Source organism: Mesoplodon bidens (assembly GCF_964165515.1).
Source record: "Mesoplodon bidens genome assembly, chromosome: 11".
In the NCBI taxonomy this organism is placed as follows: domain Eukaryota; kingdom Metazoa; phylum Chordata; class Mammalia; order Artiodactyla; family Ziphiidae; genus Mesoplodon; species Mesoplodon bidens.
The window spans coordinates 99,638,615-99,768,760 of record NC_138167.1 but is presented as its reverse complement, the minus strand read 5'-3'; the positions used below and the strand labels follow the sequence as shown (position 1 = coordinate 99,768,760).

General features: G+C 40.7%; 1 protein-coding gene and 1 long non-coding RNA gene across 2 annotated transcripts; one reads left to right on the top strand and one right to left on the bottom strand.

The window, feature by feature from the left end:
- Positions 1–12,405: 12,405 nt before the first annotated feature.
- NAP1L1 (nucleosome assembly protein 1 like 1) lies at positions 12,406–44,425 on the bottom strand. Its single transcript, XM_081247866.1, has 15 exons — positions 44,287–44,425; positions 34,352–34,388; positions 29,964–30,049; positions 28,368–28,470; positions 21,361–21,502; positions 21,031–21,111; positions 20,204–20,332; positions 18,874–18,945; positions 17,916–18,055; positions 17,333–17,478; positions 17,220–17,239; positions 15,818–15,940; positions 15,033–15,062; positions 14,474–14,524; positions 12,406–13,085 (listed from the first exon to the last, which is right to left on the bottom strand). The coding sequence occupies exons 2-15, from the start codon at positions 34,366–34,368 to the stop codon at positions 13,050–13,052; spliced, it is 1,176 nt and encodes a 391-aa protein (XP_081103992.1). The 5' UTR covers positions 34,369–34,388; positions 44,287–44,425; the 3' UTR covers positions 12,406–13,049.
- On the top strand, positions 13,521–116,427 carry LOC308624552. Its single transcript, XR_014016980.1, has 2 exons — positions 13,521–13,591; positions 115,103–116,427. It is a non-coding gene; the product is annotated as an uncharacterized lncRNA (long non-coding RNA).
- Positions 116,428–130,146: the final 13,719 nt, after the last annotated feature.

Here is a 130,146-nt window from a genome sequence, read left to right as displayed (position 1 = left end):
TGGATGACAGAAAGCATGGTTCATAGAGCTTCTGCAAATAAAAAAATAGCATGCCGGCTAGGATGGAGTCCATAGGCTTATATATGACTGGTTAAAGCAAATTCCTGGGTAGAACTGGTTCAGTAAGGGTCTGAAGTCAAAGTTCATGGTTTTTTTTTTAAAGAGCCTTAGCTGGTTAGAATGGCTGTAATGAAAGATACCCTTCAGCTTTTATATATTCCAGGCCACTGTTACTGTAAATTGAATTTTTTCCTTTTCCCTTTCTCTACAGTACTATTTGGGTGTCTAATAGAGAACTAGAATATATGCACTCCCAAACTTATCTCCTCACCCTGACCTGTTCTACTTACCTGCAGTCCCCCTCTCAGTTGATGGCAATTCTATCTGTACAGTTGCTCAGGCCAAAACCCTTGCAGCAGTACTGCCCTTAGAACAAGACAAAAGGAGCCCCGTGCTTTGAAGAGCCAGTACTACATGCCTATCTGGAACTCATACTTGTTCTAGACTACACTCCAGGTACTCACTCCAAATACCCTGCCTAAATGACCTCGGCTATTTCACAGTATTACATGACCACTGTGTGCAGTGGTGTGTGAGGTAGGTGGACAGATTGGGAACATGCAGGCTAGGAATGTCCACACAAACCTGCAGGAGGCCCCTTGCCATACAATTCAGAGGCAGGGGTGGGAAGACAAGGAAAGTGGCACACAGGCAGAAGATCAGCTTCCTCTCAAGGAAGGGAGTTTTAAGGATCTGAATTTCAAACCTGGACCTCCAGGTACTTGTGAAGGTGTGTTTGGCAGGATAGTAGTGTGGGACATATCTTCGTTGAATAGAACTTTACAATATTGAATCACTGGCATCTCCACTGCACTCCTACCCCAGGACAGCAGATGTTTAGGAGCACGCCTGCCATGCAAAAATCCTTTACTCGCTTTCCAGTACCCAATCCACAAATTGAGTCAAGAGATCCCATCGGTTATGCCTTCGAACCACATCTGTATTCTGTCCACTTCTCTCCACTTCGTCACCACCCTGATCATCTCTCTGCCATGGCCTCCCCGATTCTACCCTTGTTGTCTTATCACCTATATTATCATCTATTTAAGACATCCCAATCACTTTCTTCAAGTCTCTGCTCAAATGTCATCTCAATGAGGGATTTCCTAATCGCTCTAAAACTGCAACCACCCTATTTCCCTTAATTTTTCCCATAGCATGCATTACCTCCTAACATAACTGAATAATTTATAATGCCTATTGCTTATTTCTGTTCCCATTCCTAGAGAATGTCAGTTCTTCCAAGAGGTCAAAGATCATTGTTTTGATATGTCCCAATCACCTAATACATTTCTTGGCACACAGGAGCTCAACATATGTAGAAATTTTAAGTTGACTCAAAAGCCCGTATCTGTCATAAAAAGAAAATGTCTTCAAATGCTTGACAGATTTTTCATAATGCATCCTACTTTTTAAAGTTTTCAAACTGTAACAAGAATTTATGAAAAGACTTCTAAAACTTGCCATACCAATACATGTATTTGGTAATAGTTTTTTTTTTAGTAAGTTTATTTTTGGCTGCGTTGGGTCCCTGTTGCCGCGGTGCGCGGGCCTCCCACTGAGGTAGCTTCTCCTGTTGCGAGCATGGGCTCTAGGGGCACGGGTTTCAGCAGCCGTGGCACTAGGGGCTCAGTAGTTGTAGCTTGCAGGCTCCAGAGCGCAAGCTCAGCAGCTGTGGCACAGGGACCCAGCTGTTCCGAGGCATGTGGGATCTTCCCAGACCAGGGCTCAAACCTGCGTTCCCTGCATTGGCAGGCGGATTCCCAACCACTGCGCCACCAGGGAAGCCCTGGTGATAGTTTAAAAAAATTGAACTAACTATACATGCTAGGCCTCTCTGAACTTTAAATGCTACTATAGTCTATAAATGCTATCTAAAATACGTCCTACAAACCTTCCTTTTCCTGAGCAGCATGCAGCTTAATATTGAGAGGTTATTTATACATCATCCTATTGCTTGCTAGTAAGAGTAATCAAAAAAAAAACATAGTAATGGAACTGAATTGATAGAATTTTCTTAGTTGGCAGATACCTGCTTAGAAGTTCATTAATACTGGCTTAAAGACACTTAACAGAAGTTATAAAGTTATAGTGTTTACTGCCATTTACAACTTGATTACAAGATTATAAAACTTTTAATCTATACACTTCCTAATTTGCAATATAAAGTAGAAACTCATGAAAAATATCATTATTAAAGATTTGGATAAAGTTCAAATGTCTTTTAAGAAATAGTTAAAAGCCAAGTAATCATGAAAATACAAGTCAGGTCACCTTCATTAGTGCATAAAGGCCTGCGTTCAGACTGCAATTTAGACTTCTTAGTCCTTCATGTCTTCATTTTTAAAAATTCTATTCAGTAAAAATTTTATAAAGATTCTTATTTCCAAAATGCTGAGATGAAAAGGTTAACAACTCAACTGAATACAGAACTATTTTTCTTCACAGATGCGTCCCTCTAGCTGCCTTCCTTTTCACCTCAAGTTGATGAACTGTGCCTCCTAGTGACCAATTTGTATAACACAGCTTAGAGCAATTGAGAATTGTGTTCAACACAGGGCTATTACAACCCGTTTACAGATCAAACACTGTCAATCAGCCGTCTCTGTCCTTTCTGTTGTGCCAACAGCCTAATAGTGGGTTCTCATTTCTCACTCGTGCTCTTGTAACAGCCCAGCCACTCGAATCCACACTAATCCACTGCACTGCCACCACTTCCGTTCCTAAATGATAGGAAAATGTCGCTCTCCTCCTGTCCATGTCAGAGAACATCCCAACTCCTTATTCTAGCATGAAAAGCCCTCCACAGAAATGTAAGGCCCTACCTGCCCTTACAATTTAGACTCTCCTTCCACTCAACCCTAAGTGAGCTCGTCACTTATCCACTTTGTGCCGTGTTTGCTTTTCCCAAACCTCAGGAACAATTTGAGCAGCAACGCTGTACTGATACGGACTTCTGGGTCTTCAGGGATGGCAGCAGAGAAGCACCAGGTACTTCAGTGACTGACAGTGGAAGCACTGGTAAACTTGTCTGCAGGTTTACTTTGAGCATTGCACTGGCAGATTAGCATCCAAGCCTCTGCCTTCCAGTAACAGCCCATAAACACCTAATGTCCTAAACCTACTTCTACTCAAACTAGGTAAATGCTCCTGTTGCTTGCAACTCAAATACCTGACGGATAGCCAGTGGGCAAATCTCTCCTTTTAAGGGACTAGAATACATGGGGGAACTCCCTCTTTTGTAGTCTTCTTTTACAACATAGCACACAGTCTGAGAACAGACTTCAGTTTGATCACTGATACCTGCAAAAAAATGAATAAATCAGTAAATAAGCAAAGGCCTTTTTTAGGTGGTAGAGGAGGAAAAGTAAAAGCAGTGAGTATAGAGAATTCCTTCCAAAAATTCAAGGATACAGGAAAACAGGTGGTATGATAAACTTGCTTGGGTGTTGCTGTAAATGGCAAGGCTACTTTAGAAGAGGAACTCGGGTTTCAAAGACCAAGACTGCAGGGTGGAGGGTGCATCACCGATGACAGCTGACAGAGAACCAAAGAGCAAAAGAGATGGAATAAAAGAATTCTGTGGGGTGGCCAGGCCCAGAAAGACGGAGGAACACTTTTTACCAAAGAGAGAACCCCGGAAACCTTTTTATGGCAAGCTTCCACACTGCCACTAAACCTAAGAGGAAAAGCAAGGCCCCAGGTGAGAGGCAACAAAATCGCCACACAACGCATGACTACAAACGATTTAACTATCAGCATCCTTTAACAGATCAGAAACTGGAACATTCAGCAGTTCTTGCTTCTAATGAGATTCTATTTACACTTTTGCTTAAGTCATTGTCTCAACTTCACTTGTGTACGCAGGGGTTCTGGGAAAGATTATCACGTAAGACAAAGCGAAAGATGGCTAAGACTCCAATCAGAACTCATCTTCGGGTTGTATTCCTAAATCACCTTTCTGGAACTGCTTTACTTATTTCTGAAATGCAGCCGTTTGCCTCCTGTTTTCCAGGATGTCCTAAATCCTTTACTAAACCTGAAGCTCTCCAGCGTGCATGGCTGACGTGGCTGGGATCCCAGCCTTTGCTCCACCCAGGGTCTACTGTATCAAGCAGCCCCGCGTTTGTGCTGAAAGCGCACATCGTAAGCCCATCTCTAGAGATGGCTGGATGCCAGGAGTCTTTTGCCTCCTTCAGCCCCGCCTGCTGCCTAAAACCTGCTAATGATGGGTAAGAGTGGTAGCAGCCATTTCAGACGATAAAGCAACTTTAAAGGCGGAAGCCATGTGCCAAGGAAAACAAAGCAGAGGATGAAGCTCTCAGAGCACGTGGGAGCAACGACAGAGGCCAGATCAGCTGACATCAAACACTGACTCCAACAAAGATCAGCTGGGCAGCCCCGTTATTTACCTTTTACCCTTACATGTCGAGAGGGAATAATTACCATTTTCAAACAAGTATTAAGATTAAATAAAACATTATTTCTATTACCTTAAATGGCTGAATACACATTTGGGTGTTTTTTTAATGCTGATTAAGATTTATAATGCAAAGTCCCACCTAGTCTGAAATACAAACAGTAGAGCAATGAAGCTTTCTTCTGAACCCCAAACTATGTAATATACCCAACCTTTGAAAAGAAATATGTACTTAATGGTCATCGTATACTTACCATTTACGGTTCTTTTACTAATCAAGCTTGACATTTTAATGATCAGAGTGAGCTAATTATGTGTACATTTGGTTATCTCAATTGTCCAGATAAATTCAAATGATAAGATTCCAGTATAATAAAGTAAAACATTCTTTCTCCATAAACAGGCGTACAATACATAATTTAACCTTTCCTGATGTTTCATTTTGGGAAACTATTGTAGCTTTTGTTTTATCAGTACTATTATAGCCAACTGTATTTTCCAAAGACCAACTGTGGCCACCACAAGATTCCAGTTCCTCTCACCTTCCCCAAACTATATCATTCCTCCAGCAAGATGTAGAGTCCTCTCCCACTAAACCCTGGTGGGTTTGACTATAACCAATAGAGTACAGAAGTGATGACTTCCCAGGGTAGGATAACACTTTGCCTAATTCTTGGAACCCAGCCACCATGCTGTGAAACAGTGTCTAGGTAGAGTTCTAGCCACAACCCAGCTGAAGTCTCATCCAGCACTGACCACCTGTGTATGAAGAGCCTTCAGATGATTCTCGTCCCCATCCTTCAAAGCTGCCCCTAATGAGACTTAGTAGAGCAGAAATGAACTACCCAAGCACAGTCAGCAAAAATAAACCTTGTTGATGCTTTAAGTTTGGGGAGTGGCTTTTTAATGCAATATTAGGTAACTGCAACAATTGATTCAACTCTCCACATTCTCATAGCCCCTCTGAGTTCACAGAACAATATACACGGTCCAGTTTTGTGGTTTTATTGGTTTTCCTAAAATAAGCAACTCAGTTGCAGAAATGTGACAACTACAAAGGGACTTGGAGCATCTTGGTTGACTTAGGAGATTGAACTAATGAGAATCAGTCACTTGTTACATGGCCCCATACAGTATTATGGCTGGTAAATTGGAAGGAGTCCAGATAAACCCTACTCCATCTATGCACTGGCTGTATAAAGATTTCCTGTATAGCTACCATCTTCCTGGCTCCACACTGGAAATCAGAGAATCCAGCAGTGAACAAGCATTCCTAGAGTCCTCCTTGAACTGGCAAAACCAGTTCAGAACTAAAGAACCAAAAAAAAGTACGTGTTAATTCAATGAAAAAGAGACTGTTGAGCTAATAAGGTATGTGCACAAGACCCAGAAGGAAGTGAAAGAAAAGACAGCCAAGCATAACTGAAAACCGTACAAATGTAGGTTAAACAGGGCAGGGTGCAGATGTGCAAGTTGCTCCAAGGTTCTAGGTCCACTCACCAGGCCAACTCAAACAGCAGAGACAACTAGCCTAATCCAGGTCTAAACCCACATCTGACCTGAAGGCTGACGCTTCTCACTGTCCACCCACAATGTCCAGGGATCCAGGTTAATAAATGTTTGGGATGGAAACGGATGGGCTAAGTAATGACGACTTGGAAGTTTTGGAGCATGAGGTATCTAAATACAGTCAAACTTCATTTAGTTTTACCCTAGATGATTTCTGGACTTCACAAAAGGAAATAAATCAGCATTTTTTTTAATGAAATCAGATTTTGAAGACTGATTTTAGGTAAGGGGGATCAATTTTTTATTTTTTTTTGCGGTACGCGGGCCTCTCACTGTTGTGGCCTCTCCCGTTGCGGAGCACAGGCTCCGGACGCGCAGGCTCAGCGGCCATGGCTCACGGGTCCAGCCGCTCCACGGCATGTGGGATCTTCCCGGACCGGGGCACGAACCCGTGTCCCCTGCATCAGCAGGCGGACTCTCAACCACTGTGCCACCAGAAACGCCCAGGGATCAATTATTCTTTTCTTCTATTTTTCTTATCTCTTTATAAAAAACATCAAAAACCTTCAAAATGGAGGCATAAGTTTATATTTATTATCCAGTTTTAGTCTCAGGGTTCTTTTGTACACCAAGTAGGAACACCTCTTAGCCAGAAGCCATTTTGCCTTTAGAATCAACAACAAAAACAGAAAAAACCCCAACTAATTCTGAAATTAACTGCCAGAACCTATTATAAAAGGTGATCCCAACCACAAATTCTAGGTTTTCTTATGTTTAGGAAGCATGTTTACTAATTGCTCATTATATATATCAGGTTCTAAGTACTCCCGAACTACTTCAAGAACTAATGTGTTCTCTCATCAGTGCCCACTACCATCTTTCACAAGACATCAAAATAATGAAACTAAAAGAGCAAGTGGTAGATTAACTCCGAAGCTTATATTTAACCATTCTACTATCCAATGTATCAACTATTTTATTCCCATATTCATTAAAAACAGATGGTAAGGGTCGTTTATTTAGGGCTGCCAAAGTTTCAGTCTAAAATCTTTTCCACTTTTATTCATGGTTTCTTATTCCTATAGAGCAACCTCACCTACTATTCCCAGCTGGATCAGCTACTACTAACCCCACCTGTTTGAAGGTAGTTACAAATATGTACTGGGGTAAGGCTGGGGAAAAAATCCTATTGTGTTGGATTAACTTTGAAACATTCAGTGTGTACTCAGTTTTTAATGTATTTCTTAAGTCTGTCACCTGAAAAGACCTAGAAATAATAAGTCACCTGAAAAGATCTAGAAATAATAACATCCCACGAACAAGCAAACCCATCACCTAGACTTGATTTCTAAGTACCACTCCCCATTAAAGGGAACCAGGGATCCTTGGGGAAATAGCCAGTTTCAGAGCTGGTACAAAAAAGCCCAAGATGATCCCAGAAAATCTTTCTGAGCTATAAAGTATGCAAGAGCTCAAATGATGAAGGACACACCAAAAGCACACAGGAACCAACTGTAAAAGGATACCATTGATCAAATCTGAGATGACTGAAGCATCAAAATGAACTATGATTACACAGTAAAATTTCCTGACTGATTAATCATACTGTGATTCTGTAAGAATGTCTTCCTAATGAAAAAATACAGCATTTAAAGGCTAAAAGGGCACAATGTCTCCAACTCTGTCGAGTACTATAGAAAAAAGACATATGCATGAACATAGAATCATGTAGCAAAAACAATAAATGGTGATTCTGAGCAAAGAATGTACAGGAATTCTTTCAACTATTGTAATTTTAGAGTTAGAGAAAAGTTGCAATATCCATAAGGGCTTCCTTGCAAAAAGCAATCTGGAATTTAAGAGGATTCGTTGCAGATAACCTTGAATCTATTATTTAAAAAACAAAAAACCCCCAAAACCTTCATCCCTTACTTTGACACTCTACCCTACTTTTAGACCCAGCCTCTAACCAGCCCCAATGTTCTTACCTACGAATGGTTGACTCTTAAGTCTTAATCATGTCTTACTTTAAAGTTATCTTCATGGAAAAGCCATCCTCACTTGAAAACCCCTTTAAAAGGACTTCTACAGCTAAGCCTTCCATGGCTTTGCCCCTTATGTCATCCATTCTTTCACTGCCTTGAAAGTGCCATGGCTCGTCCTACTTCAGGACCCTCATGGTGTGTCTCCTCTAAAACCTTCACCTGAACTGCTCTCTGCTCGGAGGCTCCACCCATCACTACACCAATTCCTACTCATCCGTGATTTCCCAGCTGAAAGCTCTTACATAAGATTTGAGTATTCTGGCAGAAACTTTTACCACTCCATGAAAGTTTCTGAGCAACAACTGCTTTAACTTCATTATGAATGGAAAAGTGAGTATTAATACTATGAAATCTGTCCACTTCTGGCACTTGCATTTTCCAACACATCCCCAGTTCCTTCTTATTTTCAAACGTAAAATACATGAAGACCTAGCCTTTCTGAGGAACCGACAAGACAGAAGTGGAAAGCAGCAGACCTTCCACGAGCTCACCTACTGTGGCCTGGACCTCGACCCACCGCTGGACATATCCTAGGAGCAGCTAAGGCAGCTTCATGGCGCGCGAGGCAGTGGCGGCGGCCGCACCGCCGCCTGCGGAGGAAACAGCACTGGCTGCCGAAGCGCCTGCGCAAGCTCAGTTATGCGGCACCGCCCAAGGAGAAGAGCCCGAGGTGGTCAACGCACCTGCGCAGCATGATCATCCTGCCCAACATGGCGGGCACGGTGGGCGTCTACAACGGCATAGACCTTCAGCCAGGTGGAAATCAAGCCTGCGATAATAGAGCACTACCGAGGCGAGTTCTACATCACCTAAGAGCCAGCCCGTGAGGCACGGCCGGCACAGCACGGGGCCCCCCACCCCTCCCGCTCCATCCGCCTCAAATAGCCTGCCGGCCAATGAAGACACAGACTTCTCTTTAAAAACAAAAAACACCCACACAGATGAAGAACTAAAAAGTACTGCTTTTAACTAACACATCCCCGAGTTTCAAAATAATAAAACTCAAAATAAGAGATCTACAAAAGCTATAAACTCTTATTTCTCAATATGAAAATTAAGCAATTTGATTAACAACTTATTTCCTGCTGGCAATTTATTATTTCTAAATTGTTATGCTCCGTTTCTCATTTACTTTACACTTACGAAAATTAAGTCAATACCTCAATTCTGTAAAAAACTGAAAAACAAATCATGGTATATAACGTCAAATGGAAGAAACACAAGATAGCGCGTATATTGTATTTTTTGAAAATATAATTAACTGAATACAATTTGTTTTCTAATAAACATTTATCCTTAAATAAAGTAATTCTACACTCCAACAAAGATGTTCCCATTTCTCTGAAGTAAGTAATCCTTAATTAATCCAAAAACTTGGCTTTTTCTCCAAGTTATATTTTTAGCATCTGGACTTTTAAACCAGTATACAAATATCACCACTATATAAGTTAATCTCAGTTAATTTCATCTTTGTCATTTACATTTACTTTTCAGCTATTAGAGACTTAGTGCTTTAAGTAGCAAACTACCTTAATTATAAACACGGATTTTCAAAACAAAATCCAGTTCACAATTACCAAGTATATACAGTGCAGATTAAAATCTACGTGAGCATATGATTTCTCTTTCCTAAGGTTCCTATAAAGAATGTATGCTTCTTCTATCCATTAATTCTGTACATCGAAATAACATTTGCCTTGATTTAAATAGTCAAAAATATAAAGGCTAAAATTTTTATAAGACTAACTCATAAAAAAGGACTCAAATTCTAAACCAAGCCCTAAAACCAAGCAAAGAATATTTGAATATTAAATAGTTTAATATTTCTGCATGGTACAATGAGGTTTTCACAATGATTCAGTTTTATTTTTATTTTCAATGATGGGAATGGCCTACAACTCAGATAACCCACAAATTCACTGTCTTACAAGCAGCAGTAATATACAGTTAATTCAGTTATCTTAAGGGCCTTATCAAATACACCAATCAATACCATTAACCCGTTCACAGAATAATTAAAATGTATCTAAGCTAATGTATCCTTTTAAGGTTTATGTGTTATTAAACGTGTTTAAAAGGAAAGAGGTAGAATCCCACGTTTTAAAGCACTACTCTGTAAGCCAATTCCACACAATTAAGACATTTTTATGCCACATAAATACTAATACAGCTTCAGTGAATTAGATAAAATAACGTGCAGAGATCCATGTTAAACTAAAAACCAATCAATTTATGGAACTGTTGTTCTCTGCTTATAACCATATTTGAATAAAAAGAAAAAAATTTAAGCATTACTTTACAGGTGATCATATGGGATTTTACCATTTCTAGAAAGAAATAGTTAGAGGAGAACTTGGTAGTCACTGCCTGGGCTAGAGAATACTATAAACTGAAAATGTAAAGACAAAATTTGAAGGGCCTCAAAAACATCTAGAGTTAACTCAGAGTATGATCTGTAGAACGAGGGAATTCCTTTCTGTCTGGTCTTCCAATAACAAACACGATTTAGCAGAGCTCGGGAGGTTGCTCTTAAAATGACACACTTTACAGGCCAGCATGGCCTAAGCATTGAATAGCCTACTCAAAACATCTCTACTCTCCACTCTTTCAAGAACAACAACAAAAAAAGTATATACTCATTCTTTTTTAAAAACCACCCAAAATATCACCAGTACATTTTATAAAATTAAATGCAATTTTATTAAGGATTTCAAATTACATATGTCAAATTTCTAGAATGGAATAGAACCATTTTGAAACTGGAGAGATGGCATAGATGAACACTGATATCCCTTGAAACTCCAACTTTATTTAAAAAAACAATTCCTCTGCAAACCATATTCCCCCTTATATAACAAGACGAAATCGTATCTAACTCTTCACTTTGGCAACAGCTATTTCCTAAAGGAATGAAAAAAAAGAAAGTAGTGATCTTGCTACTTCTTTAAGTTCATTAAAAATGGGATTCTATCTTTAGATTAAAAATTTTCAGTTCAGAAAAAGCTGTGTTCAGGTGAGCTATGGGTACAAAAGAAAAAAAAAGTCACAGAATGTCTAATCAAAACAACCAAAATCATTTTGAAAATAAAGAGAAAACACAGGTGTTTTCATGGCATTTCCCCCTTTTCCCCCCTATAAGCTACTGCGATTGGTTAAGGATTTCCAGTAGTTAATTGAAATCTCAGGAGAGGAGCAGACAGTGCTGTCCAAGGAACACAATGTGTTCACCGTCCAAGACCTTCAGACTAAGTTTTAAAACAGAAGCTCTGTCACCTCTAAAAGGAACGCAATGTAAGTTTATTAATATAGCAGGAACTCTAAGGCCTTCCTATAATTACAACCCAGTTAGTCCACCCTCACTGTCAAAGCTTTAAAGTTCATCCCCAAAAGTAACAGTAATTAGCCTGAGGTATTTTAAACGTGGCTCTACAGTCTCTCATTTAATGGCATTTCCCCCCTCTAAAAATGGTCTTATTTCTACTTTAGTCCCATGGTATCTGCAGTATTTACTACAATATGGTCATAATTAAAAGAGCTGGAAAAAAAATTCTTGGACCTTTTCACACAGTTGCGCTTCCATTCACTTCTATTAAAATAGGAGCCACACAAATATGTGCAAGGGTTGCCTGACTGGATCCAGAATAAAGGTCCTTAATCTTTGTTTTCCAGTTTAACTATCAGACCTTGGTATAAATAAAATGCTGAATATCATATATTTGTGGTACAAATAGGTCCAAACTTTTGAGCTTTTGATGAGACTGAGAAACATTTCATAAAATTTAACTTAATATGCCTTAACACATCTGTGAGGTAGTTAAGTAAACAGTACTACCCATTTTAATACATAGTAAAACAAAAGGCGTGGGTAAATGACACACTCATACTTTAAGGAATAAGAATTGGAATTAACTGTAGAGGCTTGGGGCCTTTTATCTAGTTCTGACCAAAAGAAATAAAATTTACCCTTTTAATCTTTCAATTAAAAACATTAAATCATTTAAGATTTTGTTTTCTATTTTAATACTCTCTCATTAGTAGATGTAGTACCTCTTCCAAAGTTGGCACCCTTTTCTTCAATAATGCGGTAAACTGGGTACATAATTTAAGCTAGGCCTCTGCTTCTACCTGAATTAGTACAAAATTAAGACATTATCTCTGGAGAACTAAAATTATATTTGACATTTTTATTTTAGGCTGCAAAAACAAAAACGAGCAAACAAACAACAAAAAACTTGAAATAGGCTTGTCAAATGATGTAAATTCATCCTTTCCAGGGAAGCAGAAGGTAGACCCTACCACAAAGAAAAGATGCTTAGTTAATGGAGGTTAAATTTAAAAAGTACAGTTAAAATAAAAATAATGAGACTTAACTTCTGAAAATACTAGGTTTTATTCACCTCCCTGTGGTAACCAATAACCATACTATTAGTTAGCAAGATTTCTTTATAGTAACTGTCACCTGAAATACAAAAATCCATTAACAATCTAAGTTATCAGGTGTGGTCTTACTGGAAATTCTTAACCATATACTTGTCTTGACAAGTGTTGTTTTTTAAATGATGAATTGTCTTAGTATAAGTCACTGTATTTCTGTAACAAAGTAATGAAAGGCACAGCTAGTGCAAGCGAACTTAAACCCATTCAACTACCCGCTGAAAAAATACTTTGGTTCTTCAGGAAAAAAATTAGCAAGACAAAAAATCTGGTTCATTTCACAGTTCTGTTCATTTTCATAACTGTAATCTAATAGTTACAAGATAAAAATACTCCAGGAAGAACCAAATATGTAGCAATGAACAAACATGCGTGAGAGAATTTGTGCATTCAATGTATCTGGCAGAAAAACTAGTTAAAATGCTAAGTAGAACAAATTTGGTCTTTAAAATATCAGTTCCTTTCCTTTAAAAAAAAAAAAGTCTACCAAGAAAATACAAAAACATAAGGCTGTAAGTAAATAATAGTTGTGTTTAGGCTATTACAGTGCAGGTTATCCTCAAGGCCACATACATCCTGCTTCACTGCTGCTTGCACTCTGCTGGGTTTTGATCCTTCTGTTAAAGGAAAACAACAAGTCAATCTATGTTTTTCTACCTGCTTCAGTTTATTTTTCAATAGTAGTTAACTATCTTAATTATCATATTATCTCACTGTTCTGTCAAAATTTCTGCCAAATTTTAAAAAATAAATGATGGCAAATTATTTATTCAAATATTACCAAGTCACATATTTAAGAAAAAAAAATGTCATGAAGAACATAGGGGTAAGACAGGAATAAAGACACAGACCTACTAGAGAATGGACTTGAGGATATGGGGAGGGAGAAGGGTAAGCTGTGACAAAGTGAAAGAGCGGCATGGACATATATACACTACCAAACGTAAGGTAGATAGATAGTGGGAAGCAGCCGCAGAGCACAGGGAGATCAGCTCGGTGCTTTGTGACCGCCTGGAGGGGTGGGATAGGGAGGGTGGGAGGGAGACGCAATAGGGAGGGTGGGAGGGAGACGCAAAAGGGAGGGGATATGGGAACATATGTATATGTGTAACTGATTAAATTTGTTATAAAGCAAAAAAAAAAAAAAAAAAAAAAAATTACCATGTCACAAAAATGCTAAAAAATAAAAGCCCCAATTTTACATCGTAGAATGAACTCCATAAAGTGAACACATTAAGCTATCATCTTAAAATAGCCAAGCAATTTGTTAAGTCATATTACCAATTATTTTTGCCTTTTAATAGACCAGTTATTCTAAAATACTAATTCCATTTATACTTAGCCGTTAACACCAATTCATACCTATTAGAGTATTTGATTTTTTTAACTACCCTCTGTTACCTGCTCACTAGGTTCAAGTATCTTCTGGGTATTTTTACAGCATAAGCAAATGAATAAATACATTAAAGAGAAACCAGAAGTTCCAAATGAACTCTGATAACATACTAAGCATTCTGTGGGAGATAAAGTCCATAGGACAACTTCCCAGGAATAAGAAACTGGGACTCTCAGGTATGGAGCAAAGAGATGACTGGGAGGACCTAAGAGTATTGCTCCCCCACTCCTGTGCACTCCTGCATTCAGATGATTTAAAAACTGACCTATGTTTATAAGCTTTCCTTTGGGGAGAAAACCACCTAAAGAATACAAGCAACCATAAGTAATGTTAAGTGCTTCTAAAAAAAATTTTTTTAAATGCCCAAGATAACGTGCCATTAAAATAGAACCCAGGATTATTTCGCCTGAAACTAGGAAAAATGAAGGTCAGAACCAAGAATATACGTTTCTTAGGAAAGGTGCATTGAAATTACGTGCACTATTGAAATGCCAGTGGGGAGCGGTTTATTCAAGACCTTAATAGACTAAAGTACACTTTCCATTCAGAACCACGACCTCGTACCTACCCTGCCTTCAAGTTAACCGACAGCAGCAGTGATCTGCTCACCTTTGGGTCACAGTCTGGATCGTTGTCCTCGTCGCCTTCCTCTTCCCCTTCCTATATCAAAGTTCAAAACGCATCCATGAAGCAGGTACGTAAGAGGGAGAAACGGCTCATAAGGTAGGGAGAATGCAATACAAGTTACTCTACAAGTCAACAGAGTTTCATGATTACAGAGTTTGGTGACAATGCAATTTAATTTGAAAGCTTCTAATATGAAAGATTCCCCAACACAACTTGAGATCCAGACAGGTTTTATTGACAAGGTTTACTGCAGCCAACGTTGGAAAAGTTTGCTGCAGCTTTTGACTTCTTCAAAGAGCTGATAACCCTGCAGCAGAACAGAATTATTTGAAATAAAAAAAATGTTCTGAGTTTTGCAATTTATTTATTGAAACCTCATACATACATTGTTTGGCTGTAGAATTCTAAAACCATATTTTTTTCCAAAAACGTTTTTATCCCGTATCACAGAGTAATGATTTATAGCAAAGGAATACATAAGTCACTCAATTTGCTTCTCAATGTGTTAAACAGAATTATTTGCTCATTTGGTAAACATTACCTCATCCGCTTCTTCACCTTCTTCATCATACTAAAAAAGGGAAAAAAGGAGACATTTGAATGACGCTAACAAACATCTGAAAGTAGCATTTAGTTAATATCCACCATTGTATCCCCTAATATCTAAAGAGCGGAAAAAATACATTCCCTACCGTGACTGATTATAAATTAAAACAAGGACAATAGCTTCAGCAATCACCCAGCTCAGTGCCATTATCTAAACCTGACACTTTAAAAAATTAAAATAAAGAACACAGTACAATCATGGATGAAGTAGGATCAGATAACTATGACTGTAAATATTACTTGCCTGTACAAAAAGGACCTAAAGGCTATATGAATGATTGCCATTTAACAAGAAAGATATACAAAATATTTGAGAGCAGCCTAATTTTACCTTAATTGTTACTTAATATTCCTATGGATAAAAACTCCATGCTTCCTAATAAAGATTTTTATCAGTAGTAGAAAATGTACAACGTTACGTTTTGTTTGGTCAAAGATGTGTAATGGATTTACAACACTAACCCAACATAGTAAAGTTTTACTACTTCAGAGAAAGTAGCCTTCCTAATAGCAGGAAAATAAAAACTACAATAAATGAACCCAAAGATCCTAAAAGGATCTACTTAATTCAAGGAAGTTATCTAAAAGGACATAAGTAATCAGCCTAATTTTGAATTATTCTGTATTGTTTTTTAACAATTGCATCTATTCATTAAACGTCTCACTGATTCTATCACACCCTCACCAAACGATTTCACTGCTGGATTCAAATTCACTCACATCATCATCATCATCTTCAATAGCTTCTCCAGTAAAGTATAACACTGATCTTGGGATTATGCGCTCACGTAAAAAGTGACCAATTTCAAAGTCCGCAGCAAGGATAGCTTCAGCATCATCATCCTGTTAAAGAAAAATAAAAGCACAGAATTTAATAACTTATTTAATTTGGCATATGCGAGACTTGGATTTAAATCATATGCAGAAATTCTCAACTTCACTTTTAACTTTAAACTTCTAAAATTATCTTACATGTGCATGATTAAATAGTCTCTACATATGCCCTAGGTTTACAGGTTTTTAATAAAAAGAAAATAAGTTAGCAGGCCAGTATACATACTGGTTATTGCTTAAGTTTTCTCTAGCTTAATAGTTACAAAAGCAACTTTGCCATATGACTACAACTTTCTTTTTAAAATATTAATTACTGAAAACACCAACCGGAATAACAGTTAAGAAAGAATCTCAGGCTTTTCTAAATAACATTATGTATATGGCACGTAAGACCAGAGAAGATCATTTCACACTTCCTAAAAGACAGTATCCAAGCGTCTGTGTAATGCCAAATGAGATGTCGTCCTACTTGATAAAGACTAAGTCAATCTAAGATTTCTACTTAATGGCAAAGTACAGCACAGAAATGCTGTTGTTATTATTCAAAATTAAAATCATTCCATGATACTAAAGTTCTAGTTCTGTGATACTAAACACTAACTATTCTGTGAATTCCTGAATGTTTATTTTGACTCACTAACATAATCCACTCTAACAACAACAACAATAAAACACCGAAGGGTCATGGGGGAAAACTCTGAAGGAAAGAATTCTCATCACAGGCAGAGGTGTTCTATCCATAACTCAAGACTGTTTTGCTACCATCAGTATTTTGTAACAGACTTAAGCCAAATTCAAAACAGACCTAGCCTACCTTGCCTGTGTAGATTTCTTTAAGGCTGTTCCTCATTCCTGGCTGTGTGCTAGGCACATTTCACAGTTTTCGGCTATATGACCACATATATAAAACCAAATTTCCACCGGAATAAGAACCACACACAGAACTCTAAGTACAATGTGGTTAGTGTTTAGTAAATAGTATAAATGATTTAATACATTCTATTTTCAATAAGGAAGAAAACTAGTCTTGAAAACTTGAATCCCTCACAGCAGTATTTGCAAGTCTCAGAAGAAAGGACTATCTTTAGCCTTTCACCATTTCTCAGTAGAGGCACCAAAAGCATTTTAAATGGAGTAATTTTTCACATGCGTAAAGGTCTTCCTCTATGCACTGCAAGCCTCAGAACAAAATACTAGTAGCAACTATCCTACTCCCTACATTTAAGAACCAGTCCTTTAATTTCATACTTAGTAAACAATTCAACAAATAAATAACAATTCAGCTTACCAGATCTCCACTCTCAGGAACTGCAAAATTGAGAAAAGAAATTCAAATGAATAAAAAGTAAACAAAGCTTACAATAAAACAACCATAAATACCCAAAGTAAAACACTATTTACCTTCAGGAGGGGCAAAAAAATTAAAGAAAGAGTCATTAGAAACTGTTTTGGTCACAGTACGAACTGTCCCACGTCCCTTGTGTTTCTGCTTCTTCTTAATGGTTTTCAAAGTGACATTCTTCCCTTTTTTCCAATCTATCTGGCACCTTCCAAAACAAAGGGGAGAGATGGTCTATCACAATTAACACATTACTTTCAATTGCTAGGAAAGCTGAGATTTTTCTAATTAAATGGTCTATTTAATTTCAAATTTAGAGGGGAAATTTGTGCTGCCTTTTGTAGCAGTACAAAGAGAAAATTTTTATTTCTAAACAAACTTTTTCAATAAATATATTTACAATTACCACAAACTCACAATATAATAAATTTAAATGTACACTCCTTTGGAAAAATATCTGTAATAGTCTATGGAGAAGTCTAGGAAAATGAATAAGCCGTTCTCAGAAAACATTTTACTGAAATGTTTGGAGATAAATATGTATGTACGTACTAAGCAGACACACAGAAAATACCAAATATCACAAATCATAAGTAAAGCAAAAACAGATATAACATTCTGTTAAAGTAATAAAATTAAACTTACCCTGTACAACCCATAATTTCTGGTCCATCAAAAGAAAAAGGATCAGAATCATCGGGTTCTGACCTCATTCTATATGTCTTTGTCAACACTTCATTTGTGAAATATTCATTGGGTTCAAAGTGAAATTCTAAGACAAAACTCTTAAAAAAAAGAAAAAGCATAAAAAGTAATTAAATTCCTACATGATAAATCTCAATGCTTCAGTAAATAAAACTTAATCTATGATTTTTATAAACATATAAAACCTTAAGTGACAAAGTCCTACTCTGGGAAAGAAAGGGTCAGATAAATCCCGAGGTATCTTAAAAGCAAAATGTGGCACAAAATAAACTGAATAAAACTTAGTTCAGCTAACATTACCATTTAGTAACATGTTTATGACATAGGTTAGGTACAGCTGAATAAACTGACCAACCCCCCACCACCCCCATCTCCACAGAGAGAGCTTTAAACCTTAGACTAGAACCTAGCCTGACAGAGAAAAAGCCCAACCTTATCACATGTAATATAAGAACTAATCGCCTACAGAGCCTTTGCCCATGCTTTACATAATACTGATGGTTTTGGAGAGAAGCCGTTGGCTGATCTTTCATAATGGGGAAGTGGGAGCCCTCTAACATTTTTGTTTTATTTAATTCCCAGACACATGTCTTTTAATATAGAATAAGCATTTTCTTATTTATGTTCCTTTGCTATTATTTTTATATACATCTTAAATCTAGGATCAAAAATTGACTATATTTCAAAAATAGTTTACAGAGGAAGGAAAAGGAATAAATACTGCATCACAACTGTCAACGTCCAAACATTTATTTCCTACCATCAATTAAGTATCAGTTTTAATTTCTTCCCACTCCCATGTCTAACCCTTGAATGTCACCTTTCTTTAGAAAGTTCCATTTATCTACTTGTAAACAGCTAATGCTACAAAACTGAAAATACTTCAAAATTCTTTTACCATAGGCTGACCAGCATCTGAGAACTTCACTTTAATATCTTTCAAGTGCTTCAGAATAGGTTCATCATGTTCCTTCAAATTAAAAAAAAATTAAAATGAGTATCTGAATGGCATTAAGACTAGTGTTCTGTTATTAGACAATAAGCACTTAACTGACAGACATTTTATTGTTCAGTTTTATGTACGATTATGAACCATAAAGATTTAATCTTATGCCTTATACTAGTTTACTTAGTTCTACCTTCTATCACCATTGGCTGAGAAAAGGTGACTAAATAGAGAACTACATCATTATATAGACTGAATGGACTGAAAAGTTCAAAACCAAGTCTAAATAATTCATGTTTGCTTTAAAAATGTTTCCAGATCTGGACTTCCCTGGCAGTCCAGTGGCTAAGACTCTGTGCTTCCACTGGAGGGGGCACGGGTTCGATCCCTGGTCAGGGAACTAAAGATGCATATACCACACATGTCGTGTGGTGCAGCCAAAAATATTTTTTAAAAAAAGTTTCCCCAATCATAATTGCTGCCTTTTCCAGCTGCTTGTTCCTTTTCTACTTTGCTAAAAGTAGAAATGCAGTAAGCAGTCATTGTTCTGAGACAGTTTCTTTTTCTTGACATTAACGTCCAACAATCACAATACAAGGTAACAAGTACTACAATGCAGATGATAGCGGCTCAAGAAATGATTCAGATTAGGAGAGGCAAAGTTTCCCAGAGAAGGTGACATCTGTGTCAGTTTCCCAGGGAAAATGACAATTGTTAAAATAGGCAAATATTTTTACAGTATTCTTTTAAAATGCAAATGTGCCTTGGAATAGTTGTTTCAGACTGAAAAGGTCTCTGGGGTAGGACAACTGAAACTCCCCCATCCTACCACCACACTCCACATCTAAAAACAGAAGGCACAGGGATATATTAGAAAGCATCATACAGTGAGATGAGCAATTACCAAAGGGACTATTTCATTATCTAATTTTTGAAAACAAATTGTAATTTATTTGATTACATTAATCAAAGCTGCAATTTTCCTTCTACCAATAACAGCTCTTTCAAAACAAAGCAATCATGGGAATTCCCTTGCGGTCCAGTGGTTAGGACTCCTCGCTTTCACTACCAAGGGCCTGGGTTCGATCCCTGATCGCGGAACTAAGATCCCACAAGCCGCGTGGCGCGGCATGGGCCCCCTCCAAAAAGAAAAAAAAAAAAAAAAAAAAAAGAAAGCAATCATTCTATAAAAATCAATAATAAAGAGACTAGTCATCAGAGCCATTTAAACTTCAAAGGTTTACCCTTTGAGGTAAACTGGTGTTTTTATGAATAAAATTACCTGAACCATATCACTGAGCAAGTCAACATTCTTAAAAACGGTCAGCCAAAATTCAGGAATTCCTTTGGGGTCTTCTTTTTCTTCATCCTTTTTCTCATCTTCAATCTTGGCCTTTTCTTTTAGCTCCTCCTTAATAAAAGACAGCATTCATCATTACTGGATACCCAGATTAGTCATCTTGATAAAATTTTTGACATCCCGTTAACTTACATGCAGTGGCAGAGAACCCAACAAACCCTCAATGACTAGTTTTAACATTTAGCCAAAGAAGTTCTAGTCTAATTGTGTAAACACTGCTGTTACCCATACCAGACCTTACTTCCATAATACTTCTACTACCATACCCCTTCCAAAAAGAAAGCCACTAAGACCATGAGCTGTAGGAAAAAAATTTCAGCTTCATGGGAGAGAAGAGGAAAAAAAATAAGACTTAAGCACAGTGAAGAGGAAAAGCAAAAGAAATATAAACCTTGTCCACTGCCTCACCCACTGGTGTTCTTAATCAAAATATATTCTCTTAATCACCAACGTTAAAACATCAGTGCTGGAGAAACAGGGTCATGTAACAGAGCATTGGACTTGTATCACAGCTCCACCATCTGTAAGTTGTGGGCAGGACATTTAGAGACCTCCATCTGCACTTTTGTATGTCATCATGAAGTTCAAACGAAAAGTTTATATGAATCTATAAACTTTAAATGCTATAGAAATGCAAGGAAAAGGTGAATTTGGGTACAGGTGGAGCTGGGCTAACAGTGGATCCATCTCACAATAAAGATAATTATTTCCAAGGTATAAAAACACACTAAATTAAATTTAATACCGACCGAAACTTCATCTTCCTCATCTGGTTTCCATTCACATTCTTCTTCTGTAGGTTCATAAATGGCATTAATGATCTCAAATCGCTAAAATGATTAAAAACAAAAACTTGCATAAAAACACTGGCATCGAAGCTAAAAACGAGATGTCCCTCATTAAGAATGCTTAAAGATTTAATTAATTCATACAACTTGAATCGCTGTTATTGATAGTTGTCCCAAATTCCTCTAATAACCATTTTGCTGACAGTTCTAACAAAAGTTTGTTTATATTTCCAGAGCTTTATTGTCTTCTTGAAATTTACATTAAAAAAACAAAGTATTAGAAAGCATTACCTTATCAAATAGAGGTTGATAGAGAACAGCATACTTTCTTTCAAGATCATGAACTTCCTCATAGAACTTGGCTTCTATCTGTGCACATTTAACTTGAAGGTTTTTGAGAGCATTCACACGTCTTTTAACTACCCTAGGCAAGCTGAAAGGTTAGAAAGCACCAGTTACACAGCATCACAGTAAAACCCAAGTAACACTTCTTTTAGCATACTGAAATTGAAGCATGAAAGTTAGTAACAGGTTTCCTATTTGCAGCAAAAGGTATATTCAAAGTAATTAAAATTCGAGATGTGAATACACAGACCTCTTGCCCATAAAACATTTCAAAAGAGGAAGTTTAACCAGGTACAGTAAATTGATAAGAAACTGTAAACCGTGTCACCGACCCTAAATCCTTCATTGTAATCAAGTTCAGCACTGGGCTCAGTGATGGCATGTCCGGTGTAAACTGCAGTCTAAAACTTAAAAAGTCACGGACTAACCATCCTAACAATGACAACCGGAAGTATGTTTTTAAAAACACGTACAATTGAGGGAATTCCCTGGAGGGCCAGCTGTTAGGACTCCGAGCTCCCACTACAGGGGGCACAGCTCCAATCCCTGGTCAGAGAACTAAAATCCCACAAGTAGCGTAGCACGGCCAAATTAAATAAATTAATTAATAAAATAAAATAAAATATGTAAAGCTGACACTTAACACAAGTTTGAACTGCATGGGTCCACTTATATGCAGGTATTTTTCAATAGTAAATACTAGAGTACTACACAGTCTGTGCTTGGTTGAATCCATGGATGGAGGAATTGCAGACACAGGGGGATGACTCCTGATGAACTCCTGTGTTATTCAAGGGTCAACTGCATGTCTCACCTGTATCAATTATTAGGGGAAAGAGGGGAGCATATGTGTTTTGGAAAAAGGATGGTAAATCCTACACCATTGTTTTCTTTTTAGTCTCAGTATTTAATTTGGAATTTGAAATTACATTAAATAAGTATGTAACATTTTATGAAGAGGGAAGGTAGATTTTTTAAAATAACAGCTTTTCTAAGATACAATTCATATACAATTCACTATAGGGCACAGATTTTTTTAAAGATTCTACACACCTAGTTTACGAGCCCCTCGAAAAATGATTAAAATTATGAATCCCTCTACCACCCCAAAAATGTTCACCCTCAAAAGTTCCATTAAGTTCAGGGAATCTGTACAACAGATCCAAAATCCAGGTTAGAATTTCCTGCCATACACAGATTGGGGTAAAGCAAATTAATTCTCTACTTAACCACTTTAGTTAAGGTAATCAGAAGTAAAAACAAACAAACAAAAACAAAAACCTAAAATACAAACTTTTATTTCTTACAATTAAAACTAAAATGTTGTCAAGGTGGTGAAATAGCTTGGTCAGCTAGCCTCCCTGCAACTCTACAACTCAAAAAAAAAAATCAACCCTGGAAACTTTAGAACCATGAAGCAAACAACTATTTCTCTCTCTCTCTCTCTCTCTCTCTCACACACACACACACACACACACACACACACACCATCACACCATGAGCAATTTCTGAGTAAGACTGAAGGTTGTCTTTAACTGGTACAGACACAGTGAGCTGCAACTTGGAAGGCAGGGATGGGGGTAGGTGGGTGGTGGTGACCAGAGTGGGCAGCAGTGAGGACAAGGTGGAAGAAAGCTTTCTGCAGAAAAGCTTTCAAGTTCTATCTACACTTGCCTTCGACACTCACTGCCTGTCCCCTTCACCCTTCCCAGAGCCCAGTGCCATTGCTCCTAGGATAACATGAAGAGCTGATGGAAGCTGGACTGGCTCAGAGCCCTAAGCACTCACTCTTCCACCCGCTCCAATCCAGGAACAATGGATCACAACCAAAGGAGACTGGCTCCTCCCAAAGCAGCCAAGAAAACTGCCTGTAATTGTCAGCCAAGTCTGAGTCTGAGGTGACTGGAGCTCTCCTTAGGCTCATCCAGTCTCCTTTCTCTTTCTTTCTCCATGAGGCTGTCACAGACAGAAGTCTAATCTTCATTCCTCCCTCAACACTCATTACTAGAGTAACTGGTATCACCCAGTGTGCTGGAGCTATAAGGCCAAAATAACTAGACACTTGAAGAGTACTATGAAAGAATGAAATATTTAGCATCTGAAGCATTATTAAACAAAGGATTTAAACAAGAATGTAAATATATTTAAAGAGTTGAAGAAAGATAGATCTTAACTCTGAAACAAGACCAAGAAAGCTAATACAAGGTGGGAATATTAAGTATGAAAAATACAGTTAACTAAAATAACCAACAAATAGGACAAACAAGGTATGTTCAACTGAAGAAAAAATCCATGAGGTTTAAAACCTCTTCAGAAAGGCAGCAGGAAAGACAGACAGAAAAGCTATGAGACATGGAGGCACTGGTGCCAAATGAAACAATAGCTGAAAAAGAGAAGGGAGGTGGATATCTGAGGAAATGAGGGTAATGAATTTCTCAGTTACAGAAACGTGAAAGCCCTTATTCGAACCACTAGACACGTTAATGAGATTGATGACTACCAAAGAAAAAAGAAAATTCTAAAGATATCCAATGAAAAAAGCAAACAACCTACAAAAGAAAAGGAATCAGAGGGATATCGGGTTTCAAAGAGAACACTGTAGACAAGAAAAACTGAAGTGAATTTTTAAGATATTTAAGAACTTTGAACTTAAAATTTTCAGATATGAAGGCAAAATAAAAACTGTATACGGTATATGAGGCTTTAGGAAGTATGCCACAGATATTATATTCATGAAAAATAATTTTGAAAAATAATTTTGAGGAAGTAAAAAAAAAAAAAAAAACCCAGGAGATGCTATATAACGTATGGGTGAATCAAAAATATCTTGATAAATTTTACTGTTGCCTTGAAAGAAAAAAAAAGAGGCCTAGAGGAAGTATATTATTGGTAAATTTAACAGATCAATAGGGGTAAATAAACTGAGGTATTAGGTTATGATCCATTTTACCATAATAACAAAAAACAAAATGCATTAACTTTGAAACCAGCAGAAGACAACTTGATCTTTTCAATGGAAAACAGAAAAGGAGAAAAAAGTACCATAAATTAGATAATAAGAAAAGAGAAGAGCAATTAACTCCAAAAACAATACCACTTCTAAGAAATGTAAAGAGTTTGAAACTACTAATACAGAGGAAAACGATCATACTAGAGTAAGATACAAGGATGGAAAAAGACACGCCAGATAAATAAAAACCAAAACAAAGCTGGAGCAGCTAAATAAAAACCAGAACAGAGCTGGAGCAGCTATCTTAGTATCAGACAAAACAAAATCTATGACACAATCCACAACTGACAGAATTATAGGACGAGAAAGATAAATTAAGAAGATTTTTTATACATTCATCCCCAAAACTGTTAGATCAAGCAGTCAATCAATACGCAAAAATAAAGAGAACCTGAACAATACAACTAATATGCCTAAGCTACTGATATCGGCATATAAATTTTCATACTTATTCACATAACATTTATAAAAACAGTTTTATGGCCGTAAAAGAGACATTAATTTTTTTTAATTAAATGAACTAAGCAGGGAAGGGAATCGAGCAAACCCACATAAGGAAATAACATTAAAGCCAGAAAAAAAAAGCAATAACAAAAAATATGCAAATGGAAAATCAAAACATTAAGATTGAGACAACTGGCAAAACTAACGCAGATACAAAATACAGAATATGAAAGGGAAAAATCAGATTTTTAAAAATATGAATTATACACATTAATCAATTTGAAACCTAGATAAAACGCATACAGTTTTAGAAGAACATAAAACTCCACAATTGGCACAAGAGAAATTGAAGAGGTCAGTTAGTATGTTATAAAGAAAAAAAAAAAAAAGGATAAATTCCCCAGGACCTCTAGTTCCCAAATCCCAAAGGCCCAAGTCAATTTTTAGAAGAGTTCTACCAACTGTTCAAGGAATTCCTATCTTATACAAGTTGTTCCAGAAAACAAAAAAGTAAAAGCAATCTTGTTTATTTCTAGTCAAGTTGAAATCTTGACTCTAAAACCAGGGAGAGAGGGAGAGGGAGAGAGGGAGAGAGGGAGAGAGAGAGGGAGGGAGGGAGGGAGGGAGGGAGATGGAGAGAGAGAGAGAGAGAGAGATGGATGGAGGGAGGGAGGGAGTGTGTGTACAGGCACACACAAGCTCTTTTCATTAATAAGGACCCTAAATAAAATATTAACTACCCAACTCAGATTTCCAAAAACATATTTAATATACAATTAGTAGATTCAAAGAAAAAGTCAAAAGACCATCTGAATTGATAAAGGAAAAAAGGTCATAATAAATCACAAATAGACACATTAATGAAGAGATTACATACTCATTCCTGGTTAAGATAAGAAATAAGACAAGGATGCCCATTTTTAACGTTGATGTTTAACACAGTAATGAAAGTCCTGGCCAATGTTACAAAGAAAGAAAAATAAACATGCAGTGTGGTGTAATGTGGAAGATTAGAGTTAAAACTGCCACTTGCAGATAAGATCCTTTGGGCTATGTGAGAAATAACAGAACAAATTACTATACAGTAAGAGTAGCAAGGTTTCTGGACACAAGATCAACTTTAAAAAAATAATAATCAGGGGCCTCCCTGGTGGCGCAGTGGTTGAGAGTCCGCCTGCGGATGCAGGGGATACGGGTTCGTGCCCCGGTCTGGGAGGATCCCATATGCCGCGGAGCGGCTGGGCCCGTGAGCCATGGCCGCTGGGCCCGCGCGTCCGGAGCCTGTGCTCCGCAACGGGAGAGGCCACAACAGTGAGAGGCCCGCATACCACAAAAAGAAAAAAAATAATAATCAGTAGTACTCCTTTATCAAGAACAGCCAACCAGAAAATACAATGAAAAATACTATTCACAACAGCAACACAGATATAGAGGAATTAACCAAGAAGAAAACTTTGTAATAAAAGATACAGAATATGATCTGAATAAATACAAGGATATGGATGAGACAATTTAATACTAAAAAGATACTGGAATTCTTATGAAAATTCTAGTTTTTTGTTTGTTATTTTGAGGGGTTTTGTTTTTGTTTTTTTAAGAGAACACTGATAAACTTACTCTCAACCATACATGGGATAAAGGGCTACAGATGGTAAGATCAACCTTAAAAGTGTGTTCCATGGTGGATGAGTGGTGGTAGAAAAAAGCAACTCACCCAGCCAGATATTAAGACATACTATAAAGCCAGAGTAATTAAGTGGGACAATGACAAAAGAACAGGCAAAAAAACCAATGAAGAGTGCTGCTCAGAGACAAACAAAGGTGTTTATAAGAATCTGATATACAATAAAGGTGGTAACACAAATAAATGGGGGAAGAATGAACTGTTTAGTGAAGCATTATAAAAACTAGCTCACCAAAAAGGAAAGGAAAGAAAGATGCCTATTTAATATGAAATACAAAGGTCATCTCTAAAGGGATTAAGACCTAAATAAAGGTAAAAGGTAAAACTAGTCAATAGGAAATGTAGGAGTAAGGAAAGACTTATCTTCAAAAGAACAAGCCATAGGTCAAAAAATTTAACAAACATAAAAATTAAGGATTTGTTTAATAGAGGACACCATGGACAAAATTAATAGAAATGACAATAGATTATTTACAAAGTCTAAAGCTGATAAGGGATTAAAACCTAGAATACTTAAGAACTCCTACAAAACAAGAAAAAGACAGTAAACCACGGCTTCCCTGGTGGCACAGTGGTTAAGAATCCACCTGCCAATGCAGGGGACACAAGTTCGAACCCTGCTCCAGGAAGATCCCACATGCTGTGGAGCAACTAAGCCCGTGCGCCACAACTACTAAGCCTGCGCTCTAGAGCCCACGAGCCACAACTACTGAGCATGTGAGTCACAAGTACTGAGCACGAGTGCCACAACTACTGAAGCCCACACGCCTAGAGCCCGTGCTCCGCAACAAGAGAAGCCACCACAATGAGAAGCCCGTGCACCGCAACAAAGAGTAGCCCCCACTCACCGCAACTAAAGTAAGCCCACCTGCAGCAACAAAGACCCAACGCAGCCAAAAATAAACTAATTTTTAAAAAAGATAGTAAACCCCAAAATGTGAATGGGCAAAAGGGTACAAAATGAGCAACATAAAAGGCTCACTCGCAATCATTATGAAAGGAAGCTCAACTCATTAGAAATCAGAAAATACAAGTAAAACAAAATGAGCCTGCACCTCTTAGACTGGTAAAAACAGAAAAACTATAAAGCTGAATGATGTCAACTGTTGGCAAGGACACAAGGGTAAAGCGTCCTTCACATACTGGATATAGGCATTGCAGAAAGCACCTGGAAGTACTGAAGGTCTGCATATCCCATAATTAACAATTCCACTAAGTACATATCCCAAAGAAATCCCTACACAGCTCCTTAAGAGGACATACACAAGCATGAACAACATCACAACTGAATTCGTGTTGATGAAGCTTGGAGACAAACTGGATGACCATCAAGGAAAAAGCATATAGCGAAGCATGGTGGACACACATCACAGAGAACCAGGAAACATTTAGAAGCTAGAAACTAATGAAGAGAGATACATATAGACAGCAATGTGGATAGATCTTAGAATTATAAAGTTATGTAAAAAATTATAAGCAGAATAAGATATTTGGGCTATTATTAGTGATTTATATCGCCAATGAAATAAATAAGAAATCTGTATTTCTTCTAATTCTGTGCATTTCTAACAAATCTCAGAAATGATTTAAGATCAGTATACTTCCTACGGAGATGAACCAAAATAAACTTTAAAAGACCAACTCTAAACCTGTACTCAGCAAAATTTTAAACTCCCAATAATCCTATACTAGATACTAATGAACACTAGCTCTCCACTGTGACATACGTTAAGTCCCAGATGGCCTTAAAAATATACACCTGCAACGTTGATTATAGAAAGATAAATAAGGACTATGAAAAAGAAGAACTTGTACCTTTCAATGTATCCTGTTGGTGTTTCTACCAGACCATCAAGTCTTTCTTGAAGGGCTGCAAGAATCTGAGGATTTTGCATCATCTGAACAGTCAGCTGACGCGCTTTGGGAAAAAAAAGGGCATTGAAAGAAGGATTTTATGAAAATGTATCATGCTATTTGAATAGGACAATCCAATCATGAAACTTTCCTGACTAGCTCATAAATCGCTGGTATGAGTAGAGACAAGCAACAAGCTAAAGAAAATTCACTCTAGGAAAACCCAGTGTACAGGAAAAGTTCAGATTCTAATGATGTCTAACGTACACCATTTCTCAAGGCCACTGCCACAACTACTATGAACATTATCCTTTCTTTTCCTACTATCTTGTGCTTTACCCACCTTATGTTTTGGGAAGCTCGAAGATTCATACAGATGCCTATTTATGATCCTTGATAACCCTTTGAAGTCAAACAACACATACAAGAAAACTGCAAATATAGTGACAGTTTCAAGCCTGGGACAAAGATGGTCAAATGAATCTGAACGTTTCATTGATGCTTATATAATGTGCTTGTGGGTATCTGAACAGAGAAAGTTAACAACTGAGATAGTCAAAAGTTGTAACTAAAGCCGAACAAAATTTGGTTATTAATGGCATCTAAAAATTATATTAAATCCAAAAATAACCTAGATTTATGCAAATTATTTTGCTATCTTATTTTCTCCATCAATACAGACTTTACCAAAAAATTACCATTAATTTTCCCAATTTATGTTTTTAAACATCAATTTACTTCTAATACTGATTTTATTACTGGATGATGTACAGCTGTGATAACCAACATGCTTTCAGAAATACCAATACTGGCCACTAAAGATACAGTCCTGTATCTTTTAAAAAAACGCTGCACAATGAAAGCTGAAGCTACAAGTTCAGCAGTCTTTTCAGAATAAACCTCATTCTGGCTTAAAAATGAGAAGTTGGGTCATCTGGTACGTTGATATTCTTGGCTCCTAAGCTACAGGGCATATCCTAAAGCAGTATAATTCCCCACTACCATTATTACCCCCTTGAAAAATAATGTGCTAAAGAAAATTTTGAATGATTTTGTCTACATTTAATAAATGTCTCTTTTTGATTGGTTGGAATGGATTAAAACACACAGACACACACACACTACATATTTTCTACATATTAAATACTAAACGTTTTCAAATAAGTCTAAGCTAGTGTTATTTAGAAGCACCACTAGAAACAACTCCTACCACCACCTATAACGTACCTAACTTGAGACAAATCTCACCGGCAACAGTTTGACAAGCTATGACATCCCTCCAGCAGTAGGGCGTACACACAGTGACTTCTGTTGGGTCACTGCATCCATTCCCCCCTCCCTCACTACCGCTCCTCTCCAGCTCCAGCTCCCTCTGACCCTCCCTCCCTCCCTCCCCCTCCCCACCCCAAACATACATGTACACACACACAACTGTTACTGCAGGTTTGGCTAGTCAGTACAGTGGACAAGTATCCAAAAAGAGAATGGTATTTACCACTGCCCTCTAGAAGACATGCGCCAGCAATCACTGGCTCCTGAAGGAATTTAAAATAATACCTTTGAGTTTTGTTTCTTCACCAGTTTCTTCTTCTTCTACTTCTTCAACATCATCCAAATCTTGATCAAGTTCAGACTGTTCTTTGCTATAATATTATAGTATCACACACCAAGGTTCAAATGTACCAATTACCCAAAAAAAAAAAAATTATAGAAAACTTCAGTTCATTTTCTAGGTTAATATTCCTCTTTCAAAAATATGAAGTAGGAAACCCAAAGGGTGATTCAGTTTTCTAACTTCATATGTAAACAAGGACAAATTGGAAATACTTAAAATTTCATTTAAAAGCATATGGTCTAATATAAAGTTTATACTTTAAGCTTTAAAAATGTGGTTTGACAGGTTGTGATTCAGAGAATGTAATGTCAGAAAGTATGTGTTTTCTACCCAAATCTATTGGTTTCATTCTTCCTAGTAACAGCACTCTGATTTCATATGAGATGGTAATACACCAAGCTAAAAAGTCAACATATCCCCAGCCTACCTTTCAGCTAGATGTGGCTATATAACCATATTTTGGCAGTAAGATAAAAAAAAGAGGAATGTAGAATTTTATATATATATAAAGCCTCCTTAATAGAATGGTAAACAGCTGGAAGCCTTTTCGATATTGCTCCCTCCCTAGAACACGGATATGATGGCTAGAGCTCCAGCAGCCGTGTTGGACCATGAGGCATCCTAGCGAATGGAACTCACCAGCTAAGAATAAATTAAGGAATCTGGAAAAACAGAAGGATCCTGGATCCCTGGTGGCTGTGGAACAACCGCATCAGCCTGTATTTACTATCTTTGGACCTTCCTTTTTCTTCACTTCATAGGGGAGATGGGGAAGAACAGTAAAAGTTAAGAAGACCTGAGTCTACTTCATGCTTAGAGTAAAGCCAGAAGGATGGACCATTGAAAGAGAAGATAAAACGTAATAACATTCTTCCCATTTCATCTTAAAAATCTAGTTTTTGAACATGAGATTACAATCAGCATTAAAACGGGGAATGAGGATATCTAACTCAACATACAGATCATCATACAATTCCTTGTGTTATTTTACATTTTAGTATGGTATTTGGTTTAGAAAATTAGTTGCTTTCATGTCTAGAAATAGCATTTGAAAAATTAATTTTCACATAGGAACTATAGAAAAGGTCAACTGTATTCTGCTAGAAAAATCTGTTTCTGTCAACAAAGGGAAAAAAAACAGCCTTCCCATCAGAAACAATACAGATTATTTTGGGACTATCTTTTATTCACTATAAAGTTAAGCATAAAGACAACATGTAACAGCTCTTCCTCCAGTGCCATCTCATTCTATCATTTATTGAACATCTAAAACTTAAAGCTTTAAAACAGAAGTCCACAAACTGTGTCATATGGCCAAATCCAGCCCAGTCCTATTTTTGTAAATAAAGTTTTATTGGAACACAGCCATATTAATTTATGTATTGTCTCTGGCTTCTTTCACACTACAACGGCAGAGCTGAAGAGCTGCAACAGAAACCTCACAGCCCAAAATGCCCAAAATACTTATGATCAGGTCCTTTAAAGAAAAAGTCTGCGGACTCGTGCTTTAAAGAACAAGCATCTTCCTCTTCCTCCTGCCCTCCTAAGAGCTCACAGGCGTCCCACAGTAAATGATGGGATGAGAAGGGTAGGGCAGAGTCAAGCTACCACAACCAATTTACTCTTTTTTCAAAGTTTAAGACAAAATGAAGGTTAGATGACAGACTGCACTTACTCGTCTGATCTTAATCCTTCCAAAATTTCTACTAAAATTATGACAAAGGGGTTTTTAAACAAATACTGAAGGACAAGGAGACAAAAAGCAGCAAATTCATCGAGAACTAAAGTCTAAGTCAGCAGTGGTAGAGCTGAGAAACAGCCTAAACACAGAACCTTAAAAAGGACACTTCTAGAACTCTAGGGCTTGGGGATGAAGGTGGATAAAATAGGGAGACCCAGGCAAAAACTAAGAAAGTTAAATCCTTAGATCCTCTTTCTCACTCTAGCAGAACAGTTTCTTCTCTGGAAAGGGAACTGGAAGCTCAGACTAGAGGATCACGGATATATACATACTATTGATAGAATGCTGAATGCAGAGACCCCTCCCCAGGCTGCCTTCTCCCAAGTTAGTTCCCAAATGTATGGAAGCCATATCTTTACCCAAACACTCTTTACTGGGGTATGTGACCAGCCCAGAAAAAAATGCCATTCTGACAGTGGGGAGTCTCACAACAAATGTCTGCCCTGGTGAGCCCACATTAAAATCCTAAATTGAAAGCACTCCCCCGCTCCCAACACTCAAATTCGCCAATTAACTTGTAAAAAAAAAACATCCTTCAACTATGCATTTCCCCCACCCAGTCTTAATGAGCAAACAAGTATTACCTCCTATTTGAGGAAAGCCTCCTACATGGAGACCAAAACAGGCAAGAAAAATTTAAGACCAAACAGACTATACAGGGGAAAGAACATCCAGAGAAAAGACATTACAATCAGTGAAATAAGAACAAGATGCTACAAAAATAGGAACAGAGAGCAAAGGAACGCTTGAAAACTAAAACAACAGAAATTTAGACACTCAATACAAGAGTTAAAAGGTAAAGTTTCTTCAGCTTTGCCCAGAAAGAAGCGCAAAGAGACAAAGATGGAAACTAGGACAAAAGGTAATCACAAGAGCCAGTCCAACATATAACAGAAGCTCCAGAAATAGAAAATGGGAACAAGACAACCAGCAAAATAAGTCAAGAATATTCCCTAGAACTGACAGCTATCCAGTTGCCAGACTGAGAGGGTCCCCCACTGAACGCCTAACAAGAGATAAAAAAAAAAAAGACCCAACAATGTAAGAATTTCTCAACTCCAAAGCCAGAGTAACTTCCAGAAATAGATATATATGTCTACGCTTTTAAAAAAGTGTTACATACAAATGATCAAGAATTATGACGACTTTGAACTTCAACAAAACAACACTAGAAGCAAGGTGACAATGGAGCAATGCCTTCAAAATTCTAAAGAAAAGTGATTCCCAAATTACAATTCTACACCCCAAATATCAAGCAGAAGGGTAAAATAGTCATCTTCAGTCATGCCATCTCAAAATAATTTACTTCCCTTGTACTCTTCCAAGAAGGTACTAAACCAAAGAACCAAAAAAAGAAAACATGGGATATAGCAAACAGCAAACCCAAGAGAGGAGAGACACAAGGAAACCCCAGGAAGATAAACTAAATCCACCATGACAATTGTGCAACCAAGGTCAAGCGATGCACACGGGAGCAGTGTGATTCAGGAGACAATCACTTGGACAGCCATGATCACTAAAATGTCTGCTACCACCCTTCTTTTTATGCTGAAGACAGTATACATGGGATGATCGGCCAAATTCTTAGAAGGACTTGAATGTGTTGCCCTTATGATATAAGTTTCCTGCCCTCCCACCTCCATGTTCTGCTGCCTGCAACAGCTGTGGATGCTCACATCATAACCCCTTCATCCTGAAATGTTCTGTTTTACCTATTCCGAGTTGGCAGACTATTGTGAAATTACAAATAGCAACAAACAGTGCAGGTCACCTCATTCTCCTTCACCATACTTCTGCACGACATCCATCCACACTAGAACCCTGACAGATGCCAACTTCAATAAACCTGTGTTTCCAGGATGTATGACTTTGCCCAATGACTTCTCCAAAATAAGCCCTTGTAAAGACTCAGGAAAGCTGAAGCCAGTCCATGACCCAGATAGTCTCTTTTACTTTTTATTTTCCTACCTTGGACCCTTCAACTAATACTGCTTTTTTCTTTACACAGCTAAGTTTGTAACTGCTATTCAGATTTTCAAAAGTAAACACTGATTAAGAATTTGTAGGTGGTAAAAGTCTAAAGAAAAACAAAGAAGTGAATTAGACAAAAGCCAAGATAGTACTGACACCTCTGGAGAGAAAAGGAGGATGAAACTGAGAAGGGGCGCACAGGGCTTCTAAAGGGAATGATCCATGTTTAAAAACTTGTACACAAGTGTACTGTTATTCTTTAAACTCTACACATACGTTTCATACACTTTTTATCCTGTATGTATGATACTTTAGAATGCAAGTAGTAAAATCTTTGAGAAATGGTAAAAATGAATTCTCCAAATATTTATGACTCATTATTGTGCTCAGCACTTCCCTAAGAATAAATACTGACAAACGGTTTACTATATTTATGACAGTGATTATGTATACTATATTTTGTCTTGAATACATTGTACCCAACTTTTAAAATAGCAGGCACTAAAGCATGTCATTACCATACATTTTCATAGTACATAATTTGTACCGCTGTTAACTACATCACACGGTACAAAGTGATGCCAAATCTGAAAAAGGAACTAACTATCTGCCACTTACTTGTCGATGTCTGCCATGTTGTATGAACGTCAAATATCTATGGAGAGAAACATCAATGTTAAAAAAAAAAAAAAAGAGCATACGACTTATTTATAACCAATAAAAACATTTGAAACCAAAACCCTTTAAATGAATACCACGTTAAAACTATTCCAAGAAAAAACACGGAACATAGACACTAGTCACTGAAGTAATTTTTCAGAGGATGCTGCTTACAAGTTACTACTTGGCATTCAGAATCTATTGGGCAAGGATTTTTACAATAGCACTGTTGGTGAAAATCTAATGTACGCTAGAATCACAGGAAAGGAACAATACAAAGAGTCTTTATTCAAATTCCTTTAACAACCATGAATGGTCAATTTTCGCTTAAATTTCTGGACCGCTCAGTACCTCACAGATCAAGCCCACTTGATCTTTATTTTACGTTTTTACTTTGACACGTTTTCTCATACATACACACCCATGGAACCATCACTGAAGTCAAGGCAATGACCGTGTCCCTCACGCTCACAGCTTTCCCCCTGCCCTGTTAGGACACCCCCCTTCTCCCCGTCCTGCTTCCCACCCCAGGCCACCGCTGCTCTGCCGTCACTCTAGTTCATACTTTCTAGAACTTTATAGAAATGCCATCATACAGTATGTACTGTTTTCCCCCCAGTCTGGCTTCTTTCATTCAGAAAGACTATTCTGAGATTCATCTATGTTGTAGTATTTATCAAATAGTTCATTACTTTTTACTGTATAATGGTATTCCACTGAAAACATATATTCTATTATACGTTTAAATATTCAGCTGTTGATGGACATGTGGGTTATCTTTTGGCAGGGGGCTATTATAAATAGAGCTGCTATGAGCATTTGAGGATAAGTCTTTGTGTGGACAACTGCTTTACCTCTCTCAAACCCACTTGATTTTTAACAGTATTAATTTTTACCAAATTCATGTTAAAAAGTCAAAACCTGCCACATGCTGCACTGTACTCATTATGCTCCCCCTGGAGATCCTTTTTTTTTTTTTAGTTTAATAATTCTTGTTATCAAATGCCAAAACTTAAGACAAAATGTGTTACACTGAGCCAGAAAAATGGCTGAATGCCATAGGTAATGCACAGATTACTTTCTTAAAAATTAAGGTTAGAATCCCACATTAAAATCAATTTTTAATCTTTTAAAAATTAAAATCTTAGTTTAACTCACAAGATGCTACAAGATGTGATTCCTCATACCAACATGCTTAATATGCTTTTCACTTGAAGAATTAAGAGTTACTGATTTGAGCAGTGAAGTGCTATTATTTGGAATAGTATTGCTGATCCAACATCCACCCTTTAGACAATTTAGAAATATTTCTTCCTAATGTATCCTACTCTATTTTATACACTTTCTGTTTGCTGTAAATAATTTCTAACAGCATTGATAAATTCCTCTAGTGATGCTGGTTAATTAGCTAGCATTAACAAAACATTTAGCAAAAAATGAACATACTAATTCAAAAATAAGAAAAATATTCAATCAGTCAAAGAAACACAAGCGGGATTCAAATTTGTCTATGAAATCAGAGTAAGGATTTTCTTTTAATGCAGGGAAAATTATGGTGAATATGCATTCTTAAATATGGCTAGTGTTCCTATAAACCATTACCTTTCTGCAGAGCACCTTGGCCATGGGAATAACAAAAGCCTTAAATATGTCCATCTCCAGCCTTGGTTATTCACTTATGAGAACCTACCTTGAAAAAACTTAAAGGATCTCAGGGTCTGTAAATGTTTCATGCTCGCCTAATAGGTTCTTCCCAGTCCTATACATTTTCTTTGGCTCTCAGCTCAAAGATTTACTTCAAGACAGAACAGGCTGGCATTTACTTCTTCAGAGATGCCTTCTCCAACTTGTACATCCTGGCTAAGTAAGATTTCTTGGTTGCACACACTCCTATAAAGCTCCATTTCTTTCCATCATAGGATGTCTCAAGTTTGTAATTACAAATTATTGTGATTATTTGACTAATGTCTGTCTCCCCCAACTGACCAGGCCATAAAATTCATGATTATAGGTATTATATCTGCTTTTTCCAATCACTGCATCATATCCTTCAGGAGTATACAAAGTATACAAAGCAGTATACAAAAAAAAAACCCTTAGTATTAATGTGCATACAATGGAATGCTTTGCAATAAAAAAATGAAGCAGATCTGAGTTGATATGGAAAGAGCACCGAAGCAGGGGTAAAGGATGTATGGCAAAATCCAATCTGGATATATATGAACGTGCATACTCATACATGTACATGCTTTCTTATGAATAAGACATTTCTGGAAAGATACACCAGAAACCTAACAGGAGCTACCTATGAGAAAAGACTGGAAGTAAATGAGAACTTACGTTTCATTCTGCATTATTTGGTTTCCCTATACAGATACTTATTTAATAACATTTTAGAATTTGCTGGGTTGAATATACAGTGTAGTAAATCCAGCAATTATCAAAAGTATGAAACAAAAAACACCCAGAACTTCTAAATTCACATTTTTATAACATTTTAACATGTTCACAGAAAAATGGTTACCCTTCTACCCTCAGTATCCACCTTGTGGCATCACATTTAGAATTCAAACTCCTTTAATGAAATTCTTTTGCTTCTTCATTACAGAGGATTCAAGACAGAAGAGGCTGGCATTCACTTCTTCAGATGCCTTCTCCAGTCTGCGCAGTCTGGCTACATTAGGCTTCTTGGTTGTACACACTTTTGTGCCTACGTTTGCAGTCAGATCACTTGGGTTGACACGAGCTCTGTAGCAATCTAGCCAGCTCAGGAGAACAACTTCTGGCCTTATTTCATCATCTTCAAAAAGCAGGAGAAGATGTTTCCTCATTGGATTTCTCTTATTAGGAAGCAAATTCATGTAAAGGATTCGTGTTTGGCACCTAGTTAACACTCAATAAACACACACAATGTTTTTCATTCTGTCCATTTTGAATTATCCTTTACATGGAGTCAGTGTTTCTGCAACATAATTAGCTAGGGTGATGGCTAAAAACAGCTTCTTTCAGTTTTGACAAATGCAGACTGACCAGTAAATGCACCAAGGTAGTATAAGATATTAACATTAGGGGAAACTGGGTAACGGGCATATGGGAATTCTGAACTACAACTTTTCTGTAAATCTAGAATTACAAATAAATCAAAAAACTAAAAATAAAGGAGCTATTCCCATACCCAGATTCAAAACCAAGGAGTGGATGCAAGAATCTACATTTGAAATAAGAAACCCAGCTTCTGAGGCAGGTGGTCTCAGACATTCAGATCACACTGAGAAACACAAGTTTAGATTAACACCTACATTGATTTTTTTTATTGCAGTCAACATTAAGTAAAATCAATGAGAATTTTATTTATCAGACATGAAATTGCTTTCTAAGAGTTCTGAAGAATTTCCACTCCTGGTAGTGACAAGCTAGATTATGCAGACCAACTCTACCAATGAAAACTAATTAAAAGTACAGAATAAAATATTTGTTAAAATCTTAAAAGCATGGAAAAATGTTAATAAGATAGTAAGAAATTACTAACCCAAAACTGAAGGCAAAACAGGAAGCAAAAGGATAAGTAGAAGGAAGCCGCTTTTGCCCTGAGGGCAACTGCCAATCTCAAATTTGAACTACTGTCTGGTGAAACCAAAAGCCCTGGACTTATTCAAGGTAGGAAATCTTTATAGCAAAAACCTCCCAAATTAAGCAGGAACCTCAAAGTGCTATATTCTCAGAGATAATAAACAAGTCCTGCTGTCCAAAACCCCAAATTCACCTCATCTGCACTGCACCCAAAACCTTAAGCTATGAGCTTAAAGCCATCTCAGCATTCCTAGGCACCTGCATATCCAAATGTAAATGAAAGGTGCCTTCATCCTAGACCTTAAATAATTCATAAAGTAATTTTTGAGAACAATAGGGGCAACAGAAAAGAATACAACAGAAGCCCATCCTATGAATGGACTTAAATATTGTCAAAAAGACCACACAGAAAAAACAATCATGCTTATTAAGTTTGAAAATACAGTGTCTGTAGCAGTACCTACAAGAAACAGTCATGTACTAAAGGTGATAGAGCAAATCTGGCAAAGAACTAAACAGAACTTCTAGAAATAAAAATAACAGAAATCAAACTAAATGGGCAGGTTTAACAGTAAACCAAACACAGATGGAGAGAGAATTAAGTGAGCTGGAAGTGAGCTTAGAAGAAATCTTCCGAAGTATGGCAGAGACTAGAGGATAAAAAATACTGAAGAAGCATCTTAGGACACAATAATGTCTAAAAAAGATTTAATCCAAGTTCCAGGAGGAGAGGACAGAGTGGGCACAATATCTGAAGAAATAAATAGCTAAGAATTTTCCAGAACTAACGAAAGACAAGCCCTACAAATTCCAATCAGGATAAATAAAAAACCCACACTTAGATATGTAAGTGAAAATGTAAGACAAGAGACAGAAGTCACCTCAAAAAGCACACAGAGAAAAGACTCAGATTAACTTCAAAGGCACAAAAGACTGACGACTGTTTTCTCTTCAATAGACACCAAAAGACAAAAGAACGTACTGTGTGCTCAATGTGCTGAAAATAACTAAGGATCTTAGAATATTACACCCAACCAAAACATCCTTTAAGAATGAAGGTGAGGGACTTCCCTGGTGGCACAGTGGTTCAGAATCCACCTGCCATTTCAGGAGACACGGGTTCAAGCCCTGATCCAGGAAGATCCCACATGCTGAGAAGCAGTAACTAAGACTGTGTGCCATAATTACTGAACCTGCGCTCTAGAGCCCACAAGCCACAACTACTGAGCCCGTGTGCCGCAACTACTGAAGCCCACGCGCCTAGAGCCCGAGCTCCGCAACGAGAAGCCACTGCAATGAGAAGCCCACGCACCGCAATGAAGAGTAGCCCCCGCTCGGCGCAACTAGAGAAAGCCTGCGCGCAGCACCAAAGATCCAACGCAGCCAAAAATAAATAAATTTTTAAATAAGAATAAAAATTAAAAGTTTCCTTCAATTAAAAAAAAAGAATGCAGGTGAAACAGAAATATCAGGCAAAAGTATCTCCAGCACTCATTAATAAATGCTATTAAGTATATTCTTCAGGCAGAAGGCAAGTGATCCCAAACAGAAGATCTAAAGATACAAGAAGAAATGAGAGGAAATAAGGTTATCAGCATATACCTGAACAAATATTTTAAAAGACATAATATCACCACTGTGTAGTGTTAAATTTAAACTACCATGACATTGTCAGTGGTGAGAATAAGGGGGGAGGAAACGGATTATTCTAATGTTCTTAAGTTAGCATGCTATAATTTCTAGGGTGACTCCAAAATTTCAGAAAGAGAATATGCAGCTTCCAAGTACAAGGAACACCAAGTAAATTATACCTATTTTTACATCAACCTAAAAGAAAAACAGGTTTTGGACAAATAAAAAGTACACACACACAAAAATCAGATTTAACCCTAATCATAGTGATTACATAAATCAACTAAAGGCTCCCTTTTAAAACTGTCAGACTAGATTTAACAAAATCCAACTACATCCCACTTATAAGAAACACATCTACAACGGAAGAATACAAAAAGCTTCAAAGGAGAATACAATCCTTAACCAAAAGGTGGTATCACTGTTTTAAAGTTTAAAGAGATTAAAGTTTACGACCAAAGGTTCAACCCACTACCCAATCAATATATGTTACAGAAGACCTCAATGGAAAGGCAGTTCATAACATGACTGAAGGCAAGTCTTAACCCAAGAACTTGAACACGAAGAAAATCTTCCATTGGAGAAAGAGGGGGAAACAAGTGATTCAATCAGACCATCATTTGATTATTCTGTGGTCTTATAATAGCTAAATGTCCAGACATCAAATGATCCTACCATTCCAGTATACCCGATTCTGTTCTCCTTACTTTCAATGAGAAGGAAAGAAAGCTAATATTCATGGAGCTTTTACTCTGTAGAACATTACTACGTGCTTTCCTCTTATTTGCAGATCAGTAAGCAACTTGCTCAGCAACACACAAGTGAAAAAACTAGGAATTAAAATCTGACTTCCAATACCCATGCCAATTCCACTATTCCAAGAGCCAAGGGGCCTCCCCTATCAGCCTACTGCTACATAGATTATATAGTAACCTACAGTTATATTCCTTTACAGAAAATGACTACTTCATGGTGAAACAGCCAATCATTAAAAACTACAAATGTTTTAGGAATTCCCTGGCGGTCCAGTGGTTGGTTACGACTCTGCACTTTTACTGCCCAGGCTGTGGGTTCGATCCCTGGTTGGGGAACTAAGATCCCACAAGCCATGCGGCACAGCCAAAAATACAAAAGTAAGAAAATAAGAATTAAAAAATAAAAATTTTTAAAGAATTAAAAAAAAAACAACTACAAATGTTTTAAAGCAAAAGAGTTCAAGGGAGCCAGTAACATCCCAAGGAAAAAATTTCCCTTTACCTCAGACCTCATATCTCATTCCAAATGCATTTTAAACAAATCTGTATTTTGGACATTGCTGTTCTATTAACAATTTCGGTGGTCCAGGGGCTCAGTACTTTACTTGATTCCAGCACAACCTCACAGTTAGAACATCTCATTCTTTACGCTCACTTTTTTCACTTCAGGGATATCAAAAGTCAACCTAGAACTGACTTTTGTATTTCACTCCCAAGCCAAATGAACTCCTATTTGAGAACACTACCTTCTGTTCAAGGGACCAAGGTATCATCTGACCCAACAGCAGAGAAACATACTGATATTTCTTGAAAATTCACTCAGCATTAACAAACTAAAACAATTTATTCACATATCAGACATATGTTGGAAGAAATCTTCAGGATTGTAAGTGCTTGAACTTTCCCTTGAAGCCCAGTGGAACCCAAGCAGGGTGCTTTTAAATTCCAAGCAGATGTATACAGTGTAAGTTTAAGTCAAGGGAACTCCCTTTAAACCAATATAAAATCCTTATTATAAATCATCATTGCTCAGTTATGTAACCTTGGATAAGTTCTTTAACTGCTCTGTACCTCAGTTTCCTCATCAAAATGTTGATACTAGCTATCTCCAGGAGCATTAAATGTGTTACTATACACGCAGAGTAAAACACTGCCTGAATAATCATGCAAGAATATTTTCTGCCTGTTGTGCTCTTACGTACCCTCTTTACCTGAGAAAATAATTTAAATTAATACTCTTCAAAATTATAGCCTCCTTTCCCAATAAAAATCACATGTACAAAACTTCTGAGCAAGTAAAAATACATCCAAATATGTAGCAGTAAATGGCAGAGTTGGTAACCAGAAGCGTAGAGGCCACTTTCCACGGCAAGCCCAGTAATGTGATCTAGTGGTCTGCAGTCAGAGTACTAAGCAACTTACTTCCAAGGATGAGTGAAAGCAACCCTGCTCACCTTCTAACCCCTACTCTGCCCAACAGGGAGAGAACTTACTCAGATAAAATTAGTATGAAATGGGTCTTAATGTTACTGTTTTAACAAATTCCTTCATGTAAAGAAGGTTATAGATACTACACTATCTCCCACTTCCCCCACTTTCTTTTTCTTCAGGGCACTCATCACAACTCAACACTTTATATCTAGACAACCAATTTGCCTGTTTGGCTCATGAAATAAGGTGTATGTCCAAACAGGAGCTAAAATATTTACTCAAAGAATCAACTAAGAACACAAGTAATTACAGGTTTGATTAGACTTGAGGATATGAATAGACTGATCATTAGTTTTCTAAACTGATCAGGATTCATCCCCTTTCATTAATATTTCAAATTTACAATCAAGCAGAAAATAAAGTAAGCAAAGCAGTATGTTTACATCTTCATACCTTTAAGTCGATCAGATTCTACCTTTTTTAGCCCCCTTTCCTGAAAAAGGACGCTGTACTGAATACATTTTGGGGAGTTTACAATCAGTCAGTCATCTCGAAGCAATATGGGCAAGTTGAGTCAGTAATAAAAAAAAAATAGCACCTGGATTAAATTAGTTCTGGTACAAGTGTTGGGTGTTTTTTTTTAATCTCTAGAGGACAAGGGTGTCACATTTAGTATTAGCTTAGTAATTTTCCCTGTCAATAGGTCCTATATCAAAAATAGGTACCTTGCAACATATACATTTTATGAAAGTGTTTAGACTAGTATGAAAGGACCAGTCTTCTTAAAAAGTAAATGGCACATTTTAGATTTGTGCCATTAATTTGCACTCAGGAAACTTCGAAAGAAGCGTGAGACTTTAGCCCCAGAAGATCACTGTAAACCTCATTTACCTCCCGTCAGCTTTAAATAAGTTATTCTAGATATGTGGTTTTTCCCTTAGCCAAAAGTGTATTATTACTAAGTACGTATAGAAGTATTAATTAAAACCGACAATTAAGTAGGAACTAAATACTACTCTGCAAAGGTATTTTGATGCTACGTATTTTCAAAAATGTCAAATTTCGTTTTCCAGCTCAGCTCTCCTGAAATCAGGCAAGCAGTTTTAAGTTGTGGGCTTTTAAAGCGCAGTCCTCACAGAATCATCAGACAGTGAGAGAATACAATTGGGGCTCCTTGAGGACATCACGCGCCCCGTTCTTCTTGTACTCGGAAAACCCAGCCCTCCCCATAGGACCGCATTACCCGTCTCCCTGCCCTGCCTTTTTGAGGGCAAAGCGGGCGCACTGACAAGGCAGGAGACTACACACTTCGCTCAGTACGTTTACATTGACGCCGCATTCCACCTCCTCCACCATAATCCCACTCACCTTAAAAACAAAACTGGTTAACTATCTTAGAGTGGGAACGTGAACAAAGGAACTAATTTGTAAGAAAGCAATAGAAGTCCTAGAAAAATTAAAGACATTGCAGGCCAAATCCTTTACTTCCACCTTAGAACTGTTCAGGCTTAGACTGATTAGGATCAATTCTCCCCAAATAACAAACTCTGGTCAAGATACCCATCCCAATTCTAATTTGTACTTGAGATACACAAAAGAATCTCTTGTTAATAAAAGCTAACGTAAGCGCTTTACACGTGTTAGTTCTTTAAAATCCTAGCAGTGGAGGCCCTGCTTCATCATTCAGCACCTAACGTTCACTTTCCTCCGGTACCAATAAAAAGATTACGACCGAAGAGAAGCAGGGAGGAGTTGGAAACCCAAGGGCTGAACTTATTGGCTCACTATTCATTTTCACGTCCCACCATCTCCACAACTTCCAGTAAAGTAGGGACAACCAGACAGGGGTCTCCAATCAGGCCCCGCCGGTGGCCACGTGCGGAGGGAAGCCGCCGGGGGTTTCCCCTCCCCGACCCATCGCCGCCTACAGTGGGCGGGGAGCCCAGGAGCCTCGCTGCCTCCCCGCCCCCTCCCCGCCCAGGGGCCTCGTCCCCTCACAGCCCCTCCCTCCCATCGGAATTCGCAGCCTCCGCGGTTCTTTCCATCCCCCAGCGGCCTCCCTCCGAGTATTATTTTTGAGTGAGCGGGGGCGTCGAGGCGGCGGTGGGCTACAGACCTGGGCCCGGGCCGCACCCCAGACGCCTGCCGGTCCCTAGCGGCGCGGCCGCCGCCTCCTCCGGGCGCCCGGGCGTCGCCGCGGCCTCGCTCCCGTCCGCGCTGAGAAGCCGGTGGGGCTCAGAACCTCGGCGCAGACTAGCAGGCGGGCCGCACCGACCCCCGCGCGTGTCCTGAGCGGTTCCCCAGAGAAGCGCCGGCCGATCCCGCGGGCCCTCTCCGGCTGCGGGGTCGAGACTCCGTTAACGGCTCGGGCTCTGGCCTCACAGGACGGCACCGGAGGCCCGGGCGGCCAGCGGCCCCCGCTCGCGGTTCCCCGTCCCTTCACCCCTTCCCTCCGCGCAGGCAGCCTCTACGTCCCCCCTTCCCCTTCGAGTTCCCGTCCGTTACCGGTGGCTAGCACGGGGAGCCAGGCGGCCGGAGCTGCGCAGGCAGTGACTCAGGGCGGCGGCGGGAGGAGCAGAAGGCGGCGCGGCGAGCAGATGGCGCTAAAAAAGACCCAAGAGCCCGCCGCTCGCGCTCATATACAATTAGCGTCAGCACGTAGGGCCCCCGCCGCCGCCCTCCCCCTGGCCTCGCCGTCTCCTAGCAACGCGAGCGGGAGGCGGGTCCAGGACGGGTTGCCTAGCAACAGAACCGTCCTTCTTCCCCCCCGCGACCTCCAGACCTCCCGCGCCAAGCTTGGGTTCCTCGGGTTCCCGCCTCCGCCCCTTACTACGCCTCCAGCCATCTCTTTTCTACCCGCTTCGCTGGAAAGGAACTCGCAACCCCTTCCGTTCCCGGGAAGGGGCCAGACCCACCAGCCTCGACCCCCGCTCACCTCGTCCCCCTTGCGTGGTACTGGGAAGGGTGAGGGCAGGGGGCCAGCCACCGGGTCCCGGCTTGCCGCATCCTGATGGCGAGCGCTCCTTAGTTCCCGACGCTGTCACGGCCTAATTCCTGCAACTCTCCGGTCCCCGGTAACCATTTTCTCTCCCCGCCCATTTTCCCCCCTCAGAACAACAGTTCTTTCCTTCTAACCACCTCGGCGGCGTCTTCTACTGGTTTTGCTTCTCCTAACTCAGTGGGTACCCGTGGCTTCCGGGGATGCTCTTCATTGCTACCTCTCCATCCTTTTACCAGACTTGCGATCCTTTAGGACTTTCGATGGATGAAAATAGCATGTTTGTTTATTGTCTGGATGCTTTATAATGAGGACAGTGTTGTTTCATCTTTTTGAAAAAGTAAATCCCATGTAAAGCCTCAGGGCCTGTGAAACCTCATGGCTACTTTTCAGTTGAAGCTGGATTGACTAATATTAACTCTTAAAACAGTGGTTCTCGAAGTGTGGTCCAAGGGTCCCCAGACTCTTTAAAGGGGAAAGTCAAAAGTATTTCCATAATAATACTAAAATGTTATTTGCCTTGGCACTCTCATTCTCTCATAAGTGTAGCGTGGAGTTTTACAGAGGCTACATGACATGCGATATGGAAACACTGAAACAGAAGCAAATATTAGAATCCAGTCATCTGCTGTTCAACCGGACGTTAAAGAGATTTGCACAAACATGAACCGATGCCACTCTACTCAATTTTTTTTTGTTTTGAAAAGGAGTTACTTTTCATATAAAAGATTATTTTCTGTTAAAATGAAATGAAATAACGAATAACTACTCTTAAAATTTCTTAATTTTAATTTCAAATATGATAATATAGGTATCCATAATACACGTAAAAGTTCTTGGAGTCCTCAATTTTTAAGAATGTAAAGGGGTCCTGAGATTTAAAAGTTTGAGAACTATTCTCTCTTGTATTCCTTGAAACTTCTAACTGCTTAGAGTCATCTGTCGTAATTCTCCTGTTCAGCAGCAACCCCTAATCCATTTTAGAGGATATGGTTTTTTTCCTCGGCACTCCCCAACCTCACTGAAATTAGTTGCCTTTCCCACTCTGTGCTACAGATGACTGAGTTTATCCATTCATTTTGGGTTTTCTTATGTGATTATTTTGTTTTTCTCAACCTTCTGTCTTCATATACATCCTACTTGACAATGATGTAAGGCTAATAAGGATTATAATCACATCAATAATGACTCCTCCTGAAGAATCTACAATACACTAGGTAGACCAGTGCCCAAAATGTCAGTACACTTGGCACTAATTTCAATGGAGTCCTCAAGAGCACCGCAGTCTAAAAGGTAAATAACTTCCACCTCCTTTCCTTACACTTTGGTGGTTTGAACATCTGAGACCAAATTGAGAAGTTAGCCTTCATGATGGTTTCCATCCCACTCCAGGGTGCCCCACCAATTTCAGGCACTGATCCGAGGCTCCTAATTTCTTCAACCCCCACTGCCATATTTAAAGGTTTTTTCATTACCAGTTTATATTCTCTCTTTCCTTTACTCCAGCTCCTTCCTCCGGCTTCCTCCTCCCTTTCTTTCAATTATCCTAGCCAATCCAAGGAATGAAACACGAATAAATTGCTAATAAGGCATGCCTTTTAATGTGATCTTTTGAACCACAGTTTGTAAATCTAAACCTCTACCATTTAAGACCCAGGAAGGGCAATCATTTATGCATTAATTCAACAAATATTTATATGTCAGGAACAACTTGACACACTGGAAATACAGCATTGAACAAAAAAGACGTGGTTCGGGCTTCCCTGGTGGAGCGGTGGTTGAGAGACCGCCTGCCGATGCAGGGGACACGGGTTCGTGCCCCGGTCCGGGAAGATCCCACATGCCGCGGAGCCGCTGGGCCCGTGAGCCATGGCCGCTGAGCCTGCGCGTCCGGAGCCTGTGCTCCGCAACGGGAGAGGCCACAACAGTGAGAGGCCCACGTACCGCAAAAAAAAAAAAAAAAAAAGAAAGACATGGTTCTTAATTTTATTGAACTTGTGTTCTGGTGATGTGGGACAAGTGATAGACAAGTAATGAAATAGTCTTAGGTATTAGTAAGTGAAAGAGCTGCGGAGAAAGTCAAATCCCATAACGGGGTAGAAGGCGACTGATGTGAGCATAGCATTGAGATCTTCTCATGGCTTAGACCCCCTTAGGCCCCCAAACCACACAATGTAGTTAACTCATGAAATTAATTTACAGTCAATGGTGGCTCTGGCCACTGATCGTGGAGCATGCTAAACTTTTCATTAGAGTTCCTTTTTTCTTCATTCGCCATTCATTTCATCTGGTAGATGCTTACAGCATTAGAGCCCAGTGGTTTAGCAGTGTGGCTTTGAAGTCAAATAGCCCAAGTTTCATCCCTATTTCATTGTGTGATGTTAAACAGCACGTAAGTTGCTTAACCTGGCACCTGACAGATAGTAAACACTCCATAATAGTTAAACGTTATAACCGTCTTACTGAGGTTTTGTTTTTGTTTTTGTTTCGTTTAAAGGTTGAAGGGACTGCCCTGAAGTCTAATCATATCTGACTCTATTTTTTGCGAAATATTTTATCAAAGCTATCTTGTCACAAATTTGAAAACATATTTTCCTGAGCTGAAATAACCCACACTGATAACCACAAAAGTACTATATTCCACATTTCTCAGTATTGGGTACAGACACTGTAGAGCTCAACCAGAGAAGTCAGGGACAGAGATGCTGTCTTAAATATGCTTGTGTCTGTAACTTGTCCTTACATGGTAGGAAAGTACATAGGCTTGAAAGTCAGGCTTAGGTTAGTCCTAACCTGTGACCTTGCAAAAGTACTTACACATTCTGACACTTAGGCTTCCGCATCTGGAAAGTGCATTATAATTATAATAAAATAATTATAGTAAATAATTATAATAAAATTTGCCTCTTCAGCAGCATGAAATAGAAAAATATATGTAAGCCCCCAGAGCAGTGATTGCATTTAAGTACCCAATAAATGTTTATTTTCTCCCCTCACAATTAATCAATATGTAAAATATGGCACCAATCATAATTATCATCTAAAAAACTACACATTTAAATACCTTAGTTTTGAATCTGGTTGGTTTTCTATTTTTCCATTTTTTTTTCCAAATTATTATATGACTGCAACATAAAATCAATCAAAATTCCAGTGAGGAATTGTGGAAAAGTTGCCTTAAATCTCTTCCTCTACATCCAAAAGGAGATTAATATATATATATATATATATTTGGTTTGAAAATATCTTAATTTTGCTATCATTTTGAGTTGAAATTTTTATTAAAATGATTGTAGATTCACACAATTGTATAAAATAATGCAGAGATCCACATAAACTTTACCCAGTTTACCACAATGATAACAATAATCCACAATCTTATTCAGATTTCCTCTTTACTTCAGTCCTCTTGTGTGTTTGTGTGTTTAGTTCTCTACAACGTTATCACATGTAAGTTTCTGTATCATCATGTGAGGCAGGATACAGAACAGTTCCTTCCCTGCAAGGATTCCTTATGTTGCTCTTTGATGGCTGTTTTTTTTTTTTTTTCTTTTCTAACTTACATGCCAAATAAAGTTCTACTTTCCCAGATTTTACTTTTTTTCCTTGTTTCTTACAAATAGACAACTTAGGGAGAAAACAAGCCATTCCTATGTTCAATATTTCTTATCTGAACTATCTGTAATAGACTTGCAATTGGTCTCCCTATTACCAATCTCATTCCTCTCTGACCTATATGCCAAAGTTATGGTTCTGAAATACAAGTCTAATAAACTCTACTTTGTTATAAAACCTTCAATGGCTCTTTGATGTCTACATGACAAACTAAGCCTTGCAAAGCCCGTCCCAATCAGAACCCATCCTATTTTTCTAGCCATACTTCCCACTACCCACTTTCATGGACCCCATGTTCTATAATTTTTGAACTACTCACCAGACCCTCAACATGACAAGTGTTTTTATGCCCTCTGCTCTCCCCTTCTTCTTTTTCTTCTTCTTCTTTTTCTTGGCTACGTTGGGTCTTCGTTGCTGCACGTGGGCTTTCTCTAGTTGCGGCGAGCAGGGGCTACTCTTCATTGTGGAGCACGGGCTCTAGGCATGCAGGCTTCAGTAGTTGCAGCATGCAGGCTTCAGTACTTGTGGCTCGTGGGCTCTAGAGTGCAGGCTCAGTAGTTGTGGCGCTCGGGCTTAGTTGCTCCAAGGCATGTGGGATCTTCCTGGACCAGGGCTCGAACCGGTGTCTCCAGCATTGGCAGGCAGATTCTTAACCACTGCGCCACCAGGGAAGTCCCTCTCCCCTTCTATTAATCCTTCAACAACTAGTTCAAATCTTTATCTCCTCTGGGGAACCTTCCTATCTCACCAGGGCAGAGCTGGCTGCACTCTCTTGCCTGTTTTTAAACAACTCTTTCCTGCATGTCTGTATGTTATGTTCCCATGTTTCCTTCTCCCCCAACACACACTACACCAGATTGTCAGCTACTACAGGGTCGGGTCCTTGTTTGTGTATATCCCTGGCTTGAACAATGACTACCACAGGCAAAGACCTTCAATAATATTTTTTGAGGGATGAAATGAAAGGAAAGAAGCAAGGAGGAAAGCAAGCGAGGGAGGGAGAAAGGAAAGAAATGTTATTGAAAACAAACCAGAGTCATAATGCTTTATTAAATAATCCTTTTTTGAAGATAATTGCATCAATTCTATATTTATCATAGAGTCTATGTGAGAAAATTTGAGAATCTAGTCTATGCAAGAAGATTTTTAGATATGGTTTGGATATTGTTTGACTGTTTGGATATTATTTTCCCTCATGTATGAAATAACTTGATGATGAAAAGAAACTAAAGAAATACTGAAATCTCTGAGATCATAATGAATAAAGAAAATAAATTTCATGGTATTATTTGGAGACAGTGGGAGTGTCTGTTATTGGGAGAATGGATAGTGAAATGTGGTAGATGCACCTCATAGAGAATTATGCAGCAGAACATGGGATGTAATATGGCAACAGGGATGAATCTGTCAAATGTAGTGCTTGCAAAATAAAACCACAATCAGGGAATTCCCTGGCAGTCCAGTGGTTAGGACTCCACACCCTCACTGCCGAGGGCCTGGGTTCAATCCCTGGTTGGGGAACTAAAATCCCACAAGCCGCACGTCGTGGTCAAAAATAAAATAAAATAAGATTAAATAAATAAAACCACAATTAGATATCATTACACACCTATTACAACTGCTCAAATTAAAAAAAATAACTGATGGTACAAAATGCTGGTGTATATGTGGAACAATAGGAACCTTCATTCATTGCTGGTATGAAAGCAGGATGGTACAGTCATTAAGTCAGTTTAGCAGCTTCTTATAAAGTTAAATATACACTTACCATAAAGAACCAGCTATCTCATATCTGGGTATTTACCCAAGTGAATTGAAACACACACAAACCTAGAGGGGAATATTTATAGCAACTTTATTTGTAATTGCCAAAAACCAGAAGCAACAAAGATATTGTTCCACAAGTGAGTGGATAAATAGTGGTACAATCGAATACTACTCAGAAATAAAAAGGAAGCAGTTACTAATTTACTCAACAACATGTATGAATCTCAAATGCATTTTTGCTAAAGTGAAAGGAGCCAGATTCAAAAGGCTATATATTATGTAATTCCATTTATATGACATACGGAAAAGGCAAAATTATAGGTATGGAAAACATACCAGTGGTTGCCAGGGATTCAGGAGGAGTGAAGGGTTGAGTCCAAAGGCACTGCAGAGGGAGGGGATGTTTTAGGGTAGGAACTCGTCTATACTCTACAGGTAGTGGATACCTACAGACGATGCATTTATCAAAATCCATTTGCTGTATTCAGATTAAAAAGAAATCAACCAAGATGATGAGGAATCCTGGGATGGAATGCAGGCTGTGACAAATTAATCTAACTATATTATAAATATATAATATAACCTAATTGAAGGGCTAGGTAGAAAAGGAACTGACTCTGGAAAACAGTGTTTTGACTAGATATTATAAGGCTAAAGGCAAAAACTTTGTACTCTGTTTGGTAAATCTGTTTCTCATAGGGCTAAGTATTGGGAATTTCAAAACTAATTTACCTGTACACCAGAAAAGCTGTATTAGTTTGCTAAGGCTACCATAACAAAGTACCAAATTGGGTGGCTTCAGCAACAGAAATGTATTGTCTCACAGTTCTGGTTACTCACAGTTTGAAATCTAGGTGTTGACAGAGTTGGTCCCTGCTGAGGGCTGTGAGGAAAGGATCTGGTCCAGCCCTTTCTCTTTGGCGTGTAGATGTTCATCTTCTCCCTGTCTTCACATCTTCCTCCCTCTATGCATGTGTCTGTGTCCAAATTTCCCTTATTTTTAAGGACACTAGTCATATTGGATTAGAGGCCACCCTAATGATCTCATTTTAACTTGCTTACCTCTTACCTCTGTAAAGACTCTCTCCAAATAAGGTCACATTATGAGGTACTGGGGGCTAGGACTTCAACATACTAACTTTGGGAGAACACAGTTTAACTCAATAGTAGGCTCAAACAAATAAGTAAATAATTGTAGATAATGGGAGCCAGGTCTCTCATTATTAGAGAAAATGTCATAAATAAGCAAGAAGAGATGAGCCCTGGGGTGCTGGATTAGGGTCAGAGAGATCAGTAGAAATTCATGTTTATAGATAGATAGATAAATACAAGATAGATAGAGGGATAGATAGATAATAGATGTGTGTATTCATAGCTTACTATACATACACATATTTCCTAGCTCTGTCCATTGAGAGGGCCTAGAAGCAGTGACATTCCAGCAGCAATAAGCATGCCCAGGAACCTGATTTTGATTTCTAAATACCATTTTCCTAGAAAAGGAGAAGCGGCTGACTCTAGGACAGGGGAGGGAAAATATGAGTCTGGAATATCTTATAATGCCAAAAAGGAAGGAAGTTTGAAAAAAGATAAAATAAAAGTGATGGAAGCATGTCAAGAGGACACAGGAGCCAATCTGAAAGAGCTCCCAATGGCCAAAGCTGAAAAAATTTCAGCAAGAAAATAATTATGGTATTGGATTATAACCCAAAGAATAAAATAAATATCCGTGAGTCCATAATGATACAAAAATTATTTAATAAAGAAATAAATATTGGAGAAGTGACAACTTTTCTTTATAAAAGAATTCCGAAGAATAGATGTAGATACTCCTCCTTCCAGGAGGTAAAGATTAATTCTCTCCCCACACCCTCCCTTGGTTGTGGACTGGACTTAATGACTCACTTCCAAAGAAGAGTATGGAAAGGGAAAAATGTTAACTTTATAGTGGAGAAAACTGGCACACAGCACCCGGTTTCAGATCAAGGTTAACACCATCAGTTATAAGTCATGTTACTGTCGTGATGGGGCAGGAATTCGTACATCCATTTAATTAGTACCCTGTACTAGTTAAGTGCAAACAGGCGTGTATTGAACACATTACAATGGGGGTAGAAGGGAAGGAGAGAGTAGTACAGAAATAAAAAGGAATCAATTTACTGATCTGGAAAGGTCTTACCAGGGAGCAGGGAGGAGTTACAGGATAAGTTGTTTTTTTGTTTTGTTTTTGCGGTACGCGAGCCTCTCACCGTTGTGGCCTCTCCCGTTGTGGAGCACAGGCTCCGGACACGCAGGCCCAGCGGCCATGGCTCACGGGCCCAGCCGCTCCGCGGCATGTGGGATCTTCCCGGACCGGGGCACGAACACGTGTCCCCTGCATCGGCAGGCGGACTCTCAACCACTGCGCCACCAGGGAAGCCCCCGGGATACGTTTTTTTGTTTCTTCTTTTTTGGTTTTTAAAGGAGTGGAATGTGGCTATGCACCTTTTGCCAAAACTAGACAGTCAATATTTTTCATTTCTCAATATTCTGTCTGCAGGATCAAATTGTGATTCATATTTTCAAAGCTTATTTCTTAAACTAGAAGAAGCAAAGAGCAGTAAAATTAGATTTGTATCAGTTGTAGCAGAGTAAATTTGAGCAATTGGAGGAAACTAGAGACAAAATATGGAAATAAAGAAAAATCAAGTCGACAGCAACAACAGTAATAATCACTAAAATTTATTAAATGTCTTCCATGTGCCACAGATACTGTTCTATAGAGTTTTACAAATATTTGCTCATTTAATCCTCACAACAACCCTGTGAGTTACTGTAGATGAGGAAATTGAGGTTCATAGGGATCCAGGACCTGTCCCTGGGCTACAAAGCCCAAACATGGCAGAGCCAGGATTTGAATCCAGGCATCCTGGCACCAAAGCCTGAGCCAGGCATCATGTCCTTTCTAGTGAAGCGCTAAGATGTCTCAGAATTCAAGCAATTCACTCTAAGAGAAACAGGCATGTAAACAAGTAGTTGCTACTCAGTGTAAGAGAAAAGAGACAAGAGTATCAGAAGTGAGACTGAAAACAATCTTGAAGGTGAAGTACTTGCTGTGTGATGAAAGCAGGACATCACTCCTGGCAAGAGAACAGCCATAGGGAAGAAGTTTGGGTCTAGTTGTTCAAGATCATACAGGAAATACAGCTCAAACAAGAACTTCTGCCTTTGGCCAGGCAGGGATTTCGCAAACAGAAAAACTCTCATGTAGTCATGAAATATGTTCGTTTCAGGTATTTGTCAGTTCCATTTGGGCCAACTTTCAGTTGTCAAACTGAATCTCTACTTAACTCCAGAAATGTGATTTCTTAGTAATAGAAAATGCATTTACATATTTCCACACAGTTAAGGTTGGAGTCTTTACAGGTCATGAACCAAATTAAATCTATTTTCTGGAATCTTATGAAACCATCAATTTTACAAATAGTTTTGAAAAATATGTCACAGAAATCCAGAAAAGATAACAAAGAACAGGGGCTGAGAAGCAAACACTGTGGCTTAGTCTGTGTTGGGCATTGTTCTAAGTTACCTACATATTTTATCTCATTTAACCCTCACAACAACGCTGTGAGGTAGCTACCATAAATATCACGATTTTATAGATGAGGTCACCAAGGTACAGAGAGGTTGAGTAACTTATGCAAAGATGCAATTAGTTTAGTACCTGCAGGAACCAGGATTAATAAAATCCGGTAATTCCACCCTGAATAGAAAAGAGTGAAGCTATTTGATTCTTCGATTTTTTTCTTAATTCAGCACATGGTATAGTGTGGCCTAGACCATGGTCACAAACTCAAACATCTACAGTTGCCAGGCCAAGAACATATTGTGTGAAGTCAGCCAGGTATCAGACAAAGGGAGAGGTCGGGACTGTGAACAACTCCTCAGCTCCAGCCAGCTGTAGTCACATGGACTCGGTATTATAAGAGTTTCCAGTTTTTCAAGAGAAGCTGACTTTTATATGGAATCATCCAGTATTAGGAGAAGGAGTGCACAAAATGAGTTCAGTTCTGGACATGCCGTGTTTCGGACAGCTGTGATGCCTCCAGCAGTTAGAAATCTGAAAATGGGCACGCAGTTCAGGAGAGTAACTCAGCAGAATAACTCCTGAGTGGGAAGTACAGATTTAGAAATCCTCAACGCAAGGAGTGTAGATGAGGATGCCCATAGACAAGGTAAGAAGAAAATAAGAGGACCAGGAACCCCCGCATTTGAAGAGTTGGCAGAAGAGGAAGAGCCAGCAAGGAGGACCAAGAGCAGGAGGAAAGGGAGAGGAGAGCAGAACCTGAGATGCCAAAGGAGGAAGGCGAATCAGGCAATATCTACCAGCCTAATCTTGTTCAGAGTCGATATACTGACTCCCTTCGGTGAAAGAGATCCCAGACCTCAGTAAGAAATATCACAAGTTCAAAGAATCATTATTTAAAGCCCAAGTGGGCTATGACTTTCTGGTATCAAAATTAGCACCAGAAGAGGATCCCGGGACATTCCTACTGCTAATCACTTTGATGGCTCTAACTTAAAAGGTAGAAGGATTTAAGAAAACACTCCCATTTACCAGTGCAACAAAAAGAACAAAATATCTAGGAATAAACCTACCTAAGGAGACAAAAGACCTGTATGCAGAAAACTATAAGACACTGATGAAAGAAATTTAAAATGATACAAATAGATGGAGAGATATACCATGTTCTTGGATTGGAAGAATCAACATTGTGAAAATGACTCTACTACACAAAGCAATCTACAGATTCAATGCAATCCCTATGAAACTACCACTGGCATTTTTCACAGAACTAGAACAAAAAATTTCACAATTTGTATGGAAACACAAAAGACCCCAAATAGACAAAGCAATCTTGAGAACAAATAAAGAAGCTGGAGGAATCAGGCTCCCTGACTTCAGACTATACTACAAAGCTACAGTAATCAAGACAGTATGGTACTGGCACAAAAACAGAAATACAGATCAGTGGAACAGGATAGAAAGCCCAGAGATAGACCCACGCACATACGGTCATCTTATCTTTGATAAAGGAGGCAGGAATGTACAGTGGAGAAAGGACAGCCTCTTCAATAAGTGGTGCTGGGAAAACTGGACAGGTACGTGTATAAGTATGAGATTAGAACACTCCCTAACAGCATACAGAAAAATAAGCTCAAAAGGGATTAAAGACTGAAATGTAAGGCCAGAAACTATGAAACTCTGAGAGGAAAACATAGGCAGAACACTCTATGACATAAATCACAGAAAGATCCTTTTTGACCCACCTCCTAGAGAAATGGAAATAAAGAGAAAAATAAACACATGGGACCTAATGAAACTTCAAAGCTTTTGCACAGCAAAGGAAACCATAAACAAGACCAAAAGACAACCCTCAGAATGGGAGAAAATATTTGCAAATGAAGCAACTGACAAAGGATTAATCTCCAAAATTTACAAGCAGCTCATGCAGCTCAATATCAAAAAAACAAACAACTCAATCCATAAATGGGCAGAAGATCTAAATAGACATTTCTCCAAAGAAGATAAACAGATTGTCAACAAACACATGAAAGAATACTTAACATCATTAATCATTAGATAAATGCAAATCAAAACTACAATGAGATATCATCTCACACCAGTCAGAATGGCCATGATCAAAAAATCTAGAAACAGTAAATGCTGGAGTGGGTGTGGAGAAAAGGGAACACTCTTGCACTGCTGGTGGGAATGTGAATTGGTACAGCCACTATGGAGAACAGTATGGAGGTTCCTTAAAAAACTACAAATAGAACTACCATATGACCCAGCAATCCCACTACTGGGCATATACCCTGAGAAAACCATAATTCAAAAAGAGTCATGTACCACAATGTTCATTGCAGCTCTATTTACAATAGCCAGGAGATGGAAGCAACTTAAGTGTCCATCATCGGATGAATGGATAAAGAAGATGTGGCACATATATACAATGGAATATTACTCAGCCATAAAAAGAAACGAAATTGAGTTATTTGTAGTGAGGTGGATGGACCTAGAGTCTGTCATACAGAGTGAAGTAAGTCAGAAAGAGAAAGACATATACCGTATGCTAACACGTATATATGGAATCTAAGAAAAAAAAAAGTCATGAAGAACCTAGGGGTAAGATGGAAATAAAGACACAGACCTACTAGAGAATGGACTTGAGGATATGGGGAGGGGGAAGGGTAAGCTGTGACAAAGTGAGAGAGTGGCATGGACATATATACAGTACCAAACGTAAAATAGCTAGTGGGAAGCAGCCACATAGCACAGGGAGATCAGCTCGGTGCTGTGACCACCTAGAGGTGTGGGATAGGGAGAGTGGGAGGGAGGGAGATGCAAGAGGGAAGAGATATGGGAACATATGTATATGTATAACTGATTCACTTTGTTATAAAGCGGAAACTAACACACCATTGTAAAGCAATTATACTCCAATAAAGATGTAAAACAAAAAAAGGTAGAAGGATTTCAGTTCCATTTTTCCAACTTTAGTGATATTTTATTAGTATTATAATTATTATTTCATTTCTTCAGGTGTTGTTTTCTAGTAATTAGTTTACTCTTATGACATATTGAAAGTTCTGAAATACTTAGCAGCAGAACCACCAATAATAAAAACTGTGATTTTAGTGGAAAAGCAATACCCATTTAGATTTGTAACTACATAAAAACATTTCACACCTACAAGTTAAAACTTGGTTCACACATCAAAAATTATAACTTTGCTCAGACACATTTTTTCCCAATGAATATAGGACACCTGATCATATAACAAGGAAAACAAGTTGAGTTCCAGGGAGCCAGTAAATAAAACCCATTTTCCCTGCCCGAGTTTAGAACCAACTGAAAGACAGATGCAAGAGGCAAGCAAAAGGAGATCAAAATAGCACGGATAGGGTAAATTGGAGAACATGGCTTTGTACTTGCAGTGGATTTCCTCAGACCTCACCTCCAACACAGGCCCCCAGCCTCCCTGCAGGCACAGGCCCTCCTGTACCCCCAGCAAGGTAGAAGACAGACCTGGACAATGAATTCTGAATTAAAGGGAACCCAAGAAGGGACTGGGCTTTGTTTGCCCAGTTCCCTCTCCCAAACTCCCCAGTCAGGTACATCATGCCTTCTGCCCTGGGGATAAATGATTCAGTCAGAAGGAATAAAGCAGGTTTCTCTGGTGGAGGTTCTTCTACAAGGAAACCTGAGGCCGGGGAAATGGAGGCCCCTTTGTAATACTCCCAACTGCCTTATCTCCTTCCAAGCTCATCCCACAAGGCGGGTTCCATTATACCCACAGAACAGTAAATGACTAAACCTGGACCCAGTCCCAGGATGTGGGATTTTAGAACGCTGACCTTCATACTACCCTGAAGGCTATGCCCCAGAGGTCTGTGGTTAAATGGAATAATCCCATTTAAAGTCATTGGGTGGGCAGTTAGGGAAGAGGCAGTAATGATATAGCCCCAAAAAGGCCCCGTAATGAGACTCAGAACACCTAGATCATGGTTGCAACAACGTTCCCAAATGGTTGCTTGGCCATGGTCAAGTCACTAAATTCTTTTTTACTTAGGTTTGTTTGTTTGTTTGTTTTGCAGTACACGGGCCTCTCACTGTTGTGGCCTCTCCCTTTACGGAGCACAGGCTCCGGACGCGCAGGCTCAGCGGCCATGGCTCACGGGCTCAGCCGCTCCACGGCATGTGGGATCTTCCCAGACCGGGGCACGAACCCGTGTCCCCTGCATCAGGGGGCGGACTCTCCCACCAGGGAAGCCCGAGTGTTTTTAAACTAGGTTTGATGAAGAGTGGAAAGTCATGGGAAAAGGTGATAGAACAAAAGGGTATGAACTAAGGGTAGTAAACTGGGGAAATTTAGCAAGACCTGTTCACCAGATTCCTCTGTCCATCTTAGAGACAGGGATGCTCCTTTCTTCTGGGTGTAGGAAGGCACCTCTCACAGGAGGGTCTTATGACCTGCTTCAGAGGAAGGTCAGAGAGTCCTTCCTGTACCTGACGTTTCTCAAATTCCTTTAGCGTACAATATTCAAAATGCCAAGGTGCCATATTGTGCGGTAGCGTGTTCTGAACCTCATCACTACTAAACACTTTTTTTGCTTAAACAAAGGTTCATTGAGAGCCTACTGTCCTTTAAACACCTTTTCCATTGAAACAATAGAATGAATACTGCTTGGGTTCCAGGGCTGGCTCCTAAAGCCTTTTCTTTTTTTTTTTTTTTTTTTTTTTTGCAGTACGCGGGCCTCTCACTGTTGTGGCCTCTCCCGTTGCGGAGCACAAGCTCCGGATGCGCAGGCCCAGCGGCCATGGCTCACGGGCCCAGCCGCTCCATGGCATGTGGGATTCTCCCAGACCAGGACACGAACCTGTGTCCCCTGCATCGGCAGGTGGACTCTCAACCGCTGCACCACCAGGGAAGCCCACTAAAGCCTTTTTACCTAACTTGGAATGAAACTGTACCATGAGCTGTGCAAGTCATATCTCTGAGCCCTGGGAACAGCAGGCCACTTGATAAGACGGGAGGAAGGGAGGAGGAGGGAGAATGGCACTTTCTGTTGTGGGAACTGACTAGCGCTAGGACCAGTGCTCAGTAACTACTTATTATTTTCATATCATTTGGGGCTAGCACTGTTCTAAACGCTTCATGTAAAATAACTCATTTAAGCAGATATGTTTGGGTTTGTACTGTCACCCACTTTCCTTCTGTACCCCTTCTCCACTCCGAGAGCACCTCTCTCCACGTGACCAGGGCACACATTGCTGTCCTGTGCTCTCTGCTCTGGCTCTTGCCCTGGCCAGACGGGACACTCCACGGTGCTCCATGCTCTAAAATCCTCTCTTCTCCAACCCCTACTCATCAAAATTACCATTATTTCAGTGCAGCTGACCTTAGGTGCTAAGAAGAATCTTTCCAGAGATGCTTTTATTTGCAAAGAGGATACCTCAGAAGTCAAAGGCATTTCTGGTGGTGTTTCAGGCAGGTGGGTCTGGCAATGAGGAGTAGACACGTATGGGTTCCAGGTTCCTGAGTGGAAGGGCCTGCCCTTCTGAAGGGACAGTTGGTGGAGACCACACCTCAGAGCTGCTTCTGTTTTTACAGGATCTTCCTTTCTCCACTTCTGAACATGAGAAAAGCACGGGGGAAAAGTACCAGCAGAGATAAACTGGCACACTCAGCTTCTCTTAAATTCTACAGAACATATCATACCAAGGCAGGGGAAGCGAAGGCAATGGTGTGAGAACAAACAGGAGTCTTCTTTGGCTTCAGCTTTTCTCTCATTGCTGTCAATGTGCTAACACCTGTTACCTCGGGATCATCGGCTGACCTACGTGAAAATTAATTCACACTTACCCCCTTTCAGGCAAGCTCGGAGTAGAAAAGAAAGTCTTAAAATTAACTTCTAGAACTCTTAGCCCATGATGCTATTTTGTTTGTTTGTTTGTTTCTAAATATTTATTTATTTATTTGGTTGCGCGGGGTCTTAGTTGCAGCACGCGACATCTTCGTTGCTGCATGCAGGATCTTTAGTTGTGGCATGCGAGCTCTTAGTTGCGGCATGTGGGATCTAGTTCCCTGACCAGGGATCAAACCTGGGCCCCCTGCATCGGGAATACAGAGTCTTAGCCCCTGGACCACCAGGGAAGTCCCCCGTGATGGTGTTGTTTTATCTCAATTCTTAATGATAATGCTGGACTAAAGCCTTCAAAGGCAGGAGATGCTGATTTTCCTTAGTCATCTTTTGGGTATAACTTTCTGAAGTAAGAATTAATTATTTCACAAAGGCATGATCTTTGCTTGTTTCTAAGGCATGATCTTTGCTTCTAAACAGAAGGTTAGGACTCTATTAGTCTCTGTCTTCTCCAAATTAATAATGCAGAGGTTAAAAGCAATGACATCATTTCACCTCAATTTCCATTTTTATTATAGTAAAATTGTTTTATATACTTTCCAAAAGAATTTTAAAACCTGGAGTTCTACTGAAAGAAAAATAAATGTGAGAATAATTATAAGGTACTTCCTGATAAGTAAAAGGGACATTTATGCCTCTTTTAATTTTTCTTTTTTCTAATGAATTGATTATCAAATTATGTACAATGAAATATCAGTGTATAATAGAATTGCTGACTAATGATCACAAAGTTTACTGGCAGGGACTTTGCTTATTAACTGGCCCATGAAGCCAGGACTGTTGCCTGGCCAGGTTGTGCCATCATTTATTTACCTTTTGTGGCTCTAGTCACAATTATTAATTAATTATTTGTGTTATTCTTTATATAATCTCTTTTTTCCCTCTTCAACTGTAGGCTGCCTGAGGAAATTTCTGTCATATTCACCACCATATTTTGCATCCCAGCTGTGAACATAGCCCCCAGTACATAATAGGCCTCATAAATACTTTATATTTACATAAATATAAATAATCATATGTTGAGTAAACAAATAATAACACTAAGCACGTGAGGTAGGTTCATTGTGACAGTTCAGCAATGAATTTGGCCAAGTTTCTTGGCAGTTAAGACCCAAGTCAAAACATACTGGGCTTTTGTTCTAATGGAAAATAACATGTACACGAAGAGACACTTTTCTTTGAACTGAACTCAGAGGCACCAAGTAACAGAAATGACCACATCTGTGGTTTTGCAGAACAACCAAATGCTATTCTAATGTATTATCTTACCGATGCTCCCTAAACATTTACATTTTACTAATAAGAATATTTTTGTAGATAACAGATTACATGGCCCAGGTACATTGATACCAGTTAATCAAGGCAGAATATAGTTTGGTGTTTAATTGCTCAAACTTTGGAGTCAGAAGGATCTGGGTATGCACACTGGCTGTACCCCATACAAGCTGTGTGATCTGGGCAATATACTCCCTCTGAGCCTTGGTTTCCATATTGTATTAAAATGTAACACTAATCCCTACTCATAAATTTGTTGTGTGAATTAAATGAGATAACTTATGTAATCCTTCTGACAAAGAGTAAATGCTCAATAAACGAGAGCAAGTATTATTAGCTAACAATACTGAAGCAAAACTAGGGGAATCTAAGAAATTAATAGCAATCAAAGCAATAAAAGTTTCTTCCAATCTCAGGGGCTTAAGTAAGTATTATGAATTGCATATTGCAATCAATTATTGAGTGAATTTTTCTAGTAAGTGTAGGAAATGAAGCTATTTTATGTGGATGGTTAAAGGGAGTCATCTTTTAGATACCAGGTTGTAGAGAGCAAATTTGTTCTGCTGAGCATGAAAAGATCCCAAACCTGGTATTCTGACCCAGACAGAATTTCCACTCAGCTGATCAGAAGTGCAGATGGGAAGGGTGCTTGTAAATATAGTCAAACTCTTTTATCAAAAATTTAATTAAGTACTTGATTGAGGTTCCCAAGTTCTATACCACATAAAACAAAGGGCAGCAGAACAGTGTGTGATCCTGGACTGCAGGATGAGTCAGGTCAGAGTGGCACCTCCCATGCTGCTGAATGAATTGACGTACCTTTGGTGTCTGCCTACGGGTTCTGTTAAAATGTTGCAAACTGCCACATTTTTATAGCTATAACTCTTTGAGTTTGGGGGTAGAGGCCACCAAGACCTTTAACATCAACTAGCCAATCGGTCTGATCGATTCTTAGCACAACTTTTTCTGCATGAAACATAGGAATGTGAACAGCACAGAGGAGTCCTCACCCTCCTGTTTTCTATAGCAGGAAAGCATTTATTCCAATCACCTATTAATCATCAGAATGAAATGCGTCTATGACATAGCTTTTATTCCTAGCTGTATTCCCAATATGGTAGAATAAAGCATTATAGTGATAATACAAGAATACATGTTTCTGAAATTTCTAAACAGATTATGCAAGAAAGCTGACATAGTTCAAAACACTAACTGATCCACGATTTAGGGATGAGAACAGATTGCACCGTCATTCCATCTAGGCTATTCCTGTATGGCTCATCAGAGTAAATAGTTAAGCAATTTTATTTCCTATCCGGCATTTAGGACAGGAAATTTAAAAATTATAATGCCTAGAGATTTTTCTGGGGTGTTTTCTTCAGATGTAAGTAATTGATTAGATCATCTAGAGCAGCATCCCCCAACCTTTTTGGCACCAGGGACCGGTTTCATGGAAGACAATTTTTCCACGGCAAGGGCGCATGTGGCTGGGTGTGCGGGAGAATGGTTCAGGCAATAATGCGATTGATGGGGAGCGGCAGGTGAAGCTTCACTCGCTCCCCGCCGCTCACCTCCTGTTGTGCGGCCCGGTTCCTAACAGGCCAAGGACCGCTGGGGGACCCCAGAGCTCTAGAGCTCTGCTGTCTAATTCGGAGTCACCAGCCACATATGGCTATCTAAATTAAAATTAATTAAAATTAAATAAAATTAAAATATCAGTTCCTCAATCACAGCAGCCACATTTCAGGTGCTCAAGAGCCGTAATGTGGCTAGTGGCTACCATATTAAACAGTGCAGATACTGAATGCTTCAATCATTGCACAAAGTTTTATTGGACAGTTCTGTTCTAGAATGACTAAAGTCACTGGCTGCCAATTTGGGATGGTTCCTAGGACCTTACAAAATACCAAGATCGGGCTTCCCTGGTGGTGCAGTGGTTGAGAGTCCGCCTGCCGATGCAGGGGACACGGGTTTGTGCCCCGGTCTGGGAAGATCCCACATGCCGCAGAGCGGCTGGGCCCGTGAGCCATGGCCGCTGAGCCTGAGCGTCCGGAGCCTGTGCTCCGCAACGGGAGAGTCCACAACAGTGAGAGGCCCGCGTACCGCGGGAAAAAAAAAACAAAAAAAAAAACCAAGATCATTCTAAGCTGAATTGAGGGAAGTAATTTGTCCAACTATCAATGGAAATCTATACTTTTGTAATTCCTCTTGTAAATGTCATGCCCTAAGTAATTCTGTCCTGACAGCTGAGAACAGTTTCTCATTCCAACAATAATGCTATGTTACCAGGTCTCTACTAAGCACAGGTTTTTTCATTAAATCTACACAATGTTTCTATGAGGAAGGTATTGTCATTTTCAAAATGCGGATGAGGAAAGTAAAGCTCAGAGTGATAAATTTACTTGTCCCAAATCATTCAGCTGGTAAAGGGACAATAGGAATTTAAACCCTATACTGTCTTAAGTCCTGAGCCCTATGTACTATTCACCACACTCTCCAGTCTCTCTATCAGAGAAAATTGTAATAGTGCTTCCTGTATATGAGTCCCTTTAGATCTTTAGATTCTTGAGTCAGATTCTCACACTTAATAGTTGTGTTACCTTGAGCAAACAATTTAACTACTCTGTGCCTCAGTTTCCTCATCTGGAAAATGGGAATGATAACAGTAGCTACTTCAGAGGGTTGTGAAAGTTAGGTAGGCATATGTGAAGCATTGGGAACAGTGCCTGGCACTGGGAAGAGCTCAATAAGTGCTAGTATTATCTCATTCAGTGTTTTCTTTTTCTCTTTACTTCTTTCTTTCTTTCTTTTTGCGATACGCGGGCCTCTCACCGTTGTGGCCTCTCCCATTGCGGAGCACAGGCTCCGGACGTGCAGGCTCAGCGGCCATGGCTCACGGGCCCAGCCGCTCTGCAGCATGTGGGATCTTCCCGGTCCGGGGCACGAACCCGCGTCCCCTGCATCGGCAGGCGGACTCTCAACCACTGCGCCACCAGGGAATCCCCAGTGTTTTCTTTTTAAAAGGAGATTAAGAAAGAGCTTTTGGTACTTTCAAGTGCTAATTATTTATAGGTCTGAAAAACTCTTTTCAAACAGTATGTTTTTCAAGATATCAAACAAAGAGATTGGAAGACATACCTTTCCTCATCTCCACCCCCAAAAGTTGGCTGATTTCGGCCAATCTACTAAGGTATCAAGAAAAAGAGAAGCTTCTCCAAAAAGCCTGAGCACTACAGCAGAAAATCCTCAGAGTGCAGAAGGTTTAACCAAAGCCTAAACAGAGTCTATTTTCACTCAACTATTTTTTTTTTTTTTTGAGAATGTAAGAAAGGGACATAGGATTCGGAACATTGGGTGGAAAGAATATTATCAGAAAGGGGCCATGTAAGGATTGCCATCAAATGCAGACCTTACTTAGGACCTTTCATTTTGCAGTTCTGCATCTAGAAGACTCTAGGAGAGCCTTTCTTACTGGCACCTGGGAGGTAGGATTCAGAGTTCATAAACATAGAAAACCTGATGGGTTTCTGGGGCAATATTTTTCATGAACTGGGGCAGAAAAACAGAATGTCAAAGCTGAACAGCCCTTTACTATCCTGGACAGAAGACTCTGCATTTCATGCCTAGAAAGAAGGTTGGAAGAACCTATGCCTGCTAGCGTAAGGTTATAATAGTGATGGCCATCCACTCCACATACACAGGCAATAGCAATAGCCCCAGCCTCAGGGAAGAGGGTTCTGAACCATTTAACTAGAAATAGGGAACAAATCAAGTTCCAATAGCAGGAAAACAAACACCAAAAAACCCCAAAACACACACAACAAAATAAATATCCAGGCCTCTTCCTTTCCTTCTCCTTAGAAGGCCCCTGTAGAAATGGAATAGCCCCTCACAGTAGGCCAGAGAAGGAGAAGGAGAATTTCAGAAAGTGGGAATCTTTTGGCAAATCTAAAGCAGCATTTCATTTTGAATTAGGGTTAGTTCTCATCATGTCATCCCTTCTGCAGACTTAGGCATTTCAGGCAGGAGGACAGGAAGACGAACCAAAAGCACCAGCCAAAGGAACCAAAACCACAGCCTCCTTTAATGGATTGTCAGACACAATTTAGAAACAAAAAACAAATTAGAATACATTTCCTCCTTATTGCTTTTCCAGTTTTCTCCAAAACGCCCATTATTTTTAAAAATCAAGATCATTTCTACTTCTTTCTCCCTAAAACAATCAGTATTTTATAAAAGAAAACAATAATAACCTTCTAAATGCCTGATATGTGCCAGGCACTGTGCAAGCCACTGAAGCATGGTTTCATCTCATCATCACAAACCTTGAGCAGGATTGCTAGAAAGTGGCAGAACCAGGATCACGAGCCCACAGCTCAGCACCCTTTAACCAGGACACGGTTCCGTCCTATGCAGAATGTAGGACACCTCACAAATCCATTAGCGAAGAGTGCATCCGCCACCCCGCCTTCCCCACCCCATTACCAGCCACATGAGGCCCTCGATTCTAAAGAATAGAAAGTTTGCTTTTGAAGGTTTTCCTTTTGAACTGTTTGTCAGCGTGGGGTCCCTCCCTATCATTTTCAGTTCAAAGGGGACTCACACCACTGTCACACACACACACACACTTTGATGTTGGTCTCCACCTAAAATTCCTTGAAAGGGTACAGCTGCTCCTACATAAATGCCGGCAGAGGGACTAATGGGGGTGTGGGGGGGGCTGGTCTCACATTCTCTATTTTCCTCACTTTGTTTTCCCCTGCGTCCCACTGAAGCCTATATAGTTGTTTCAGGCTTTCCCTAAAGCTGGGGTTACTGAAAGAAATGATAGGGTTCACAGGAAAATAATTTTAAACTGAACGCTAAATATCACTTCTCCCATAGTCTAGACCAGAGGTTAGCAAACTTTTTCTGTAAATGGTCATACAGTAAATAGTTCAGGCTTTGAATAGTTTGTCTCTTTTGCAACAGTTCAACTCTGCCGTTATAGGGAAAACAGCCATAGACAATATGCAAACAAATGTACTTGGCCGTGTTCCAATAAAATTTTATTTACAAAAATAGGCATTGGGCTGGGTATGGCCGTGGGTTAAAGTTTTCTGACCCCTGGTCTAGTCCAGTGATGTCAAAAGATATGTAATGCAAGCCTCAAATGTGATTTAAAAATATTTTATAGCCATATTTTTTTTTTTTTTTTTTTCTGTACGCGGGCCTCTCACTGCTGTGGCCTCTCCCGTTGCGGAGCACAGGCTCTGGACGTGCAGGCTCAGCAGCCGTAGCTCACGGGCCCAGCCGCTCCGCGGCATGTGGGATCTTCCCGGACCAGGGCACGAACCTGTGTCCCCTGCATCGGCAGGCGGACTCTCAACCACTGCGCCACCAGGGAAGCCCTATAGCCACATTTTAAAGAAGTAAAAAGGAATGGGTGAAATTGATTTTACTGATACATTTTATTTAACCCAATATATCCAAAATATTATCATTTCAACATGTAATTAATATTAAAAATCATTAATGGGACTTCCCTGGTGGTCCAGTGGTTAAGAATCCGCCTTCCAATGCAAGGGACACGGGTTTGATCCCTGGTCGGGGAACTAAGATCCCACATGCCACCGGGCAACTAAGACCACGTGCTGCAACTAAAGAGCCTGCACGCCTAAACGAAAGATCCCGCACGCAGCAATGAAGATCCTGCATGCTGCAACTAAGACCATATACAACCAAATAAATAAATAAATAAATAAATAAATTAATTAATTAATTTAAAAAATCATTAATGAAATATCTTAAATTCTTTCTTTGCTCTGTCTTTGGACTCTGATGTGTATTTTACGCTTAGAGCACATCTTAATGCAGACCAGCCACATTCCAGCACTCAATAGCTACACATGGGTAGTGGCTATTGCATTGGGTGGGACCACTCTAGGCTCTTCGCAGGTATCTCTAGTTCCTCATCTGGTTCCCCTCTTCTTAGGTTCACCTGTCTGTTTACTCATTCTCTACACACAGAGCCTGTACCAGGATCCTCATTCTTTCCCCTGAGTTTGAGTTGTTCAGCACAGAATAGCATTCTGGGATGCTGCCAATGGTCACTCCAAGTCCCATAGAACAGTGTGTATGTCTGTGGAGGGGGGTTGGTGATGTCTTAGTTCATTCAGGCTGATATAACAAAAATACTATATACTGTGTAGATTAAACAGCAAACATTTATTTCTGACAGTTCTGGAGACTAAGGAGCCCAAGATAAGGGGTCAGAAGATTCAGTGTCTGGTGAGAACCGGCTTCCTGATTCATGGATGGCCATCTTCTTGCTATGTCCTCACATGGCACAAGGGTTGAAGGAGCTCTCCGGGGTCTCCTTCATAAGGGCACTAATCCCATTCATGAGGGATCCACCCTCATGACCTAATCACCTCACAAAGGCCCCACCTCCAGATACCATTAGGTTTCAGCATACGAATTTCAGGGGGACATAAACATTCAGTCTATGGTGGTGTCCCAGGAGAATCACCCAGCAATCCAAGTTCTGAAGGACAGCCAAAATACGTGTGCATACCCCTGTGTGATACCTTTTGAGGTTTCTCCACCAGAATGAGTTTTAGACCCTCCTCTTTATTTTTTTGTCCCATTATCCAGAGAGTAACTATTGGATCTGGAATCTCTCTGACTCTCCTGTCCCTCCCTCTATGTCTCTCTCTCTATCCTGGTCTCACAGTATCTCTGCCTCTGTGTCTCTGTCTCTCTCTGTCTCACACACACACATAAATACTGCTAGCTTCCACCTCACACCCTACATACACACACGTGAAGGGAAAATAGTAGTTCTTGAAGAATATACCATGTAGTAAATTTGCAAGGCAGAAGAGAAACACATTTTTTCCCCCTACTTGTCCCGTAATTAGCAATGCTGCCTCACTTCCTTTGGACTCAATGCTTCACCACAGCTTAAAAGAATAGTATTCATTCCTTTCCTTCATCTTTTTACCTCCTGGTTTCCAGTTTTACCTGTTTAGGGCTGCCAGAAATAAGAAGCGAACTCATCACTCAGCGAGCCACTTACTTCTTATGGCCATACTCCTAGTTACACTAAGACACATCTGAACGATTTAAGCCCAGCTGAATCCTTCGACCACAGTTGTATTGGCTTGGATGAGACCAAACCACTATAACAGAGGCACAACACTACAGAAGCTTAAAGATATAGAGTCTATTTCTCTGTCATGTAATTATTATGAAGAGGGTGATCGATCCAGATCAGAGGTAGGTGTTAGGCTTCTCCATCACCTCCTGGGGGATGTCCTCATCTGCATTGCTGAAGACACTTAGCCACCAAGCCAGGCTCTATAGCTAGTAAGTCAATGAGAATATGGAGAAGGCAAATCAAATGTATTAAAATCCAAGCCTAGAAGCAGCACATGCCATTTCTGCTCATGTTCTACTGGCAAGAACTTGGTAACACAGTCATAACTCAATGTGCAGGGGGCTGAGGAACTTAGTCTAGGACAGTAGCCATGTACCCTGGAAGGAAACAAGACTGGATTTTCGTGGGTAAGGAAATGTCTTCACTAAGGGGTATTCTCTTCCCCAGGCTGACTGGGCTGTGAGTGTGGAAATCATTCTTCTAATTTCAACTTCATTATTTTATATAATGATTATAACAGTCCTATGGGATCAAAATTATCTCCATTTTACAGATAAGGAAATTGAGACATTGGGTTATGTAACTTTCATAGAATTTTATTCCTTATTATAGTACATTTTCCTTTTATTATGTTTATTTGGGATATGTCCACAACTAGATCATAAAGTCATATCCCCAGTGTTACAAAATTCAACGTCTAAACATACCAGTTGCTTAGTAGAACTTTGTTAATTGAATGACTGAATTAATGATTAACATATATTTATGTGCTGATGCTTGAAACTAAGAGAAGCAGACTTCTTGCTACATAGGTAAATTATTTTGACATTAAAAAATTTTTTTTTATTTTTTTGGTGGAGCCATGCAGCATGCGGGATCTTAGTTCCCTGACCAGGAATCAAACCCTCACCCCAATCCCTAGTCCGGGAAATGAGGTCGCACAAGCTGTGCGGCGTAGCCCAAAGAAGAAACAGACAAAAAAACAAATGACAGATTAACAAGAAAAAAAAGGACAGAATTTTTATTATATTTGCATGTACAGGAGTTTACAGAAAATAAGTGAAACTCAGAGAAGCAATTATACTCTGGACCTTTTATATATACTCTTCTTAACTAAGGAAAGAGAACTTGAGATTAAAGGGACGATAAATTGTGGGGAAGTGAGTAAGTAATATATGGGGGAAACTAATAGAAGATAAGGGCTATTTTAGTAAATTCTGTTTATGCAAACTCATCTTGGTGCTGACTCTCCATCTTTGACGATAGGAGTCACTCTTCTCTCCCTGGATGCATAGGGGAGGTACCTTCCTCAAAGGGAAATTTATATCCTGCTTTCAGGCAATGAGGGGAGGGCCGAGAGCTCCCCCTGCCTCTGTTGACTTTCAGTTGTCTCAGCTCAAAATAATCCTTTTGCCAAAGTGGCATATTTTGGGTGGCATAGAGTTCTGATCCTCTTCAATGTTCAGAGAGATTAAATTACTTGTCCAGGTTTACTCGGGTAGTGAGTGGAGGATTCTGGTATTTAAATCCGCCTCTGTCAGCCTGTATAGCATCTGCTTTTATAATGTAAACATTCAGAAAAAGTCTGCTTTTCCAATTTTATTTAAGATTATTTAAATAATAGTTTCGTTGCAAATAATTTGTCTTTTTTACTGTAGCATGATGCTAGTTCAAAGTGCTTTTATGAAATATCTCATTTGATGGTCTAGACAGTAGGATGGCAGGACTTGATAAACTAGTTTCACAGATCAAAAAACTAAGTAACAGGGGCTTCCCTGGTGGTGCAGTGGTTGAGAGTCCGCCTGCCGATGCAGGGGACACGGGTTCGTGCCCCGGTCCGGGAAGATCCCACATGCCACGGAGCGGCTGGGCCCGTGAGCCATGGCCGCTGAGCCTGCGCGTCCGGAGCCTGTGCTCCGCAACGGGAGAGGCCACAACAGTGAGAGGCCCGCGTACCGCAAAAAAAAAAAAAAAAAAAAAAAAAAAAAGAAAGCTTTAAAAAAAAACCAAAAAAACAAAAAACACTCAGACTTAGGGCTTCCCTGGTGGCGCAGTGGTTGAGAATCTGCCTGCTAATGCAGGGGACACGGGTTCATAGCCCTGGTCTGGGAGGATCCCACATGCCACGGAGCAACTAGGCCCGTGAGCCACAACTACTGAGCCTGCGCGTCTGGAGCCTGTGCTCCGCAACAAGAGAGGCCGCGGCAGTGAGAGGCCCGTGCACCGTGATGAAGAGTGGCCCCCGCTTGCCACAGCTAGAGAAAGCCCTCGCACAGAAATGAAGACCCAACACAGCAAAAATAAATAAATTAATTAATAAACTCCTACCCCCAACATCTTCTTTAAAAAAAAAAAACACTCAGACTTAACTGTTTCCCTGGTCTTCATTTCCTTATGAAGGCTACTATGTCATGCAAAACTTATGTTAAATAAATTTGTAAGCTTTCCTCTTTTTAAAAAATATTTAATTAATTAATTAATTTATTTATTGGCTGTGTTGGGTCTTAGTTGCAGTACGTGGAATCTTTTGTTGTGGCGCGTTGTTCTCTCTAGTTGTGGCGTGCAGGTGCCCTGAGGCATGTGAGATTTTAGTTCCCTGACCAGGGATCAAACCCTCGTCCCCTGTATGGCAAGATAGATTCTTAACCACAGGACCACAAGGTAAGTCCCAGGTTTCCTCTTGTTAATCTGTTTTTTTGTCAGTCTAATTTACAGGGCTCTAACCAGAGAACCTAGGAGGGTAGAGGGAAAGAGATTTCTTTCCCTCCCCTACAGTTTTCCAAACTATCAATGTCTATACTTTGGGAATGAATTACATATGTAGATGGGGGCTCCTTATAAATAAGGGGCTTTTTTTACTTAGAGTCTTGTTCTCATTTCTTCCTGTTTTTTGTTTTTAATTGCAAAGGATCTTTTTATTTAACCTAACAAGATTCCACATAAGGAAAACAGAGAAAAGATGCTATGCAAAACACAAGAAACTTGGAATCTTGGCTGTCCTGAAGGGTAGATTCCACTGGGATACAGTCTAGTAACTCCTTAATAAGGGCACATGTGTGCACATAGAACAGGAATTAGGGACCTGCATATCCAAACAGAATAGGCTATACCTAGCAACCAAAATGTCATCACCTGAAGAAGCTTTCAGAAAATCAGCATTTAACCATTTATGTTCCAAAGAAAATTCCTTGCAGCTACAAAGAATGTTTCCTTTCAGATTCTGAATGAATCAGAGAGAGATGATGACTGCCTACAGAATAAAAGCCCAAGGCACCACTAGGCCATTTGTGTCGGTGGCCATAACTACTAGCTTGATTCATGACAGAATTGATTCAATGGTAACAATTGCCTTCAACATTAAAGACAGCATAAATGAATAGATCAGTCATGCTCCAGTCTAGTTTGCTACCCACAAGACTCAAAATAAATAAATATCACCAAGGAGAGCTTTAGAAGAGAAATGGTATCTACTAAAAAGGATACATTCGCCCTTTGTGTTTTTCCAAAGTCACTACTGAATGACTAAGGCAATTCATGTGCCCAGAACTGCAGAGTCTTTACTTGTATTTTGATCCCTCAGCAGTGTCTGCATTTAGTATTTTTTCTTAGAAGGGAAGGATAGGAAGCTGTTTGTTTCAGAGTTTCCCAAAGTATGTATGCTTATCAACTGTACATACGAGGATGAGCATTATAGTCCTGGAGGTGGGACAGGGAGGGCCTCTGAGGCCAAGCTCGGAGACAGATGGCCTCACATTTATTTGATGTGCAGGCTTCAGCTCTCCGAGAGAAGCACTGGGGCAGGGTGGTACATAGGGGTCGACCAAGACCTCACAGGCCACAAGACAGAGATTTTAAGATCACAGTGAGGCGGAAATAGGTTCAGGATGAGCTGAAAAACAAGCGTTTCCGTCCATGGAGATTTTCATACATTCTGTTTGTGACCATTGACACTAGATTCCATTTACAGTAGTAATATTATTTTCTTTTTAAATAAACATTAAAAATTTTAAAGTGAATTGATTTAAGTTAAAATGCTTATTACGGGCTTCCCTGGTGGCGCAGTGGTTGAGAGTCTGCCTGCCGATGCAGGGGACACGGGTTCGTGCCCTGGTCCGGGAAGATCCCACATGCCGCGGAGCGGCTGGGCCCGTGAGCCATGGCCACTGAGCCTGCGCTCCGCAACGGGAGAGGCCCCAACAGTGAGAGGCCCGCGTACTGCAAAAAAAAAAAAAAAAAAAAAAATGCTTATTACTACGGTGTTCAGCTATAGCAGTTTCTGAAATTGATGCCTGAATGGCTGACATTTAGGAGCTGTTTTTAGAAAAGAGCACTGGTTTTAGAGCTCCTCCAGTACTGCCCCGGGGAACCTTCAGTGATTTTTACTTACTTTCTCTGAACCTCATGATCCTCAACTACAAAATGCTTGGATGAGAAACACAAACCTCTCAAGGCAATTGTCAGGAATAAATAATAGGTGCTCAGTTAATGGTTAGTCCCTTTCCTTCCCTTACTGATATATGAGAAAGGCAGACAAACACTGTCTCCTCAGGCAACAGCCCTGCCTAGCCTCAAGACAACAAACTGTAGGCATGGATTATTCAAATCACTAGATACTTTTGTATACACACCAACAGAGGCTATATTTGTAGCCCAACATATTACATTTGCAAACATGACAGGCAGAGAATTTAAGTATCAACACAGCACTTTCTTGTTACCAAAGAGTATATTCTGGGGCACTGTGTCACAGGGTGACTGGTCTGCAGGCCAGTTCTGGGCATTACTGACCAAAACCCAGGGCAAAAGGATATATATATATATATGTGTGTGTGTGTGTACACATGTGTACACACACACACACACACACACACACACACACCACACACCAGGGTATGGTTTCAGGAGGAAGCAGAACTCCTTAAAGACATGTAGTTTTTGCAGTGGAAGGACAATTCCTGGGCCACAAGTTTTCCTCCCTTCCTCCCTTCCTCCTTTACTTCCTTCTTTCCTTTCTTTTTTTCTACATAAAAAAGGCACACCAAAATTTACGTTGAATATTCTCTTCTAATTTAAGGCTTATTACCTCCTTTTGTCCTTCACACATTAAAAGTCTATGAAATTTTTAAAAAGTGTTTTTTAGAAAGCAATACAAATGGCCAGTAAGGCAAAGCATATCTAACCTCACTAATGATCATCAAACATATGCTAAAAATCAAGACATCAATATTCACCATATGAAATATTCATTCATCAATATCCTTTCAATGTGTAAAAAGTTTTTTAACATATTCGTACCCAACTGTTAAAATGGATGTGGGCAAACACCTATGCCCTCCCAGTGAGCACACAAATGGGCACAACTCTCTGGAGGATAATTTGTAGTGCTATTAAAACCCTAAAAATCTGTGTATTCTTTGACCCAGAAATCTCCCTTCTGAGACTTTATTCTAAGGAAATAATAAGAGCTGTACTCAAAACTGTATCAAGAAGAGTGCTCATTGTATCATAAATTATTACAGCAGAAAACAAAATGGCTTAAGTGTCCAACAACAATGCAGATCATAGAATCAAATGTGTTAGAACCATCTGTTACAAAAGTACACAGTCATTGAAAATGATTGTGTTGAAGGAAACAAGATTAGTGGTTTTAAATGGGAGGGAAAACAGTATTTTACGAGAAGAAACTCCCCCAAAGTCATTGAGGACAAAGCAATGGAATTCAGGAAGCAATGGAATTCAGGCAGCAATGGAATTCAGGAATTTACATGCAGCTCAGACAAGAAGACCTCACTGGACTGACTACAAAACTTGGTCACACTTGCCTTTATTGCTGATTCGGCAGCCTGAGCCCTTATTCAACCACCTTCCCTCCCTACCTATACCCCTGTCCACCTTACCCAGAAGGAAATCAGTTCCCTCTCAAAGTATCCCCCAGATATTTCTGGGAATCCCCAAAGGGATCTGTCAGTTGTGGTCACAGCACAGCACCTGCCCTTTCTTCTTCTTCTCCACCTTCCCCCATACGACTCAGAGAAGCCTCACCACTGGCCCTCCTGACAGTGTTAGTGGTGAGAACACCAAGGTCAGGGTCTGGTGTGGTCTCCACTGGTCATCCAGGCATTGAGGAGTGCTGATTTCTATCCGGAAATTCCAACCAAACTCTCTGGTTTCCATCAGTTTGACTGGCCTCCTCTCTAACTTCATGCTACATTGTCACCAGAAATGAAAGCAGTTCCTTTTAGGCCAGAGCCTCAGAGTGTCAAGAAGCATTAGTTCCACCAGTTCTAGGCCCTCAGATCTTGCCCATAATCTCTCTGAGTATCAAGGAATCACTTTCATCAGTTTTTGGTTTTCTTTTCTTTCAACCCAGAGACTCAAACACAAACAAGGACGATTGTTATGCCATCTCTTTTCATTGTCCTCCTGGTCCCTCAGCTAAAAATGAATAGACAAATAGATGCCCCTTTTTCTCCAAAAGAAACCTAACCCTAACCAGATGCAGCTCTCCTTTCATCGACAGCCTTTCCTTCTTTCTCATCCCCAAATTTTCTTTTTTTTAAGATAAAAAAAATTTTTTTGTTAAGTTCCTGGAAATCCCAGCCCCTCAAACATCTCCTGAAGATGCTTCAAGGTCTGTGCATCATGGAGTAATTTACATTTAACACTGATTCCAAAATATAAAATTGCTTGAATAAGTTAAATTATTTTTCTGTTTTCTACTCCCCTCCCTGGTCATAATTTTAAAGTAAAAATTTTGGTAAAGTTAACTTTTGTAGTAGCCATATCCATCAGCATTTTGTTTATAAAGGGCATTTCTCCCAATCATGACCCTAGGAAGGAATAAGAATATATCACCACGAATTATATTTCCTCCTCTATCTAGTCTAGGGATCACTACTTCTATTATATTTGCATAATAATACTAGATGACAATTCAGAAGACTATGATTTTAACCACACCTAATTTGGAATTAACCAAGTGACTGTGACAAATCATTTTATTTTTTTTTAATTAAAATAAAAAATTTTAATTGTATATATTTTTCCATAAAAATAATATCCATGGTGAGAGTATACATTGATATAACTTTTTTGGAGAGCAATCTAGCAATATCATCTATGAAAATATTAATAGTGATAACTTCAGAGTTGAAATTTTCTCTAATTTTTATTTTCTTATTTTTGCTTTTTTTTTATGTTGAGCATATATTGGTTGTATAACCAAAAATAGTGCAAAGAATTTTTACAAAATATAGAAAGGAAAAAGAAATTTATCCAAAACCCCAGGCTAGGTCAGATTACAGTCTTTTGAATTGCAGTCTAGTATTTTTGGGTGGACATAAATGCGATCATAAAGTTACTTAACTTGTGTGACTGGATTTGCTATTACAAAGTGTTCTTGCACTTACATCTGAGCCTTCCCAGTGCTGTCTACACTCAATTTTACTCATGCTGGGTATGGCTTCAACAATTTTTCTCTCTTAGTCTGTGACTCTGTTGACAACTCTTCCTTCAAGGCCCAAGTAAGTCCATATCACCATAAAACCAGCTTCCAGCTCCTTCTGTCCTGAGTCTTAACTACCTGGCCCATCCCTTTGTCCCTCAGATGATACCACAGATACTGTTAACTATTTTTTTCATCTGCCTGCCCCATCTCCCCCTGGATCTGAGAGCTTCTCTTGGGCCTCACATTTTTTTTTTCTTTCTTAGTGATCAGCATAGTGCAGCAGATGCTCAAAACTTGTCTGAAGACATAATAAGGTGATTTCAATTCTACTCACTTGTTTATTAATGCTGCACTCTGCATCTTAGAGTGGATGCTTATTATAAGATTTGTTGTATCATGGATTTAAGGTGACTGCGTGAAAAGATGAAACAATGCCTGGCCAGTGGCCGCCTTTTCGTCCCAGTATGGTGGACTTTTAGCAACTTAAAATTCTGATACTAAGCAAATATCTTCTAAACATTCCTTCAGAGGGGTTCATTTCCCTGAACAATTATTCACCTCTGAGTAATAATTTCCTTTTTCTCTCTTTAATGAAACTACAATGATTGAAAGACAGGCTGATGTTGAAAAGTTGGGATAAATTTCTTTACAAAATATACGGATCCAGAGTCCATAATAACTTCTATTTTTAATTTATGAATTTGTGTGTGTTTATTCATTAATTTATCATCTGTGACTATTTCCTTGTACGTTGTAAACATTTAAAAAGAAATTTTTATAACTGTAAATAATTTTAAACAATGTGATTATTATCATAAACAGATTCTTTAAATGCCTTTTCACTTGATGATATTATTAAACTGTATCTAATTGTCCTTTTCTTTGTAATATTTTTTCTTTATCAATTTTTTTAGTCTGAGGTCTTTTATTCTTTTTTTTTTTTTTTTTTTTTTGTGCGGTACGTGGGCCTCTCACTGTTGTGGCCTCTCTCGTTGTGGAGCACAGGCTCCGGACGCGCAGGTTCAGCGGCCATGGCTCACGGGCCCAGCCACTCCGTGGCATGTGGGATCTTCCCGGACTGGGGCACGAACCCACGTCTCCTGCATCGGCAGGCAGACTCTCAACCACTGCGCCACCAGGGAAGCCCCTATTCTTTAATCTGTTTTTCCAAGAGTAAGAAAACTTTTTACTCCCGTACATTTTTCCAATACCCTTGTGATAGCCAATTTGGATCTTCATTTATTTATTTATTAAAAAAATATTAGTGTATTTATTTATCTATTGATTTATTTACCTGTGCCGGGTCTTAGTTGCAGCACACAGGATCTTTAGTTGTGGCGTGTGGGGATTTTTAGTTGCAGCATGCGAACTCTTAGTTGCAGCATGTGGGCTCTAGTTCCCTGACCAGGGATCAAACCTAGGACCCCTGCATTGGGAGCGTGGAGTCTTAGCCACTGGACCACCAGGGAAGTCTCTTCATTTATTTTTTTAAATAGTCATCTTCTCAATTAAAAAATGTTCATCTTGGGCTTCCCTGGTGGTGCAGTTGTTGAGCGTCCGCCTGCTGATGCAGGGGACACGGGTTCGTGCCCCGGTCCGGGAAGATCCCACATGCTGCGGAGTGGCTAGGCCCGTGAGCCATGGCTGCTGAGCCTGCGTGTCCGGAGCCTGTGCTCCGCAATGGGAGAGGCCACAATAGTGAGAGGCCCATGTACCGCAAAAAAAAAAAAAAAAAAAAAAAATCTTCATCTTTAAAATTTTTACTGTATTTATAAAAATTAAATTATACATGTGCATTTCAAAAAATTAGAAAATATAGATAAATTAAGAATTAAAATCATGTGACTTTTATCATTCTGATCTGATCATTTAAAATGTTCACCTGTATATAGCTAATGAGAACATACTGTATATCACAGGAAACTCTACTCAATGCTCTTTGGTGACCTAAATGGGAAGGAAATCCAAAAAAAGAGGGGATATATGTATGTATAGCTGATTCATTTTACTGTACAGTAGAAACTAACACAACATTGTAATGCAACTATATGCCGATAAAAATCAATTTAAAAAATAAAAAACAAAATCAAAATGAAAAAAAAAAGAAGTTCCCCTGATCCTGTTTGGATTTCCCCATTGTTCTAAATTGCTTCTTTTGTCTTCAAATTTTCATCTTTCTCCCAAAGCTTTTCCTCTTTTTCCCTGTACGAATCTCCCCCTGCCTTTAAACAACTCCATACCCCAGTTATTGGCACTGCATGTCCGCGTCCCCAACAGGATCTCCCCACTCTCTTGTCAGCCATCAGTTTTCCTGAGTCTGACTCATGCAGTCTGGGACAATGTCCTGAGAGGTAGCCCGTTACCGGCACAGTGTGGTCTACTGGGGTCTCCCTCCCATGGAAGGGTCTCTCCTAGTCTTGTGATGCCACCTCTAACATGCCCAGTCACTCCAAATAAAACTGGGCCCTTCCTGGTCTCCTCACAAGTGTGAAGTGTAGGCATTCTGGTTGGATCAAACACAAACACCCTGAAGGATAAAGACAGAACAGTCAGGCCTAAGCAAGAACTAAAGTGGGCTGAAATAAAAGCCTTTGTGTGCTCGTGTAAGCAGTGGGAACTGTGCAAGCTGGGGATCAGGCATTATAGCTAAAAGGGGCAATCCTTGCCCAGCCTGGCTGAATGTTGCCACAGAGAGATGAAGGTCAGTGTGGCCAGAATGCTGTATTTTGAAGTCAGATTTGTTTGTGTTGGCTCATTTTCTTAAAAATTAAAGACACTTTGTGGAGCAAATAAAACCTGCTTTCAGGTTAAATATGACCTATATTTTACCCGTTTATGACTCCTAGGCTAAAGTCATATAAACCTGTAGGAAGGAGAAAATATTTTTCCAACGTTTCCTGATTTACAAGTCACCTTTTTCTCCAGAATCCGTACATTTTGGGCAAAGCAGTGTTCTTTCCATTGCTCACTCCCTTCCTCTTCACATCTACTGGGAATTAGGGCTATTTTCTGAATAATACAGAATAGACCTCTGAGTTTTAACTACATTCTTTACCAGCAGCCTTTGTTCTTCTCATTTCCATTGGAGGATTGGAGAATAAGTGACTTTTCTCTTCCACTTGCATTAGGTAAGAGGCAGGTTTTAGTCTTGGGGCCCATCTCCTGAATATCCCCTTCCAAGGCACTGGGAGGGACCCTTCTGATGTATTCACGTGGTCAAATGGACTTTACAAAATTTGTAAAAGATATTTTCACCATAATTGGCTAAGACCATTTTCTCTTTCCGTTCCAACTTCTCCTCTTGTCACTTTCCCTCATGTCTAATCGGTTTATCGTAGTAACTGCAGGTATTTTGAGGACTTGGGTAAGGAAAGTACAGGTGGTAATACATGGTGTTTGGGACACGTTTTTGTAAGTCTCATCACTTCCGTGTGTAGGGAAACCATGGCTAGCATTTCTGGTGTAGAAATGGCTTCCAGAAGTACTCTAATTGCCCATTATCCTGACTTATCAGCACCATTAAAAGGCACAAAACCAGGGCTTCCCTGGTGGTGCAGTGGTTGAGAGTCCGCCTGCCGATGCAGGGGACACGGGTCCGTGCCCCGGTCCGGGAAGATCCCATGTGCCGCAGAGCAGCTGGGCCCGCAAGCCATAGCTGCTGAGCCTGCGCATCCGGAGCCTGTGCTCCACAACGGGAGAGGCCACAACAGTGAGAGGCCCATGTACCGCAAAAAAAAAAAAAAAAAAAAGGCACAAAGCCAGAAGTCTCTCACAATAAGAACATTTCCCTAAGTGACCAGCACTGGAAGGATGTGAGTAAATTAGGAAAAGCATGCCAAAATAAGACTGAATTATTTTTCTACAGAAAGTGATAGAACAAAACTATTGTCAGATAAAGAAAAAGTTATAGAGGTAATTAATAAAAATAATGTTGCTGTTTTTCTGAGTTTTGTGATATTTGTGGTATTTGTCACCTTTTAAAAATTGCAATTTGTTATGATTTCTTATCTTGTTTTAAATAAATATATGCTTTCATATACAATTTTAGATTTGTGATTTTGTATTTTTCTTAAAAAGGATTTCTCCACCATGTTGTATAAGCTTCAGGACCCCCCAAATCTGGATCAACCCCTGCTGGGATGAAGATTTTCTTTAAACAGGGAATTCCCTGGCAGTCCAGTGGTTAGGACTTGGGGCTTTCACTGCTGTGGGCCTGAGTTCAAGGGAACTAAGATCCTACAAGCAGTGCAGTGTGGAAAAAAAAATTTTTTTTTTTTTTTTTTTTTTTTTTTTTTTTTTTTGCAGTACGTGGGCCTCTCACTGTTGTGGCCTCTCCCGTTGCGGAGCACAGGCTCCGGACACGCAGGCCCAGAGGCCATGGCTCACGGGCCCAGCCGCTCTGCGGCATGTGGGATCTTCCTGGACTGGGGCATGAACCCGTGTCCCCTGCATCGGCAGGCGGACTCTCAACCACGGCGCCACCAGGGAAGCCCCCCCCAAAATTTTTTAAACAAAGTATTGTGATTATATATGTAAAAAGTGGGCCACTGATACAACCCATACACATAGAAAAACCACTGGTGAAACAAAGCCATATGAATGTCAAAATGAGCTATTTTGGTCATTTAGTTCACTCTCTCCATAGACTCAGCATATATAAAACAGGACTTGGATGTTGCATCCACCTCTAAGCACTGTGTCCTATACAAATTCCCAGTGATTTACATTTCATTTCTGTATTTACCATAAATACTTAGTTTTCCAATTTTTATTCTCTAAGTAAAATTTTCGGTTTAAATTGTATAAATTATGTATAGTTTTTTTGTTTAAATTGTACAGGTTTTTTTTTTTTTTTTGCTTCTTGCCTAATTACACAAACATCATCTTCTTTAGTTGCACTTTGGAGCAACAGAGACCATATTGATTTAGCATTCACTCGTCCATTAGAGATGTGTCATGCCAGATCTTGTGCTAGGCAGTAGTATGTGTGAACAGTGAAAGGGACAGGAATATAAACATGAATAAGACATTGCCATTGCTTTCAGGAAGCTCACAGTCTGCTGGGAAAGACCCATGGTCCAGTGGGAGAGACAAATGTAAACACTGTGCTTTGGGAAGAAAAAGATGAAGTTGATTAACTGGGGGGTCAAGAAGACTTCTTATAGGCGTTAACATTTGAGCCATGTATTGAAGAATGAAAAATAGCTTATCATGTTGAGAAAGGGAAAAGTATTCAGGGCAAAAAGAGTAGTAGAATTATGGCAAAGTGGCATGATTAAACATGGTATGCTGGGATAAAAGGAGAAGCTAAATAAGATACACACAGGAGGATATCAGGAGTAAGAATAAAGTGTGGGCTGGGGCCAGATGATGGACTTTCCTGAAAGATTTTTAAGCAGTGTGTCACCAACATATTTGTGTCTGAGAAAGTACACTCTAGCTAACTTTACTTGGCTCCATGAATACAGGGAAACTTAATATGCAAATATGCTTTTAGTTTAGTCGGCATTTTGGGACTCATTGTCTTGGTCTAAAAGTTGCTGAGACATGATATCCCTTACATGGAGTGCAAAGTTGCATCAGGAAGGAGCTGAAGCATAAATGACTAATTCTTATAAGCAGGGATGTCAGTGACAAGCAGTTTTACAAAAATTTCTAATTTTCAAATTGAGCAAACAGTAGTATTATTTAATACTGGTACTCTTTGTACCCACCCACCTAATTCCTCCAACTCAAATAGACTTGTCTGGTTTCTTACATAGTATCAATATTTAAAATCAGTTTCGTACAGCTGTTATGCTACCATACAAAAGTTCCTTAAGTTTCTACTTCCATAGCATTAATTTGAAATTTAAGATGAAATAAATTGTATTTTATAAATTCAACCCATTAGATCCTGAAACAATATTTTGTGCTGAATATATACTTATAATGTAATTTTGGTAAAAATTATACCTCTGCAGGTTTTTTGCTTTTTGAAAATAAATCAGTATAACATTATGCTTAATTTTGAGTTAGTTCTCCTTTAGCAAGGAATTAGTCACTTAAGTATTTTTTTTAACATCTATATTGGAGTATAATTGCTTTACAATGGTGGGTTAGTTTCTGCTTTATAACAAAGTGAATCAGCTATACATATACATATATCCCCACATCTCCTCCCTCTTGCGTCTCCCGCCCACCCTCCCTATCCCACCCCTCTAGGTCTTCACAAAGCACTGAGCTGATCTCCCTGTGCTATGCGGCTGCTTCCCACTAGTTATCTATTTTACATTTGGTAGTGTATATATGTCCATGCCACTCTCTCACTTTGTCCCAGCTTACACTTCCCCCTCCCCGTGTCCTCAAGTCCATTCTCTAGTATGTCTGTGTCTTTATCCCCATCCTGCCCCTAGGTTCTTCATGACCTTTTTTTTTTTACATTCCATATATATGTGTTAGCATACAGTATTTACATTTCACTTTCTGACTTACTTCACTTTGTATGACAGACTCTAGGTCCATCCACCTCACTACAAATAACTCAATTGCACTTCTTTTCATGGCTGAGTAATATTCCATTGTATATATGTGCCACATCTTCTTTATCCATTCATCTGTCGATGGACACTTAGGTTGCTTCCATTTCCTGGCTATTAGAAATAGAGCTGCAATAAACATTGTGGTACATGACTCTTTTTGAAGTATGGTTTTCTCAGGGTATATGGCCAGTAGTGGGATTGCTGGGTCATATGGTAGTTCTATTTTTAGTTTTTTAAGGAACCCCCATACTGCTCTCCATAGTGGCTGTATCAATTTACATTCCCACCAACAGTGCAAGAGGGCTCCCTCTTCTCCACACCCTCGCCAGCATTTATTGTTTGTAGATTTTTTGATGATGGCCATTCTGACCGGTGTGAGGTAATACTTCATAGTAGGTTTTTTTTTTTTTTGTTGTTGTTGTTGTTGTTGTTGTTGTACACAGTCCTCTCACTGTTATGGCCTCTCCCGTTGCGGAGCACAGGATCCGGATGCGCAGGCTCAGCGGCCATGGCTCATGGGCCCAGCCGCTCCGCAGCATGTGGGATCTTCCTGGACCGGGGCACGAACCCGCGTCCCCTGCATCGGCAGGCTGACTCTCAACCACTGTGCCACCAGGGAAGCCCCATAGTAGTTTTGATTTGCATTTCTCTAATGATAAATGATGTTCAGTATTCTTTCATGTGTTTGTTGGCAATCTGTATATCTTCTTTGGAGAAATGTCTATTTAGGTCTTCTGCCCATTTTTGGATTGGGTTGCTTGTTTTTTTGATATTGAGCTGCATGAGCTGCTTGTAAATTTTGGAGATTAATCCTTTGTCAGTTGCTTCATTTGCAAATATTTTCTTCCATTCTGAGGGTTGTCTTTTCGTCTTGTTTATGGTTTCCGTTGCTGTGCAAAAGCTTTTAAGTTTCATTAGGTCCCATTTGTTTATTTTTGTTTTTATTTCCATTTCTCTAGGAGGTGGGTCAGAAAGGATCTTGCTGTGATTTATGTCATAGAGTGTTCTGCCTATGTTTTCCTCTAAGAGTTTAATAGTGTCTGGCCTTACATTTAGGTCTTTAATCCATTTTGAGCTTATTTTTCTGTATGGTGTTACGGAGTGTTCTAATTTCATTCTTTTACATATAGCTGTCCAGTTTTCTCAGCACCACTTATTGAAGAGGCTGTCTTTTCTCCATTGTATACTCTTACCTCCTTTATCAAAGAAAGGTGACCATATGTGGGTGGGTTTATCTCCGGGCTTTCTATCCTGTTCCATTGATCTATATTTCTGGGGGTTTTTTTTGTTTGTTTGTTTGTTTCTTTGTTTTGCGGTACGCAGGCCTCTCACTGCTGTGGCCTCTCCCATTGCAGAGCACAGGCTCCGAACGCGCAGGCTCAGCGGCCATGGCTCATGGGCCCAGCCACTCTGTGCCATGTGGGATCTTCCTGGACCGGGGCACGAACCCATGTCCCCTGCATTGGCAGGCGGACTGTCAACCACTGTGCCACCAGGGAAGCCCTATATTTCTGTTTTTGTACCAGTACCATACTGTCTTTTTTTTATATATATATATAAATTTATTTATTTATTTTTGGCAGCGTTGGATCTTCGTTGCTGCATGGGCTTTCTCTAGTGTGGCAAGCGGGGGCTACATTGCAGTGTTGGGCTTCTCATTGAGGGAGCTTTCTTGTTGCAGAGCACGGGCTCTAGGCACGTGGGCTTCAGTACTTGTGGCATGTGGGCTCAGTAGTTGTGGCACGCGGGCTCAGTAGTTGTGGCACATGGGCTTAGTTGCTCCGTGGCATGTGGGATCTTCCCAGACCAGGGCTCGAACCCATATCCCCTGCACTGGCAGGTGGATTCTTAACCACTGTGCCACCAGGGAAGCCCAATACTGTCTTGGTTACTGTAGCTCTGTAGTATAGTCTGAAGTCAAGGAGCCTTATTCCTCCAGCTCCATTTTTCTTTCTCAAGATTGCTTTGGCTATTTGGGGTCTTTTGTGTTTCCATACAAATTGTGCAATTTTTTGTTCTAGTTCTGTGAAAAATGCCATTGGTAGTTTGGTAGGGATTGCCTTGAATCTGTAGATTGTTTTGGGTACTATAGTCATTTTCACAATGTTGATTCTTCCAATCCAAGAACATGGTATATCTCTCCATCTGTTTGTATCATCTTTAATTTCTTTCATCAGTATCTTATAGATCTCTGCATACAGGTCTTTTGTCTCCTTAGGTAGGTTTATTCCTAGGTAGTTTATTCTTTTTGTTGCAAAGGTAAATGGGAGTGTTTCCTTAATTTCTTTCAGATTTTTCACCATTAGTATGTAGGAATGCAAGAGATTTCTGTGCATTAATTTTATATCCTGCTACTCTACCAAATTCATTAATTAGCTCTAGTAGTTTTCTGGTAGCATCTTTAGGATTCTCTATGTATAGTATGTCATCTGAAAACAGTGACAGTTTTACTTCTTCTTTCCCTGTTTGGATTCCTTTTATTTCTTTTTCTTCTCTGTTTGCTGTGGCTAAAACTTCCAAAACTATGTTGAATAATAGTGGTGAGAGTGGGCAACCTTGTCTTGCTCCTGATCTTAGAGGGAATGGCTTCAGTTTTTCACCATTGAGAATGATGTTGGCTGTCGGTCTGTCATATACGGCCCTTATTATGTTGAGGTAGGTTCCATCTATGCCTACTTTCTGGAGACTGTTTATCATAAATGGGTGTTGAATTTTGTTGAAAGCTTTTTCTGCATCTATTGAGATGATCAGATGGTTTTTATCGTTCAGTTTGTAAATATGGTGTATCACATTGATTGATTTGCATATATTGAGGAATCCTTGCATTCCTGGGATAAACCCCACTTGATCATGGTGTATAATCCTTTTGCTAGTATTTAGTTGAGGATTTTTGCATCTATGTTCATCAGAGATATTGGTCTGTAGTTTTATTTTTTTATGAAATCTTTGTCTGGTTTAGGTATCAAGGTGATGTTGGCCTCATAGAATGAGTTTGGGAGTGTTCCTCCCTCTGCTATATTTTGGAAGAGTTTGAGAAGGATAGGTGTTAGCTCTTCTCTAAATGTTTGATGGAATTCGCTTGTGAAGCCATTTAGTCCTGGGCTTTTGTTTGTTGGAAGGCTTTTAATCACAGTTTCAATTTCTTCTCTAAATGTTTGATGGAATTCGCTTGTGAAGCCATTTAGTCCTGGGCTTTTGTTTGTTGGAAGGCTTTTAATCACAGTTTCAATTTCAGTGCTTGTGATTCGTCTGTTTATATTTTCTGTTTCTTCCTGGTTCAGTCTCAGAAGGCTGTGCTTTTCTAAGAATTTGTCCATTTCTTCCAGGTTGTCCATTTTACTGGCATATTGTTGCTTGTAGTAATCTCTCATGATCTTTTGTATTTCTGCAGTGTCAGTTGTTACTTCTCCTTTTTCATCTGTAATTCTATTGATTTGAGTCTTCTCCCTTTTTTTCTTGATGAGTCTGGCTAATGGTTTATCAATTTTGTTTATCTTCTCAAAGAACCAGCTTTTAGTTTTATTGATCTTTGCTATCGTTTCCTTCATTTCTTTTTCATTTATTTTTGATCTGATTTTTATAATTTCTTTCCTTCTGCTAACTTTGGGATGTTTTTGTTCTTCTTTCTCTAATTGCTTTAGGTCCAAGGTTAGGTTGTTTATTCGAGATGTTTCCTGTTTCTTAAGGTGGGATTGTATTGCTATAAACTTCCCTCTTAGAACTGCTTTTGCTGCATCCCATAGGTTTTGGGTCGTCATGTCTCCATTGTCATTTGTTTCTAGGTATTTTTTAATTTCCTCTTTGATTTCTTCAGTGATCACTTCGTTATTAAGTAGTGTATTGTTTAGCCTCCATGTGTTTGTATTTTTTACAGCTCTTTTCCTGTAATTGATATCTAGTCTCATAGCATTGTGGTCGGAAAAGATACTTGATACAATTTCAATTTTCTTAAATTTACCAAGGCTTGATTTGTGACCCAAGATATGATCTATCCTGGAGAATGTTCCATGAGCACTTGAGAAAAATGTGTATTCTGTTGTTTTTGGATGGAATGTCCTATAAATATCAATTAAGTCCATCTTGTTTAATGTATCATTTAAAGCTTGTGTTTCCTTATTTATTTTCATTTTGGAAGATCTGTCCATTGGTGAAAGTGGGGTGTTAAAGTCCCCTACTATGATTGTGTTACTGTCGATTTCTCCTTTTATGGCTGTTAGTATTTGCCTTATGTATTGAGGTGCTCCTATGTTGGGTGCATAAATATTTACAATTGTTATATCTTCTTGGATTGATACCTTGATCATTATATAGTGTTCTTCTCTGTCTCTTGTAATAGTTTTTATTTTAAAGTCTATTTTGTCTGATACGAGAATTGCTACTCCAGCTTTCTTTTGATTTCCATTTGCATGGAATATCTTTTTCCATCCCCTCACTTTCAGTCCGTATGTGTCCCTAGGTCTGAAGTGGGCATCTTGTAGACAGAATATATGCGGTTCTTGTTTTTGTATCCATTCAGCCAGTGTATGTCTTTTGGTTGGAGCATTTAATCCATTTACATTGAAGGTAATTATCGATAGGTATGTTCCTGTTACCATCTTCTTAATTGTTTTGGGTTTGTTTTTGTAGGTCTTTTCCTTGTCTTGTGTTTCCTGCCTAGAGAAGTTCCTTTAGCATTTGTTGTAAAGCTGGTTTGGTGGTGCTGAATTCTCTTAGCCTTTGCTTGTCTATAAAGGTCTTGATTTCTCCGTTGAATCTGAATGAGATCTTTGCTGGGTAGAGGAATCTTGGTTGTAGGTTTTCCCCTTTCATCACTTTAAATATGTCCTGCCACTCCCTTCTGGCTTGCAGAGTTTCTGATGAAAGATCAGCTGTTAACCTAATGGGGATTCCCTTGTATGTTATTTGTTGTTTTCCCTTGCTGCTTTTAATACTTTTTCTTTGTACTTAAGGTTTTTTTTTTTAATTTTTTAATTTTTTTTTGTGGTACGCGGGCCTCTCACTGTTGTGGCCTCTCCCGTTGCGGAGCGCTCTGGACGCGCAGGCTCAGCGGCCATGGTTCACTGACCTAGCCACTCCATGGCACGTGGGATCTTGCAGGACCGGGGCATGAACCCGTGTCCCCTGAATCGGCAGGTGGACTCTCAACCACTGCGCCACCAGGGAAGCCCTGTACTTAAGTTTTGACAGTTTGATTAATATGTGTCTCGGTGTGTTTCTCTTTGGGTTTATCCTGTATGCACTCTCTGTGCTTCCTGGACTTGATTGACTATTTCCTTTCCCATGTTAGGGAAGTTTTCGACTATAATCTCCTCAAATATTTTCTCAGTCCCTTTCTTTTTCTCTTCTTCTTCTGGGACCCCTATATTCAAATGTTGGTGCATTTAATGTTTTCCCAGAGGTCTATGAGACTGTCCTCCATTCTTTTCATTCTTTTATCTTTATTCTGCTCTGCAGTAGTTATTTCCACCATTTTATCTTCCAGGTCACTTATCCATTCTTCTGCCTCAGTTATTCTGTTATTGATTCCATCCAGAGTATTTTTAATTTCAGTAACTGTGTTGCTCATCACTGTTTGTTTGCTCTTTAGTTCTTCTAGATCCGTGTTAAATGTTTCTTGTATTTTCTCCATTCTGTTTCTGAGATTTTGGATCCTCTTTACTAGCATTACTCTGAATTCTTTTTCAGGTAGGTTGCCTATTTCTTCAGGTAGGTTGTCTTCATTTATTTGGTCTTGTCGGTTTTTACCTTGCTTCTTCATCCGTAACATATATTTTTTGTCATTTCATTTTTTTTTTTTTTGATGGGTGGTGCTGTATTCCTGTCTTACTGGTTGTTTGGCCTGAGACATCCAGCACTGGAGTTTGCAGGCAGTTGGCTAGAGCCAGGTGTTGGTGCTGAGGTGAGGACCTCTGGGAGGCCTCACTCTCTTTTGATATTCCCTGGGGTCTGAGGTTCTCTTTTAGTCCAGCGGTTTGGACTTGGAGCTCCCACCACAGGAGTCGGGCCCAACCTCCGGCCTGGGAACCAAGATCCTGCAAGCTTCGTGATGTGGTTAAAAAAAAAAGAAAGAAAAGAAAGAAAGGAGCAGTACAATATCAAAGAATAAAAAACAAAATAAAATTAGAACATAAAAAATATATCAGGAAAAATAAAACTATAATTGAAACCGCCGGTTGCTGGGGTTCCTCCCATCCCCTTAGGGGTCTGTGGTACCCCACCGGTGCCTGGTAGGTGCCCTAGTTGTGAGGAGACGCGGATTCTGCGTCCTCCTAGTACACCACCTTGACTCTGCTCTCTTCACTTAAATTCTTGCCCACGGCATCTAACCTCATACCTTCTTTGCCTTTTCTAAGATTCATGCTCACAAAAAAACAGAGGCAGACCAACTGGTAATCACTACCTACCTTTCATGAACTTTCCAAAGTAATTTTGTCTACTTGGTCAATTTTTAAATCAAATTTATCCTCTAACTCAAATTCACAAATTAAAAAGTGCGTGTGGGGTGTGGGGTGTGTGCGTGTGCCTGTGTGTGTGTATACACCTATTGGAAAAAGTTCCCCCGGATAATTCTGACCTCCCAAACTACACTATTGGATCAAGAAACCATAGCTTTCAGAAAGTGTAAAATCACATTTACAAAAGATCACACTCCAGGAAAGAAATGTCATTTCTGATTTGCAGAGCTCACAGGGAGGGAGATGATCTTTTCATTTGTCATTCCTTCAGATTCTGAGGCAAAGGACCTTGCCAACAACAGCAGAGAAAATAACCTTGTTCTTGCTGAATTTCCATCACCACCACAGAGAAGCTGTAGGCTAAAATCATTCCTTTTTTCCCCCCATCCTCAGATAAAATAATCTAAATTAAAGAGAAAAAGATGTTAAATGCAAGTGTACATATCCCCACACCAACAATCTAATATAATTTGTTAAAAGAGTTGCTCCAGGGCTTCCTTGGTGGAGCAGTGGTTGAGAATCTGCCTGCTAATGCAGGGGACACGGGTTCGAGCCCTGGTCTGGGAGGATCCCACATGCCGCGGAGCAACTGGGCCCGTGAGCCACAACTACTGAGCCTGCGCGTCTGGAGCCTGTGCTCCGCAGTGGGAGAGGCCGCAACGGTGAGAGGCCCGTGCACCGCGATGAGGAGTGGCCCCCGCTTGCCACGGCTAGAGAAAGCCCTCACACAGAAACGAAGACCCAACACAGCAAAAATAAATAAATTAATTAATAAACTCCTACCCCCAACATCTTAAAAAAAAAAAATGCAACAACGTGGATGAGTCTCAATATCATAATGCTGAATGAAAGAAGCCAGACAAAAAAAGGGTACATAGTGTATGATTTCATTTAAAAAAAAAAAAAAAGAGTTGCTCCATACTGATCATAATCCTCTAAACGAGGTGTGCTGAGGAATGCAGCTGGGGCACAACCAGTCTTTGTATCACAGAGCACTGGGCTGCCATTCGTCATTTAAAATAATCATTCAAAGTGATTCCTGGTAGGCAAACATTTTAAAGGCACTGACAACATTTAAAGGTAAGTTACAAACAAAAATATTGAATGTCTTTGACCTGGTAAGGTTCTTTTATTTATGAATTATTAATGATTATCTCTAAAAATGGTTTTCCGGGACTTCGCTGGTGGTCCAGTGGTTAAGACTCCATGCTTCCACTGCAGGGGGCATGGGTTCAAGCCCTGGTCAGGGAACTAAGATCCCACATGAACTAAGATCCCTGGTCATGCGGCCAAAATATTAAAAAAAAATTTTTTTTAATAGAAAAATAAAAACGTTTTTCCTCTCAAGAACCCAAAGCACTAAGCAAATTCCAGTTCCTTCTTAGAATGCCTGACTCAACAGATGGAGAGAAGACACTGAAGTGTGTCCATTTCCAACAGAGCATCAAGGCCCTTGTCCATCTTTCTTTCTTTATCAACATTTGAACCCCTAAGATGCTGTTTGAAAATTCAGTGATAATCAGAATACTTTCAAAGGAAACTTTACAAAATATGGATGCCCAGGCATCACCCATCATCCAACCATGTCTTCAGATATGGTGGAGATAAAGATGCGGGGTCTGCACTTGTTTAGTGAAGATGAGCTTGAACTTATTCTTTGGTCTTTGTGGGGTTTTCATGTTTGGCTTGGCTCAAGTTCTCAGTATTCCCTGGAACATGAAGCTTAAATTTCTTGGAACTTCAAATATGTTATAATGTTGAACTCAGTGTAGCTATCCTCCAAGTAATACACTCTAGAGAGCAATTTCCAAAGAAGTTAGGTCTATGTAACAGCATCAGAGAAAAAATGAGGTTGGTTTTTCAGTGGACACTGAATGAACAGCCATTTATTCACTTCTTATTGCATGTTCTAGATAGCAACATGTTCTATGAAAAATGGAGGGAAATTCAGACTATTACTTACCTTTACACAACTGCAATTATAAAATAAGATAGTTAAAAAAAAAAAGATCATTTCAAGTTTCGTCTTGATCTCTGTATAAGGGTAGAAACCCTGTAGTAGGACTTTCTTTTCAAGAATATATGGATTTTTTTTGGTAGAGCCCTGAGTTCATCTGAATGGAAAAGGCTGATTTGGGAGGTCTAAATTGCACTGCTTATTCAAATATTGAGAATGTTTTGTTTTTCCAGGACAGCCCAAGGGACAGGAGGCTTGGGAGTCTAGGGACTTGAAGAGGAGATAAGAGAAAGGTCCCAGAGTACTGGTGTGGACCAGCATGAGAAAAGACGATCCGTGAGACATTTTCAGGGGATAGGGATAGCTGAAGAAATTAAAGAATTGTGGTAGCTAAAACCATGTGCTATAATATCCTGCTATACGACAGGCCCAAACGAGGGTGCTCAGTGCCTGGTGGGGGTGTGTGTGGGGTGAGCATCGCTGAGAAGAGAATAGCCAAAGACTGGAGCCGGAGAGGGTGCACTGCAGTATATTAGTCAGTATTCTTCAGTTTGCAAGTGACAAAACCCCCAACTTAAACGGGCTTAAGTAGAAAGGGAATTTATTTTTCCTAATAAGTAAAAAGACCAGGGCCTTCATCTGATTGGATATGTGACCTTAAAACTATCAAGAGTCTCTCTCTCATCATCTGTCCGCTCTGCTATCCTCTGCTGAATTTGGCATCAGGCTGACCCTCTCTGTGTAGTGGTCACTGTCACTGTCAGGCTTAGATTGATATTGAGGAGACAGAGACTTTCTCCCAATGGTTCTCACAAAAAGTCCCAGATTTGAGTCTCACTGGCTCTGAATGAATCAGTACCCATCACTGAACCAACCCATAGGCTAGAATAGTGGAATGCTCTGATCGGCTAAGCCTGGGACACCTGCCACTCCTAGAGCAGGTGAGGTGACTTACCCATCACACGTGAATGTGGGAGGGAGTGACTCCCTAAAAGAATCAGAACTCTGCCACAAGAAAAATGGGAAATGGACGCTGTATAGACATCCACAAAAACCCCAAATGACACTGGTGTTGGAGGACAAGGACAGCGATGATGCAAAAGGCTTTATGTACTGTCACAAGTACATAAAGAATAGGGTTTGACCCACAATGTCACAGAAGGCACTTTATAATGGTATTACCTAGCTATCTATTTTGTGATAGTCTTATTTCAAAGAGAAAATGCATCAATATGCCATCAATACATAGCGAATTATATCCATCACCTAATAAAATTTTGTGAAGTTTCTTAGCATTTCCTGTTTTGTGTCTTACTTTTGTATTTACTTTTACCCATCCTATTCTAGTAGGAAGATTTTTAAAAAGTGTCTCTCCAAATGAAGCTTAAATATTTTTAGAGGCAGCTAAAAGAATCTTCTTTCCTTGAAGCATACATTTCTTCCTGTTTTAACCCCTTCTTGCTTCTCTCCTCATATCTCCATCTATTCTCCCAAGACTGATATATTCAACGTTTGGTAAGAAAGCAATCACAGAGAAAAGATAACCCGTACCCAGTCATTGTGGAGGAAGGTTCAATGAAATGATAGACTCTTAAGCACCTTAGAGCCAGGAGAAGCCACAGGTTGTTGGTAGAATTCAAGGCAGGAGAATATTGGTGTGTTTAGAACATCTATTATTTTCTTCTGCGGTGGCATAGCTCTCCATGCATTTGCTGGGAATGACTGATTGTATAGTTATAATAGTGAAATTAGTACATGCGGCAAGTATGTAATTCTAGCACACTGGAAAGAATTCCTCACTCTTTGGAACTCTCCAGGAGTCAGAGTTGAAAGAGAACAAAAAGAGGTAAATAAGGAAGTAGGCAGAGTTGATGGGATCTTTCCTTGAGCTCAGGACGGCCCAGCATCCCTGTTTTGTAAAGGGAACAGTGCCAGACAAGGAGCACACAAAGGAACCTGGGAGGAAAGCCTCAAGGGGAGAGCGAGCTTTGAAATCCAGGCAGTGAGGCATTTTTTTTTTTTTTTTTTTTTTGGCTATGCTGCGCTGCTTGCAGGAGGATCTTAGTTCCCCGACCAGCGATTGAACCTGGGCCCTAAGGGTGAACGTGCAGAGTCCTAACCACTTGACCGCCAGAGAATTCCCAGTGAGGCTATTTCTGATAGTTCAGGAAGTCAGGTGAAGTACAGTAAGTCCCGTACATGTGAACCTTCAAGTTGTGAACTTTCAAAGATGCAAACGTGCATGCCAGCCCCTATATGCCAGCTGTTGTACTGTACTACTCTACTTTTCAAGGTACTGTACTGTAAGACTAAAAGTGTTTTATTTTTTGTGTTTGTTTGTTTTCTACGTATGTATTGTTTGTGTGAAAAGTATTATAAACTTATTACAGTGCAGCACTGTATAGTCGATTGTGTTAGCTGGGTACCTAGGGTAACTTTGTTGGACTTATGAACGTGCTCACAACTTGTTCATATGTAGTGGACTTACTGTACCACGCCTGAGGTCGGTACAGACCTCAGGCTTACTGAGGTCGGCCTTCACTAATGGTTCCCAAACCATCAGAATCACCTGGCGAGCACTGAGAAAGCAGACTCTGGGCTCCACACCAGGCACACTGACTCAGAATGGGGGGGTGGGTAGAGGATGGGGCACTTAGTCTACGCCAAGCACTGTTCTAGGTGCTCATTATGCTAATAGACACTAATATATTCTTTAACTCATTCAGCCATCTCATTAATCAGGTATTGGTCCCTTTTATAGGTGAGGAAGCTGAGACTCAGAGAGGTTAAGTAACTGGCAGCAGGTCACAGAGCTGTGATTCAAATCAAAGTCTGCTTCTAGAGCCTTCTTAACTCTGCCAGACCTGGAAGTGAGGCAATCCAGATACACTCAAACTAGAAGTTTTATTATTTTTATCTAGCAGCCCGAAAAAAATTCAGGAACAGTATCCTTTCTTATGATGTATTCATTTCATATGTAATATTTTTTTTAAATACACTTTATTTTTCGAACAGTTTTAGATTCTCAAAAACATTGTGACAATAGTAGAGAGAATTCCCATATATCCTGCACCGAGTTTCCCCTATTATTAGTATCTAATATTAGTATGATAATTTGTTATAATTAATGAACCAATACTGACACATTATTAAGTCCATATGTAACCTTTTTTCAAGTAAATTATTTGTATATTTGACTGTGCAAAACTCGAGGTTATCTCTTATGGCTCAAGTGGTCTTGGGCAAGGAATTTAGCTGTTGAATCTTAGTTTACTCATCTCTAAAACAGAAATAATAAAAATAATGATTTCAGAGGGACATGTTGGCATATTTGAAGAGGGTCCCATACCTAACACTCTTTTCCCTTGCCTGGGTCTGGTAGAGGCCAAAATATTCCTGTTAGGACTGCTACAGCAGATAAAGCAACGTGTGACTTTTATCTGCAGCCAAGTGGTATATAATATTGACTTCTAGGATAAAACAGATATACACGACAGGACACACTGGCCAGGTAAAGCCTGGGAGCACAGAGGAACAACACACACATGAAACAGGAAACATTCTTTCAAGGAGAAGGAGCAAGAAAGGGGTGGGGCTCTGCATGCCCAGTTTCCCCATCAAAAATCTCACCAATCAGTTGAAGTTGTTCCCTCTTCCTTGAAGAGAAGAGCCAGGAGGGGTGAGGCCAAGAGCATACTAATGGTGATTGGACAATGTTAGAAGTTAGATTTACATGAAATAATGCCATGTGCAGCAACATGGATGGACCTAGAGATTATCATACTGAGTGAAGTAAGTCAGACAGAGAAAGACAAATATCACACGATATCACTTACATGTGGAATCTAAAGTATGACACAAATGAACTTACTTATTTACAAAACAGAAAGAGACTCATAGACACAGAAAACAAACTTATGGTTACCAAAGGGGCAAGGGAGGTGAGGGATAAATTAGGAGTTTGGGATTAACATATACACACTACTATATATAAAATAGATAACCAACAAGGACCTACTATATAGCACAGGGAACTATATTCAATATTTTATAATAACCTATAAGGGAAAAGAATCTGTATATATATAACTGAATCACTGTGCTGTACACTGGAAGCTAACATGACATTGTAAATAAATTTAAAAAAAAGAAGTTAGATTTACAATTAAGAATTGATCTACATGTGTAAGCTCAAACGTTTGTGTCTGGTACAAGTAGGTAGAAAAAAGCATTTGCTCCAAAAAACTCATTCTGCAACAGATATTGATTTTTATTTTTCAGCCGAGACAGTGGTATTTTTGCTTCAGAAATAGTCCAGTTGCTAATAGTGAGTAGGCACAAATGTAGGGTTGTAAAAAAAAAAAAATGTTATTTTGAGATGAATCTCTTTATTATGACTATAGAAAGTCAAATGATTGAATCCATTAGTTGCATTTTCTCATAGTCTCATTTTCTCATTCTCTTCAATGTCTTTCTTTATTATTATTTTTGGCCACACTGCATAGCTTTCAGGATCTTAAGATCCCCCACCAGGGATTGAGCCCGGGCCCTGGCAGTGAAAGCACTGAGTCCTAACCACTGGACTGCCAGGAAATTCCCCAAGGTCTTTCGATTTTTGAAAAGACTTTAGAAACTCTGATGATCAAAGATTTGGGGACCCACTGGTACAACTAGAGGGACACTGAACACTGAAGTCTAATTTGGGGAGAAAGACAATTTTTTTTCTTAAAAAAACCATAGTTCTGAGTTACTAAGATGTATAAAAATATCAATCTATTTTATAAGCTGTATTTTGGAAATCTTTTCAAATAAGTAAAATATTTTAATCTCAGCATATCTCATATCATAGTTTGCCTGGTTAAGGATGATAAGGTATCAGCAGACAGGCTGCTGGAAAAGTTAAATCTTTAGGAAGCTTGCAATTTGGGAGGCAAATGCTATACCTATGTTTGTATCATCACCATTTCCTGAGAAGGTGTACTATTTGAACAGACTAAAATATAGGGAGCGCTTAGCCAACATTAAAAATAGGAGCATGTCTGAAATGCGCACACCCGCACTGCCCTGAGTGCTTCCTGCAGCCACCCACAGCTTTCTCCAGCTTCTGTCGGTGGCTGTAGAACCCCCACCTCCCTTTCCTAAAGAGGCTTCTCTCCAGCTACACAACGCAGAGGCCACTGACGCTATTTTCTGTGTCCGCAATAATGCTCTGTCTTTCCTATGTCATCCAAGGAGCCCTGGAGTCTTTCTGAACGAGAATGCGTTAGTCTTCTCCACACTGGCGTGGGGCAGGGCGGGAAGGCGAGGCGGGAGTGATGGGTCAGGAAAGAGGCTCAGCATGAACTCAGCAGATTCACAGAGTAGACGAGAGTGGAAGGGGAATCAAACGTTGGGAACACAAATTTGTTTCTGCTGCTTTTTTATTTAGAAAACAGTTTTATTTTTTTAATTCAGGGAGAAAAATCAGCCTATCCATGTCTTACGTCTGCCAGTTCCTATTCTACTTAGCAATTTTCTCTTTACCTTGTTCTAAACATACGTTATCTTTGCATTCTCATACTGTTATTAGACATCTGAATTAGCAATTATTTCTTTTGTGTGTGTGTGTGTGTGGTACGCAGGCCTCTCACTGTTGTGGCCTCTCCCGTTGCAGAGCACAGGCTCCAGACGCGCAGGCTCAGCGGCCATGGCTCACGGGCCCAGCCGCTCCGCGGCATGTGGGATCTTCCCGGACAGGGGCACGAACCCGCGTCCCCCGCATCGGCAGGCGGACTCTCAACCACTGCGCCACCAGGGAAGCCCTGAATTAGCAATTATGTCTTAAATGCTATATCACTTAGCTCTTGCTGAATAACAAATTACCCATGACTTACTTGCTTGAAAAAAACAAGCACTTATTTAGCTCATAATTCTGTGGACTGAACAGGCAGTTCTTCTCTAGGCTGCCTTTGCTTTTCTTTGCTGGGCTTATATTGTCTGTGATCAGCTGCTGGTGGGACTGGAGGCTGGCTGGTCCAGGATGGCCTCACTCATATGTCTGGCTATTGGCAAGTAGTGACTGGGGCCTGGCTGCTAGGGTACCTCGAATCTGTTCCTTGTACCCCTCTCATCTTTTAGCAGGCCAGCTTGGACTCCTTGACATGGTGACCTCAGGGTTCCAACCACAGTAAAAGATAACAAGGCCTAACGTGCAAGTCTCTGCCTGCTTCGTATTTGCCAATCTCATTGTCCAAGTCATATGTCCCAGCCCAGACTCAGGGTGTGGTAAAACAGACACCACCGCTTGATGAGAGGAACTTCAAATTCACATAGAAAGGGCACGCCTAGAGGGATGGGGAAAAATGATGGCCATTTTTGCAATCTACCACAAGGGCTTAGTTTGTGAAAAGCCTAACATTTAAAACATAGATAAGGCATCTGCCGTGGTTTAATGGCTGGAGTTTATTTTAGCTCTTGTCCTCATGTCCAATTATGAGAGAACTGCGAGTCAGGCAAATCCCCCAAACCTCATTCAGCAACACAAATCCCTACTTTTGTTTCACCATTTTAGCTTTTAGATTACCCACAGAGCTAGCTGCTATGCAGAGCAGCTGCAGGCGGACAGCAGTGTGGTGAGTATGGATGGGTGGGCGGTCGGGAAAGGCCGCCCGTGCTCAGTCAGCATAGGCTTCTCAAGGGAGTCAAGTGAGCCTCTGACCTTCCATGATGCCACCGTGGGCTAAAAGGTGACAGACACAGAAGGATGTTCTGTTTTCTCATGACAGCAAATAGATGTGGCATCCCCGGGCAAAAAAAAAAAAAAAAAAAAAAAAAATCGCTCATTTATTTTGTTTTGTTTTTGTTTATCCATTTTTTAATTCCATATATGAGTGAGATCATACAGTGTTTGTGTCTCTGTCTGGCTTATTTCCCTCGGCATACTAATTGGCAAGTAGTGACTGGGGTAGTCAGGGATTTGCCTGACTCTCAGTACTCTCAATGCGCAAACCAAATCAAACAAAAACAAGCAGATACAGAGAATAGAGTAGTGGCTACCAGAGAGGGAAGACTGGAAGGGAGACTGAAAAGAGTAAAGGGATTACCTGTATGCTGAGGAATGGAACCTAAAGTTTTGGTGGCAAGCACACTGTAGGGTACACAGAAGTGTAACATAACATTGTACACGTGAAACTGATATAATGTTACGAATCAGTTACCTCAGTAAAAAAAAATACATACATATGTGCATGATTTTGTGAATAGGCATACTTGGTGACTGAAAGGGCATTTAGCTGAGACCCAATCCTTGGATAAGAGAAAAAATCTCTAGGTAACTGTCACAAAGCAAGCTCATGCTCCATGTAATAATGTCTGAGAATCCTTCAGTCAGGGGGGTGGCAATTCTAATTAGTCTGGACATCAGCGCAACTTGGCCCTGTTTTTCAGTTTCCTTGTTTACAATGAGGGAGAATCGGGTGGTACTAAGATCTTTTCTCCCTCCCCATCCCCTTCTCCTCACCCATGAACAAGTTTCGCGGATTGTGGTTTTTGGAAAATATTCCCAACTTTCTCAAATGGCCTGCTTCGTAAAGGCCCCCTATGGGCACAGAAGAAATGTTTCCCTTTCTGAAATGCAATAATGTTCAGCTTTGCTTGGTGTCTTCTAAGGCAAAGCAAGGTTTAAGTGACAAATAACAGAGTGTTGCCTGAATTTTCCATATACCTCAGTTTTGGAAAAGCCTGGGAGAGAGGGAATAAATGTAAAATCAGAGCCTTGAATTAGGTGGTTGGGATTAACATATACACACTACTATTACATGTATATAAAACAGATAACCAACAAGGACCTACTGTATAGCACAGGGAACTATATTGAATATTTTGTAATAACCTATAAGGGAAAAGAATCTGAAAAAGAATATATATTTGTGTGTGGATATATATACACACATATATGTATGTATGTGTAACTGAATCACTATGCTACATACCTGAAACTAACATGACATTGTATATTAACGATACTTCAATTAAATAAATTAAATTTTTTTAAATGTAAAAACAGAGCCTTGGAAGGGAATTTACAGTTCCATGGACCAATGCCCTAGGCTTAGAAAGGGATCCTTGTGAGCTATTGATCCCCGTGGGAGGAGCATGACCGAGGCCTTAGGCACCTGGCCCCTCAGCCCCTCCTCCATCAGAGCGCTCTGCTGTTATCTGCTTTGTACTTTGGGATTTTGCAACATATTTCTTCTGATGAAAGATTTCTGAAGCTAAGACTTCATTTTGTAGATGAGGAGCTGGAGGCCCAGGGACGTGGGGTAACCTGCTCAGGGTCACAGTGGCTGTCAGGTGCAGAGCTGAGGGCAGAATTCAAGTCTCAATTTCTAGTCCAGTGTTCTTTGTCCTACCACATGCCATCTTCCACCTCTCCACCTAAGCTGGGCAACTTCTTTTCAATAGATGCTCACTCACACGGCACTATAAATATTGCCAAAATGGTTGATACAGATCAGAAGATGAAAGTGTTATTTCTCATTTGACCAATTGCTGTGATGTGACTTGGATTCTGGCTTCGAGTTCTTATCCTGTTTTTCACGAGCTGGGTGACTGAATCTCTGTTGCAGTCTCGTCATTGTGAAATAGAGACAATGATGCTCAACAACTGCTCAGCTTTTTGTAAGTAAGCAGATAACTAATATAGAACATTGCTATGATTACCAGTTTATTGCTTTGTAGAAAAAAATTTACTATTCATGGATTGTAAAGGCTCCACTAAAGTGAATTGTCTCTTAACACTTTTGGAAAAACTAAAGGTAATAATCAAAACAGTCACTATTTGTATGGTACATAGCTTGAGTTAATTAAACCATGATGAAAGGACCTGCATTCTGTCTGCAAACCATGCAGTCAGAAGTGCAGTAAGAACTAAGGAATGAGCCTTGAGAAATCATTTGACTGTTCTGAATCTTATAAAGCCTGGAGTACCTACGAAAGGAGTACTGGAGAAGAATTCGCTGGCGCTATCTTTTAAGTGGTAAACAACACAAGCACCAAGAACTTCAGCTGGTCCTGAAATTCACTGCTTCCCATTTAGAAGCTGCTTCTAAATGTGGCAGCTCCCCCACTGCCTAATTAAAATGCCTTAGCAGAACAGCTTCAAATCTGACAAGGATGAATAGTGGCCAAATGGGCCCCTTTCTTTCCTGGGCCTGTAGATCATTTGCCTCCAGCTCACAGGAATTGGCACTAAAAGCCAAAAGTGGAGCATCAGAAGGCTTTGATCACTGGGTAAGAACTGTTCCATGATGCTCAGATGTGGAATGAGCGCTGTGGTATGAGCTCAGGTGATTCTATCAGTAGTAGATCTGGCATAGCTATGCTACAAGGTAGGCAAACTGATGTTCAGATGAACATGACTCTAGTATGTGCAATGGTTTCTAGTTTCTTTCATGACTGTGTAAAACATCCAGATTTTGTCAGATTACTTCTCCATTTGTAGATCAAGAATTGGAAATAATCATGGGGTAATGGACTGGTGTTGGGAGATTTGTGTTCAGATTCTGGCCCAGTTATTGAGTATCTTTGCTGAATTAAACTTTGGGCCTCTGTTTCCTCATCTGTGAAATAGATGGTGGGGCAGAAAGTTAGATTAAGAATTTTTAAAGTACTTTTCCAGTCTAACAGCTTCTTATTTTATGGCTAAAGGCAGTAAGGACCAAGAACTAACTTTCTGTCTTTAGGTTATTTAAATTGTCCCATATATCAAATCACAATGGATTTAAAAGTTATATTGAGTCTGTGGTCTATTATCCTCCGATGAAGCGTGTTAAGGAAGCTGAGTGCTTTGATCGCTGCCTGGGCTAGTGATTTAGTAAGGACTAAATTGTGCTGCAAGAAGCAAAGATCTCACTCCCATAGTTTAAAAACACAAGGTTCTCTTCTCTGACATAAATTTGGAGGTAGGAAATCCACAGCAAGTATTGTGGCTTGATAAAGACATTCCACTGCATGTGGCTACTAACCTCAAGGTTACCTCCTAACACAATATGACTGCTAGGATGCCAACCCTTTCATCTACATTCCAGGAGCAAGGGGAAATTGACAAAAGGGGGGCAGCCTTTGACTAGGAAATGCTGTTCATTATCTGGGCATGTTGCTACCCCAAATAAAACTGGGGTCCTGTTACTGAGAAGAAATAGGGCCAACCAGCAGGCTTTGTCACAGCCAGTTATCTCAGCTGGATTCTTTGGCCATTTCCTCAGTCCTGCACAGCTTTCTCCCAAACACAAGGGCCAATCTGGACAAAGCCCTCTGTTTTCCAACACCGTGAAGCCACGAGAGGAGCCTGAGAGGGAAGGCACTATCTTGTCATTTGAGGATCTAAAGAATCATTTTCACAGGTGAAAGGCAGCAAATTTATTCTAGTATAGGTGGCACTTGAAGAACCTGCTATTTTTGAATTATTATAATAAAAGTATTTTCCAACTTTGCCTAGGAAATAAACTGATCTCCACCTTCCTAAAAAAGATCCCAACAATTGTTTAAAATAACTCTGTTCTTGCTATGAATAAGTTCCACAGCTTAGCAACAGAGAACAGAAGGGAGACATACAAAGCTTTTTCTTCTTCTTTTTTTTTTTTTTTTTTTAAATAATAGCTCACCCTCAAGCTTGGATTAGGTAAAATAGTCGCTTGGGCAAAAGGACCTCACTTCCTGAAGCTCTGTTTTTATCTTTGCTGTTAAAAACTCACAGGCTACATTTCCCACTATGGTATTGTTTTGTTTTTTAATAATCTTAGCTCATCTCACTAGTCAAAATGCCTAAGAGGGGGGACTTCCCTGGTGGCTCAGTGGATAAGACTCTGCACTCCCAATGCAGGGGGCCCGGGTTCGATCCCTGATCAGGGAACTAGATCCCACATGCATGCTGCAACTAAGAGTTTGTATGCCACAACTAAGGAGGCTGCATGCCACAACTAAGACCCAGTGCAAAAAAAAAAAAAAAAAAAAGCCAAAGAGGTATGTGGGTTTTAAGAAATCAAAACCTAAGCAGACTGATGGCTGAAGTAAATTTGGGACAGTGCTTCAGTTCAAACATTCTGGTTCTGGGTTCATATTTGCCACAGATCCCTGTTCCCCATCTGTGACAGTTAATTTTATGTGTCAACATGGCTAGGCCACAGTACTCAGATATTTGGTTAAACACCAGTTTATTTTTAATTTATTTATTGTTTTAATTGGCTGCACTGTGCAGTTTACAGGATCTTAATTCCCCGACCAGGGATTGAACGCACGCCCCCTGCAGTAGAATCGTGGAGTTTTAACCACTGGACCAGCAGGGAATTCCTGAAACAGCAGTTTAGATTTCGATGTGCAGGCATTTTTCACAGGAGACTACCATTTAAATCAGTAAACGCTGAGCAAAGCAGGTGACCCTCCATAGTGTGGGTGGGCCTTATCCAATCAGTTGAAGGCCTTAAGAGATACAGACTGTGGTTTCCAGAAGAAGAAGGAATTCTGCCTCCAGACTGTCTTCGGACTCATGACTCCAACATCAACCCTGCCCGGGGTCCCTAGCCTGCCAGCCTACTCTGAAGATCTCAGGCTTGCCAGCCACCACAATTGCATGAACCAATTTCTTAAAATCTTAATAGATAGATAGATAGACAGACAGACAGACAGACAGACACATGTTGGTTCTTTTTCTCTGGAGAACGCTGACTAATACATCACTCCAACTTTTTTTTTTTTTGCGGTACGCGGGCCTCTCACTGTTGTGGCCTCTCCCGTTGCAGAGCACAGGCTCCGGACACGCAGGCTCAGCGGCCATGGCTCACGGGCCCAGCTGCTCCGTGGCATGTGGGATCCTCCCGGACTGGGACACGAACTCGTATACCCTGCATCGGCAGGCGGACTCTCAACCACTGCGCCACCAGGGAAGCCCCCATCACACCAACTTTTGGCTCATGGATATTTGTAAACAAGCCCATTTGTACTGTTTCTCATTTCTGTAATCCACTTATTCAAAACAGACTGATAAATGCTGTTAGGTCTAAAGGGGTAGAGGGTATGAATTATGGTGTGAGATCGGGTTGGTATCACAGTGCCAAGGTTATATTCCCTGGATAAGCCTCTTACCTCTCTGAGCCTTAGTGTCTACACCTGTAAAATGGGTAATGATGCTGACTTGGGGGAATAAATAATAACGATAGTAACGACAACAACAAATACATACTTTTTCAGAGCACTTACTATGTGCCATGAACAAGGATCCTCTTTTCCCTCTCACACAGCCTTAGAAGGTGAAACTGAGGTACACAGAGGCTAAGGAGCTTGTCCAAGTTCACACAGCTAGCACGTGGTAGATGCTGACCAGCATCATGACCAGCACCATGCTGTCTCCACGACACACGTGAAGACGCTTAGCCTATGCCTGGCACACAGCAGATGCACAATATTAATTCCCTTCCGCTTTCCTCTTTCACTGCCTTTTGTCTGATTACTCATCTGTTTCTGCAAAGGTCAGAGCCAGTGAAAGCAACAAAGTCTTGTACCATTCAATTTATAGCTCTTAGGCAGTCAGGAATCTGCCCCAAGGTGATTCATTCTGCAACTTTCTTGCCAGGAACTGAATCTGAAAGCAGACTGCCTGTTCCACCACAGGGTCTGGAGTGGCCTTGGTATTCACATATGCCCATGGGCAGGTTGGGGGCTGTGTAACCCACTGCACACAACCACTGTCTATGTTGCTGAATTCACTCCCAGAGTTAATCACAAGCTGGTGTGTTTGGATGCACACCTCATCACCTCCACTTTTCATCATGTAATTTCAGAGTAAGAATGAAAAGTAGACGGTGGTCTGAATCTCCCTTCCTAGCTTGGTGCTGCCCAGGGAGCACGCTGCCTTCTCTCACTTGGTTATGCTGACGGGGAAGCCACGAGAAGTGGCACAAGAGCCGCCCTCTCTGGGCCCCTTCTCTCCTCTTTTTGGAAAACACTAAAGAGATCGTTCCATTAGCACGAAGAGTGCATTTATGCATTTTTAAGTGTTTTTTTGGCAAACCAGAGAGCTGTTCTATGACAGGCTACAGACACTGTGTCTGCAGCTATTTATCATAATAATAGGTATCCTTATGATATCGATATCCCTGAATGTAACATTATCTCTTTGAAAAGTCATTTCATGCAAGGATGCTGATGTCGGTACCAAGTTATGTTATAATTCTAGGGGAAGAGGTTTTGAGAGTCCTCTGTAGTTGACATAACAACTGCTATATCCATGCTTAGATTTTTTTTTTTAATATTGTGTTAATTACTTTCTTAATTTATTACATAGAAATTCCCTGCACTTTTCCAGTGATAATATCAGACTAACTGCAGACATTTTATTACCAGACTTAATTATTTTTATTTTTTATTTTTTGCGGTACGCAGGCCTCGGGCCTCTCACTGTTGTGGCCTCTCCCGTTGCGGAGCACAGGCTCCGGACGCGCAGGCTCAGCGGCCATGGCTCACGGGCCCAGCCACTCCACGTCATGTGGGATCTTCCCGGACCGGGGCACGAACCCGCGTATCCTGAATCGGCAGGCGGACTCTCAACCACTGCGCCACCAGGGAAGCCCCATGCTTAGATTTTGATCAGCTTAAATAACTTAAGTTCCAGAATATTTTACAAAGATTGCTTTTACTCCAGCTGATTACTTCACGGCTTCCAATATAAATGCTAATGTAGGCACCATTATTTTTGTTATTAAGCTATTGCTATAAAACATATTTTTAAAAAGACAATTTAAAACTTTAGGACTTGATGGAGACTTCCCTGGCCTTCTCTCACTTGGTTATGCTGACGGGGAAGCCACGGGAAGTGGCACAAGAGCCGCCCTCTCTGGGCCCCTTCTCTCCTCTTTTTGGAAAACACTAAAGAGATCGTTCCAGTGGTTAAGCCTTTGCCTTCCAATGCAGGGGGAGTGGGTTCAATCCCTGGTCAGGGAGCTAAGGTCCCATACGCCTCGAGGCCAAAAAATCAAAACCAAAACCAAAACCAAAACCAAAACACAAAAAACTTTAGGACTTGAATTATACATTTTCACAGTCCGAGGGAAAGAATGCTTGGCGTCTGTTACAACTGTGTCTACAAACACAACGTGCCGCACAGGTCGAAAGTCACAAACATTGGGGCGTCAATTCCTTCCCAGCATCCTGTCCCTCCATTCTTCCCCAGTGAAGCCAAGCTTCTTCCTGGCTCTGGAACACGTCCGTCTTCTCCAGGGCTTGCACGCGCCATCTCCTCGGTCCACAGCGACCCTCCTGTCCTTCATGCCCCTCCTCCCACGGCACCTCCCAAATTCCTCTCCTCCCCGGACACCCAGATCAAATGCCGTTTCCCTCAGGAAGCCTTTCCTGACCTTCGTATACTACGTCTTTGGACCTTAATATCTATTTATTTCCTACAATTCTCCAAAGGGGTATAACTCCAAATCTAGCAATAGTTAACTCTAAACGATCTACCTCAGAATCCTGGAAGGCATGTAGAGACCTAGAAAGAAATCCATACTTCTTGCAACAAGGAAGTAATAGATGACTCTAGACATTTTGATCCAGGACCTTAAGGATAAAACTATGTCTTCTAGGATTCTGCTTATCCCACAGGGCCAGATGGCAAGACTAATACAGATTCCTTACAGAAGATTTGGAAAGTGCTAAAAAAAACAGGGAAAAAAATGACTCTTGATCCAATTATCCAGAGATAACTTCTGTTGATATTTAGTGAATATTTTTGTGTTTTGTTTTGCTTCCAATGTGTACATCTACATGTATTTTGATTCTCTCCATTCCTTAGAACACAGGATAACCACTCACCATGACCACGCTAATTGGACATAGCCTTTTCTTAGTAAAGTATTACAGTATACCATTTGTACCGAAAAGTTCATACCCAAATCAAGTGTACAGCTTGATGAGTTTTTATAAAATGAAGGCACCCATGTAAGCAGCACCTGGATCAAAAAACAGTATTTTACCAATGCCCTAGAAGCTCCTCTTGGGTCCCCTTCTAGTTATTACCCTACCCCCAAAGGTAATCATTATGCATACTTGTAACATTAGATCGTACTTTTGCCTGTTTGGGAATTTAACATAAACGTTAATAACCCAATATGTACTTTTTTGTGTGTGTATGTAATGACCAATCTGATTTTAGGCTGAGGAAGAAACTGAGGGTATCCACCGGGGTGAATCAGACAGTGGGCTATTTTGCATACATAAATGTGCTCAGGATACAGGGAGTAACCATTTATCTCATGGAAAGTGCTCTAGGGCCCTTATGTTCATAACCCAAGTCCTACCATAACATTTGGGACTGTCTCGGAGCCAGAGGATGCCCCCATACCAGCCTAGGCTTAAGCAGTGGGAAGTAAAGGATACTTCCCATGTGTTCAAACTGAGAATATAATTCAATTATTAAAAAAAAAAATTCAGGATTACCACCCCCCCCCCAGATTATTTTAAGTGTGAGAGAGGGCTTTGGCCTCCTGGGAAGATTCTAGATCTGTGTGTGTTGAACACATCTTCCTGTGCCAGAAATTATAGTTCTATGGATCCGATGAATCAGATCTATTTCTAACAGGAAAAATGAAGATAAATCCAATAAAAATAGCTAACTTTTATTAACCACCTCTCATATCTGCCAGACACTGGTTTATATAAATGTATCGTGTAGTCCTCAGGAGAACCCTAAGAGGTAGATCTTATTATCCTCATTTTACAGTTGAGGAAACTAAGGTGAATCTGCAGCTCTGATCACCGGTGCTGGAATGGGGCCAGCTGGTGAGCTGGTCAAAGGAATGTGTTCAAAGGAAGGTTCTTAAGAATGACAAGACAGTGACAGCCTGAGGGTCTACACCATAAGAGTGGTTCTTTCCCTGAAACTGGATGGGAACGGTTTAAACCTGTCCAGCTAATATGGAGTGGAGCAGGTCTCCTTGAGAAAAAGAGCCCATGTCCATAGAGCCTACAAAGGAGCTCAGCACAAGAGGAGGGAAGGTGGGATTTGATGGTCTGGTCTGGGCATCCTTCAGGGGTCCTGGTCTCCCAGCGTGCCAGCCAACCATCCTCTGGAAACTTGGGCAAAAGGTCCTACTAGCACAGTCTAAATCCCTGGCATCAGAACTTTCTTAAAATCCTGGAGAGGCCTGTGTCCTATGAGCAGATAGTGAGAGAGTTCTCTGTTATCTCCTAGAAATCCACTCCTCTGAACCAGCCTCAATTATCAAATATAAGATTTAAAATGTAAACTAACCCTGAGGCAAGGGGATGAGTGTTCCTCTTTTTAAGACTCTGTGAAACTGCCATCAGCCCAGACCCTTCAGTTTCTACTAGGCCTCAGGACAAGGAATATGGTTGAGGCTAGTCACAGCCAGAAGAATCTTCCTCTCAAAACTGCCAAGAAGGGAAGGGAAACATCCTCGGAAGACCGCAGCTGGTTTAAAGTTGTGCCAAGACATTGGCCACAGATTCATTTGGAACATCCTGTAAGTATTTATTGAGACGTTTGTCAGCACGTTACCAGGATCAGGACCAGAGAATCCCTTCAAGGATCTCCTCTTGGGCAAGAAGCTGGCATAGTTTTCCCCAGTTCCCCATCTAAGGACTAGATGGTAAGGGATATTAACAAGCAAATCAAATATAATTACAGAGTGGGGCTTGCTCCCCTGAGGAGAACTGACTGAATTCACCAAATCTTCTGCAGTGAGGTTCTCTGAAGAACCATCCTTAACAGGTCTGAATAATTTGATGAAGGAGCCTTAAGAGGCTGATGCAGGGAAAACTGGAGGGGAAAAGATAGCTTTCATCCTTTCACATTGAAAAAAGCAACTCTCTCCGCTCTTTATAGTCCTCTGACTTCCAGCTTTCTGGTCACTGCAAGTGGAAAGTGGGCATGAGGGGAGCAGTGGGGTGAAGAAGATGGAAGGAGAGGAGGAGGGAGTTGAGGGCAGATGCAGTAAAACTCCACATAAGAGATAGATTAGATGGTCTGTCAGTTAAGTTAAAAATAAGCAAATTAACAAATTAAAGTATGAGAGAACGACACCTATTTTAAAATGGGATATAGGAAAAACTGAAAGCAGGAAGACAAAAAGGAGTTAAGAATAGAGCAAAATATTCTAAATTAAGATTAGGAGTTAATAAAAATAGAATAAAATAGATATTTACAATTTTTGAAAAGACAGAGGGCTAGTGAAATAAGAGATGAACGCTTTGAAATGGAAAAGCTATAAGGTTAAGCTGGAGCTAAATCCAAATGATAAAAAGAAAAAATAATTAAGGTAAGTGTAATTTAAGAAGTAGAAGAAAGTAAGAAAAAAGGGAACTCATGAAAACACAACTCAAAACAACAACCACCTGACCAGCCGGGCCACTCAAGGGAAAGTAGGAATGAGGAAGTTCCTTGGACAGCCAGGCTTTCCTCGTAAAAGAACTCTCTTGAGGTCCATCCCTGGTGGCAGGTTGTTTTAGTTTGGTTACATATTCATCCATGCCTACCTCCATTCATTCATTCCCCAAATATTTATTGTGCCAAACTGGAAATTCAGTGGTGTGAGTCAAACAGAGAAGAATTGTGCCTCCATGATGCTCACGGTCTATGACAGGAGATGGTGGTGGGAGAGAACACATATATTAAACAAATGACTATACAGGCCAATTGATAATTACAGAGTTATGAAGAAAAAGCCCAGGGTGCTGTGGGGATACATGAACTGGCCACTGATTGTATGTATAATGGGAATGGGGGATGTGGAGTGGAGATGGGGGCAGATGGACATCGGGAAAGTCTTTTCTGCCAACATATTTGTCCTGAGATCCAAAGGATATATTAGGAATTAACTGAAGCAAAGTAGGGGTGGAGGTGGCCAATATATGTCAAGGGCCTAAAACAAGAAGGCTTTAATTCATCTGAGGAACTAAAAGAAGGCTGTGGCTGGAACAGATAGATATAGCAAGGGAGAAGTGTTAGATGTGGTAGGAGAGACTGGTGGGGACCTTATAAAGAATTTCGGTGTTTATCTAGGAGCAATGGGAAGCCATTTGTTTGTTTCCTTCAGGCACTTAAAACAACAAAAAAGTGTTTCATCCATTTGTCTGTTTACTGTTTTTTTTTTGGTGGGTGGGAGTTCCCTTCCTTTGGGGCAGGGACTATACCTGTCTTGTGTATCATTATGTTCCCAGCACCTATGCAGTGGACAATCAATAAATATTTTGCATGAATTAATAGGAATCATTTTGGTAGGGCCACAACTAAAGTCCAGGTCTTCTGCAAAACCTGTGCTTCCTGTGTCCAGGAGGTCATATTGTCACCTCAATAGTTTGTTTGGAGTCCTATCTGCTCATCAATAAGGTAGATGTTAGATGTCTCCCTCAGTGCTTTTGCTGTCCTTAAATTAACAGCTCAGCTTCTGAAGTACTGGTTACTTCTGAGAACTGAGAATTGCTATTGAATTCTGCTGCCTTCCATGATGGTAGATGGATGCCGTGGCTGGCTCTTGGTGACAAACTGCCCAAGTGGGGGAAGGAGATTATCACTGCATGTCCATGTGCCCTGGCATTCTCTTCTCAAAGAACTAAAACATGCAATGACAAATTGCTTTCCCACCAACAATTTTCACAAGTCTCAGAGAAACCTTAGCAACACTTAGCTTCTTAGTAAGTTTTCCCCCCAAGCAATGGCACACCTAGGGTACTTGATACCTGGAGCAGATCAGTTTTTAACACCCTCCTGGTGTAGGAGACATTAGTTTTAGTAATAGTCATGTAATAATCAGGAATGTGAATTCTTATTTTCATTTTGTAGGTTTAAAATAAACAATAGTTTTTTTTTTAAGAATAAATACCAGTTTTAAAAATACTACTTTAAAATCAGTAAACTATTACACAACATTGTACATCAACTATACTTCAATAAAAAGTTTGTTTTGAAAAAAAATTAAGGAGAGTGCTAAAAAAATCAGTGAACTATTTCACACATGAATTAAAATTTGCACTTGCTAAACAAAAATATCACATCTTGCATTTTGCACTCTTTACCACTATTTAAAATTTAAATACAAATAAAAACCTCAGAGTGGTCACAGAGAATGTCAGAATTGAAGCAAGCAAATTCGGTTTCTTTGTTTTTAAAGTCACTATGTTATGATTGTTTATTTCAAATCTACTTGTTTAAATGAGGTTGTTGCCTATTTTCCATATTTTAAAAAGCGCCTTGGCAAAAATTCTTATGTGCTTATTCACTTACTGCTTAAAGACAAACTCCTAAATGTCGAACTGCTGGGTCAAAGCTAACGAATATGTAAGGCTTTTCATGCTGTTTCACTACATATCAGACGAGTAAATATGAAGAAGCATCACAGCTTCCTACCTCCAAAGTTTCCACTGATGCTACCATAGGAACTGTTCCTTTAAAAAGTGCGGGATTTAGAGACTCGCTGGACTCCGAAGTAGACAGGGAAGAGCTGGGGTCGCAGGGAGACCGAGGGGGAGGCGGGAGAAGCCGACCCCTGAGGTGGCCATCTCTGTGGGATGCCATGCCCATCTCAGAATTACGTGCCCGCTCACTCCCAACTGCTTAGACTTTTCAGCTTCTCTTGACAAGTTCCTAATTTGAGGTAAGACTCCTCTGAAGAGATATCTGAACTTTCTACAACGAGCAAGGCAAATTTTGATTGAAGGTGGGGTCTGAATCGTAAGGCACACGGGAGGAGTGCCCGGTGAGGGCCACAGGAAGACACTGGGCGTGGTAGGGAGGCGGGTACCAGAGGAGAACATTGAGACACAGAGAGGGGCAGCGAGGCTGGCAAAGACCCCCAGTTCATCTATTTCAAAAGTGCCTGGAGTGAAAGTATCCTCTGGGCCTTACTCTTGCATTATCAAATGATTCTCTGCTCGCGGGAACTCAAACTGAAACTAGCACATTGGTTTCATTTATAGATTAAATAGTACTTTAATGGATAAGTTGGGAACTTCAGCTTTATCTAATATATACTTTTATATATGTGCATATATATGAAATGTGGTTTACAATATATTCTAAACCTATATAGCAATCTATTAATAAGCAAATAACTGAATAACCAAATAAATGCCAGAATCCATGTAAAGGGCTTAGAACAGTACCTAACACAGAGTAAGCACCGACTAAATGTTAGCTATGCTATGCTAATAGAATTAACATTGTACTCTGATTGCTCACACACAGTATAAAATATTTACTCCACTAAATAAATAAGATATAAAATTATTGCAAACAGCACTTAAACCCCTCAGAGATAAGACCTCCTTAGCCCAGGCAGTGGGTGCTCCTGGGCTTCCTTGTGAGATTCTCCAAGTGCAGGCAAGCCCTGGGGGCTGATACAGATAATTAAGGCTCCTGGAGGAGCTGTACTCTGTGCTCCTGGTCCTGCAACAGTGCCAGAGAGAGGGCTGTGAAGCCAGTGGGGAAAGGTGAGGGGTGGCCAGGACCTTCCTAGAGGGAACAGAGGGGAGTGGGGACCAGGCTGGGCCAAGAGAGGAGGAGAGGTTAGGGAACCTCAAGGTTATTATTACAAGTCTCGCTGCAAAGGGCATGGGCACATGGGAAGTCATTAACTGGGGCCATCAAGGCAAGGTATCAACTACACCGGTATATGGGAGTTCTTTAGTATTGCCACCCTGAATACACGTGGGATTCTCTTGCTAAGGAGGACAGGGGAATGGATACTGGGCAGTCAACTAACACACCGCCACCTCAGGGCTGGCGCCACTGGAGAGGACTTCCACGCTTTGCCTCTGGGGACAGGCTGAGCTGCCCTGAATCAGACTCTACTTCTCACCCGGGGTGTGCACTTGAGCGACTTAAATACTTCACTTTTCTAAGCCGCATATGCAAACAGAGATAATAATAGATGCTTAGCTCTTAGGGCTGTTGTGAGAATTAAATGAGACATGAAGTAGCTAGCATGGCACCTGGCCCTGAGCGGGGACCCGAAAATATTGGTAATGATTTTGTGTTCAGCCCGGCTGACCTTATTGGTGTTTATTTTTTGCCCAGATGAAATGATTTATCTTTTCCACAATTTAACAAAAAGAAACATGCCCTAGAAACTAGAGTCACTTCACGGTGAGGCACAATTGTCTAAGAAGGTCACCTTTAGAGGTATTTCAGTAGACTTTTTATCTGTAGGTGCAGAAAAAAGTCTTTCACCATCTGTCTCCATAGCTGTCACTTATTTTTTCCCATTTTTGTACAACTGGGTTATTTCATCAAACTTAATGGCCACTGAAAGTAACAGCTGACAAGCACCATTGTTGCTTCACATGATACCTGACAGCGTCGTGGGCTCATTTTTCCACCTGCTGCCAAGCTGAAGAATTCTCAGAATTCTCTCTTTGTTTTGTTCCAGTTGGCATTTATAAATATGAGAAGAGATGTGGTGAAGACTGAGGGCAAAGTCAGTCTTTTAATTATGTGAGGGTTGGGTTTGCAGGTGAATGAGAAATAGTGGGTCAGGGGCCAGGTCAAGGAGTCTGATCAGGAATGTGTCCTTGCCCGATCCTAAGACACTCTGTTTTCCACGCTGAGCTCTCAGCTAACTGACCCCTTCAGCCCCCACCCCAGGCTCTAGGACCACAGCAAGGAGCAACTCACAGAGCCCCTGTGGCTCCGCAAAAAGTCAGCCACCTCCAAGGTCGGCTCTGACTTCCCGTCCCAGCTCTAGCCGCATAACTGAGTCCCAGGATTATTCTCTCACCCTTAGATCTCTCCTGATATTATAGCTCTTCTTTAAAGATTGAGTTCTGCCTTGTTCTGACCATTCCTCCAAACTGGGACTGGGATCCTACTCCTGGATGCCAGCCCTGTGGCTGGGGCCTTGTTAATCCACTGCCAGAATGTTCCCAATGCCGACCAGTGGTTTGCCACAAGACTGTGTCATTGTGCTCGTTTCAATTTCCTGAACCCCCAGGCCTTGCTGAGTGGTGTGGACGATCACCACCACCTATGCTTTCCTCACACTCACCGGAGCTGGTTTTGCCATCCTGGCTGAACTCTCCTTCCAATTTGGCTCAACATCCAACACCATTTCTGGACCAGGGGTGGGGGGACAGGGGCGGCAGGGGGTGGGGCTGTAGGTCCCGGCCCCTCTGTGCTTGGCTTGCCAGTGCCTACTAAGTTTCAGTTTTGACATGATCCCCTACCCAAGTCTGTCACTAGCTATGTGACTCTACATAAACACCATCGCTGAGAAGCCACAAACTCAGTTACCTGTAGGGACCAGGTGGGCAAGATAGATCAAACTGGCTGGGTATGGGACACAGCACGCTAGATTGTATGAAAACTATAATAACCACAGGGGGGTTACTGCCGTGCTAGACTAAAAGCCTCTTGTGGCCGGGTCTCCAGTTTTCCAAACGATGTGCGTGTGTGTGTGTGTGTGTGTGTGTGTGTGTGTGTGTGTATGAGTGAGAGAGAGAGAGAGAGAGAGAGAGAGAGAGAGAGAGAGAGAAATCTCCTGGTTTTCCAATCTTTACAACGAATTCATATTCTAACTAAGGCTGTGGAGGTCAGGTTTGTCCTGTGAGTCACCAGCCCACAAGCACTTCATAATAACCTCTCTGTGCCACAGTTCCTCATTTGTGAGAGAAGGAAGCTTTTCTAGATAAAGCCTAGGGTGCCTTCCAACTCCTACATCCTTCTGAATCAGTGAAGAGAGAACTCTGGACAGGAATGGGTCACGGACTATTTCCTATCTTTTCAGTAGGAATCGGGAAATTATATAACAGGGGAGGAAAAGGAGGAAAAGGGCACGAGAAACCAGCTGCCTGTCAGCTCTCTGGGTTCCTCTTCACCCCTGATCAACTCTAGCCTTTCTGCGGCTTCTCTGCAGTGACGGCTCCCTACCCCCGGGCTTCCTCGGGACATCAGTGATGCACTGCCATACCAGGTCACTGCCTCTTCTCTCCTGCAGCTCCTGAATGCTGAATCCTGAATGTAAGATTTCCAAAAAGCTGTTCTAGCCCCAGCTTGGTCACGGATACTCGAAAAGTCATTCTCTGTGGCTTGTTAATTCAGTTTACTTAATGCGCTTGCTTTTTTATGAGAAAGTCATGGGTTTGTTCCAGTTGACCGTGTTCAATTTCAGGGACAGTATCTCAAGTGGGGTCTGTTGAGGAAAGAGTATGAAGAGCGCAGGTCCGTCAGAGCTGCCGGGGAAGCCACTAGACAGGGTTTTGAGTTCACTTGCCTTTCTGGACCCTGTCCTGTGGGTTTAGTCATTAGGCTCGGTGGTTACTGGTGTAAAAGAAACACCTGAACACTCCCCAAAGCAAGAGGATGTTAGAATGGAACATTTCCTGCCTCTGTTTCAGCTGAGGGGGCGAGATGAAAGATGTCAGATACCAAAGTGAGATGACATTCCCCCTCCCAATTAGTACAATTACAAGGAAACGTCTCCAAGAATCTGTTCCATAGTCCTTGAACTGCTCCAAGAGATGAAGATGAAACTGAGGAGAAAAAGTATCTTTGGAGGGAGGGAGTGGGTGGGTAGAGTGGATATTGTTAACGCCCCTCCAGATCCCCTTGAAGAACTGGACAACCCCCTTCCCCGCCCATAACCACATTCAGCTGCCCACTTCTCTGGAGAATTGTCCTCGGCCAGCCAGGACCTGTAGGCTACACCCCCCCACCCAGATCACCCCAGCAAACCTCAGCCCAACCAGCAGGAAGATATAGACTGAACTCCCTGCCTCCAGGTGGGACTGTCTTTGTCATGCACTTTGTCTGCAGGGTTTTCCCTCTGGGATCAGATTGAAGCTAGTCTCTAGCTGGGACCACTTTCTCTATTGGCTTCCTTCTCTCCCCCAGCTTTATCCTGTTCTCCTCACTCCTCTTCTAATGAGAACAGCTCCTCAAAAAATCACTTGGGGGCTTCCCTGGTGGCACAGTGGTTGGGAGTCTGCCTGCTGATGCAGGGGACACGGGTTCGTGCCCTGATCTGGGAGGGTCCCACATGCCGTGGAGCGGCTGAGCCTGTGTGTCCAGAGCCTGTGCGTCCGGAGCCTGTGCTCTGCAACGGGAGAGGCCACAGCAGTGAGAAGCCTGCATACCGAAAAAAAAAAAAAAAAAAAGAAAGAAAATCACTTGAACAAGAATCCCCATTTCGGACTCTGCTTCCAGGGAGGCTGACTGAAGACAGTGGAGGTGCACCTCTCTGATCTTGAAGATGGAGACTTGAAGGCAGTTGCATCGAGCGCCTCTCAAGTGCTCCCTACAATTAAGGGACAAAGAAGATGGGTCCCTCCCTCAGGCCTGAGAAAGATAAAGTGGCCTGTGAATGGTGGCTGACTCCCACCTTGGAATTCCAAAGGCAGCTACCCCCACGATGGAGCCAGGCGGGCGATGCTGCATAGAGACAGCCTGACCCCAGGTGAAGGGGAGGGAGGGAATGTCTGAGTGCAGGATGGACCAGCGCGGGCCAAAGAGAGGGCCAGTGTGGGGTCCTCTCAGCCTAAAAGAGCTGCCTGAAGGGGCACAGAGACCTCAGCTAAAAGAGGTGAACCTCTGGGTGAAGAAGGCATCACAGATGGCCACCAAGAACAGAGATCAATCACTACAGGTCCAGGGAACTGCAAGAGCAAGGAACTCAACAAGAAACCTCTGAAGAACCCAGAAAGTCCCTACAAGAAGAGAACTTATTGCAACCACCTGCCAGCCCCATCCAGGAATTTCCAGCTTTAACCAATTCCAGGTTCAGCCAAGTGGTAACATCGTTTTCCCTTCTTTTTCCTCACTCTCCCTACGTTGACTCCAACAAGAGAGAAATCACAGGTAGCACAGGGGAGCCGAGAGAAAGGAGAGAACAGAAGGACCACAAACTCCTCCCAACCACAGGCTTGAGAAGCAGGCCGGGCCTGGAGACGGGGTGATGGTTTAACCCCAACTTCAGGATGATTTTTGATTATTATGTGAGACTGAATATATTGTTTCTAAAATGAGACTTTTATAACTCCAAGTAAATACCACTCTGTGACACAAGACTATCGATGGACAAGATTAAGATTTTCCCCACTGAACTGAGCTTAAAGTGACGGAGGGAGATGAAAATAATGTTTGGATCACATTCCATGGGTCATGCTTGTGCTTATGGTTACATAAGTGGGGAGCAGCTTCGGCTTCCCAATGCTTCCCGAAGAGAGGCCCTGTGCTGATTCAGTCAGCTGCAGTCCCGGCTCCCAGGATAAAAATGCCCACTGGATAAGGATCTGAAATATCAGGTTCTGAAACGTTTGACTGGTTAAGTGCCAGGTGACTCAGAGCTGTGTAATGTAACTAAATGAGTCACGTCATCTCTCTATATGCTCTGGCAGAATCTGCTATCTTGAAAATTGTGGCAACCTTCCTCCATGGCCCAACATGGCTGGAGATACGTGTGTTCATTCAGTGATTGCATTATTGAGCACCTATCAGGTACTGAAGATTAAAAAACAATGAAACACAGAACTGACTTGCAAAGATACGATTTGCTATGTGCTCTCCTTTTAGTGCAGAGGAGGGAGTGATTCTAACAGAGGTAATGATTAAAGTGAGGCTTGATCAAGGACTACCTTAAATTGGTGGATCAAAACTTTGACGGAACATTGGAATCACCTGGGATGTTTTTTAAAAAATACCATGTTCCACCAAGAGATTCTGATTTATTGGTCTGAGCTGCTGCCCAGGGCAGCAGGATTTTTTTTTAATTCCTGAGATAATTCTAATGTGCAGTCAAGGTTGTGAACTACTTTAGATCATCATAACAAAACTAAGTACCAAGGCACCAAAGTGATAACAAATGTATTAAAATTTTATATTTTATATTCGTATGAACAGTTTTAGTAAGAATTTCATTTTATGAAATGAAAGCCAATGATAAACATTTTAATGTATGCATGAGCCTTTTGCAATCTTCTGTGTTCCTAAGATATCCAATTGATTAATAAAAGAAACACTGGCATATGTTGTCATCTACCTGAGAATACATTTTTTTCAATTATCATCAGAGTACACTACTGCTTTTCACTTTTCTATAAAATCTATTTTTGTCAAGTGACCCTGGTTTTAAACTAGTCCACTAAAACAAATTTCCTATATTAAAATGTTGAGGGCTTCCCTGGTGGCGCAGTGGTTGAGAGTCCACCTGCCGATGCAGGGGACACGGGTTCGTGCCCCAGTCCGGGAAGATCCCACATGCCGCGGAGCAGCTGGGCCCGTGAGCCATGGCCGCTGAGCCTGCGCGTCCGGAGCCTGTGCTCCGCAATGGGAGAGGCCACAACAGTGAGAGGCCCGCGTACCTCAAAAAAAAATAAATAAAAAAATGTTGAGTAGAATAATAAAACACATCTGTTAATAAAGAATAAGTAATCTCTTAGTAATTAGTAATTTCTTAGGGACTGCACTATCTCTGATTCAATAGCAAAAGCTGTCTTTAAAAAAATCAAATAATGTGCAAGATGACAAAACATTCAGATTAATTCCTCAGGCAGCTTGCTTCTGGATGTCAGTTATGGGAAAAAAAGATGAAAAAAATTCCAACAAGATTTTATACAGGTTCTCTACGTGTTTTTGTTTTAAGGACTTTTATTAAAGCTAAAGGTTAAAATTATTCAGTAGTAATTTCTGGGTCCATCATTAGTCATCTAACTTATTTTATACTCTGGAGGCAAATATACAGTGTGAAATAGTACCAGGTACATAACTCAGGTAATTTAAATAAATTGTACACACACACACACGTATGTGCGCGCGTGTGCAGCCACATATAGGAGTGAGTTTTGCCTATGCCATCAGTGAAATTTAGAAGTGGGGTGGGATAGGAAAGGAGCGCAGTTTTTTTTCTTTTTATATCATTATGTATTGATATATTGTTTACAACCTATAACCTATTTTTTTAAGTTCTCTACATCAATTTTTCTCCCTCTCCCGTTTTTAAAATTAATTTTTATTGACGTATCGTTGCTTTACAATGTGTTAGTTTCTGCTGTACAGCAAAGTGAATCAGTTACACACCTATCTCTTTTTTTAAAGTAGTCTTTTCCCTTTGATTTTTCTTCTTTGTTCCCCAGCCTTTCCTTCTATTAATCAAACTGTATTCTCAGTTATAATAGGCCTGTCCACCTACTTACTTCACTCATTCATCCCTTAATCCACCATTTGTGATATGATAATTAATTCTATGGTAGTCAGCTGTCACACCACAGATAATGGCTTCAGAACTTCGAAAAGAAAGGACACGATTTCTTTATTGATAGATTGGGTAGCTTGCTTCATAGCCCAACTTTCTTTGAGCAAAGTTTAATCACCAAGAGAGAAACTTCTTAACGGATAACAAAACCCAGAACTAGTGTCTCCGGGCAGCCCCTCTTCACACGCTTCCACCTCCTCCTCCCACCCCCGCTGCACCCCCTTTCACCTGGTGGCTGGCAACCAGCTATAAACCAGAGTAACAGACTTCGCTACATTCAGAGGTTGGAGAATCTGAGTCATAAACTGTTCCTCTGCTTTCAAAAGTACTTCATTTTCTTTTAAATTCCTTCCTCTCTTCTATTTTGCCTTCTTTTTTTTGTTTGTTTTTGTTTTTGTTTTTTTGTTTTTTTGGCCGCACCCCGCAGCATGTGGGATCTTAGTTCCCTGATCAGGGATTGAACCTGTGCCCCCTGCAGTGGAAGCTCAGAGCCTTAACCACTGGACTGCCAGGGAAGTCCCAATTTTGCCTTCTTTTTACTCTTATTGTTTGGCTCTTCTATATATATGTTTAATTTTCTTTCTTCCTCTTTCACCTTCTCCTGTACCTACCTATGTCAAGGCCACGGGTCCCTAGGCATTGTTGATCATCACCAGTAGCCCTACAAATGGCCCCAGTGTCCTCTGAGAGGCTCTAAGCTAGTCCTCTCAGCTCAGAACAATGGAGGGCTGTGACAATTAAAGAGGTAAATCCTGAAAGTCACAGGGGTGCCTGGTGGAAGCTATATTCTATGGAGTACGACTGCAAAGGGATGCAGTGGATTTTTTTTTACAGTGGTTTGTAAGCCAGTTACAAGAATAAATATCCCCCAATGTTTGGATCATTGGTAATAAAGGGTGGAGCCTCTCAAGGCGACAACTTTGAAATAGACAACACTAATTCAGATGTTTGTCAGAACAAACATAATTCCTGGGACTTCCCTGGCGGCGCAGTGGTTAAGAATCCTCCTGCCAATGCAGGGGACACGGTTCAATCCCTGGTCCGGGAAGATCCCACATGCCGCAGAGCAACTAAGCCCGTGCACCACAACTACTGAGCCTGCACTCTAGAGCCTGTGAGCCACAACTACTGAGCCCATGAACCACAACTACCGAAGCCAGCATGCCTAGAGCCCATGCTCTGCAACAAGAGAAGCCTCTGCAATGAGAAGCCCGCGCACCGCAATGAAGAACAGCCCCTGTTCGCTGCAGCTAGAGAAAGCCCTTGTGCAGCAACAAAGACCTAACGCAGGCAAAAAAAAAAAATTCCTGTGTGGAGGTTCCCTGTCATTTCCTTTTCCCCATGTGCCAAAGAGAATTCTGACTTGATCAATATGGCTGCCTGCCCCTCCTGTCAGGTGGCTCCTGGACCTTTCTGATGAAGGACAGGGAGATAAGGGGAGAAAGGAGAAGAGAAATAGGAAACCAGGGAGGAGTTTTCCTGAGAGTTTACTAAAATGGAATCCTAACCCCCAAAGGTGATAGATTAGGTGGGGCCTTCGGTGCTTCCGCCCATCAGGCAGGAACCCTCATGAATGGGATTAGTGCCCCACAGAAGACCCACAGAGATCCCTTGCCCCTTCCATCATGTGAGGACATAGTGAGTAGGTAGCCGCTTTTAAAAAACATTTTGGCCACACCCCACAGAATGTGGGGTCTTAGTTCCCCAACCAGGGATCAAACCCATACCTCCTGCCTTGGAAGGCAGGGTCTTAACCACTAGGCCACTGGGAAAGTCCCAAGACGGTACCAGCTTTGAGCCAGGAAGAGGGCCTTCAGAGAGTCATTGTATGGTAGCAGCTTGATCTTTGACTTCCCAACTCCAGAGCTGTGAGAAATAAATTTCTGTTGTTTATAAGCTACCTAATCTGTAGCATTTTGTTATAGCAGCTGGAACAAACCAAGACAAGAGTCCTCAAAATAACCTCTCTCCCCACCAACCCTGTTTCAATGATCCACTAGGACACATAGGACCCAGGACACCGTCTTACTCAAGGCTGAGATTACAGTAAAAGGATACAAAACAAAATCAGCAAAGAGAAAAGGCACATGGGGCAAAGTCTAGAGAAAACCAAGCACAAGCTTCCAAGAGTCCTAAATCACACAGAATGTGCTTAATTCTTCCAGCTACTTGTTGTGACGACACAGGAGAAGTGCTGTCCACTGGGGAAGCTCATTACAGTCTCAGGGCCCACGGTTTTTACTGGGGGCTGGTAACACAGGCACTCTCTGCTGAACATGTACCAAAATCCAGACTCCCAAAAGGAAAGCAGGTGTTCAGCACAAACCACACTGTTTGACAAACAGTTTAGGCTCAGTGAACCATTATTATCATTTAGGAAATGGTGGGAACCCTCCCTAAATCCAAATTCTCAGACACCAGCCAAGGGCCAACCTTGCGATCAAGGCTTTCTATATAACTCCTTTCTACACAGCAGGTATGTTTTTATCCCCTTTACATATGAGGGAAAGGAGGCTTAGAGAAGTCAACTACAGTTGACCCTTGAATAACAGGGGTTTTGAAATGTGCAGGTCCACTTACATATGGATTTTTTTTTCCCAATAAATAGGTACTACAGGGCCAAACGAAAAGGGGTTGACTGAATCCAAGGATGCGGAACCATGGATATGAAGACCCGTCTGTAAAGTTATACTCGAATTTTCAACTTCATGGGAGTTGGCGCCCCTAACCTCAACTGTGATTACTTAGCTTACAAGTGGTAGAATTGGAATCTAAACCCAGGTCTCTTTGATTCACAAGCCTGTGCATTAGCCTGTGAATTACAATACCCTGGAATTTGATAAAAGAAATTTGAGAGGAGCGATAGTTCCAGCGGAATAAATGGTACTGAAGGAATGCAGAACATGTCACTCCAAATTATGCTGCTTTGACATATTAATTATTTTGAGCTAAAGGCACTTGAAAAACAGCAGGTGCCACAATCTGACCTTCCTCTTTTTCCCCTAAAAAGCAAGAGACAAAATTTCCACGTGAAATGTACCCTCTCTGTGCCAGGAGGAAGAAACATCCTTACCACCAGAGATGGTGCCGAGGCTGAGAGAAAGCTGTACAAACAGACCTTGTTAAAATAACTCTTTAATCTCCTCAAATATTTTTATTTATTTGTTCATTTCGAAATTGATATAGAATGATGACGTTTCCTTTAGCTTTAGGGAAGAGATGCCTGTGTTTCTGACGAGTGGGAAGGCCACAAATGGAATTAATTAGCATATTCATTTATCTTTTAGTTCTCTTTATGGGGAAGAGAGTAGGGCTGGCCAGCGGAGGCCACTGAGGTTGATTTGTTAGAAGCACATATCTCTGCTTTTATGGTTTATTGGCTGGATTTTCTTCTCTTCTTTTCAAAAAAATTTTTTGAAATATATACCTTGCATAAAAATGTATTTGTTAACACGTAACAGCTTTTTCATTGTTGTTTTAAAGTGATTTAATAAACTTTTTTTTTTTTTTTTTTTTGCGGTACGCGGGCCTCTCACTGTTGTGGCCTCTCCCATTGTAGAGCACAGGCTCCGGACGCGCAGGCTCAGTGGCCATGGCTCACGGGCCCAGCCGCTCCGTGGCATGTGGGATCTTCCTGGACCGGGGCACGAACCCACGTCCCCTGCATCGGCAGGCGGACTCTCAACCACTGCGCCACCAGGGAAGCCAAATAAACATTTTTAAACTTCTCAGTTTTAATGCCTAATATAGTAAACCTCGCATATTTTAGTTACCTTTCCACAAGTGTTACTCTTTGTTCAACCCAATATGTAAACACCTAGGCCTAGTCACTTCTTTGGGTCTTCATTTTTCTTGGGAGGGCTCCCATGTACATGTTAATAAAGTTTGTATGCTTTTCTCCTGTTAATTCTGTCTAATGTCAATACCAGCCAGCAACTCTAAGATGGTAAAAGAAAAACTGTATCTCCCCTCCAGAGCATTTAGCAAAGTGTTTGTTTGTTTTTAATCACTGTTATAGACGTCCTTTTCACTAGGCTTGTGTAGCTTAGAAAATGCAAGTCACATTTAACGAATGCAGGAAACTTTGCCACAGATGAGTGAAGAATAAAGAAACCATTGTGCCATGGGTGTGAATTCTTAGAAGATATCTAAAAATTACAAGAGATCGTGGAGCCTTGATTTGTCCCAGCTCCTGGAGGTTCACACAGGAGAAAGGAGGAGGTATTTCAAGCAGAAGGACATTAGCACAGTTTGGTACCTACTGTGACTGTCTCCTTTCTCCTGCCCTGGGGCTCCCCTGACACATCCTCGAGGCGCTGTCGTTTCCCGTTCTTGGGAGAGGAGTCCTGATTTCCCTGATTCTTCCTCTCCAGCTTGGTTTTAGTGCCAGTCAAGGACAATCCCTATGAGAAAACTGTGACGTCTACTCAGACATTCTCAAAAAAGTGCCAACGTGACTGCGGGTTCTCCCCACCCTCTTTCCACCCCTGCTTGTGAACTGTGGTCAGAATGGTACATATTTGGATGGGGGTAAAAAGAAGGGATCCTAGCAGAAATACGGGCTGCATTCCTTCTCCCCCCAAGTTTTGTCTGCTAAACATTAGTCTGAAATCTGGTAAAGAGAATAAAACAAAGAACAAGATGAGACATGCAGAGAGCAGCTGCACTTCTTTGTTTTCAAGTCACAGATTTAAAAGAAATATAAACAAAAAAACCTCTCTGACAAAAGAGATTCCTGCAGATTTAAAAGGACTCCCTGGACTCCCTCCCTGCTGCTATCCAAGGGCTTCCCAACCTGATGCTTCTCAACAGCGGAGGTTGCAGGAGCCAGTTTTCCTGGTCCTGAGCCTCTTCTCTTCTTCTTACTGTCTGTCTTTTGTTTACTTTGCTGTTTTTAGGGCCACAATCGCTTAAATTCCCCAGATTTTCTACATGTAGACCATAACGTTGAGTGACACAAAACTGAATAAGGAAAGAAAGTAGAAACCAGATTATGAGATGCAAGTTCAGGGTTGTCTGTGGATTCAATACTGAAAATGGAAAAGCTTTTAACTTTTTGTCAAAATTGATAAACTGTTTATGTAATTACTGTCTCCTAAGGCTACATTCAAGAGTGGGTGGATGATATGGCGATTTTCAAGGCCCTCAAGCTGCCTCCTTTATCCCCAGTGTGACTAACATATTCTTGGTGGTGCAGGGAATTGAATTGTGTCCCCTCCAAACAAGTCCTGACCCACGGTACCTGTGAATATGACTTTATCTGGAAAAAGGGTCTTTGCAGATATAATTAATTAGGTTATGGATCTCGAGATGAGATCACCCTGGATTGAGGATGGGCCCTAAATTCAATGACATGTCCTTATAAGAGACAGAAATGGGGAAGACACAGAGAGGCGTAGGGAGAAGACCATGTGAAGACAGAGGCAGAGACTGAAATCATGTGCCTACAAGCCAAACATCACTGGCAGCCACCAGAAGCTGCCAGAGAGAGAGAGACATGGAATCCACTCTCCTTCAGAATCTCCAGGAGAAACAGCCCTGCCCACACCCTGATTTTGGACTTCTGGCCTCCTAAACTAAGAGAGAACAAATTTCTGTTGTTTAAGTTGTCCAGTTTGCAGTAATTTGTTACGGCAGCCCTAGAAAACGAATACACTTGGTAATTCCTGGTATTTCTCATTGTTTGAGCTTATTTTCTACACCCAGAACTGCTGCTACAATTTCATTATAACAGGAGTTGGCATCTTTCTCTGTAAAGAGCAAAACAGTAAATATTTTAGGCTTTATGTGACATACAGTCTCTATCACAGCTACTCAGCTCTGCCATTGCAGTTCAAAACTAGCCATAGACAATATGTAAATGAATGGACATGACTGCGTTCCAATAAAACTTTGTTTACAAAAGCAGATGGTGGGCTAGATTTGGTCCATCCCATCGTTTGCTGACTCCTGCGTTATATGATGTTCTCACCTGAGATCCTGGTGCCTCATCTCTTGGCCGTCCTCCTGGAGTCCCCTCTATGCCATTTCTCCCAGAAGCACTAGGAGATCTTCAGGCAAAAAGACTTCACGTGGATTGTTTTGACTCCCCAAATTCTCTGATGTAGATTTGCTTCGAGTTCCCACTCTCACCACTGGTTAGTTTAAAACAATCCTCTGGCCCAATTGATTTCCCATTTCTCAGTTTTCAAAATTCCAGTCATGGGATGCCATTCTACCTTTATTCTTACTCCCTACAGACCCATTTTCACAGTGGATTTGTGAAACTAATGACGGCGGCATTCGTGACTGTCATTCGATTGTGCTGCGCGCTGTCAGCTGCCAGAGAGAGTGCTCCGGAGTCTGTGAGTGGCTTCAGACACTGGGGGGCACGCAGCCTTACAGTTCTATGCTGCCGGATGAAGGAAAGCACAGGAAAAGAAAGAAGAGGCTGTTTACTGCATGTAACTTTTACTTTAAGATCAAGCACAATAGAAGGGGATAGGGAAGGGGAGAGAGACGAAGACAGACTGATTCTTCCCAAACAATAAGTGATTATTTACAGGAGGCAGGAAACATAAGCTGAGGGGGAAGGAGGCAAAACAAACAGAATAGAATTTTGTACTAGTAAATCAAAATCAGTTAGTCCGTATAGGACAGTGGAGCTTTACGCTACAAGTGTCAAGGTGAGAGAAGATTTTTTTTTTAAATTTATTTAATTTATTTATTTATTTTTGGCTGCGTTGGGTCTTTGTTGCTGTACGCGGGCTTTCTCTAGTTGCAGTGAGTGGGGGCTACTCTTCGTTGCAGTGCGCGGGCTCCTCATTGCGGTGGCCTCTCTTGTTGCAGAGCACGGGTTCTAGGTGAGCAGGCTTCAGTAGTTGTGGCTCGTGGGGTCTAGAGTGCAGGCTCAGTAGTTGTGGCGCATGGGCTTAGTTGCTCCACGGCATGTGGGCTCTTCCCGGACCAGGGCTCAAACCCGTGTCCCCTGCATTGGCAGGTGGATTCTTAACCACTGTGCCACCAGGGAAGCCCAAGGTGAGAGAAGATTTACTTGGATTCAGAAAGAAATATTGGGGTTGAAAATGGAAAGGAAACCGGAAAGCTTCATGAAAAACCGGAGACAAATAGGCTCTGATCTGGACCATTTGCCCCCTCTTCTACTGACTAGTTTAGCCCATAGTTAGTTTTCCATGGCTGCTGTAACAAACTACCACAAACTTGGTGATTTAAGACAACAGGAATTTATTCTCTCCCAGTTCTGAAGGCCAGAAGTCTGAAATGAATATCACTGGGCTGAAATCAAGGTGTCCGCAGGGCTGTCCTCCCTTCAGAGGCTCTAGGGGAGAGTCTGTTCCTTGCCTCTTTCCGTCCTGGTGGCTAATGGTGTTCCTTGACTTGTGGTCACATCACTGCAACCTCTGCCTTTGCAGTCACACTGCCTCCTCTTCCATCTGCCTTCCCCTCTTCTATCTGTGTCAAATCTCCCTCTGCCTCCATCTTACAAGGACCTATGCAAATAATCCAGGATAATCTCCCCATCTCAAAATCCTTAATCACATTTGCAGAGACTTTTTGGCCCTACAAGGCCAAAGGCCATATAAGGTAACATTCACAGGCTCCTGGGATTAGGATGTGGATGTCTTTTGGGGGGCCACATTTCAGCACTCTACAGCCCCCAGCTTTATACCCAACAACAAAGAAAAGCAGTGCAGCTCATAGACTCAGCTTCCTCAGAGGGCAGTCTGGGCAGCTCCCTGAGCAGGGTGGTGGGGTGGAGGGCAGAGGACCTATGCAGTATTTCTTTCAACCACGTTTAATATTTCAGCCTCTCCTCATAGACTGGCTCCCCAGACGTCCACAGGGCTGACCTTTCCTTTAATCAGCCTCTGCAGGAGACAGTGATTATGAAAAGGACCTTAAAAATGCAAAGGGTGGGTCATATTTTAAATAGACAGAAACCCGGGAAATTTTTCTACAATGAACATTTTTCCAAGAAAAAAAATATTTCTAAATATGGATACAGGAGAATCTGGACTCTTGGGATGGGGCCCATTGTACTGATACATACCCACCCACTTCCTCTCGATTTAAACACACTTATAAAATCATACAAAACCGGTCCTGGGACATTTCCACCTGAATATCCTGTCACATGCACCTCAAACTCATTACGTCCAAGACAGGGCACGATGCTTCCCACCCCCAGCATGATCTTCCTTAACCATTGTCATAGTTTTGTTTTGTTTTTTAATTGAAGTATAGTTGACTTACAATCTTGTGTTGGTTCCATTGTTCTAGTTTGAGAGCAGCTGTGTTTACCTGAGATGGATGAGCTTCAGAACTGGAAACACCATGAACTGTATGCAAATGTTTGGTTATATATGCATCTGTGCCTTTTTTGGGAGAGGGTTCCCTAGTCTTCATCAGCTTCTCCACGGAATATTTGATCTCAAAAGGGAAATGAAAGTCTGCCCTGGCGTGACCCTCAGCCAGGTCTACATAAACATTTGCTGCATAGCCTTGCGCATTCTCTGAGGAGAATACCCGCCGCTTGCTTTTTGTACGCATCTGTCATAATTTTGTTGTCACAGATTTGCAGGAGAGCTGGTTGGGGCTTATTGTTCAGTGAGTCACTGTGAAACAAATTCTGCCACCACCCGCTTCCCCCTAAATAGGGCTACATGTTCAGGATCAAGTGTAAAAGTAGAGTTTTGACCTCTTTGAACAAGAAGTAAGGAAGCGACCATAGTGAGTTCTTTTTCTGTGTCTAAGGGCTATTTTGATATGGCAGCCTGCACCTACTAGACCTTCACAGTCTTGGAACGCTTGCCTTCATCTTTCCCCACTTTGCTTAATTCATCCTTCAGGTCTCAAGTCAACTGTTCCTTTCCCCAGAGCAGGCTTCCATGATTAACGCCGCTGGGAAAAGACCATAGGCTCACATTGTGAAATATGGATCCTGTTGCTCACTTGACTACCTTTATGCAGGAAAGGGAACCGACCACCAGCTCGAAACTGGTCGCTCTCACTTCGGTCTAAATTCTTGGATTAACCCAACGTTGCCCCCCAACCCCGGCCCTCCCCAGAATTGCTTTGGTATCCACAGGGAGGTCCAGGGCTTGTGCTCAGCAGCAAACAAGCTTCAACGGGAGATTACATTTTGGAAAAGAGATTTAAATGAACGTTTTAAAAACAAGGAGAGTCACAGTTCTCCTTCGGAACACCAAGGATGACAAAGGAGACTATGTCCTTGGCTATGATGAAAACGGTTACGATGAAAGTTCAAGGGAATAAAACATTAAAATTTTTTTCAATGAATTTTTTAATTTTTAGAAAATATAACAGGGGCTTCCCTGGTGGCGCAGTGGTTGAGGAGCCACCTGCCAGTGCAGGGGACGTGGGTTCAAGCCCTGGTCCAGGAAGATCCCACATGCCGCTGAGCAACTAAGCCTGTGTGCCACAACTACTGAGCCCGTGTGCCACAACTACTGAAGCCCGTGCACCTAGAGCCCGTGCTCTGAAAAAAAGAGGAGCCTCCACAATGAGAAGCCCGTGCATCACAACGAAGAGTAGCCCACGCTCGACGCAACTAGAGAAAGCCCGCGCACAGCAACAAAGACCCAACGCGGCCAAAAATAAATAAAATAAGTTTATAAAAAAATATATTAAAAAAGAAAATATAACAATATTCTGTTGATTTTTTTAAAGCTAGTTTTCCCTTCACATATGTACACTCCTATCCGCCCATATTTTTTGTGGCATTATCACAATTACAATTAAATATAACATTTGTATACTTTTATGTTTAATGACTCTTTTGCATTTGCCTATAAGCTCTGCAAGGGAAAAGGCTGTCTGTCTTGTTCATTGTTTAGCAAGGTCATGCACATAGTCGATACCAAAAAGATATTTGATACACGAATGGATTGATTAATTAGTTAATTAATATAGAATTGTGGTTTTGTCTTTTTTCCAATGAGAACCATCCTTTGACCATAGCAGTTAATTGTCCTATAGGATATGACTCTCAAAATCGGTTCTCTCAACCTCAGCAAAACCAACGTTTAGGGCAGGATCATTCTTTGCTGTGAGGGCTGTCCTGTGCCTTGTGGGATGTCCGGCAGCCTCACTGGCCTCTCCCTACTGGATGCCAATAGCACCGCCCTCCCTAAGTTGTGAGCACCAAAAGTGTTTCCAGACATTGCCACATGTCCCCTAGGGCTAAAACCGCCCCCAGCCCCACCCCAGGTGAAAACCACTGCTTAAAGGAAGAAGAAAATCACGAGCCATAGTTCTGAATCCGGGACAAGAGTCCTCTGGCAGAATAAAGAGGAGGAAAAGGAGGCCATGGCTGAATGCCCTAAAAGCTGCGCATCTGAGACGATATTGGCCTGGGCATTCCCCCCACCCTCCTCCATTTACTGTAATAAATCTGTAATCCAAAAAACCCTTGGTTTTTATACTTTACTGTGTTTCTCTTTTATTACCTCTCAGTTTCTTACTGAAAATACCTTTTGAAAAATTCCAACTTTATCTCAAACTAAGAAAAAGAGGAATTTTATTTTATTTTATTTTTGTAATTCAGCTGGACAGTTACCTGAGGCTGAGACAGATGGGAACCTAGAAAAGATCACAGAACTGGGTCAGCTGGGATGTGGCTCCCAATACACCTGGGTCACTCCACACACAGAGCTTCTGACAGCTCCCTCCAGACAAACAGCAAAGCACATGGAAAGGTGGCAGGAGCTACTGAGGGTCAAGTTTTTCAGAGGGGAGGTGCCAGAAATTGCTTCGTGATCTGAGTTTTGTGTTTTCCCAGTTCTGGGTCTTTCTAAATAAAACATGAGAAATGGGGAGTTTAGAAGGAATAATGGTTTCTGATGAAAAGGGAAGAAATATTTTTGCTTTAAAAATTAATTACAGGGGCTTCCCTGGTAGCGCAGGGGTTAAGAATCTGCTTGCCAACGCAGGGGACACGGGTTCGTGCCCCGGTCCAGCAAGATCCCACATGTCACGGAGCAAATAAGCCCATGCGCCACAATTACTGAGCCTGTGCTCTAGAGCCCACGAGCCACAATTACTGAGCCCACGTGCCACAGCTACTGAAGCCTGTGCTCTAGAGCCTGCAAGCCACAACTACTGAGCCCATGTGCCACAACTACTGAAGCCTGCGTGCCTAGAGCCCGTGATCTGCAACAAGAGAAGCCACCACAATGAGAAGCCCGTGCACCACAAGGAAGAGTAGCCCCCGCTCTCAGCAACTAGAGAAAAGCCCGTGCTCAGCAACGAAGACCCAACACAGCCCAAAAAAAAAAAAAAAAAATTTAATTACAGCTACTTCTACATCCTGGGGGAACTGGGGAACTGCAGAATTCATCTCTGTAGGAAACTTGGTCATTTATTGAGAAATATATGAGGAATGAAGTTGCAAAATGAACACAAACTAAAACTCAAATGTACAAAGACCATGTAACTTTAAAATTTTCTGTCATAAAAAAAAAAAAATTTCTGTCATAGACGTAATCCTCATGAGTTCCCATTCTGCTGGGTAGCAGCCAATTTGGGGGTGTGGTGAGCACATCAACTTTTCTAATTAATGGTACTTTTTTTTAAATTAATGGTACGTTTGACTGAAAATATTCTGTGAGGACTAAACATTCTATCAATTAAAGTTTACCTCCCTATCAGAGCTGGATTGTTCCTTTCCCTTTCCCCATTATGGCTCTAAGGCGTAGACAAGACTCACATCTTGTCAGCACTCGGGAGGTGGGGCTGGGCCTGGAGTGGTGTCTGTCTTTCTCCTGTCTCCATTGCAGGCCACCCGGCGCTGTCCTTGGGTGTGTGCTGGTTGGTACCCACTAAGGTGGGTGTGAGTCAGGGTCCTTCTGAGCGTCCTACAGGTGGTGGCTGCTAACATCTGCAACTGAGAAACTGATCTTTGTCTTTTCTCTTAGCTTGGTTAAGGTCACCCTTGGCACTCGGCCTCCCTCACACCTTTGCTGGTTGCTACAGAGCCACTGGAAGTCTAGCCACTAATCTCAGTTGTTCCCCATCCCACCTTGAGTTCCCAGCCTCCGGGTTTCTTTGCCTCAACTCCACACAGTGACATCTTGTAGCAAGTTCCCCAGCCTGAATCTCATCTACTTTCAGCAGCTCCCTGAGGGCATTTGAGAACCTCTGGATTCCTCACAAGCCATACACAGACCCCAAGGAGTCAAGATCTCTACCTCAGCTGTCTCTGCACATCTCCCTGTTCTGCAAAACACCTGTGCATCCCATTCCATCCACCCCCAGGGAACTGGATACCGCCCTGCATGGCAGTCTCCCTCAAGGGTTCCAATTAAGAAAAGGACAAAACCCGTTTTGCTCTCTGCTCTCTCCTACTGATGTGATGACCTCGCTCCTCTAGGACTTTAGCCTGCAAAGACCACAAGTGTCTCACAACTTCCTTTTACCACCTGTCCCACAAACTTTATGTCCTTTCTTCTTCCCATAATCCTTAAGGGTCAGGA

Bases quoted from the DNA above. Each gene is read 5' to 3' on its own strand.
- NAP1L1 (XM_081247866.1), bottom strand. The intron at 28,471-29,963 runs GTATTATTTTAA...TTTTTCCCAAAG, and splicing joins TGAAGAAACAAAACTCAAAG to CGCGTCAGCTGACTGTTCAG. The intron at 17,479-17,915 runs GTAAGTTTAATT...TTGTTTTGGAAG, and splicing joins GAAATTATGGGTTGTACAGG to GTGCCAGATAGATTGGAAAA.